The sequence below is a fragment of the Ammodytes marinus genome (assembly GCF_949987685.1).
Source record: "Ammodytes marinus genome assembly, chromosome: 10".
NCBI classification, from domain to species: domain Eukaryota; kingdom Metazoa; phylum Chordata; class Actinopteri; order Uranoscopiformes; family Ammodytidae; genus Ammodytes; species Ammodytes marinus.
In genome coordinates, this window is record NC_137214.1 from 2075245 (window position 1) to 2219423 (window position 144179).

A 144179-nucleotide genomic window follows, 5' to 3' on the forward strand; every position below is an offset into this window, starting at 1 on the left:
TAGCAGCAACAATATAAAAATGTGTCATCAAAATGTATTAATGTTTTAGGGAATACAACTTTTTTGTGTGACTGGTTGTAGTTTATCAGTAGCCTACATCAAGTAGTCCGACCCTTAGACCCTAACAACAGAGGATAAATAGTGGAACATGGGCCAGAACAGTTAGGTAGCCTATAGTTTACACAAATATTTTCAGATTGATTAAGCCACTTTGTTAACTTTCAGTGGCCTTATAAGTATTTACAATTTACATATTACATACTACCAACTGAGCTAAGGGCGCCCCCTAGAAAGAGGGTTTAATGACTTTGAACATGGCATTGTTGATGGTGCCAGAGGGGCTGGTCTGAGTATTTCAGATACTGCTGATCTACTGGGATTTTCATGCACAACCATCTCTAGGGTTTACAGAGAATGGTCTGAAAAAGAAAAAATATCCAGTGAGCGGCAGTTGTGTGGACGAAAATGTCTTGTTGATGTCAGAGGTCAGTGGAGGATGGGCAGACTGGTTTGAGATGATAGAAAGGAAACAGTAACTCAAATAACCACTAGTTACAACCAGGGTATGCAGAATACCATCTCTGAACGCACAACACAACCAACCTTGAAGCAGATGGGCTACAGGGGTGGCCAACCTGCGGCTCTTTCATATCAAATTTCCATAATCATCATAATTTTTTAATTTTAATTTTTTAATTTAATTTTTTTAATTATTATTATTTTGTAATGTATGTGTGTGTGCATGTTCGCAAACGTTTCATCCGGCTCTTACGTTCGTATCACATTTTGTGTTGATTATTTTGTGTATGTGTATGCCTGTTTACAAACGTTTAATTGAGGACGCAACATAACGTTCGCAAAACGTTTGGTGTGGACGCAACATAAAACTCCGAAACAGAGTTTATATTTTTTGTTTGACGTAATGGCAAGCTATTCTGCTTTATATGCCAGGCGTCATTAGCGCATTTCAAGGCTTCAAATCTTCAGTGCCACTTCAGCTCACTCCATGCTAAAAGTAAGTGCCACTATGCAACATACATAGTAAGAGAAAATCGCTATTGTAAATTGTTATATTTTTGTTTGTGGACTTGGCTGAACTGAGAGTTTGTGTGAGGCAGTGCACACAATGTTCATTGTTGAAAATGACTGGCCTGTCGTCTTAGTACTGTAGGAGTCCAGTTCTGTCATTATCACAGGGGCGGCCTTAACGATCTGGGGGCCCGTTTCAAGTCCTAGTTTGGGGCCCCCGCCTTTTTTTTTTTTTTTTTTTTAAATAAATAATGCTTGTGCATGCTCCCCGCGAAAATAAAAAAGATTGTGGAATCCAGTTGGTTCATAGACGGATTATGAGATAATAGGCCCCTGTGCCCAGACTCTTAAAGGGCCCCCCCACTCCTTCCTATCCAGTCAGGTACACTGACTTTTCCGCACAGATACAGCGGGTGAAATAAGTATTAAACACGTCACCATTTTCCTCAGTACATATATTTCCCAAGGTGCTATTGACATGATATTTTCACCAGATGTTGGTAACAAATACGTTCAGAAATTAAGTTATGTGTAATAATGTGAAATGACAAAGGGAAAAAGTATTGAACACAATCACTGATATTTATTTAATACTTTGTACCAAAGCCTTTTGTTGGTAATGACAGCTTCAAGACGCCTCCTGTATGGACAGACTAGTCTCAGGCATTGCTCTGGTGTGATTTTGTCCCATTCTTCCACACAAACAGTCTTCAAATCTAGAAGGTTCTGTGGGCCTCTTTAATGAATCTTGATCTTCAGTTCTTTCCATAGATTTTCAGTGGGATTTAAGTCAGGTGATTGGCTGGGCCATTCTAGCAGCTTTATTTTCTTTTTTTGAAACCAATTGAGAGTTTCCTTGGCTGTGTGTTTGGGAGCATTGTCTTGCTGAAATGTCCACACTCGTTTAATCTTCATCACCCTGGTAGATGGCAGCAGATTTTGGTCAAGAATGTCTCGATAAGATTGCCTGTACCGTTTGCTGAAAAGCAGCCCCACATCATGATGTTCCGAACCTCAAAACTTCTCTGTTGGTATAGTGTTTTTAGGGTGATGTGCAGTGTTATTTCTCCTCCAAACATGGTGTGTATTATGGCATCCAAACTCTTAAATTTTGCTCTCATCTGACCACACTATATTCTCCCAGTATTTCTCTGGCTTTTCAAAATGTTGTGCAGCAAACTTTAAACAAACTTCAACATGCTTTTTTTCAGTAATGGAGTCTTGCGTGGCGAGCGTGCATACAGGCCATGGCGGTGGAGTGCATTACTTACTGTTTTCTTTGAGACAACAGTACCTGCTAATTCCAGGTCTTTTTGAAGCTCTCCACAAGTGGTCTGTCGTGGATTTAAATGGCTGTATTCACCAGAGTTGCTGAGCGTGTATATCTAAAGGTTGGGGTCACTGGTAAAGAGACGAAAACAGTCTATGTAAGGGTTTGTTATTGGAACCTGTTGTGATGAGACTACATGTCTATTTGCGAGTTAATAATACACCTGACACCCCACTCACACAGAGATATAAGACACTGGTTGGGGCTATCGAGAGTGCCATTGCGGCCTCAGCCTGCTGCTATCATGCTCCATGAAATCCTCTGTATGTCTGATGGATGCTCCTGAAATAAACCTCTCTGAAACACAATGATGAAGTCCAGCCTGTTCGAGTCTTTGTCAAGCCATGGGGAAGAATTTGGCTACTACAGGTCCTTGGCTCTTGGACAACTTTTCTGATCATTCGTTTCACTCCTCTGTCAGAAATCTTGTGAGGAGCACCTGATAGAGGCACATCTATGGTGAAATGATAGTCTTTCCACTTCCGTATTATGGCCCCAGCCAGGCCCGGAGTGGCTAATCGGGAGAACCGGGAGCATTCCCGGTGGGCCGCTCTGGTTTTTGGGCTGCGAGGGCCGGCCCAGTCATGGCACTGGGTTAAAATATCATTTTACCTATTGGTGCATTAAAAATCATATTATTAGTCCGCAGTTAAGTTACTGCTAATGGAAACTGACCATTTCCTACAGCTTCAGTTTCACATTAAAAGCACCTAACTGGCGTAACGTGAGATTACTTTTATTTTGAAGCAGAATTTAGGGCCTCCTAGCCCTGCTGCGTGTCTCTCTCTAGCAGCATGTCGGACTACGAGGTGAAAGATAACTTGTAATTCTGCGCTCATACCAAAGGCTTTATGAAAGTTAGTCACAGCCCCCAGTCATATATGTTCAATGCACGCTCGGGACAATGGCGACTGGAGCGTCGGCTGCACTGGGATGAGCCAGAATCCGAACATGTAGGCCTATTCGGATGAGCACGGATAATGAGATGATCGATCCGAATATGTTTACTTCGCGAATAATCTCGTTATTATTCAGGAAACAACTATTTATTTATTTTGCCTATCATGCACTAAATTGACGCGGCGCGTTCTGCCTTAACTTGAGTGGCACCTATCAGCTGTTCATCTCCGCTGCCGTGGCAGAAAAGAGATAGACCAGCTGCGTTTATGCATGGCCCCGTGAGCTGCGGTCTCTCCATTCCGCTGGATGTTTGTGACCCCGAGTCACCTTCAGTCCCTCCTGACTTTTATTTATTTCAAATCTCTGAACGTGAACCACGTCTCTTCATTTAATAAAATCGATCTTTAAATATTCGATCTGCAAACACTTTGCTTGTTTAGTTCATACAATCTGTTTATAACTAAGAGATTTGCTCAAAAAAAGTTTCGTTATTGTGCGTTGATCAATTAGACCACTAGATTATAAAACGCTGTTTCCTAGTCTAAAGTAATTATTCATTGAACTAAGTTAGAAATTAAAAAAGAGAGGGAGAGAGAGAGATAGCGAGACAGAGATAGGCCTATGAGAGACAGAGGGAGAGAGAGAGAGTGAGAGAGAAGAGGGAAATAAACGGGCAAAATAAATCTTATCTAGATCGATGATACAACTTAGTTTAGTTAAAAATAAAAAGAGACAGAGATGAAAAAATAAAATAAATTGGGCAAGTTTATGATTTACTGTGATGTAATAGGCCTACTGTTTCAGACTCTGAATGTTCAATGTCCCCCAGTCAAACGTGTAGGGGCTTAGACAGTTATAATGAGAGAGAGAAACAGATGAGAACAGTATGAGGAAAATATGCCTATCTCATTATTGATAATATGCCAATATTAAATCAATTTGAGGCTCTGAAGGGACAATAATTGTTGTTTTTTTCCACACATAAGCCCATAAGCCCCAGCCACTTCCGGTTTCATATCCGAATACAGGTAGCCTACATATAGATAGGCTAATTGTGTTTGTTGAACAGATACAGATAATGACGTCTCCGTACACTCCTACTGCACATAGTAGCACCATGGCAGGCACCTGAGTAGGCTGTAGGCTAAACAGGAGCATTTGAGTCCACACAGTCTAAAAACACAGAATTACAAGGGTGCAGAGAACAGTGCACTTTTGCAGACGTACATATTAAGGTTGTTATTACATTACATTAATAATGTCGGCGTGAAAGTGGGCTGATCTGAGGCATGAAACTCCAGGGCTGAAAATGAGTCCCACTCCGGCCCTGGCCCCAGCAGTCCTCACTGGAACATTCAGACGCTTAGAAATGCGCCTGTAACCAATGCCATCTTTATGTCTTGCAACAATGAAGTTGCAAAGGTCTTGGGACACCTCTTTGCTTTTACCCATCATGAGATGTGTCTTGTGTGAGACCTTGGAAATGATACCTTTTTGTAGGCCATCAGTTGGGACTGAACCATCTGATATTATATGCACTGACAAGGGGCTGGATTGCTTTTTAATCACTGATAGACTTCAATTGTTGTCTTGGCTTTCCATGCCTTTTTGCACCTCCCTTTCTTAATGTGTTCAATACTTTTTCCCTGTGTCATTTCACATTATTACATATAACTTCATTTGTGAACGTATTTGTTTTGGTTTCTTTGTATGTATGGATTACTTGGGTTGTTAGCAACACCTGGTGAACATTTCAAGTCAATAACCCCTTTGGAAATATATGTACTGAGGAAAATGGTGACGTGTTCAATACTTATTTCACCCGCTGTACATACAATTATTGGCAAAAACATATTAAGGAAGTCAGTGTTTCCCAGATGATTTTGGGACACTGTGGGAGGGACCTGGTCCTTGTTGGGCTGTCCAGGGGCATTGCCCCCAGGAAGAAAATGTGTACCGTTTTAAAGTAAAATGCATCAATCTGATGCACTTTGAGAGGGAAATTTAGAGGCTATCAAATCTTGAGCTGCAGAAGGAACATTATTTTTCAGATTTTTCTTAAGCAGGCAGCAATCTTTGCTCTGCAACTGCAAAAACAGTAGATTGGTCTGCAGACCCATGTTCTATGATGGAGAGACCCATTTCAACAGATAAAGGGTGGATAGCTACTTTTTATGAACAGAATTTACACATAGAACGTTTATTCCTGTATGTGTGTGGGGGCCTTAGAGGCCCCTCATTAAGTCCCTAAGACAGAGCTAATAATGCCGTCGTTTTGCACTTGCTTTTGTATTTCTCCCCTACTAGTTGAGGGGCCCATGATGATTTATTTCCTTATATTTAAGCTATTCCTTTTTGGACCCTGTTATTGACATGAGTGACTGAGCTCTTTGACTATACGACATGTAAAGTTAATATTAGTATCTCTGGCTTAGGGCCCCCTTGAGCCCTTGTGCCCCTGCATGGGCCTGGTAGTGTGTACAAGCATTATTTATTTTAAAAATAATAATAAAAAATTCAATTGAAACGGGTGAAACATAGTTAAGGCCGTTACTGCATTATCATTTTGGTTGTGTGACATTTACAATAAATCTGGCTGAGCAGAGGTAGGTGTGTGTGTGTGTGTGTGTGTGTGTGTGTGTGTGTGTGTGTGTGTGTGTGTGTGTGTGTGTGTGTGTGTGTGTGTGTGTGTGTGTGTGTGTGTGTGTGTGTGTGCGTGTGTGCGCGCGTGTGTGTGTGCGTGTGTGTGTGTGTGTATGTGTGTGTGCGTGTGTGTGCGTGTGTGTGTGTGTAAAACATGTGGCTCTTAGTCTCTGACTGGTTGGCCACCCCTGGGCTACAGCAGCAGAAGACCCCACCGGGTGCCACTCCTGTCAGCTAAAAACAGGAAACTGAGGCTACAATTTGCAGAGGATCACCAATATTGGACAAAAGAAGATTGGAAAAATCTTGCCTGGTTTGATGAGTCTCGATTTCAGTTGCGACATTCAGATGGTAGGGTCAGAATTTGGCATAAACAACATGAAAGCATGGATCCATCCTGCCTTGTATCAACGGTTCAGGTTGGTGGTGTAATGGTGTGGGGGATATGTTCTTGGCACACTTTGGGCACCTTAGTACCAATTGATCATTGTTTAAACACCACAGCCTACTGAGTATTGTTGCCGACCATGTCCATCCCTTTATGACCACAGTGTACCCATCTTCTTATGGCTACTTCCAGCAGGATAATGCACCATGTCACAAAGCTCAAATCATCTCAAACTGCTTTCTTGAACATGACAATGAGTTGACTGTACTCCAAAGGCCTGCACAGTCACCAGATCTCAACCCAATAAAGCCCCTTTGGGATGAAGTGGAACCAGAGATTCACATCATGGATGTGCAGCCGCCAGATCTGCAGCAACTGTGTGATGCTGTCATGTCAATATGGACAAAAACCTCTGAGGAATGTTTCCAACACCTGGTTGAAGGTATGCTACGAATAATTAAGACAGTTCTGAAGGCCAAAGGAGGTCCAATCCGGTACTAGCTAGGTGTACTTAATAAAGTGGCCGGTGGGTGTACATTGTGTTGTGTGAACTGTGTTTCTTCACTCAAGGGGGTTTACCTACAGACCACCCAAACTGAAGTGCATAGGGAGGTGCATCAATCCCTTCAGTATTTAATGCACTGGACTATTAACATAAAGTCTAGCATCTAAAAGCAAGGGGCGGATCCCAAAGTTTAGCAGAATATGGTTTCTTGTTGTGTGTGTGGTAGGTTTGATGACAATACACAGTTCAACTGCAAAATAAACCAAAATACACAGAGAAGAGAATAGTCATGGCAGAACAACAGACCAGAGGCCTGTTTCAGGTAGCTGGTTTTGAGGCCACCCAGAGTTTGTTCGCTCTGAGTTAGTGGAAACTCTGGGTTTTCCGTTTCAGGTAGCAGGTTCAGCGCAACCGAGAGTCAGTTACTGCGGCAACATACGCCGTGGGTCTAACCTGCTCGGGAGGTGGTTAGACCTACCCTGAGTTTGTTACGCTGCAGCTCCGACTGAAGAAAGAGTCACTGTTACAACGCGTCTCTGTACAGTTTAAAGCAAAAACAATCCATAGAAATCTCCATCGGGATGTTTTTATCATGTACTGATGATTTTACGTTTGATCGATCATTTATCTGATCAGTAGCCTTGTTCTCAGCCCTCGTTCGTTCCTATGGCAGCCACCTTACACATCGTGAACATGTTCTACATTCAGATTAATAAACCTATTTGTATTGCATGTAGGCCTATATCATTCTTTTTTTTATTAATAGGGATTTTTTAGCGTCTGTGCCACTGAACAGATTTATGTCAGGTTATTATAGTCGGTATTATAGCTTGCAGTAGGCTATTTTAGCTTGCCTACATAATAGGGGTGGGAATCTCTTGGCACCTCACGATTCGATTCCGAGGTCAACAATTCGATTCAAAATCGATTCTCAATGCATCTCGATGCAATTTTTTTTACGTACTACATACGTATGTGTGATTTTCAAAAATATATTTATATACACATCTGAGTTTGCTACTCAGAGTTTGCTAATCACTTCCTACTTTTGTGATGATCATTAAATACTATCAACAGATGAATATTGTAATTAGGGAAAAAGCTTTTCTTGTCACAAATATGACTTTCTATGACCAGTGCAATAATCAATGCAGCTTGCATTTCAACACAATATGGAAGTGTGTAAAAACTAGGGCTGTCAAACGATTAACATTTTTAATCAGATTAATCACAGGATTCTGTGGAGGAATCCTTAGGCTCCTCCCCTTTACAACAGTATGCTCCTCCCCTTTACCACGTTAGGCTCCTCCCCTTTACCACATTAGGCTCCTCCCCTTTACAACAGTATGCTCCTCCCCTTTACCATGTCAGGCTCCTCCCCTTTACCACATGAGGCTCCTCCCCTTTGCAGCGCTAGGCTCCTCCCCTTTACCACATTAGGCTCCTCCCCTTTACCACATTAGACTCCTCCCCTTTACCATGTTAGGCTCCTCCCCCTTACCATGTTAGGCTCCTCCCCTTTACCACATTCGGCTCCTCCCCGTTACCGGGTTAGGCTCCTCCCCTTTACCCCATTAGGCTCCTCCCCTTTACCATGTTAGGCTCCTCCCCTTTACCCAATTAGGCTCCTCCCCTTTACCATGTTAGGCTCCTCCCCTTTACAACAGTATGCTCCTCCCCTTTACCATGTCAGACTCCTCCCCTTTACCACGTTAGGCTCCTCCCCTTTACACAATTAGGCTCCTCCCCTTTACAGTGTTAGGCTCCTCCCCTTTACCATGTTAGGCTCCTCCCCTTTACAACAGTATGCTCCTCCCCTTTACCATGTCAGACTCCTCCCCTTTACCACAGTAGGCTCCTCCCCTTTACAGTGTTAGGCTCCTCCTCTTTACAGCGATAGGCTCCTCCCCTTTACCATGTCAGACTCCTCCCCTGTACAACATTAGGCTCCTCCCCTATACAACATCAGGCTCCTCCCCTTTACACCATTAGGCCCCTCCCCTTTACCACATTAGGCTCCTCCCCTTTACAGTGTTAGGCTCCTCCTCTTTACAGCATTAGGCTCCTCCCCTTTACCATGTCAGGCTCCTCCCCTGTACAAAATTAGGCTCCTCCCCTTTACAACATTAGGCTCCTCCCCTTCACACCATTAGGCCCCTCCCCTTTACCACGTTAGGCTCCTCCCCTTTACAACATTAGGCTCCTCCCCTTTACACCATTAGGCTCCACCCCTTTACCACATTAGGCTCCTCCCCTTTACAGTGTTAGGCTCCTCCCCTTCACCACATTAGGCTCCTCCCCTTTACACCATTAGGCTCCACCTCTTTACAACATTAGGCTCCTCCCCTTTACACCATTAGGCTCCACCCCTTTACCACATTAGACTCCTCCCCTTTATAGTGTTAGGCTCCTCCCCTTCACCACATTAGGCTCCTCCCCTTTACACCATTAGGCTCCACCTCTTTACCACATTAGGCTCCTCCCCTTTGTCACATTAGGCTCCTCCCCTTTACACCATTAGGCTCCTCCCCTTTACACCATTATTTTTATTCAATTTGCAAAGATCTCAAACAAACTTGTTTTTAAGTTGTCATTATGGGGTATTATGTGTAGAATGTTGAGGAAAATAAATTCATTTAATCCAGCATTATTCCAGGCTGTAAAATAACGTAATGTGGAAAAAGTGAAGCGCTGTGAATACTTTCCATGCACCATCTGTACTTGTTTTTATGTAACTTTGTATTGATCAAATTTGCAAAGAAAGAAAGAAAAAGTCACAACTTATTGTTCATAGAAACTTCCAAGGTTCCTCACACAAAACTAATAAGACTAACAAAATAAATACAATATAAAAAGTAATAAAAGTATGCGTGTTTCCATATGCCAAAGCTTATTGGAATAGGTTTATAGATTATATAAATTGGAACAAAAAAAACTACAATCTGAATACAACTGAATTTCCCCTCACGGATTTATGTCTTCTTCTTCTTCTTCTTCTGTGAATTAAAGCCAACAAGGAATGATGTGTTATATAAGTATCTTAGACTTTTAGTTACAGTCCTTGTTGCTCAACTCTTAAGTTTAAATTTTTTTCATATTGTTAAAAAAGTTTGTTTTTGTTGTTGTTGACTTATTTGGCCTGTAATGATCATGCAAGATATTCCTAAACTGAATTTGGAAATCTAAATTGTGAATAAGGTAAAGAGATTTACCCTGGGAAAAGTCCTTGCTGGAGAAAAGTGCTTTCCAAAGGATCAGGAACTTATGGGGCGCAATCGCTGTGCTGCAGAACTCTGATCCACTACTCTCAGCATTTCATTTTACTCACCAACGCTCTCATTTTTCAGCGTTTGCTGCTAGCGCTAGTCTCCTTTTCTGTACAACCTTTTTCAGAAAAAAGGAAGCAGCCCACAGGAAGCATTAAGTAGTTCCTTGAAGAGAAGGACCAGGAGGTTTTAGGTTTTAGTTTCATCTTTGGTGAAACGTGGCTTTTGTCATGGTTGTAATACTGATTTACTTCCACCACAGGAACCAGGGTCTTAACTTAGTTCCTGAAGGAAAATTGATTTATTCTAGAAAATCAGAAAATGGAAGGGCTTGCCAGGAAGCTGGCAGAGTGAGGGCATAGGGTAAGCAGTGCCCACGCCTCTCAGTCCTAGAACCGTTATCTATTACAAACAAACTGTCAACTTTATGGAGAGACACTATTTCTCCAATCATTAAATGTTGCAATAGATCAAAAGGAAAAACAAAAATACATCACAAATACACTGTTAACACTTATTTTTAATTAGTAATTTACAACAATTCAAACTTCTTAAAAAATAATGGCTGCACTATTGGAAATACTTAATGCAGGAAAGTGTTTAGGATCAGACATGTAAGCTGTGAGGACTTTCACTAGCAGATGCAGTGCAGTCCAACTTTATGGTCCCTGGGACTGCCTCATGTGGGCTCAGGGACCATCCAACAGGAGGCCTATCCTCATTGCTCAACTAAACCCATAGTGGGTTATCAGCACAGGCCTCATCCCTCCACAATGCGACGCAGTGTGTTTCCCAGGCCGCCCTTGGATAACTGGAGGGGCGTCTTCTCCTCCTTGTTCTCAATGTAGATGCTAGCGCCATGTTCCACCAGCACTTTGGCTGCTTCCACACGCTCCTCATCGCACGCCAGGTGGCTGGTTCAAAGACACAAGCAACACAGGATTGTACATTTAAATGAAAATAATTTGGTTTTTGAATTTGTGATGTTACAACAATCTTCATTCCATTCAGCTCCACTGTATTAGGGAGGAGGTAAACATCTCAGAGACGGACACCTAGAAGTTAAAACAAATAATACAAACCTAGCTGCATGAATGGATACCACTAAAAGGCTAATGACAGAGTGATTTGAATTCAGATGAACTGACCCTTTATAAAGGTTTGTGTTGGTTGAAATGTGTTATATAAGAGAAAGGTATTGGTGCATACAGTGGTGTGTTGCCCTGTGAGTCCTGGATGTTGGTTGAGGCGCTGTGTTTGAGGAGCAGCGTGATGAGGCGGGCGTTCCCCTTAGCAGACGCTCTGTGGAGGGGAGTGGACTCCCACTTGTCACTAGTGTTGGGGTCTGCTCCACTCTCTAACAACATCACAGCAATCTGTGAAGAGGGAACACTGTGTTACTCCAAAGTCAACCTGCTTTTAAATAGTCACTTCCCATTTATGCAACAATAGAAGCAAATTAAATTGTGTTTCAATTCCATATAGAATGCTAATTGCATTCAGTAAACGTTACAATAACTCTCACAGTAGCACGTTTTTGCAGTGAGTAGTATACAAAACAACACAATGACGCAGCATGACAGTGATGTGGTCACGACCAAGACGCTTGCTTACACATCCTCATCATATAATATTACAACTATTAGCAGCAACAATATAAAAATGTGTCATCAAAATGTATTAATGTTTTAGGGAATACAACTTTTTTGTGTGACTGGTTGTAGTTTATCAGTAGCCTACATCAAGTAGTCCGACCCTTAGACCCTAACAACAGAGGATAAATAGTGGAACATGGGCCAGAACAGTTAGGTAGCCTATAGTTTACACAAATATTTTCAGATTGATTAAGCCACTTTGTTAACTTTCAGTGGCCTTATAAGTATTTACAATTTACATATTACATACTACCAACTGAGCTAAGGGCGCCCCCTAGAAAGAGGGTTTAATGACTTTGAACATGGCATTGTTGATGGTGCCAGAGGGGCTGGTCTGAGTATTTCAGATACTGCTGATCTACTGGGATTTTCATGCACAACCATCTCTAGGGTTTACAGAGAATGGTCTGAAAAAGAAAAAATATCCAGTGAGCGGCAGTTGTGTGGACGAAAATGTCTTGTTGATGTCAGAGGTCAGTGGAGGATGGGCAGACTGGTTTGAGATGATAGAAAGGAAACAGTAACTCAAATAACCACTAGTTACAACCAGGGTATGCAGAATACCATCTCTGAACGCACAACACAACCAACCTTGAAGCAGATGGGCTACAGGGGTGGCCAACCTGCTGCTCTTTCATATCAAATTTCCATAATCATCATAATTTTTTAATTTTAATTTTTTAATTTAATTTTTTTAATTATTATTATTTTTTAATGTATGTGTGTGTGCATGTTCGCAAACGTTTCATCCGGCTCTTACGTTCGTATCACATTTTGTGTTGATTATTTTGTGTATGTGTATGCCTGTTTACAAACGTTTAATTGAGGACGCAACATAACGTTCGCAAAACGTTTGGTGTGGACGCAACATAAAACTCCGAAACAGAGTTTATATTTTTGGTTTGACGTAATGGCAAGCTATTCTGCTTTATATGCCAGGCGTCATTAGCGCATTTCAAGGCTTCAAATCTTCAGTGCCACTTCAGCTCACTCCATGCTAAAAGTAAGTGCCACTATGCAACATACATAGTAAGAGAAAATCGCTATTGTAAATTGTTATATTTTTGTTTGTGGACTTGGCTGAACTGAGAGTTTGTGTGAGGCAGTGCACACAATGTTCATTGTTGAAAATGACTGGCCTGTCGTCTTAGTACTGTAGGAGTCCAGTTCTGTCATTATCACAGGGGCGGCCTTAACGATCTGGGGGCCCGTTTCAAGTCCTAGTTTGGGGCCCCCGCCTTTTTTTTTTTTTATTAAATAATGCTTGTGCATGCTCCCCGCGAAAATAAAAAAGATTGTGGAATCCAGTTGGTTCATAGACGGATTATGAGATAATAGGCCCCTGTGCCCAGACTCTTAAAGGGCCCCCCCACTCCTTCCTATCCAGTCAGGTACACTGACTTTTCCGCACAGATACAGCGGGTGAAATAAGTATTAAACACGTCACCATTTTCCTCAGTACATATATTTCCCAAGGTGCTATTGACATGATATTTTCACCAGATGTTGGTAACAACCCAAGTAATCCAGACATACAAAGATACCAAAACAAATAAGTTCAGAAATTAAGTTATGTGTAATAATGTGAAATGACAAAGGGAAAAAGTATTGAACACACTCACTGATATTTATTTAATACTTTGTACCAAAGCCTTTTGTTGGTAATGACAGCTTCAAGACGCCTCCTGTATGGAGAAACTAGTCGCAGGCATTGCTCTGGTGTGATTTTGTCCCATTCTTCCACACAAACAGTCTTCAAATCTAGAAGGTTCTGTGGGCCTCTTTAATGAATCTTGATCTTCAGTTCTTTCCATAGATTTTCAGTGGGATTTAAGTCAGGTGATTGGCTGGGCCATTCTAGCAGCTTTATTTTCTTTTTTTGAAACCAATTGAGAGTTTCCTTGGCTGTGTGTTTGGGAGCATTGTCTTGCTGAAATGTCCACACTCGTTTAATCTTCATCACCCTGGTAGATGGCAGCAGATTTTGGTCAAGAATGTCTCGATAAGATTGCCTGTACCGTTTGCTGAAAAGCAGCCCCACATCATGATGTTCCGAACCTCAAAACTTCTCTGTTGGTATAGTGTTTTTAGGGTGATGTGCAGTGTTATTTCTCCTCCAAACATGGTGTGTATTATGGCATCCAAACTCTTAAATTTTGCTCTCATCTGACCACACTATATTCTCCCAGTATTTCTCTGGCTTTTCAAAATGTTGTGCAGCAAACTTTAAACAAACTTCAACATGCTTTTTTTCAGTAATGGAGTCTTGCGTGGCGAGCGTGCATACAGGCCATGGCGGTGGAGTGCATTACTTACTGTTTTCTTTGAGACAACAGTACCTGCTAATTCCAGGTCTTTTTGAAGCTCTCCACAAGTGGTCTGTCGTGGATTTAAATGGCTGTATTCACCAGAGTTGCTGAGCGTGTATATCTAAAGGTTGGGGTCACTGGTAAAGAGACGAAAACAGTCTATGTAAGGGTTTGTTATTGGAACCTGTTGTGATGAGACTACATGTCTATTTGCGAGTTAATAATACACCTGACACCCCACTCACACAGAGATATAAGACACTGGTTGGGGCTATCGAGAGTGCCATTGCGGCCTCAGCCTGCTGCTATCATGCACCATGAAATCCTCTGTATGTCTGATGGATGCTCCTGAAATAAACCTCTCTGAAACACAATGATGAAGTCCAGCCTGTTCGAGTCTTTGTCAAGCCATGGGGAAGAATATGGCTACTACAGGTCCTTGGCTCTTGGACAACTTTTCTGATCATTCGTTTCACTCCTCTGTCAGAAATCTTGTGAGGAGCACCTGATAGAGGCACATCTATGGTGAAATGATAGTCTTTCCACTTCCGTAGTATGGCCCCAGCAGTCCTCACTGGAACATTCAGACGCTTAGAAATGCGCCTGTAACCAATGCCATCTTTATGTCTTGCAACAATGAAGTTGCAAAGGTCTTGGGACACCTCTTTGCTTTTACCCATCATGAGATGTGTCTTGTGTGAGACCTTGGAAATGATACCTTTTTGTAGGCCATGAGTTGGGACTGAACCATCTGATATTATATGCACTGACAAGGGGCTGGATTGCTTTTTAATCACTGATAGACTTCAATTGTTGTCTTGGCTTTCCATGCCTTTTTGCACCTCCCTTTCTTAATGTGTTCAATACTTTTTCCCTGTGTCATTTCACATTATTACATATAACTTCATTTCTGAACGTATTTGTTTTGGTTTCTTTGTATGTATGGATTACTTGGGTTGTTAGCAACACCTGGTGAACATTTCAAGTCAATAACCCCTTTGGAAATATATGTACTGAGGAAAATGGTGACGTGTTCAATACTTATTTCACCCGCTGTACATACAATTATTGGCAAAAACATATTAAGGAAGTCAGTGTTTCCCAGATGATTTTGGGACACTGTGGGAGGGACCTGGTCCTTGTTGTGCTGTCCAGGGGCATTGCCCCCAGGAAGAGAATGTGTACTGTTTTAAAGTAAAATGCATCAATCTGATGCACTTTGAGAGGGAAATTTAGAGGCTATCAAATCTTGAGCTGCAGAAGGAACATTATTTTTCAGATTTTTCTTAAGCAGGCAGCAATCTTTGCTCTGCAACTGCAAAAACAGTAGATTGGTCTGCAGACCCATGTTCTATGATGGAGAGACCCATTTCAACAGATAAAGGGTGGATAGCTACTTTTTATGAACAGAATTTACACATAGAACGTTTATTCCTGTATGTGTGTGGGGGCCTTAGAGGCCCCTCATGAAGCCCCTAAGACAGAGCTAATAATGCCGTCGTTTTGCACTTGCTTTTATATTTCTCCCCTACTAGTTGAGGGGCCCATGATGATTTATTTCCTTATATTTAAGCTATTCCTTTTTGGACCCTGTTATTGACATGAGTGACTGAGCTCTTTGACTATACGACATGTAAAGTTAATATTAGTATCTCTGGCTTAGGGCCCCCTTGAGCCCTTGTGCCCGTGCATGGGCCTGGTAGTGTGTACAAGCATTATTTATTTTAAAAATAATAATAAAAAATTCAATTGAAACGGGTGAAACATAGTTAAGGCCGTTACTGCATTATAATTTTGGTTGTGTGACATTTACAATAAATCTGGCTGAGCAGAGGTAGGTGTGTGTGTGTGTGTGTGTGTGTGTGTGCGTGTGTGTGTGCGTGCGTGTGTGTGGTGTGTGTGTGTGTGTGTGTGTGCGTGTGTGTGTGTGTGTGTAAAACATGTGGCTCTTAGTCTCTGACTGGTTGGCCACCCCTGGGCTACAGCAGCAGAAGACCCCACCGGGTGCCACTCCTGTCAGCTAAAAACAGGAAACTGAGGCTACAATTTGCAGAGGATCACCAATATTGGACAAAAGAAGATTGGAAAAATCTTGCCTGGTCTGATGAGTCTCGATTTCAGTTGCGACATTCAGATGGTAGGGTCAGAATTTGGCATAAACAACATGAAAGCATGGATCCATCCTGCCTTGTATCAACGGTTCAGGTTGGTGGTGTAATGGTGTGGGGGATATGTTCTTGGCACACTGTGGGCACCTTAGTACCAATTGATCATTGTTTAAACACCACAGCCTACTGAGTATTGTTGCCGACCATGTCCATTCCATTTATGACCACAGTGTACCCATCTTCTTATGGCTACTTCCAGCAGGATAATGCACCATGTCACTAAGCTCAAATCATCTCAAACTGCTTTCTTGAACATGACAATGAGTTGACTGTACTCCAAAGGCCTGCACAGTCACCAGATCTCAACCCAATAAAGCCCCTTTGGGATGTGGTGGAACCAGAGATTCACATCATGGATGTGCAGCTGCCAGATCTGCAGCAACTGTGTGATGCTGTCATGTCAATATGGACAAAAACCTCTGAGGAATGTTTCCAACACCTGGTTGAAGGTATGCTACGAAGAATTAAGACAGTTCTGAAGGCCAAAGGAGGTCCAATCCGGTACTAGCTAGGTGTACTTAATAAAGTGGCCGGTGGGTGTACATTGTGTTGTGTGAACTGTGTTTCTTCACTCAAGGGGGTTTACCTACAGACCACCCAAACTGAAGTGCATAGGGAGGTGCATCAATCCCTTCAGTATTTAATGCACTGGACTATTAACATAAAGTCTAGCATCTAAAAGCAAGGGGCGGATCCCAAAGTTTAGCAGAATATGGTTTCTTGTTGTGTGTGTGGTAGGTTTGATGACAATACACAGTTCAACTGCAAAATAAACCAAAATACACAGAGAAGAGAATAGTCATGGCAGAACAACAGACCAGAGGCCTGTTTCAGGTAGCTGGTTTTGAGGCCACCCAGAGTTTGTTCGCTCTGAGTTAGTGGAAACTCTGGGTTTTCCGTTTCAGGTAGCAGGTTCAGCGCAACCGAGAGTCAGTTACTGCGGCAACATAGGCCGTAGGTCTAACCTGCTCGGGAGGTGGTTAGACCTACCCTGAGTTTGTTACGCTGCAGCTCCGACTGAAGAAAGAGTCACTGTTACAACGCGTCCCTGTACAGTTTAAAGCAAAAACAATCCATAGAAATCTCCATCGGGATGTTTTTATCATGTACTGATGATTTTACGTTTGATCGATCATTTATCTGATCAGTAGCCTTGTTCTCAGCCCTCGTTCGTTCCTATGGCAGCCACCTTACACATCGTGAACATGTTCTACATTCAGATTAATAAACCTATTTGTATTGCATGTAGGCCTATATCATTCTTTTTTTTATTAATAGGGATTTTTTAACGTCTGTGCCACTGAACAGATTTATGTCAGGTTATTATAGTCGGTATTATAGCTTGCAGTAGGCTATTTTAGCTTGCCTACATAATAGGGGTGGGAATCTCTTGGCACCTCACGATTCGATTCCGATTCCGAGGTCAACGATTCGATTCAAAATCGATTCTCAATGCATCTCGATGCAATTTTTTTTACGTACATACCCATGTGTGATTTTCAAAAATATATTTATATACACATCTGAGTTTGCTACTCAGAGTTTGCTAATCACTTCCTACTTTTGTGATGATCATTAAATACAATCAACAGATGAATATTGTAATTAGAGAAAAAGCTTTTCTTGCCCTTAGTTCATTCTAGAGCTAGCATCCAGTCTGCCCTGGGCTTATGAGGCTATAACGTGACCAATAAACCACTCGGCCGAGTACGTGGGTACAAAATAAAGTATTAAAAAGGCACTTTCGGTTTAATGGGAATTCCCGGGAGGAGGCTCTTTTTTCCCGGGAATTGAAAAGGGTCAATTCCGGGAATTTTCGGCAACCCTAGTGTACGCGCGACCACGTCGTAGGGGACCGTTCATTTGTACCAGGAAGCCGACGTTATGTTGATGTCTACTGACATACACACCTCTGCAAAACTGCAGACGTTTGTGTCCTCGCGGGCTCTGAACAGAGCGGACAATGTTTCTCCTCCTGTTGCTCCCGACATCAACTGTCACCCGCGGCAAAAATTAATCACTCTGCGTTAACGCGATCATTTTGACAGCCCTAGTAAAAACTAAACTGATTCAGTTTTATTTTCTTTCTACTCTTGTGAATCATGTTTCTATAGGATTTCTATTCTATTATTAAGTACGGGTCCTCCCGTAATTATTACTCTCCACCATACTTATTCTTCTGACTTCTTTTTATTCTTCCGCAAATTTCTAGCTGCTTCTCCTCCCACACCGTTACACTCAGACATGCAAAAATTTCACACAACGTGCGTCCCCACCCCACGGGGTGTGCTATTATACAGTTTTTTGAATTTCCGCTAGGGGGCGCTGTAATGAAGTCCTGACTGAAAGAACTTTGAGAGGCCACGCCAAGTCCTGACTGAAAGAACTTTGAGAGGCCACGCCCCGCACACCGTAACTCCGATTGACTTGAAATTTCTCACACAGGTGTATGTTAGGGTGCTCTACAAAAAAGCCTCTGGGACCATATAAGTCCGCCAGGGAATATTTCCCGCTAATTAGCATAAACTGAAAAACAGGGTGTTATCCACAACTTTCTGAAATTTGACTGTATCAACACCAAATTTCTCGTGAAGCCCCGGGGGACTACAATAAACATACCCGTAAAAGATTATTAGGACAACTTGAAAAACATGTCCGCCATTGACCAAAAACATTACGCATGGGCGGGGCCTATCCACAAATTGGCCATAACTCCTTAACCATAGGTCCTATCATCATCAAACTTGCTGGGTATGTGCAGAAGTCATGTGGTAGCATGTCCCTCGAAGCTCATCGAGATTAACCCATAGGGGGCGCCACAAATGTCACCTGACTCTGATTTACTTGAAATTGATTACACTTGTACAGCTCATGGTGCTCTACAATATATCCTCTTTACGGCATTAAGCTCCTCCCCTTTACCACGTTAGGCTCCTCCCATTTACCACATTAGGCTCCTCCCCTTTACCACATTAGGCTCCTCCCATTTACAGCATTAGGCTCCTCCCCTTTACCAAGTTAGGCTCCCCCTTTACCACATTAGGTTCCTCCCCTTTACAGCATTAGGCTCCTCCCCTTTACCGTGTTAGGCTCCTCCCCTTTACCACGTTAGACTCCTCCCCTTTACCACGTTAGACTCCTCCCCTTTACACAATTAGGCTCCTCCCCTTTACAGCGTTAGGCTCCTCCCCTTTACCATGTCAGGCTCCTCCCATTTACCACATTAGGCTCCTCCCCTTTACCATGTCAGGCTCCTCCCCTTTACCACATTAGGCTCCTCCCCTTTACACCATTAGGCTCCTCCCCTTTACCACATTAGGCTCCTCCCCGTTACCACATTAGGCTCCTCCCCTTTACACCATTAGGCTCCTCCCCTTTACAGTGTTATGCTACTCCCCTTTACAGTGTTAGGCTCCTCCCCTTTACAGTGTTAGGCTCCTCCCCTTTACCACATTAGGCTCCTCCCCGTTACCACATCAGGCTCCTCCCCTTTACACCATTAGGCTCCTCCCCTTTACAGTGTTATGCTCCTCCCCTTTACAGTGTTAGGCTCCTAAAAAAAGTGAAGCGCTGTGAATACTTTCCATGCACCATCTGTACTTGTTTTTATGTAACTTTGTATTGATCAAATTTGCAAAGAAAGAAAGAAAAAGTCACAACTTATTGTTCATAGAAACTTCCAAGGTTCCTCACACAAAACTAATAAGACTAACAAAATAAATACAATATAAAAAGTAATAAAAGTATGCGTGTTTCCATATGCCAAAGCTTATTGGAATAGGTTTATAGATTATATAAATTGGAACAAAAAAAACTACAATCTGAATACAACTGAATTTCCCCTCACGGATTTATGTCTTCTTCTTCTTCTTCTTCTGTGAATTAAAGCCAACAAGGAATGATGTGTTATATAAGTATCTTAGACTTTTAGTTACAGTCCTTGTTGCTCAACTCTTAAGTTTAAATTTTTTTCATATTGTTAAAAAAGTTTGTTTTTGTTGTTGTTGACTTATTTGGCCTGTAATGATCATGCAAGATATTCCTAAACTGAATTTGGAAATCTAAATTGTGAATAAGGTAAAGAGATTTACCCTGGGAAAAGTCCTTGCTGGAGAAAAGTGCTTTCCAAAGGATCAGGAACTTATGGGGCGCAATCGCTGTGCTGCAGAACTCTGATCCACTACTCTCAGCATTTCATTTTACTCACCAACGCTCTCATTTTTCAGCGTTTGCTGCTAGCGCTAGTCTCCTTTTCTGTACAACCTTTTTCAGAAAAAAGGAAGCAGCCCACAGGAAGCATTAAGTAGTTCCTTGAAGAGAAGGACCAGGAGGTTTTAGGTTTTAGTTTCATCTTTGGTGAAACGTGGCTTTTGTCATGGTTGTAATACTGATTTACTTCCACCACAGGAACCAGGGTCTTAACTTAGTTCCTGAAGGAAAATTGATTTATTCTAGAAAATCAGAAAATGGAAGGGCTTGCCAGGAAGCTGGCAGAGTGAGGGCATAGGGTAAGCAGTGCCCACGCCTCTCAGTCCTAGAACCGTTATCTATTACAAACAAACTGTCAACTTTATGGAGAGACACTATTTCTCCAATCATTAAATGTTGCAATAGATCAAAAGGAAAAACAAAAATACATCACAAATACACTGTTAACACTTATTTTTAATTAGTAATTTACAACAATTCAAACTTCTTAAAAAATAATGGCTGCACTATTGGAAATACTTAATGCAGGAAAGTGTTTAGGATCAGACATGTAAGCTGTGAGGACTTTCACTAGCAGATGCAGTGCAGTCCAACTTTATGGTCCCTGGGACTGCCTCATGTGGGCTCAGGGACCATCCAACAGGAGGCCTATCCTCATTGCTCAACTAAACCCATAGTTGGTTATCAGCACAGGCCTCATCCCTCCACAATGCGACGCAGTGTGTTTCCCAGGCCGCCCTTGGATAACTGGAGGGGCGTCTTCTCCTCCTTGTTCTCAATGTAGATGCTAGCGCCATGTTCCACCAGCACTTTGGCTGCTTCCACACGCTCCTCATCGCACGCCAGGTGGCTGGTTCAAAGACACAAGCAACACAGGATTGTACATTTAAATGAAAATAATTTGGTTTTTGAATTTGTAATGTTACAACAATCTTCATTCCATTCAGCTCCACTGTATTAGGGAGGAGGTAAACATCTCAGAGACGGACACCTAGAAGTTAAAACAAATAATACAAACCTAGCTGCATGAATGGATACCACTAAAAGGCTAATGACAGAGTGATTTGAATTCAGATGAACTGACCCTTTATAAAGGTTTGTGTTGGTTGAAATGTGTTATATAAGAGAAAGGTATTGGTGCATACAGTGGTGTGTTGCCCTGTGAGTCCTGGATGTTGGTTGAGGCGCTGTGTTTGAGGAGCAGCGTGATGAGGCGGGCGTTCCCCTTAGCAGACGCTCTGTGGAGGGGAGTGGACTCCCACTTGTCACTAGTGTTGGGGTCTGCTCCACTCTCTAACAACATCACAGCAATCTGTGAAGAGGGAACACTGTGTTACTCCAAAGTCAACCTGCTTTTAAATAGTCACTTCCCATTTATGCAACAATATAGAAGCAAATTAAATTGTGTTTCAATTCCATATAGAATGCTAATTGCATTCAGTAAACGTTACAATAACTCTCACAGTAGCACGTTTTTGCAGTGAGTAGTATACAAAACAACACAATGACGCAGCATGACAGTGATGCGCTCACGACCAAGACGCTTGCTTACACATCCCCATCATATAATATTACAACTATTAGCAGCAACAATATAAAAATGTGTCATCAAAATGTATTAATGTTTTAGGGAATACAACTTTTTTGTGTGACTGGTTGTAGTTTATCAGTAGCCTACATCAAGTAGTCCGACCCTTAGACCCTAACAACAGAGGATAAATAGTGGAACATGGGCCAGAACAGTTAGGTAGCCTATAGTTTACACAAATATTTTCAGATTGATTAAGCCACTTTGTTAACTTTCAGTGGCCTTATAAGTATTTACAATTTACATATTACATACTACCAACTGAGCTAAGGGCGCCCCCTAGAAAGAGGGTTTAATGACTTTGAACATGGCATTGATGATGGTGCCAGAGGGGCTGGTCTGAGTATTTCAGATACTGCTGATCTACTGGGATTTTCATGCACAACCATCTCTAGGGTTTACAGAGAATGGTCTGAAAAAGAAAAAATATCCAGTGAGCGGCAGTTGTGTGGACGAAAATGTCTTGTTGATGTCAGAGGTCAGTGGAGGATGGGCAGACTGGTTTGAGATGATAGAAAGGAAACAGTAACTCAAATAACCACTAGTTACAACCAGGGTATGCAGAATACCATCTCTGAACGCACAACACAACCAACCTTGAAGCAGATGGGCTACAGGGGTGGCCAACCTGCGGCTCTTTCATATCAAATTTCCATAATCATCATAATTTTTTAATTTAAATTTTTTAATTTAATTGTTTTAATTATTATTATTTTGTAATGTATGTGTGTGTGCATGTTCGCAAACGTTTCATCCGGCTCTTACGTTCGTATCACATTTTGTGTTGATTATTTTGTGTATGTGTATGCCTGTTTACAAACGTTTAATTGAGGACGCAACATAACGTTCGCAAAACGTTTGGTGTGGACGCAACATAAAACTCCGAAACAGAGTTTATATTTTTTGTTTGACGTAATGGCAAGCTATTCTGCTTTATATGCCAGGCGTCATTAGCGCATTTCAAGGCTTCAAATCTTCAGTGCCACTTCAGCTCACTCCATGCTAAAAGTAAGTCCCACAAAGCAACATACATAGTAAGAGAAAATCGCTATTGTAAATTGTTATATTTTTGTTTGTGGACTTGGCTGAACTGAGAGTTTGTGTGAGGCAGTGCACACAATGTTCATTGTTGAAAATGACTGGCCTGTCGTCTTAGTACTGTAGGAGTCCAGTTCTGTCATTATCACAGGGGCGGCCTTAACGATCTGGGGGCCCGTTTCAAGTCCTAGTTTGGGGCCCCCGCCTTTTTTTTTTGTTTTAAATAAATAATGCTTGTGCATGCTCCCCGCGAAAATAAAAAAGATTGTGGAATCCAGTTGGTTCATAGACGGATTATGAGATAATAGGCCCCTGTGCCCAGACTCTTAAAGGGCCCCCCCACTCCTTCCTATCCAGTCAGGTACACTGACTTTTCCGCACAGATACAGCGGGTGAAATAAGTATTAAACACGTCACCATTTTCCTCAGTACATATATTTCCCAAGGTGCTATTGACATGATATTTTCACCAGATGTTGGTAACAACCCAAGTAATCCATACATACAAAGATACCAAAACAAATAAGTTCAGAAATTAAGTTATGTGTAATAATAAGATAAGATAAGATATCCTTTATTCGTCCCACAGTGGGGAAATTTCGGTGTTGCATCACACATTAGAGCAGGAATAAGAGCACACAGGAGTAAAGAGCACACAGGAGTAAAGAGCACACAGAGGGCACAGCAATAGCTGTAAATGCTTATTTAGCTTTAGACTTTGTATAAGCTTATGTTTTAGCTTTAAACTTTGTATAAATATAAACTATAACTATGTGAGTTAGCAGGATATGGGCAGAATAAATAATAAAGTGACAGTGACACATGTAGCACCATTATTGCACGTTCTTAAGTTACAGTATTGCACATGATTTCAGTATATACAGGTGAATGACATGTACAGGGTCAGCAGTTCTCGTTGTACAGTCTGACCGCAGCAGGAAGGAAAGACCTGCGGAATCTCTCCCTCACACAGCGAGGGTGAATCAGTCTGTCACTGAAGCTGCTCTCCAGAGCAGACAGAGTGTCCTGCAGGGGGTGACAGTCGTGGTCCAGCATGGATGTTAGTTTGTCCAGGACCCTCCTGTCCCCCACCTGCTGCACTGTGTCCAGGGGGCAGCCCAGGACAGAGCTGGACTTCCTGATGACCTTGTCCAGCTTCTTCCTGTCCCTCTCTGTGATGCTGCTGCTCCAGCAGGCTACTCCGTACAAGATGGCTGATGCCACTACAGAGTCGTAGAAGGTCTTCAGGAGAGGCCCCCGTACTCCAAAAGACCTGAGTCTCCTCAGGAGGTAGAGCCGGCTTTGGCCCTTCCTGAAGAGAGCGTCCGTGTTATGAGTCTCAATGCGTCTTGAGAGTGTTCTCACCTGTAGTTAGAGCTGTATTCATGTGATCGGATCACAAAAACCACATGTTAATGCCAGGTGGAAACGGGGTCTTAGTCTCTGACTGGTTGGCCACCCCTGGGCTACAGCAGCAGAAGACCCCACCGGGTGCCACTCCTGTCAGCTAAAAACAGGAAACTGAGGCTACAATTTGCAGAGGATCACCAAAATTGGACAAAAGAAGATTGGAAAAATCTTGCCTGGTCTGATGAGTCTCGATTTCAGTTGCGACATTCAGATGGTAGGGTCAGAATTTGGCATAAACAACATGAAAGCATGGATCCATCCTGCCTTGTATCAACGGTTCAGGTTGGTGGTGTAATGGTGTGGGGGATATGTTCTTGGCACACTTTGGGCACCTTAGTACCAATTGATCATTGTTTAAACACCACAGCCTACTGAGTATTGTTGCCGACCATGTCCATTCCATTTATGACCACAGTGTACCCATCTTCTTATGGCTACTTCCAGCAGGATAATGCACCATGTCACTAAGCTCAAATCATCTCAAACTGCTTTCTTGAACATGACAATGAGTTGACTGTACTCCAAAGGCCTGCACAGTCACCAGATCTCAACCCAATAAAGCCCCTTTGGGATGTGGTGGAACCAGAGATTCACATCATGGATGTGCAGCTGCCAGATCTGCAGCAACTGTGTGATGCTGTCGTGTCAATATGGACAAAAACCTCTGAGGAATGTTTCCAACACCTGGTTGAAGGTATGCTACGAAGAATGAAGACAGTTCTGAAGGCCAAATGAGGTCCAATCCGGTACTAGCTAGGTGTACTTAATAAAGTGGCCGGTGGGTGTACATTGTGTTGTGTGAACTGTGTTTCTTCACTCAAGGGGGTTTACCTACAGACCACCCAAACTGAAGTGCATAGGGAGGTGCATCAATCCCTTCAGTATTTAATGCACTGGACTATTAACATAAAGTCTAGCATCTAAAAGCAAGGGGCGGATCCCAAAGTTTAGCAGAATATGGTTTCTTGTTGTGTGTGTGGTAGGTTTGATGACAATACACAGTTCAACTGCAAAATAAACCAAAATACACAGAGAAGAGAATAGTCATGGCAGAACAACAGACCAGAGGCCTGTTTCAGGTAGCTGGTTTTGAGGCCACCCAGAGTTTGTTCGCTCTGAGTTAGTGGAAACTCTGGGTTTTCCGTTTCAGGTAGCAGGTTCAGCGCAACCGAGAGTCAGTTACTGCGGCAACATAGGCCGTAGGTCTAACCTGCTCGGGAGGTGGTTAGACCTACCCTGAGTTTGTTACGCTGCAGCTCCGACTGAAGAAAGAGTCACTGTTACAACGCGTCCCTGTACAGTTTAAAGCAAAAACAATCCATAGAAATCTCCATCGGGATGTTTTTATCATGTACTGATGATTTTACGTTTGATCGATCATTTATCTGATCAGTAGCCTTGTTCTCAGCCCTCGTTCGTTCCTATGGCAGCCACCTTACACATCGTGAACATGTTCTACATTCAGATTAATAAACCTATTTGTATTGCATGTAGGCCTATATCATTCTTTTTTTTATTAATAGGGATTTTTTAACGTCTGTGCCACTGAACAGATTTATGTCAGGTTATTATAGTCGGTATTATAGCTTGCAGTAGGCTATTTTAGCTTGCCTACATAATAGGGGTGGGAATCTCTTGGCACCTCACGATTCGATTCCGATTCCGAGGTCAACGATTCGATTCAAAATCGATTCTCAATGCATCTCGATGCAATTTTTTTTACGTACATACCCATGTGTGATTTTCAAAAATATATTTATATACACATCTGAGTTTGCTACTCAGAGTTTGCTAATCACTTCCTACTTTTGTGATGATCATTAAATACAATCAACAGATGAATATTGTAATTAGAGAAAAAGCTTTTCTTGCCCTTAGTTCATTCTAGAGCTAGCATCCAGTCTGCCCTGGGCTTATGAGGCTATAACGTGCCCAATAAACCACTCGGCCGAGTACGTGGGTACAAAATAAAGTATTAAAAAGGCACTTTCGGTTTAATGGGAATTCCCGGGAGGAGGCTCTTTTTTCCCGGGAATTGAAAAGGGTCAATTCCGGGAATTTTCGGCAACCCTAGTGTACGCGCGACCACGTCGTAGGGGACTGTTCATTTGTACCAGGAAGCCGACGTTATGTTGATGTCTACTCACATACACACCTCTGCAAAACTGCAGACGTTTGTGTCCTCGCGGGCTCTGAACAGAGCGGACAATGTTTCTCCTCCTGTTGCTCCCGACATCAACTGTCACCCGCGGCAAAAATTAATCACTCTGCGTTAACGCGATCATTTTGACAGCCCTAGTAAAAACTAAACTGATTCAGTTTTATTTTCTTTCTACTCTTGTGAATCATGTTTCTATAGGATTTCTATTCTATTATTAAGTACGGGTCCTCCCGTAATTATTACTCTCCACCATACTTATTCTTCTGACTTCTTTTTATTCTTCCGCAAATTTCTAGCTGCTTCTCCTCGCACACCGTTACACTCAGACATGCAAAAATTTCACACAACGTGCGTCCCCACCCCACGGGGTGTGCTATTATACAGTTTTTTGAATTTCCGCTAGGGGGCGCTGTAATGAAGTCCTGACTGAAAGAACTTTGAGAGGCCACGTCTAGTCCTGACTGAAAGAACTTTGAGAGGCCACGCCCCGCACACCGTAACTCCGATTGACTTGAAATTTCTCACACAGGTGTATGTTAGGGTGCTCTACAAAAAAGCCTCTGGGACCATATAAGTCCGCCAGGGAATATTTCCCGCTAATTAGCATAAACTGAAAAACAGGGTGTTATCCACAACTTTCTGAAATTTGACTGTATCAACACCAAATTTCTCGTGAAGCCCCGGGGGACTGCAATAAACATACCCGTAAAAGATTATTAGGACAACTTGAAAAACATGTCCGCCATTGACCAAAAACATTACGCATGGGCGGGGCCTATCCACAAATTGGCCATAACTCCTTAACCATAGGTCCTATCATCATCAAACTTGCTGGGTATGTGCAGAAGTCATGTGGTAGCATGTCCCTCGAAGCTTATCGAGATTAACCCATAGGGGGCACCACAAATGTCACCTGACTCTGATTTACTTGAAATTGATTACACTTGTACAGCTCATGGTGCTCTACAATATATCCTCTTTACGGCATTAAGCTCCTCCCCTTTACCACGTTAGGCTCCTCCCCTTTACCACGTTAGGCTCCTCCCATTTACCACATTAGGCTCCTCCCCTTTACCACATTAGGCTCCTCCCATTTACAGCATTAGGCTCCTCCCCTTTACCAAGTTAGGCTCCCCCTTTACCACATTAGGTTCCTCCCCTTTACCACATTAGGTTCCTCCCCTTTACAACATTAGGCTCCTCCCCTTTACCGCGTTAGGCTCCTCCCCTTTACCACGCTAGACTCCTCCCCTTTACCACGTTAGACTCCTCCCCTTTACACCATTAGGCTCCTCCCCTTTACAGCGTTAGGCTCCTCCCCTTTACAGTGTTAGGCCCCTCCCCTTTACCATGTCAGGCTCCTCCCATTTACCACATTAGGCTCCTCCCCTTTACCGCGTTAGGCTCCTCCCCCTTACCATGTCAGGCTCCTCCCCTTTACCATGTCAGGCTCCTCCCCTTTACCACATTAGGCTCCTCCCCTTTACCACATTAGGCTCCTCCCCTTTACACCATTAGGCTCCTCCCCTTTACCACATTAGGCTCCTCCCCGTTACCACATTAGGCTCCTCCCCTTTACAGTGTTAGGCTCCTCCCCTTTACCACATTAGGCTCCTCCCCTTTACCACAAAAGGCTCCTCCCCTTTACCCCATTAGGCTCCTCCCCTTTACCCCATTAGGCTCCTCCCCTTGACACCATTAGGCTCCTCCCCTTTACAGCAGTATGCTCCCCCCCTTTACACCATTAGGCTCCTCCCCTTTACCACGTCAGGCTCCTCCCCTTTACCACGTTCGGCCCCTCCCCTTTACCACGTTAGGCTCCTCCCCTTTATACCATTAGGCTCCTCCCCTTTACACCATTAGGCCCCTCCCCTTTACCACATTAGACTCCTCCCCTTTACAGTGTTAGGCTCCTCCCCTCTATCGCATTAGTCTCCCCCCCTTTATCGCATTAGGCTCCTCCCCTTCACCACATTAGACTCCTCCCCTTTACAGTGTTAGGCTCCTCCCCTTCACCACATTAGGCTCCTCCCCGTTACACCATTAGGCTCCACCTCTTTACCACATTAGGCTCCTCCCCTTTGTCGCATTAGGCTCCTCCCCTTTACACCATTAGGCTCCTCCCCTTTACACCATTATTTTTATTCAATTTGCAAAGATCTCAAACAAACTTGTTTTTAAGTTGTCATTATGGGGTATTATGTGTAGAATGTTGAGGAAAATAAATTCATTTAATCCAGCATTCTTCCAGGCTGTAAAATAACGTAATGTGGAAAAAGTGAAGCGCTGTGAATACTTTCCATGCACCATCTGTACTTGTTTTTATGTAACTTTGTATTGATCCAAATTTGCAAAGAAAGAAAGAAAAAGTCACAACTTATTGTTCATGGAAACTTCCAAGGTTCCTCACACAAAACTAATAAGACTAACAAAATAAATACAATATAAAAAGTAATAAAAGTATGCGTGTTTCCATATGCCAAAGCTTATTGGAATAGGTTTATAGATTATATAAATTGGAACAAAAAAAACTACAATCTGAATACAACTGAATTTCCCCTCACGGATTTATGTCTTCTTCTTCTTCTTCTTCTGTGAATTAAAGCCAACAAGGAATGATGTGTTATATAAGTATCTTAGACTTTTAGTTACAGTCCTTGTTGCTCAACTCTTAAGTTTAAATTTTTTTCATATTGTTAAAAAAGTTTGTTTTTGTTGTTGTTGACTTATTTGGCCTGTAATGATCATGCAAGATATTCCTAAACTGAATTTGGAAATCTAAATTGTGAATAAGGTAAAGAGATTTACCCTGGGAAAAGTCCTTGCTGGAGAAAAGTGCTTTCCAAAGGATCAGGAACTTATGGGGCGCAATCGCTGTGCTGCAGAACTCTGATCCACTACTCTCAGCATTTCATTTTACTCACCAACGCTCTCATTTTTCAGCGTTTGCTGCTAGCGCTAGTCTCCTTTTCTGTACAACCTTTTTCAGAAAAAAGGAAGCAGCCCACAGGAAGCATTAAGTAGTTCCTTGAAGAGAAGGACCAGGAGGTTTTAGGTTTTAGTTTCATCTTTGGTGAAACGTGGCTTTTGTCATGGTTGTAATACTGATTTACTTCCACCACAGGAACCAGGGTCTTAACTTAGTTCCTGAAGGAAAATTGATTTATTCTAGAAAATCAGAAAATGGAAGGGCTTGCCAGGAAGCTGGCAGAGTGAGGGCATAGGGTAAGCAGTGCCCACGCCTCTCAGTCCTAGAACCGTTATCTATTACAAACAAACTGTCAACTTTATGGAGAGACACTATTTCTCCAATCATTAAATGTTGCAATAGATCAAAAGGAAAAACAAAAATACATCACAAATACACTGTTAACACTTATTTTTAATTAGTAATTTACAACAATTCAAACTTCTTAAAAAATAATGGCTGCACTATTGGAAATACTTAATGCAGGAAAGCGTTTAGGATCAGACATGTAAGCTGTGAGGACTTTCACTAGCAGATGCAGTGCAGTCCAACTTTATGGTCCCTGGGACTGCCTCATGTGGGCTCAGGGACCATCCAACAGGAGGCCTATCCTCATTGCTCAACTAAACCCATAGTGGGTTATCAGCACAGGCCTCATCCCTCCACAATGCGACGCAGTGTGTTTCCCAGGCCGCCCTTGGATAACTGGAGGGGCGTCTTCTCCTCCTTGTTCTCAATGTAGATGCTAGCGCCATGTTCCACCAGCACTTTGGCTGCTTCCACACGCTCCTCATCGCACGCCAGGTGGCTGGTTCAAAGACACAAGCAACACAGGATTGTACATTTAAATGAAAATAATTTGGTTTTTGAATTTGTAATGTTACAACAATCTTCATTCCATTCAGCTCCACTGTATTAGGGAGGAGGTAAACATCTCAGAGACGGACACCTAGAAGTTAAAACAAATAATACAAACCTAGCTGCATGAATGGATACCACTAAAAGGCTAATGACAGAGTGATTTGAATTCAGATGAACTGACCCTTTATAAAGGTTTGTGTTGGTTGAAATGTGTTATAGAAGAGAAAGGTATTGGTGCATACAGTGGTGTGTTGCCCTGTGAGTCCTGGATGTTGGTTGAGGCGCTGTGTTTGAGGAGCAGCGTGATGAGGCGGGCGTTCCCCTTAGCAGACGCTCTGTGGAGGGGAGTGGACTCCCACTTGTCACTAGTGTTGGGGTCTGCTCCACTCTCTAACAACATCACAGCAATCTGTGAAGAGGGAACACTGTGTTACTCCAAAGTCAACCTGCTTTTAAATAGTCACTTCCCATTTATGCAACAATAGAAGCAAATTAAATTGTGTTTCAATTCCATATAGAATGCTAATTGCATTCAGTAAACATTACAATAACTCTCACAGTAGCACGTTTTTGCAGTGAGTAGTATACAAAACAACACAATGACGCAGCATGACAGTGATGCGCTCACGACCAAGACGCTTGCTTACACATCCCCATCATATAATATTACAACTATTAGCAGCAACAATATAAAAATGTGTCATCAAAATGTATTAATGTTTTAGGGAATACAACTTTTTTGTGTGACTGGTTGTAGTTTATCAGTAGCCTACATCAAGTAGTCCGACCCTTAGACCCTAACAACAGAGGATAAATAGTGGAACATGGGCCAGAACAGTTAGGTAGCCTATAGTTTACACAAATATTTTCAGATTGATTAAGCCACTTTGTTAACTTCCAGTGGCCTTATAAGTATTTACAATTTACATATTACATACTACCAACTGAGCTAAGGGCGCCCCCTAGAAAGAGGGTTTAATGACTTTGAACATGGCATTGATGATGGTGCCAGAGGGGCTGGTCTGAGTATTTCAGATACTGCTGATCTACTGGGATTTTCATGCACAACCATCTCTAGGGTTTACAGAGAATGGTCTGAAAAAGAAAAAATATCCAGTGAGCGGCAGTTGTGTGGACGAAAATGTCTTGTTGATGTCAGAGGTCAGTGGAGGATGGGCAGACTGGTTTGAGATGATAGAAAGGAAACAGTAACTCAAATAACCACTAGTTACAACCAGGGTATGCAGAATACCATCTCTGAACGCACAACACAACCAACCTTGAAGCAGATGGGCTACAGGGGTGGCCAACCTGCGGCTCTTTCATATCAAATTTCCATAATCATCATACTTTTTAATTTAAATTTTTTAATTTAATTTTTTTAATTATTATTATTTTTTAATGTATGTGTGTGTGCATGTTCGCAAACGTTTCATCCGGCTCTTACGTTCGTATCACATTTTGTGTTGATTATTTTGTGTATGTGTATGCCTGTTTACAAACGTTTAATTGAGGACGCAACATAACGTTCGCAAAACGTTTGGTGTGGACGCAACATAAAACTCCGAAACAGAGTTTATATTTTTTGTTTGACGTAATGGCAAGCTATTCTGCTTTATATGCCAGGCGTCATTAGCGCATTTCAAGGCTTCAAATCTTCAGTGCCACTTCAGCTCACTCCATGCTAAAAGTAAGTGCCACTATGCAACATACATAGTAAGAGAAAATCGCTATTGTAAATTGTTATATTTTTGTTTGTGGACTTGGCTGAACTGAGAGTTTGTGTGAGGCAGTGCACACAATGTTCATTGTTGAAAATGACTGGCCTGTCGTCTTAGTACTGTAGGAGTCCAGTTCTGTCATTATCACAGGGGCGGCCTTAACGATCTGGGGGCCCGTTTCAAGTCCTAGTTTGGGGCCCCCACCTTTTTTTTTTTTTTTTTTTAAATAAATAATATTTGTGCATGCTCCCCGCGAAAATAAAAAAGATTGTGGAATCCAGTTGGTTCATAGACGGATTATGAGATAATAGGCCCCTGTGCCCAGACTCTTAAAGGGCCCCCCCACTCCTTCCTATCCAGTCAGGTACACTGACTTTTCCGCACAGATACAGCGGGTGAAATAAGTATTAAACACGTCACCATTTTCCTCAGTACATATATTTCCCAAGGTGCTATTGACATGATATTTTCACCAGATGTTGGTAACAACCCAAGTAATCCATACATACAAAGATACCAAAACAAATACGTTCAGAAATTAAGTTATGTGTAATAATGTGAAATGACAAAGGGAAAAAGTTTTGAACACACTCACTGATATTTATTTAATACTTTGTACCAAAGCCTTTTGTTGGTAATGACAGCTTCAAGACACCTCCTGTATGGAGAAACTAGTCGCAGGCATTGCTCTGGTGTGATTTTGTCCCATTCTTCCACACAAACAGTCTTCAAATCTAGAAGGTTCTGTGGGCCTCTTTAATGAATCTTGATCTTCAGTTCTTTCCATAGATTTTCAGTGGGATTTAAGTCAGATGATTGGCTGGGCCATTCTAGCAGCTTTATTTTCTTTTTTTGAAACCAATTGAGAGTTTCCTTGGTTGTGTGTTTGGGATCAATGTCTTGCTGAAATGTCCACCCTCGTTTTTTCTTCATCACCCTGGTAGATGGCAGCAGATTTTGGTCAAGAATGTCTCGATAAGATTGCCTTTACCGTTTGCTGAAAAGCAGCCCCACATCATGATGTTCCGAACCTCAAAACTTCTCTGTTGGTATAGTGTTTTTAGGGTGATGTGCAGAGCTATTTCTCCTCCAAACATGGTGTGTATTATGGCATCCAAACTCTTAAATTTTGCTCTCATCTGACCACACTATATTCTCCCAGTATTTCTCTGGCTTTTCAAAATGTTGTGCAGCAAACTTTAAACAAACTTCAACATGCTTTTTTTCAGTAATGGAGTCTTGCGTGGCGAGCGTGCATACAGGCCATGGCGGTGGAGTGCATTACTTACTGTTTTCTTTGAGACAACAGTACCTGCTAATTCCAGGTCTTTTTGAAGCTCTCCACAAGTGGTCTGTCGTAGATTTAAATGGCTGTATTCACCAGAGCTGCTGAGCGTGTATATCTAAAGGTTGGGGTCACTGGTAAAGAGACGAAAACAGTCTATGGAAGGGTTTGTTATTGGAACTTGTTGTGATGAGACTACATGTCTATTTGCGAGTTAATAATACACCTGACACCCCACTCACACAGAGATATAAGACACTGGTTGGGGCTATCGAGAGTGCCATTGCGGCCTCAGCCTGCTGCTATCATGCTCCATGAAATCCTCTGTATGTCTGATGGATGCTCCTGAAATAAACCTTCCTGAAACACAATGATGAAGTCCAGCCTGTTCGAGTCTTTGTCAAGCCATGGGGAAGAATTTGGCTACTACAGGTCCTTGGCTCTTGGACAACTTTTCTGATCATTCGTTTCACTCCTCTGTCAGAAATCTTGTGAGGAGCACCTGATAGAGGCACATCTATGGTGAAATGATAGTCTTTCCACTTCCGTATTATGGCCCCAGCAGTCCTCACTGGAACATTCAGACGCTTAGAAATGCGCCTGTAACCAATGCCATCTTTATGTCTTGCAACAATGAAGTTGCAAAGGTCTTGGGACACCTCTTTGCTTTTACCCATCATGAGATGTGTCTTGTGTGAGACCTTGGAAATGATACCTTTTTGTAGGCCATGAGTTGGGACTGAACCAGCTGATATTATATGCACTGACAAGGGGCTGGATTGCTTTTTAATCACTGATAGACTTCAATTGTTGTCTTGGCTTTCCATGCCTTTTTGCACCTCCCTTTCTTAATGTGTTCAATACTTTTTCCCTGTGTCATTTCACATTATTACATATAACTTCATTTCTGAACGTATTTGTTTTGGTTTCTTTGTATGTATGGATTACTTGGGTTGTTAGCAACACCTGGTGAACATTTCAAGTCAATAACCCCTTTGGAAATATATGTACTGAGGAAAATGGTGACGTGTTCAATACTTATTTCACCCGCTGTACATACAATTATTGGCAAAAACATATTAAGGAAGTCAGTGTTTCCCAGATGATTTTGGGACACTGTGGGAGGGACCTGGTCCTTGTTGGGCAGTCCAGGGGCATTGCCCCCAGGAAGAAAATGTGTACTGTTTTAAAGTAAAATGCATCAATCTGATGCACTTTGAGAGGGAAATTTAGAGGCTATCAAATCTTGAGCTGCAGAAGGAACATTATTTTTCAGATTTTTCTTAAGCAGGCAGCAATCTTTGCTCTGCAACTGCAAAAACAGTAGATTGGTCTGCAGACCCATGTTATATGATGGAGAGACCCATTTCAACAGGTGGATAGCTACTTTTTATGAACAGAATTTACACATAGAACGTTTATTCCTGTATGTGTGTGGGGGCCTTAGAGGCCCCTCATGAAGCCCCTAAGACAGAGCTAATAATGCCGTCGTTTTGCACTTGCTTTTATATTTCTCCCCTACTAGTTGAGGGGCCCATGATGATTTATTTCCTTATAATTAAGCTATTCCTTTTTGGACCCTGTTATTGACATGAGTGACTGAGCTCTTTGACTATACGACATGTAAAGTTAATATTAGTATCTCTGGCTTAGGGCCCCCTTGAGCCCTTGTGCCCGTGCATGGGCCTGGTAGTGTGTACAAGCATTATTTATTTTAAAAATAATAATAAAAAATTCAATTGAAACGGGTGAAACATAGTTAAGGCCGTTACTGCATTATCATTTTGGTTGTGTGACATTTACAATAAATCTGGCTGAGCAGAGGTAGGTGTGTGTGTGTGTGTGTGTGTGTGTGTGTGTGTGTGTGTGTGTGTGTGTGTGTGTGTGTGTGTGTGTGTGTGTGTGTGTGTGTGTGTGTGTGTGTGTGTGTGTGTGTGTGTGTAAAACATGTGGCTCTTAGACCCTGTTTCCACCTGGCATTAACATCTGACTTTTTGAATCTGGTTACAAGTGGACAGCTCTCAGTCCGTGTGTTCCCACTTGTATTTTCAAATGTGACTTCTATGTCTACTTGTGATCGGATTCCATTTACCCGCGCTGTATTTAAATCAACACGTTCATCATTTCCGTTTGCATTGGTGTTTTTAACCGGTGGGGTTCAAACAAGTAAACATACAGGGCTGTACAGTGCCACAGTTTTAATCGCATTTGCTTTTAAAATGCATTACATGCGAAGATATTACCAGTCTAGGTTGACGAGATATGCTACTGTCTCATTTAGACAAGGAGGCGCGATGCACAACACTGCTTAGAGGGCTCTCGCCAAATGCGGGAAATATCATAGATAATATATAAAAGTAAAAACGCTTAGGCGAGTAAGTTATTACGCCTCTTTGGCTGGTGAAAGATGTGTGTTTGCGGGGCGCCTTTTCTAACGTCTTGTCACCACCACCAGTAGGCTACACGGGCGGCTTTCTGTATGAAGTTAAGATACTGTATGCGAACAGAATATTTCCTGTGCGCCTTCACATTAAAAGCCTGTTACTACCCAAACGCGAGTTGACTTTTATTCTTAAGCAGATAAGAACAGGAAGTAGTTGCCTTGCAGCTCTCCAGTCAATAGCAGCGATTTCCGTGTTTTCAGATTTACGCAGTGAAATGAAAACAGAGGAGTAAACTTGTCATTTGCAACTCGTTCATGAGGCTTCTATAAAAGCTGCATGAACGCCAGTGATGCATTTTCAACGTATTTCCGCCTGGGCAGGGGGCAGCAGTTGAGTAGGAGGTCCCTAATGTAGACACAAACCACATTCGTGTTTCCACTACCAAATGAATGCAGATACAAGCGACACAAGCGACGTAAACCACCTCCGAATGTGGTTTTTGTGATCCGATCTCAATGCGTCTTGAGAGTGTTCTCACCTGTAGTTAGAGCTGTATTCATGTGATCGGATCACAAAAACCACATGTTAATGCCAGGTGGAAAGGGGGTCTTAGTCTCTGACTGGTTGGCCACCCCTGGGCTACAGCAGCAGAAGACCCCACCGGGTGCCACTCCTGTCAGCTAAAAACAGGAAACTGAGGCTACAATTTGCAGAGGATCACCAATATTGGACAAAAGAAGATTGGAAAAATCTTGCCTGGTTTGATGAGTCTCGATTTCAGTTGCGACATTCAGATGGTAGGGTCAGAATTTGGCATAAACAACATGAAAGCATGGATCCATCCTGCCTTGTATCAACGGTTCAGGCTGGTGGTGTAATGGTGTGGGGGATATGTTCTTGGCACACTGTGGGCACCTTAGTACCAATTGATCATTGTTTAAACACCACAGCCTACTGAGTATTGTTGCCGACCATGTCCATCCCTTTATGACCACAGTGTACCCATCTTCTTATGGCTACTTCCAGCAGGATAATGCACCATGTCACAAAGCTCAAATCATCTCAAACTGCTTTCTTGAACATGACAATGAGTTGACTGTACTCCAAAGGCCTGCAGAGTCACCAGATCCAGGCATGCAAACTCATAAGCCATGAAAAAGGTGAGAAGTCCGAAAACAAACACCGGTAGGGGGGTCTGGATGTTAATCTGCAGTGACAATCCGCCAACCGCAGCCGTTAACCAGCATGCGCATAAATCAATGCAAATGGCTGTAAAACAACGGTTCGCAAACTCTGTGAATTTATTTAAAAAGTGATTCACATAAACCGAGTAGGCACTAGGGTTGCCACCTTGGATTTAAGAAAAAAAGGGACACTTGATGTTTGGGGCGGAGGGATCGGCCATTATTAGGCTACCAGTTCAGACTGACCAGTCTAATGACCTATAATAACCATAAACACCTACAGTGCTTTTTACAGTAGGATATATAAGGAGACTGAGGTGGGAACCCTGTACCTTGTAGGGTGGTCCGGGGGAATGCTCCCCCGGAAGAAAAAAGCATGCACAAGCATTATTTATTAAAAAAAAAAAAAAAAAAAAAAAAGTGGGGGCCCCACACTGGGTCTTGAAACGGGCCCGAGATCGTTGAGACCGCCCCTGCCCGCTGCGCTTTCTCTCTGCCCAGCCCCGCTCGCCTCTCCATTGAGAATGCATTAGTTCCGCTCGCGCTGTCAGCTGGCCGCGCGGCTTCGCGTTGGGCTCCCCGTGTGAAGTGACGGGCGGAGGATCCCACGAGCGCGCGCATGCGTTTGACGAGCAGCACGGAAGCGAAAGTTCAAAGGGAGTGCGCCCGCTTGTTGTGCCGCCTGACAGAACGCTGCACCTGCTCTCTGCCCGCTCGCTTCTCCATCTCTCTGCCCGCTCGCCTCTCCATTGAATGTATAAGCAGCCGCGACAAGGACTCCCGTGTGCAACGGCCATGGCCGGCCATCGGACCCCCCCCCCCCCCCCTCCACCCCCAAAAAATATTTTCTCAACGGATCTCCACGAATCACACAAGTGGCCAATTTTGATTTCAAAAAGGTGAATTTCACCAAAAGGTGACGAGTTTGCATGCCTGCAGATCTCAACCCAATAGAGCCCCTTTGGGATGTGGTGGAACCAGAGATTCACATCATGGATGTGCAGCCGCCAGATCTGCAGCAACTGTGTGATGCTGTCATGTCAATATGGACAAAAACCTCTGAGGAATGTTTCCAACACCTTGTTGAAGGTATGCTACGAAGAATTAAGACAGTTCTGAAGGCCAAAGGAGGTCCAATCCGGTACTAGCTAGGTGTACTTAATAAAGTGGCCGGTGGGTGTACATTGTGTTGTGTGAACTGTGTTTCTTCACTCAAGGGGGTTTACCTACAGACCACCCAAACTGAAGTGCATAGGGAGGTGCATCAATCCCTTCAGTATTTAATGCACTGGACTATTAACATAAAGTCTAGCATCTAAAAGCAAGGGGCGGATCCCAAAGTTTAGCAGAATATGGTTTCTTGTTGTGTGTGTGGTAGGTTTGATGACAATACACAGTTCAACTGCAAAATAAACCAAAATACACAGAGAAGAGAATAGTCATGGCAGAACAACAGACCAGAGGCCTGTTTCAGGTAGCTGGTTTTGAGGCCACCCAGAGTTTGTTCGCTCTGAGTTAGTGGAAACTCTGGGTTTTCCGTTTCAGGTAGCAGGTTCAGCGCAACTGAGAGTCAGTTACTGCGGCAACATACGCCGTGGGTCTAACCTGCTCGGGAGGTGGTTAGACCTACCCTGAGTTTGTTACGCTGCAGCTCCGACTGAAGAAAGAGTCACTGTTACAAGAGTCACTGTTACAACGCGTCCCTGTACAGTTTAAAGCAAAAACAATCCATAGAAATCTCCATCGGGATGTTTTTATCATGTACTGATGATTTTACGTTTGATCGATCATTTATCTGATCAGTAGCCTTGTTCTCAGCCCTCGTTCGTTCCTATGGCAGCCACCTTACACATCGTGAACATGTTCTACATTCAGATTAATAAACCTATTTGTATTGCATGTAGGCCTATATCATTCTTTTTTTTATTAATAGGGATTTTTTAACGTCTGTGCCACTGAACAGATTTATGTCAGGTTATTATAGTCGGTATTATAGCTTGCAGTAGGCTATTTTAGCTTGCCTACATAATAGGGGTGGGAATCTCTTGGCACCTCACGATTCGATTCCGATTCCGAGGTCAACGATTCGATTCAAAATCGATTCTCAATGCATGTCGATGCAATTTTTTTACGTACATACTCATGTGTGATTTTCAAAAATATATTTATATACACATCTGAGTTTGCTACTCAGAGTTTGCTAATCACTTCCTACTTTTGTGATGATCATTAAAGACAATCAACAGATGAATATTGTAATTAGAGAAAAAGCTTTTCTTGTCACAAATATGACTTTCTATGACCAGTGCAATAATCAATGCAGCTTGCATTTCAACACAATATGGAAGTGTGTAAAAACTAGGGCTGTCAAACGATTAACATTTTTAATCAGATTAATCACAGGATTCTGTGGATTAATCACGATTAATTTTACCATTCGAAATATGCCCGAAAAATTCAAATTTTCTCTATATATTGTTGTATGAACGGAAAGATAAAGGACAGAAGGTGGATATGCCTGTACATTTAAAATTAGTGTTGTTATTAATTAAAAATCCAAATGATGGTTTTAATACTGAAAATAAATTTAAATCAAACTAAAATATATACCTACCACACCATAATTCAATTGGTCTGTCTCGTTACTATGTCTTTGGGCAAATATAGGCTATATAATGGCATTTATTTGGTGAATCTATAGGTTGTGCATTCTTGAATACAACTTGATTACAGTCCTCTCTCTGTGTGTGTGTGTGTGTGTGTGTGTGTGTGTGTGTGTGTGTGTGTGTGTGTGTGTGTGTGTGTGTGTGTGTGTGTGTGTGTGTGTGTGTGTGTGTGTGTGTGTGTGTGTGTGTGTGTGTGTGTGTGTGTGTGTGTGTGTGTGTGTGTGTGTGTGTGTGTGTGTACGCTAGGGTTGCCGGACGGGTACGCGAAATGAGTCAGTCTAGGAGCACCGGAAATTGGCCACGGGACCCGTCCTCCCGTTTTTTAAGTTTTTTAATTATTTTAATTCATTAATAGTGGACTTTACTAATAAAATATACTCTCGCCATCATGGCCTTTTCATAAGGGAGGCTTTTGACATGTCTGGTAATACATTTTCAATGACATGCGAGTGGAGAGAGACGCACTACCGTTCTACAGACGTGGCGACAAGAGGCCGCACTAAACTGCTGTTACGTCTGTAACGCAGCTATAATGACATGCGAGTGGAGAGAGAGAGAGTCCGCAGTTCTACAGACGGAGCGACAAGCGGCCGCACAGCTAAACTGTCACGTCTGTGCTCCTCTCTCTCTCACACACACACACACACACACACACACGCGCTGGCAGCCTGGCACAGCTGAACAGTGTTTTACTTTTCTCTCCTCAATGAGATGGTGATATTCACCATTCTTCTGTATTCAAGTCAAGATTGTATGATGAACATAAAGCAGCCTGTTTCTTTTGCTGCTTTCTCTTGTAGCGACATGAATCTAATGAGATGAAACAGCTGGAGCATGGCTGTTCGCCCCGTTCCTTCCACCAAACACTAAAGTGAAACCTAGACCTAATCCACAAAGTAGACATTTAAACCAAACCAAACTGAATAACTAATCCACTTATTAACTAAACAAATGTTAACAATATGAGCAGATATTTAACAGCAGCGTCACAGGGTTGTAAACAAAAGTTGTTTCCATGGTTACCGCACAGCGTTTCCTCGCGGAGCCTCCTATCTCCACCGGTCGAGTGCACAGACAGTCTCCTCCCGTCTGAAAACGCCTTTAGATGACTTAACTTTTAATGCCCTTAGTTCATTCTAGAGCTAGCATCCAGTCTGCCCTGGGCTTATGAGGCTATAACGTGCCCAATAAACCACTCGGCCGAGTACGTGGGTACAAAATAAAGTATTAAAAAGGCACTTTCGGTTTAATGGGAATTCCCGGGAGGAGGCTCTTTTTTCCCGGGAATTGAAAAGGGTCAATTCCGGAAATTTTCGGCAACCCTAGTGTACGCGCGACCACGTCGTAGGGGACTGTTCATTTGTACCAGGAAGCCGACGTTATGTTGATGTCTACTCACACACACACCTCTGCAAAACTGCAGACGTTTGTGTCCTCGCGGGCTCTGAACAGAGCGGACAATGTTTCTCCTCCTGTTGCTCCCGACATCAACTGTCACCCGCGGCAAAAATTAATCACTCTGCGTTAACGCCATCATTTTGACAGCCCTAGTAAAAACTAAACTGATTCAGTTTTATTTTCTTTCTACTCTTGTGAATCATGTTTCTATAGGATTTCTATTCTATAATTATTACTCTCCACCATACTTATTCTTCTGACTTCTTTTTATTCTTCCTCAAATTTCTAGCTGCTTCTCCTCCCACACCGTTACACTCAGACATGCAAAAAATTCACACAACGTGCGTCCCCACCCCACGGGGTGTGCTATTATACAGTTTTTTGAATTTCCGCTAGGGGGCGCTGTAATGAAGTCCTGACTGAAAGAACTTTGAGAGGCCACGCCCCGCACACCGTAACTCCGATTGACTTGAAATTTCTCACACAGGTGTATGTTAGGGTGCTCTACAAAAAAGCCTCTGGGACCATATAAGTCCGCCAGGGAATATTTCCCGCTAATTGGCATAAACTGAAAAACAGGGTGTTATCCACAACTTTCTGAAATTTTACTGTATCAACACCAAATTTCTCGTGAAGCCCCGGGGGACTACAATAAACATACCCGTAAAAGATTATTAGGACAACTTGAAAAACATGGCCGCCATTGACCAAAAACATTACGCATGGGCGGGGCCTATCCACAAATTGGCCATAACTCCTTAACCATAGGTCCTATCATCATCAAACTTGCTGGGTATGTACAGCTCATGGTGCTCTACAATATATCCTCTTTACGGCATTAAGCTCCTCCCCTTTACCACGTTAGGCTCCTCCCATTTACCACATCAGGCTCCTCCCATTTACAACAGTAGGCTCCTCCCCTTTACCACATTAGGCTCCTCCAATTTACAGCATTAGGCTCCACCCCTTTACCAAGTTAGGCTCCCCCTTTACCACATTAGGTTCCTCCCCTTTACAACATTAGGCTCCTCCCCTTTACACCATTAGGCTCCCCCCTTTACCACGTTAGACTCCTCCCCTTTATCACATTAGGCTCCTCCCCTTTACCGCGTTAGGCTCCTCCTCTTTACCACGTTAGGCTCCTCCCCTTTACCACATTAGGCCCCTCCCTTTACACAATTAGGCTCCACCCCTTTACACCATTAGGCTCCCCCCTTTACCACATTAGGCCCCTCCCCTTTACACCATTAGGCCCCTCCCCCTTTACCACATTAGGCTCCTCCCCTTTACCACATTAGGCTCCTCCCCTTTACCACATTAGGCTCCTCCCCTTTACCACATTAGGCTCCTCCCCTTTACAGTGTTAGGCTCCTCCCCTTTACCACATTAGGCTCCTCCCCTTTACAGTGTTAGGCTCCTCCCCTTTACCACAATTAGGCTCCTCCCCTTTACCACAATTAGGCTCCTCCCCTTTACCACAATTAGGCTCCCCCCTTTACCACGTTAGACTCCTCCCCTTTATCACATTAGGCTCCTCCCCTTTACCGCGTTAGGCTCCTCCTCTTTACCACGTTAGGCTCCTCCCCTTTACCACATTAGGCTCCTCCCTTTACACAATTAGGCTCCTCCCCTTTACACCATTAGGCCCCTCCCCTTTACACCATTAGGCCCCTCCCCTTTACACCATTAGACTCCTCCTCTTTACCACATTAGGCTCCTCCCCTTTACAACATTAGGCTCCTCCCCTTTACCAAGTGATAGGCTCCTCCTCTTTACCACATTAGGCTCCTCCCCTTTACCACGTTAGACTCCTCCCCTTTACACAATTAGGCTCCTCCCCTTTACATTGTTAGGCTCCTCCCCTTTACATTGTTAGGCTCCTCCCCTTTACAACATTAGGCTCCTCCCCTTTACCATGTGATAGGCTCCTCCTCTTTACCACATTAGGCTCCCCCTCTTTACCACATTAGGCTCCTCCTCTTTACCACGTTAGGCTCCTCCCCTTTACACAATTAGGCTCCTCCCCCTTTACACAATTAGGCTCCTCCCCTTTACACAATTAGGCTCCTCCCCTTTACAACATTAGGCTCCTCCCCTTTACCATGTGATAGGCTCCTCCTCTTTACCACATTAGGCTCCTCCTCTTTACCACATTAGGCTCCTCCTCTTTACCACATTAGGCTCCTCCCCTTTACCACGTTAGACTCCTCCCCTTTACCACGTTAGACTCCTCCCCTTTACACAATTAGGCTCCTCCCCTTTACAGTGTTAGGCTCCTCCCCTTTACAGTATTAGGCTCCTCCCCTTTACCACATTAGGCTCCTCCCCTTTACCACATTAGGCTCCTCCCCTTTACCACGTCAGGCTCCTCCCCTGTACAACATTAGGCTCCTCCCCTTTACAACATTAGGCTCCTCCCCTTTACAGTGTTAGGCTCCTCCCCTTTACAACATTAGGCTCCTTCCCTTTACCTTTATAGCCTCTCGGACCATAGGGGTCAGCCATGATTATTTTTTTCGCCGACATTGCCCAAAATGTTACGCAGGGGCGGGGCTTATTAACAAATTGGCCATAACTCCTTAACCATAGGTCCTATCATCATCAAACTTGCTGGGTATGTGTCCCTCAAAGCTTATCGAGATTAACCCATAGCCACAAATGTCACCTGACTCTAATTGACTTGAAATCGATTACACTTGTACAGCTCATGGTGCTCTACAATATAGCCTCTCGGACAGTTTTTTTTAATTTCCGCTAGGGGGCGCTGTTATTAAGCCCCGACTGAAGAAAGTTTGAGAGGCCACGCCCCGCACACCGTAAGTCCGATTGACTTGAAATTTCTCCCACAGGTGTATTTTAAGGCCAGGACACACCAGCCCGAAAATCGCCGTCGTAGAGTCGATAGGGGGTCGGGAGACGAATCTGTTTGGTGTGTGCCGTAACGTCGGCCGACGTAGAGGTCGTCGGGCTTGTTTTGAGCCTGTCGCCGCCGATTGAACATGTTCAATCGGCGGCGACAGGCTGGCCGACCGTCTTTCATTTGGAGCAATTTGATTGGTGGAGGGCTAGCGAATCAGTGAAGCCCGGAAGTGAGGCGGGTAGCACAAACAGCTAACAACAGCTAGCCATCGTTTTAATGTGTTTGTTCGTTTCGTTTTGAGAGTACTCACATGCATCAACCCTTGTTGACTGCTCGACACCATGCTCGACACTCTCTGCTAAAAATTGTGCTCTTATGGTCCATAAATATAAATACGTATTTCTATCTATGTTTATGCTCTAGAGAGTTGTCCCATCATTTCCGGCTTTCGTATTTTTTCGGGCCACAATACAGATTAGCGCCGCCTGCTGTTATGGAGACATTACGTCCCGCGCAAGCAACAGAGCGTACGGAAAGTCAGCAGTCAGTTTGGTGTGTTCTCTGGCCGCGACGGGAAGCCTGGAGCTTCCTGAAACGGCCGACCCCATTTTTTGCGTAGTCGGAACAAGTAGAAACAAGTCGGACTGGTGTGTCCTGGCCTTTAGGGTGCAAAACAAAAAAGTCTCTTGGATCATTAAAGTCAACCTGGAAATATTTTCGGCTAATTAGCATAAACTGAAAAACAGGGTTTTATCCACAGCTTTGTCAAGTTTTACTTTATCAACACCAAATGTCTCACGAAGCCCCGGGGGACTATGACGCACGTCTCCCAAAAATATTAGTAGGACAGCTTGGAAAACATGGCCGCCATTGACTAAAACGTTTATGCAGGGGCAGGGCTTAATAACAAATTGGCCATAACTAATTGACCATAGGTCCTATCATCATGAAACTTGCAGGATATGTGCAGAAGACATGTGGTAGCATGGCCCTCTAAGCTTGTCGAGATTAACCCATAGGGGCCCCCACAAATGCGAAAACCATCATTCAAAAATGCAATGTTTGACAGGCCACGCCCCTTTCCCCCTGACTCTGATTGACTTGACATTTCTTACACATGTACGGCTTATGATGCTCTACAATAAAGCCTCTTGGACCATAGGGGTCAGCCATTATTTTCTTTCTTCCCTAACTTACATGACCTGAAATACAGTGAAGTCACATTCACTCTGTGGATTTCCAACCTATCATCACCAAATTGTATACACAGCATCAGAGGACGGCCACAACTCGGGACTGGAGTTCGGAAAGCCCGCGGCGGGGATTGGCGGCCTGCGCAGGGCTGCCCGTACTTTCAAAATCTCCGCGGGATTTTCTAGTTTTCTTTGTCATTTCAACACATTGTGCAAAAAGTATGGCTTGGAATTCAGCTCTCATACAAAAACGTAAACAGACACAAAGCCAGTGCAGGTCATATGGGTTTGCTGCTCTCAGCCCTTTTGTCGCCTTTTAACAACTCGCACTTGTGTGGTGTGCATGCGCAGTGGTGCAGGAAATACTAATATTAAATACTAGTAAAAATTCGAAATCGTTCGAGAGAGAATCGCGATTAATCGGAAAATGGAATATTTTTCCCACCCCTACTACATAATACAGCGAATATAAAACACTGTCAGCAATACTGTGCGGCGCCAGCTTTTTTGCTGCTGCCGATATGCGTAACTTAATTCTTAAAATTGACTTGCTTCTCATACGGAAGCGTAATGATTCTATTGACAAAATGTTCCCCCCGGTTTTTTCTGAATTGCCGAGGTGATTAGATCAGAGTTATGAGATAATATCCCCGTTAATTCTTTTCCATACCATAAACTCATTCGTTAATATTTCTTACTCTAGTGGAAGGAAAGGAGAAGTTTTTTTTCTTTTTTTTGAGAAGTGGAGAAGTGGGAGGATCAAGCATTTGTTTCTTCTGTTTCCATGGTGAATCATGTTATCAGCGATCCATTGACGATGGCTTTTACGCACACACTCCACCCAGAGTGAACACGCTCAGAGCTGATTGACCCAACGCTGATCCACTGTTCTGAAACCCAAAACCCAGAGTTGCTCATCTCTGAGTTGAGCAACTCAGAGCGCAGGATTAAACTCAGAGTTTGTAAAACCTGCTACCTGAAACAGGGCTCAGCTACTTGCTTGACAACTGATAATATATGAAATACAAAAACTTGAAAACAATAAATCCTATTTTTCAGGGCTTCTGACTTTTTGTTTTGTTTAAAAAGGAGAAGTAAGTGATATTGTTTTGTTAATATACGTGTTAAATCACTCTATATTCATACAGAAATCACTTAAACAGTACGTGCAGTTCATAACACAAGTCTCCCAGTCATTCAGCTTTGCAGTAATTGCCAGATAACATTTGGAGCATCCCGCTCGTTTTAATCCAATCAGGAGACGAGCGCTATAAAGAGGCGGGTCTCTGTGCCCATGAACGATGACTCGCTGCTCTTCATCGTGGCACTATCTGACAAGGATGGCTGTGTGTTCATGTGGTGGTGACGTAGGGACGAGGGAGGGGACTGCTAACTGCAGTCACTGACAGGAAGTTAGATAAAAAGGACCATATCACTTACTGAACCTTTAAATATTTATAAGAAAGTAATGATATTCTACTGAAGGAATCAGAGGCAACTAGGGACAAATGTCCTTATGTAGACCTAAGATAAAAAGGTAGAGTTTCCCACGTATAGCATTTCATGCTTAAACATGTGATAAAAATACTGCCAGGACAGGAGGCATTTCCCGACCAATACAGATGCTTCTTATCAAATGATCCACCACTGTTACTTCAAACTGGGAACCTTACCTCATATCGGTCTTTGGAGGCAGCATAGTGCAGAGGGGTGCATCCATTTTGATTGAGTGAATTGAGTTGAGCTCCTTTGGAGATGAGAGCCTTCACTATGTCCTCTCTGCCTGCAGACGCTGCAATGTGAAGAGGGCTCCACGAAGCCTGGGAGGGAACACAACACAGTCAACAAGTGATTGGAGGTTAGAAGATCTTATCCTCAATCACAATACTGATCATTCATCATGGTCAATTCACATTATCGCCACTAGGGACTACAACCCCAATTCCAAAAAAGTTGGGACGTTATGTTAAACGTATATAACAGATAAATGTGATCATTTGTTAATCCATTTTCACATGCAGTCAAGTTGATAACAATACAAAGGCAATATATTTATGTTTTACTCTTGTCTATTCCATTGTTTTTCTTAAATATATGCTCATTCTGAATTTGATGCCAGCAACACATTTCAAAAAAGTGGGGACAGGGACATTACAAGATTGGGAAAGCTGTAGAATGTGCATTACTCACACAACAGTGATTCTTTAATGATAAAGTGAAATTGAAGGGGATAATTGTGCTCCAGACATTCTTTGCTTAATCCCTAATAACATTTACAATTTTATATATTTTAATTTTTAAACATAACAGCAGTTACTATTGCTAGACGGTCTTGTGTATTTTTCTTTCAAAATGTCAACCATTAATGTCCTCAGTTCCCAAACACTTCCTCAGTGTTGTTAAAAGAAAGGGTGATGTAACACACTGGTGAACATGCCCCTGTCCCAACTTTTTGGAAACGAGTTGCAGGCACAACATTTAAAATGTGTGTATAGTTACAACAAATAATAAAGTTTATCAAAACAAAAACATATGATGTGTTTGTACTGTTTAATATTGTAAGTGGAAAAAGATTAGGAAATTATCACATTCTGTTGTATTCATATTTTACATAATGTCCAAACTTTTTAGGAATTGGGGTTGTATATTGATTTCCTGATTTATCTTGAATTGCTTCATGTTTTGTTTCATACCTATAATATCCTAAACATGTCACCATCGCTTGATTGTTCAACACTAAAACAAGATGCATGTCCTATCTGTGGTGCAATAAAATGTGTTTCCTCACAACATAAAAGGTAAAGATATTACAGTAGGCCTATGTTTAAGGAGTCTTATTATTTTGTCATCATTGTAGCTCATTAAAAGACTGACTATATGAATGAAATGAACGATTTTACAATAGAAATCCTTCAGAAACTCACTGATTTAAAACAATATATAAACTGCAAGTGCCAATACAAAGAACCTGGGTTTAAGGGGTGAACGAGTTATTTCTATTCTACTCTGAGCTCAGTTTACTGTTAAACTTGTTGTAGTATAAGGGCTGCACTCAGATAGTAAAGGGTGAACATCGATAGTATTTTCCCTCCACCACCACAATAGTGGACAAACATACTGCGTCACACTTTGACTTTCAAGGAACATTTGAAAACATGTAGTTTTTTTAAATATAGAAACCAAACCATTTTCTGCCTACATCATCTTGCAGATTCACTTCAACTCCCAGGTCGAGCAGAAACTCCACGACTTTGGTGTGTCCCGCGGAACAAGCCCAGTGCAGGGCTGTTCTCTCGTCCTGAATGATACAATACACCCGGTGAACATTAGGGGAAGACATCACTTTGCGTTTGTTGTCTTTAGTAAAACATGAATCTCTTACCTGGTCCGTTTTACACGCGAGCGTTTTATCTGACAGGATGCACTGTTTTAACCTGTCAAACTGGCCCGTGTACGCGAAGTTACACACCTCCACATTAGAGACAGATCCCTCCATTATTTAAATACACTTTCAAATGTCAAACAGATTATGATAACAGCACAATGGGAAATGCTTTAGGTTTGTTTCGTTTTAGATTTGAACCGAATGGGGGGAATGACTCAGGAAATAATATGACCTCTATATCCGCATTAGCTCATTTTTTTCTCTTCAAAATAAGTGGCATCGCCAGAAAATTACAGTCATTTGCCATATTCTACGTTGTATTGCTGAGCAATTACAAAACGTGGAAAAAATATTCACGTGCTTGGAGCCACGCTATCAGTTCGGACTTTTCTTCTCTTTTTTTTACACAAAAAAACGAAAGTAGCCTACAAAGCTTTTATTTTGACAACTCTAGATGGTGCATGGAGGAAGTAATAGAGGCGCTAAAATGGCTGCGCTAGCTGCTAAACGAATTTAAGCTAAAATAAACAACTAAAAGACACTTCTATTGTCGCTAGAAGAGATATCACACAATTTTTCTCGAAGCAGATTATTTGTATTCAATCCATTTATCTCTTATGGCGACCACACTGGTGAGTCTGAATATTTCGCGGCACTTTGTTGAAATCAAGTCTATCTTGCTATTTTCCAATGTGCGCCTCTACACTGGTGGATTCATCGTAATTAAGCATTAATGAATGATTTTTGTCCCTAGGATTTCAGGACTCATGTCGACCAGTCGAACAGATATTCAGAGGAATTCGTCAACATTTATTACGACTGCATGGACAAGAAAAGGAGGGTTAGTGATGGGAAAACAGTACTGCAGTTATTATCAATCATTTGAATTGTATCAAGGGGTTCGTAACATTCTTAAAGGACATTGAATGAATGAATCTAAATATAAGGCCTCCTTAATTGGTATTAAAATGTCTTTAACGAATCGTTCAAAAGTTGTGGGAACTTGATTTTATAAATCCTTTTTTTTTTCATTTTGAGGGTTGCCATTACATAGCTTGCCCACCAGAGAGCAGTGACACATTTCATTTTCAACTGTAAAATGTCGTACTCAAAGTGATCCATAAATGTGTGTTGTGTATCCGAAAATATAAATACAAGTGGATATATTTCAATTTCTATATTTGTATCATATGCAGAACACATACAGGAGTTGGCAATGGAATTCTTGTCAGAAGTGTATTGAGGTCAAGAGTTCAAATATCAATAGAAGGTTGGCTTCCAAAATCAAGCTGGGGTCCAGCTGTTGATCATATTCCCTGCATTCCAAATCACATACTCTTTCTTTTTACTACACTACATACTAAAGTACAGAACAGTTTTAGGGCCACAGGAGAGAAGAAAAAATCAGATAAAGATTTTTTTTTTCATTATGTCGAGAAATGTCAAGATAAAGACATAAAGATAAAGAGTTAGTGGGGCATTTATGTATTTTCAGCATACTACAATTGACGTGCATGTATTGGGATTGGGACATCCTAAATCTTTTTCTGGCGTACTAAATAGTAGGGAAGTATGGGTATTGGAACGCAGGGATAATCTTCTGCTCAGGTAAAGGTCCTTGATGTTGTTAATGATTTGCTGGTGTGTTGTGTCTCAGAACCTGACGCGGCTCTACCTGGACAAGGCTACCTTAGTGTGGAATGGGAATGCTGTGTCTGGACAGGATGCTCTGGGAGAGTTCTTTGAGTCTCTGCCTTCAAGCGAGTTCCAAGTTCACACACTGGACTGTCAGCCGGTTCATGGTGAGTGAAGCAATCCAAGTGTCAAAATGGATTCATGTGCTATTAGTGATTACAACATGTACCCTGCGTTCCAAATCACATACTCTTTCTTTTTACTACAGATGCGTATTAGGGCTATAGGAGAGAGAAAAAATCAGATAAGGAAGTTTTTTTTCATTATGTCAAGAAATGTCAAGAATAAAGACGAATACTCCAAAATGCTTTTGGAGTTAGTGGGGCATTTATGTATTTTCAGCATCCTACAATTGAATTGCATGTATTTGGACATCCTAAATCTTTTTCTGGCATACTAAATAGTAGGGAAGTATGGGGATTGGAACGCAGGGATTGTTTCGACCAAACAATCTGATTTGTCAACAGTAACTTTAGGATGTGCTCAAATCAGCATGACAGTATGCGTTGGTCCTTCTAGATGAGAACAACCTTCCCCTCTAACGTCAAAGCCCCGCACCTCTCTGGGTGAAAACAACCGCTGTCAGTTGACTGGCGGTCAATACACATTCTGAGGTTATTGTCAAGCAGATCAAAAGAATAAGAATACAATAAAATGTCATATTTTTGTTTCCTCAAGTAGCCCAAACAAGATGGCCAGACAGCTAGTTAATAACATGGTGTCCTCTTGAGATCAACAACGATATAGAGAAAGTGAAAGTAATAGGTGATTGGTTGTCCTTCCAGTGAACCAATGAGCCCACTCAATGTCAGAGATGTATACTATCTATGGTCCAGAGCTGTGTATCCTCCTGATATCTAGAACTAGCTTTTCTCTTAGTGTTCAGCATGCTTGATGGAAATAGCTAATCTTCATTTGAAATCATTCTTGTTGTTTTGACGTACAATAGACCACACAGCAGCATTTGTTTTTTCGGTTGAAAAAGATAGATGAGGATTTTCTCAAACCAGCTTAAGTCTACTTTCATCTCTCCAATTTGGTTCAGGCAGGAGAGGGAAACAGCTATTGGCCAGTTAGTTAGTTAGGGCCTTGGCTATAGTTAACATTTAGAATAGGAAACAAAGAAGAAGAACCTTTTCAGATTGACCATAGCTTGTGGAGACCTTCTCTGGATAACAGGAACCTGTGGAGCAATAGACTGGGAGACAGCAAAGAAAACCCAGAGCTCAGCCCCTCACCAGCTCAGCGTCACCTGCTACACAGCCTTCACAAACAGCTGCTTCAACAACTGGAGTTTAACTGGCAGTATGCAAATTCATTTCTAAACATAATGCTAATATAATATACACTCACACAGTCACCGGCCACTTTATTAGGTACACCTTGTCCACCTCCTTTGGCCTTCAGAACTGTCTTAATTATTCGTAGCATACCTTCAACAAGGTGTTGGAAACATTCCTCAGAGGTTTTTGTCCATATTGACATGATAGCATCACACAGTTGCTGCAGATCTGGCAGCTGCACATCCATGATGTGAATCTCTGGTTCCACCACATCCCAAAGGGGCTCTATTGGGTTGAGATCTGGTGACTGTGCAGGCCTTTGGAGTACAGTCAACTCATTGTCATGTTCAAGAAAGCAGTTTGAGATGATTTGAGCTTTGTGACATGGTGCATTATCCTGCTGGAAGTAGCCATAAGAAGATGGGTACACTGTGGTCATAAAGGGATGGACATGGTCAGCAACAATACTCAGTAGGCTGTGGTGTTTAAACAATGATCAACTGGTACTAAGGTGCCCAAAGTGTGCCAAGAACATATCCCCCACACCATTACACCACCAACCTGAACCGTTGATACAAGGCAGGATGGATCCATGCTTTCATGTTGTTTATGCCAAATTCTGACCAGGCAAGATTTTTCTACTCTTCTAATGTCCAATTTTGGTGAGCCTCTGCAAATTGTAGTGGGGTCTTCTGTTGCTGTAGCCCATCTGCTTCAAGGTTGGTAGTTTTTTTGTGTTCAGAGATGGTATTCTGCATACCCTGGTTGTAACTAGTGGTTATTTGAGTTACTGTTGCCTTTATATCATCTTGAACCAGTATGCCCATCCTCCACTGACCTTTGACTCCAACAAGGCATTTTACCTCCACACAAATGCCGCTCACTGGATATTTTTTCTTTTTCAGACCATTCTCTGTAAACCCTACAGATGGTTGTGCATGAAAATCCCAGTAGATCAGCAGCTTCTGAAATACTCAGACCAGCCCCTCTGGCACCATCAACCAAGCCATGTTCAAAGTCATTAAAACCCCTTTCTTCCCCATTCTCTTGCTCAGTTTTAACTTCAACAAGTTGTCCCGTCCAGGTCTACATGCCTAAATGCATTGAGTTTCTGCCATGTGATTGGCTGATGAGTAATATGTGTTAACAAGAAATTGAACCGTTGTACCTAATAAAGTGGCCGGTGAGTGTATAGGCTTAGGCTTTAATAATATGGAAATTGTAAATACTTATAAGGCCACTGAAAGTTAACAAAGTGGCTTTATCAATCTGAAAATGTTTTTGTTGATAGTTTCCATTTTCTAAATGTAAACTATAGGCTACCTAACTGTTCTGGCCCATGTTCCACTATTTATCCTCTGTTGTTAGGGTCTAAGGGTCGGACTACTTGATGTAGGCTACTGATAAACTACAACCAGTCACACAAAAAAGTTGTATTCCCTAAAACATTAATACATTTTGATGACTCATGTTTATATTGTTGCTGCTAATAGTTGTAATATTATATGATGGGGATGTGTAAGCAAGCGTCTTGGTCGTGACCGCATCACTGTCATGCTGAAATGATGTTAAAGCACAACTTCTCCTGTAATGTTTCATTCTCTTGAGTTGAGAACTGTGCCAATGCTTAGCAGAGAGCATGTGGAGCGTGTTAGATCAACCCTGCGTTCCAAATCGCATACTCTAATCTCTAATCTAGTTAGGATGCAGTAGGCTACAATTGGGACATACTTTTACTTATGTATTTCATCATAACATTGCACCATGATCTTGCCTCTTGCTTTTATATCCGCCGCATCCCCGTTTGTTTTCATATGAAGGCTCCGTCAATGTGACGTCACTTCAGGTTCGCACTGGATTATGGGTAAGAATCGGCAAAATAGAAAGTATGCGATTCGGAACGCAGGGTATGTGTGAAGGTTGTTGAGGTGAGCTTCTCTATGAATGTGCTGTTGTATTGAGGCTACAGTAACCAAGCATCCATCTATCTATCCTCTCTTCACCCACAGAACAAGCGGTCCAGGGCCAGACTACACTGCTGGTGGTGACTGGTGGCACGGTCAAGTTTGAAGGGAACAAACAGCGCTTCTTCAACCAGAACTTTCTGTTAACGGCTCAGGCCTCCACCAACAATGACCAGCCTGTGTGGAAGATCGCCAGTGACTGTTTCCGCTTTCAGGACTGGAACAGCTGAGGCTCCTCCCACATGAACACTTAGTGATAATCAAGGAAAAGCCCAGATGCCTCTTCTTTATTTCTATGTTTTTTGTTATAAAATCAAAGTCATAAAACACGTGATACAAAAAAGATGTTTTATTCTTGAAATGTTCAACAAGGCCTGTGATCATAATGGAGTAATAAATAGAAATAGGATCACCATACAACCAACCGTAAAGTGACCGTCAATGTCCTTCAAGTTTTAATGATGAAAAAGATCCATCAACATGACAACACCTGGAAAAATACATAGAAAACACTCCAATAATAAAATGAACGGACTTAAACAAACTCCAGATAACTATATATACCGAGTTGTACAGTAAGCTGTTAACTGAGGTAAAGTATGCAGTTACAGTATGCTTGTTTTGACTAGCTAAATGCTAAGAAGCATTTTGGTAGCTAAGCATGCTTTGTCTTATAAATAAGATGCCACAAGAACCTTTCACAGAAGTGCTTGCTAAGCATACAATCCACTATTAAACAATTTCATATATTACAACTTTTGCTTTTTACTTTCCTGAGTCATTTATAAGTTGAAACATTTTGGTCTTACTTTGTGAACAACTTCGGCAACAAGTAACAAAATAAATTAAACAATGTGTCAGAAAACAAAGTGGATAAGCAGCAGACATTATGACCTGCCTGTCTCTAGATGGCTCCATTTCTTTCTGAAATCCGTAAACTTCACATGGCAACTTAACGATTTTTATAACAAAAAAAAAATTGTGTCAATTTTTTTTTTCTTTTTTATAGACGTCACCTCCGCACGGTGACTACTCCCAACATTACTAAACAACATTTCAAGCCTCCGTGTTTAATTGCAGTTGTTCATAGGTTCAATGGAAGTCACAACAGAGCAGATGGCATATATGGAGGACAGTGGTTGTGTGTGAGCTACAAACTGAAACACGTTGAAGTGGATGGCAGTTGAGTGCTGTAATGGCCCTCAGACCCTTTTTCATGAAATACAAGTTTCATCTGGAGTGCAATCTTCTGTGACCAAACTGCACAGGAGAATTCAAAAGCAGCACATATGGATAAACAGCTTACAGCTCTCTACAACTTTCTTCTTCAAGACATTTGACTTGTGGTACACACAAACAGCAGAACAATCCAGTCAGGTACCAGGGGAGCAGTATGTACAGATCCTAACAGTGGTTTATGGTGAGAATAGAGGGAGAGTTTTATTTGCCCCCGTACATCCTCTCTATGTGGCTCAGATAGTGGTTCTTGATCTCTTTCCTCTTGAGCTTGAAGGCATCAGTGACCAGGCCAGTCTCTGGGGTCCAGGCCTCTGGACTCAGGTGAACCTTCACTGGGATCTCAAAGCGCTGAAGTTTAACTATGTGGGGAAACAAGTCAAATACAAATCAATCTTCAGGTTCAGGTTACTTTAGATGTACCCGTAGGTAAACTTGTTTCGCAGTTTAAAAGTGAGCTTCCGTTACACAGTTTAAGACATCACAAACACAAATGGGACAGTTACATACAGTAGGTAAAACAATTAAAGTGCTCCAGTGCTAATCCAAATTTGGACACTTAAAACTGACCAACATAATTCAGATATAGTAAAACCCGATCTATGGCTCTTTTCTACGGCATTAAATCATACAGAAAGAACACACATACAGTGCATCCGGGGGAAGTCACAGCGCTTCACTTTTTCACCCTTATTCCAAAATGGATTACATGGATTCAATTCATTTTTTCGCTCAATTCTACAAACAATACCCATTAATGACAAGGTTGAAGAAGGTTTGTTTGAAATATTTTCAAATTAAAAATCACATCATGCATTCACAGACTTTGCTCAAAATTGAGCTATGGTGCATCCTGTTTCCACTGATCCTCCTTGAGATGTTTCTATAGTGGGATTGGAGTCCACCTGTGGTACATTCATTATGGGGGATTGTTTGTAGACAGTTGAGTAAAGAAATTAATTTAATCCATGTTGGAATAAGGCTGTAACATACATGTGGAAAAAGTGAAGCGCTGTGATTACCTGTAAATGGACTTGACTTATATAGCGTTTTTAGCCGATTTTCTCAGCCCCAAAGCACTTTACAATTCTTACCACACTCATACACTTTCCGGATGCACTGTATAGCAGAGGTAAAACAGTATTCATCAAAGTGAATCTAATGAGTCCAGCCATATCACAATATGATGAAGAGACATAGTCATCTCTTACTGTTAACAGCTACGGCCTTGATCTCCTTGAGAACCTCTGTCTCCATGTCGGGGTGAGTGCACAGCTCCTCCCACGTCCCCACGATGCCTCTCTGTTTGCCCAGCGCGGTCAAGCCTTTCTGGTTAGGAACCACAAAGCTGATCACGTAGTTCTGATCGCTGCAAGAGTCCACAACAGAGAACGGTCAGAGGAAAAGGCTACACTTAACAGAGACAAATGTTTGTGTGTGTGCTCACCGCTGAAAATGTGCAGTTGAACAAATTTGAAGTAGTTGAAGTCATTAAAAAAAATTAAAATAGAAAAAAAATGTTTAGCAAAATGCTGAAAGAAGCTAAGGTTTTACTTAGACATACGCACTGACTGAAGTTGAATATTAATTGAAGTACAGAGTGAAGCTAAAGTATCTGATGTGTTGGCTCAAGTGGAAGCGTGGATATTGGTTGAAGTGTATTGTGTGTGAACAGTGGAAGGTGCTCCTGTTTAAAAGGGGTTAAAGAGGTGTTTTGTTGAGGGATCTGAAATGTCATCTAAAGTGTTAAGTATAGTGAGGATATCAACATGTCAGCTGAAGAGAGACATGAATAAAGTGAAGCAGACATCTCCCATGCTAATACATATCTGGGCTGCAGTGCATTGTCACCTGGTATTTCCAGAGAATACATTGTGATGGACTAGTTTAATGTTGTATATAGTATGCACACGTAAGGGAATACATCTCTAGTAAGAGAGAGAGAATGATCACGATATGATTCATTTTATCCATGTTCCAAACTTCTAAAGCAGGGTGCATTTTCTCCAATATGACATCATTATTTGGGGACCAAATATTTGTAAGGGTGAATGGTGAAGGTGTGTTCAAGTTGTTTCTTTACCCAAATTGTATTGTTTTTATGTCCTGCTTTAGACAGGTTTTCAGAGTTAATACATCTCATGAGAGTAAACAGGAGGTGGCTTCTCAATACCAGTATGCTGTTTGACAGGTGAAAGGTACATTTCGTTAGCCTCATAGCATAATTGGCTAAATCATAGTTACTCTACTTTTACTCTACATCTACTTTACATCTACTTTTCGTTAGCCTAATAGCATAATTGCCTAAGTCATATTTTAAGGGTTATAGAGGAGGGTAAAGTAGATGTAGAATAGATGTAGAGTTAAAGTAGAGTAGAGTAAATATGATTTAGGCAATTATGCTATGAGTATTATGTTATAAGTACAAAAGAGATGATTTTTTTGTTCATATCATATTCTCACTTCAATATTTGGACAGTTGTAAAGACACTGAACATGTTATCATCTGGTTTAGCTGTGGAAACATCTGAAAAGACATATTTCACATACAGCTGTTCATTATCTACTCATGGATTTCATTTGCATCTAACTTTAACAGCCCATACCGTCCTGGCATTTTCTCTTCCAAATCAGAATGGTGACTTTTGGACATTCTTTTTGGTTTTTAGTCACTTTAAATGCTTTGCACATGTCTAGAATGTGTGTAAATATAGAAAGAAATGCAACTCACAAATCACATTTGCTTAATGAAATGAGGCGCCTTACTCACCTGTTTGCATAGGCACAGATGTTGTCTATGAGGGAGCTGTTCTTCAGAGCAGACTCCACTTTACCCAGAGACACGTAATCCCCGGCCTGAAGTTTGACCAAGTCTTTCTTACGATCTAAATGAGAAGAACAGGCTGTTCACAACAGTGCTCTCTTATCAAGGACTAACAGCTTGTGTGTAGAACTCACAACCACATAGGCGTGCAAATCAGTGCTGTGAAATGAGGTATGAATGGTGAGTCTTCATCAAGCCCCATCAGATGACAGTCAGGGGGCAGAGGGAGGTTATGCATATCAGGATGATGATGTGTGGAGAAGGAGTAAATGTATCTGCACTGCACGTCAATTTATAACAGGCTACACTTAATACAACTTGAGTTTAGACAGAATCGGTGAATCAGAATCAACAGATTATTTCTCTATCTATTTTATGAGGGAGACGCGATCGTCTGGTGAAAAGAAGAAAAAGAGAAGACTGGTGAGATGAATAGTGGGGCTGGCGAGGTACGCTGTGTGGCTGCTCTGGGGCCGTATTCACAAAACATTTTAAGGCTAAGAGTAGGTCCTAACGTGCTGATTTAGGAGTAACTCTCAAAAATAAGGGCGTTTCACTCCTAATTTTAGGACTCCTAACTTTTTAAGATAAGTGTAATTCACAAAGCATTTTAGCGCTAAAACTAGCTCCTAAATCTATGAAAAGCTAGGAGTCCTCGAGAGGACTCCTAAGTCACTAAGAGTAAATCACAGACAACCATTTGATGGTGTTTTGGAGAGATTTAATGCTAGTGAGCTTTACAAAAGGTACCTTTAATAGCTGTAAGGGTTTAATGATCTTAGTAAAGCTATGTTTAGAAAGTATAGACACATTTATATTTATTATATTTATATAAAAAATTATGTATTAAGTTCCTTTTCCTGCAGTTGCTTTGGGTTTACGATGCACTGAAAGTTACTGTTGGTGTCACGTTTGGGTTTAATTTGTTACTAGAGTAGGCCTATATGTGGCGCTTCCATCTCCTCCATTCCACAGGTCCGCTACTGTATAGTTGCGTGTCTCGCCTTTTTCCTTCCGCATGCACTTTACGATTTCGCCAGTTGTTGTTTCTAAATTGCGAATTTTCTGGTTTGTCGCTGTCTGACTATTGCTGCAGAGTCCGCCATTGAGAGAAATACAGTGAGAGTGCATGGCGTGCAGCTGTTCAATGAGGATATTTTTTCCGATTCAAATCATTGTAAAATTATAAATGAATAGACCTACGTGGCGCTATTGTAGGTTAATTGTGAACGAATGTGTGGGAAACCCTGCAGTATCTTGGTTTCATGTTAAACCAGTGTCACTTGTCATTAATTGTATATAAAAACTCTTCACTTTAATACAGCGACACGATATGGATATCTCCCACAGTGTTTCTATCATAAACTCACTCTTAGCTCTCATTCCCTCTCAGCCAATCACTGTGGGCATAGAAGGTATGAACATGACATCATTCATAGCAACAGGGTCAACACCGCCCTCTAGTCTTAGTTTAGGAGTCCCTCCCATTCCTTAGTAAAAGTTGATCTTATCAGCTTTGTGAATAGGTTTTAAGAAATTACTCCTTACTAAGAACTTTTAGTGCTCCTTAGGAGTACTCTTAGTGCTAAGATAAAATGTTTTGTGAATACGGCCCCTGGTCTGTTAACACGGGCAGCAGACAGATTATTGCTCTGTTTACTATAGAGGAGAACAGCAGCCATCTGACAAAGTAAAAATAGTAAAAAAAAAGAAGAAAAATAAAAAGGGAGACTATAGAGCTGAAGTGTGTGTGAGCGCGCTGTGCGGCTGCTCCATAGACTGTACAAACGGCTGCTATAATCTTAACATTATAAAGAAAAGACAAACACAAGCGCAGCAGATACATGATGTGTGTCCCGGGCGATAGTACGGAGGACGCTCATGTTGTGCTGTTGCTGTTCGCTTTTTATTACATCACAAACGATCCCAAATGGATTCAATTCAAACCAGGAAATGAGACGCTCGCTAAGCGGAGATTTGAACATCGCGGGTGAAAAACTGTGAGCAGGCAACTCCACCAATCAGACATCTTTAGCATTGTAGCCCCGCCCCCAAAGGTTCCTGAACCTTTGCATAGTCCCACCCCCTGAGCAGGATCTTTTTCTGGGGTAATCATAGTTCTGGGAACTAGAGTTTAGACCCTAGTTCCTGCGGTGGAAACACGCATAGGCTTAGTTCCTGCAAAGCCTACTAGTTCTTTACACGTACCCACTATCTGTAGACAGCCATCTGGGTAGATCTCTCCCACATCTCCAGTGCAGAACCATCTTTGACCTTTCCCATCCACAAAGAAGTCCTGATTGTTGCCTTCATCATTGAAGTAGCCCATGGTTACGTTGGGCCCACCAATCAGAACCTCCCCTCTGGGGTTGGGCCTGTCCTTGGTGTTGTATCCACCTGAGAAAAGGAGTTAAGAAGTTAAAGAACAAGCTACTGCATAGCTGTGTGATGAAGCAAAAGCTTTTCATTGTAATCCAGTGTGTATTAACATGTTGTGTCTTGCCATACCTTCAGCCCAGTCTTTCAGCTTGATCTCACAGCACAGCAGAGGGGCTCCAACACGCCCAGTGCTGATGTCTGTAACTGTATACACTATGTCTTAATAAAGCTTCTTCATGCCAATCTTACATTCCTGTTGTACAAGTGAAGTCTTGTCTTACCCTCCGTGATGGTGCCTGCTCCACAGGTTTCAGTCAGTCCATAGCCCTGGCCCACTGGACAGCAGAAACACACGTTCATAAACCTCTGAGTGGCAGCGGACAGAGGGGCTCCTCCAGACAGCATCATCCTCACCCGCCCTCCAAGCAGCTTCTTCACTTTACTGAACAGCAGGCTGAGAAACACAGTGACACAGAATTGGATTTGTATTTGCAAAACAACACAATGACATGTTCCCCTGAAGGAGTCACGTTGGTTCCTTACACATTGCAGAGTGGTGCGTCATAGCCCCTCTTGAGCTGCTCCAGTTTGTATTGGTAGCCCAGTGTGAACAGCTTCCTCTGAATGAAACTCATCTCCTGCACTTTGCTCATCACATTCTTGTTGATGCGATCCATAATTTCCTATTCAGGAGAAAACATATATGGTTCATTAATAGTTTTAAAGGCAATTTGGTTTGACAAAAAACAAATGAAAAGTGAGCTAACTAGTTTGATTTGCTCCTCCTGTCTTGTTTTTGCCTTTGTTATTGTGATGCTTGTGTAAGTCATGTCGAGACTGAAACCATGAAACCATACAAAAGGAATAAATATATTGTTTAAAAGACAGTGAGCAAAAAGGTGAAAAGCAGCTTACTGGCACAGCTGCCATCAGGGTGGGCCTGAGCACAGAACTGTCTCCACGACTTCCCCTCTTTATCTTGGTGGACTTAAAGAGAAAGAGAAAAAAATTCCAGACAGTCAGAACAATAATTAAGCTCAAGGAAACAAAGGAGACAAATATTTAGAACCACACCCAGATATGTTAAATATAGCCCAAGCCCGTCACATTGCCAAAGCAAACGTAGGGTTTTGTTGGGTGCTGGGTATTACCTGGTCGGACAGGGTCTGGGGGGAGGAGTAGCCGATCCGACAGCCGTACGTCACACAGGAGATCTCTGCTGTCATCTCCAGGACGTGAGCCAGAGGCAGGTAGGCTATGTAGGTGTCACTAGGCCTGGCACAGCACACACAGGGAAGGGTTAGGCCCTTTTCTCCTTCATATTCTCAAACTAGTTTGATTATTATTACCACATACTATTTTATTTACTATTTACACCTATTTTATTTTGCATTCTAAATTGACTTTATTTGGTGCACCTGGACACCACTGTGTCCCTGCACTACTTTCGTGTCTCAGGTGTTGCTCTCTTCACTTGTGTTTCTTCTTCTATATTGCATTGTTTAGAGCAGGGGTGTCCAAACTACGGCCCGCGGGCCAACTGCAGCCCGCAGCCCGTTTTTTATTGGCCCGCGGCCAATTTTAAAAGTATAATGTAATATGACCCTTTTAATTATAATTTTTTTGTTATCCCACTAGTGCAGGGGTGTCAAAACTGATTGATTGGCCCGGGCACATTTTAAAAATATAATGTAATAAGGCCCTTTTAATTTTTAAATAATTTAAATGCATTCATTACAGAGAAATATGTCCCATAAAGAAAAAGAAAACCAAGCCCATCCCAGTGGACCCTGCATAATATTTTATTTTAAATTAATATTATTATGGAAAATCCATGTGTCCTTCTTCAATAGCTTCTTATTCATCTGACACAGTGTCTCCTAATAATTTTTTCATACAAAATTCTTCAGATTAAGCCCCTTAATTTTCCTCTCAAAGTGCACCAGATTCATGCATATCACTTTAAAAAGTAAAAAAAAAAAATCTCCCGGGGGGGCATACCGCCGGACCCCCCTAGGAGGGTCGGGATCTCGGCTGGCTACTATTTTCACCCAGCTGGAAATTGGAGGCAATTGCAGAAAACACTGGGTGTCTGAATGGCATTTAACAATAGTCAATGATTTGGGCAGCGCTAACATTGGAGAGGGGCCCCCATGAAGGCTTGGCCCCGGCTCTCAGGGGAAATGTGTCTGTTTAATTTGCAAGGAAAGTGTTGCCGTGAAGAAGGATTACAATTTACGAAGACACTATGAAACTAAACATCAGAGCAGCTACATGTCCTGATAAATGTGTTATTTTTGCCAAGTGGCCTGACCCTTCGTAGATTTTTCTGTATGTGGCCCTCAGTGAAAAAAGTTTGGACACCCCTGGTTTAGAGGAAACTGAGACTTAAAAATGTAATTGCCAATGACTACTGCTGTGATTGTTAATGTGCATATGACAAAAAAACCTCTTGAATCTTGAAAAAAACTGAGCATCTTTAAAGGTTCACTATGTAGTTTCAGAGGACAGGGTTAGTTGACAAAAGGTAGTTTACAAAACATGTATACTCTACAGGAAATTCTTAGTATTGAATAATACTATCATGACTATAAATAATTTAAAAAAATATTAAATTCTTTTGAGGCATCTGGAACCTAACTTAAGACTAGAATATGTTTGTAAACCAAACCGTGGGCCCTGCTGCTGTAAGCAACAACTTTGAAACAGTAAACTTTGCAGGAAGCTTTTTAACTTCAAACAGTGTTCCAATTTTCCAGTGAGGAAAGTTATTTTTACTCAATTAAGAGAATTTACTTACTACTTGTTTTAGTGAAAATAGACAAAAGAGCACTAGAGAGATGGGCTTTTATACAAGTTGGGATAAGCTGAATCCTAGCTCTGCTCATTATATTCTACTCAATCCAACATATACAGTAGTCCAACTCACCCAAGTCCAGGGATGCGTTCACACTGTCCTGTCATGCCTGCTATGAGGTTACTGTGGACGATCATCACTCCTTTGGGTCTGCCTGTAGAGCCACTGGTGTACATGACCACAGCCAGGTCAGAGGACTGAGGCTTCACTATCTCCTGCCCCACTGCAACACAAACAAACACTCATTGTCTGGGATGGATGGATGGATGGATGGGTGTGTGTGTGTGGGTGGGTGTGTGCGTGTGTGTGTGTGTGTGTGTGTGTGTGTGTTTGTACAACTATTTTTGTGAGAACCAATTTGAGTTTTAAACACTAGGAATGAGGACATTTTCGTCTGGTTCTCACTTTGGGACAGGCCTTTAAAGGGCTGTTTGAGGGTTAACACTAGGTTTTAAAGTTCAGGTATGAATTAGGTTTATGTTAGGGTTAGTGTTGGGGTTAGACATTTAGTTTTGTATTTAGGGTTAGGGTCAGGAGCTAGGGAATGCATTATGTTAATGAATGTCCTCACAAGTATAGCCGTACAAACGTGTGTGCACGTATGTGTGTGTGTGTAATACACACTATTTTCTGGCCGTGAGCCCAGCTGTTGTACGTCCTGCATGCTGTGGATGGAGAGGCCTGCTGGGTAGCCGTCTGCGCTCCCTGGCCTCTTGTCCACACAGATGACATGCTTCAGGTTGGGGATGTGTGAAAGCACGCTCTGAAGACAGAGAGGGGACAAGGCAGCTGTCACAACACCATGTACAATCACATGATTTACTCTTATTAATAGGGAGGATTTCTAGATTGACATCATCTTTACAGTAGGCAGCAGCTTGACTTGCCAAATTATAAAAATATTAATAATAATCCACTAGAATAAGGAAATAGCCACACATGTTAAAAGGTGATATTTTATCATATTAGTATGAGCCTTCTTTCATTGTATCTAACATTATTAGGATATTTTAAGTCTATAAACAAGAGAGATTTTGAGATTTCTCTCAGCTTTGTTTCCCTAAATGTTCCCACACTTATCCATCAGTCCACATTTTGTTGTACCGTAAAATGTGGTCAAGCTCAAAATGGCTTGACAAGCATAACATGTTGAAAAGAACTGCCACAATGAAGCTTTTTACATGTCTCTTTATCAGACACTACACCAGCTTAAATGCAGCTAAACATTAAGACTCAATACATTCGCATTTATTAAATGATAGACTATAATGTGTTTCCTACTTAAAGGTGCTGTAAGCGGAATGGTTCTTTTAACTTCCTGTCAGTTACTGCAGTTAGCAGTCCCCTCCCTCGTCCCTACGTCACCACATTAATGCACTGCGGTCTTCAAGCAGCAAGTTATCTAGCATCATCTCAGATGCATAAGTGTGATAAAACATGATAAAAATCATCAAAACAGACATTGGGAAGGATTTTTACCTGCTCCGCCATTGTAGGCGCATACACATTCACCCATCTGTTGCTCTGGCGTGCACCGGCAGTGAGACCATGGAGTGTATATAGTATGTATGAGTGAGACGAGTGTCGGTTTGTAGCGTTCTCTCTTCTGATTGGATAAAAATTTCGGGATACTACAATAAGTTTATTTGCCGATTACATGCAAAGCAGTTGACTGAGAGATCGGCTTTATGAAACGCGCACATTATGTAATTGATCACTGTATGAATAAAGAGCGATGTAACACTTATATTAACATAAATAAACCGCTTACTTCACCTTTAAGCACATCCTAACACATCCTTTGTGCGTTCATTGCTGCAGGCACTGTGATGCTAATGAAAGGATCTATTGATCATATGATGATTATTAGGGCGACTAGAAATACAAAGAGCAGATGTTAAATGACATCATCTTGATCAGTGCTTCTCTTGTGTTGTGACTGTGTGCTGTGCCTGACCTTCAGTTTAGTCTCCAGCAGGTCCACACTGGTCACTAGGTGTGTGACTCCAGTCTCGTTCAGTCCATATGCGATGGCATCTTCTCCCAGTGTGGCATAGAATGTCACCACTGTAATGAACGTAACACCCATATAAACAGCTGCTAATGCCTTCATGATTCATTGAGTTACATACTGTCATGTACTCACAGGGGAAGTTGTGCCTGAAGCATGTCTGGGCCGTGATCATCCACTCTGCTCTGGTCTCACAGAAGACTGCAATCCTGTGTCTGGTCTGCTGGCCCAGGGCCACCAGGCCACTGCCAAACTGACTGACTATAGAGTCCAGCTGATTGTAGGAGAGCCACCTGTACTCCCCAAGGATCAGCTAGTGGGAGAGAGACATAGCATCATGAACTAGCTAGTGGGAGAGAGACATAGCATCATGAACTAGCTAGTGGGAGAGAGACATAGTAGCATCATGAACTAGCTAGTGGGAGAGAGACATAGCATCATGAACTAGCTAGTGGGAGAGAGACATAGCATCATGAACTAGCTAGTGGGAGAGAGACATAGCATCATGAACTAGCTAGTGGGAGAGAGACATAGCATCATGAACCAGCTAGTGGGAGAGAGACATAGTAGCATCATGAACTAGCTAGTGGGAGAGAGACATAGCATCATGAACTAGCTAGTGGGAGAGAGACATAGTAGCATCATGAACTAGCTAGTGGGAGAGAGACATAGCATCATGAACTAGCTAGTGGGAGAGAGACATAGTAGCATCATGAACTAGCTAGTGGGAGAGAGACATAGTAGCGTCATGAACTAGCTAGTGGGAGAGAGACATAGTAGCGTCATGAACTAGCTAGTGGGAGAGAGACATAGCATCATGAAGTTCATTATTCAAACACATCTTTGTCCTCATAATAGGACAAAGATAGTAAAAAATTACTTTTTTTCATAATTTGCAACAATCGATTACATTGTTTTTTTTAATATATGTATTTTGCTGCTGCCGGTAATGTTGACTTGCCTTAAAATCACATGCATTTCATGCTTCACATTAAAATAGACATAATGTGAAGATAGATAAGATATGGACTTAAATATGATTTCATGCCATCATTTGCCACAACGCCTCTTAGCACACAGTGGACTGGAGGAGACAGACAGACAGACAGACAGACAGACAGACAGACAGACAGACAGACAGACAGACAGACAGACAGACAGACAGACAGACAGACAGACAGACAGACAGACAGACAGACAGACAGACAGACACAACGCCTCTTAGCACACAGTGGACTGGAGTAGATCCTGAAATCCTCCTTTCAACTGAATCGAGAAATCGATTTTGATTCGAATGGTGAGTCCAGGAATCAGATTTGAATCTTGGGATTCCAAAGGATTCCCAGCCCTCCATCACAACACCCCCCCTCCCTAAAAAACACAGTAATGGGAATTCTTACCTTTTTAAATACTTTACCAGTGGGTTGAATCTCATTGTCCTCACTCAGTACATCGCGGGTGCCTAGACAAGGTGCGTCTCCAAAGCGCTGCACAGCATAATCAAACAGCTTATCAAGTGTGTCCTTCCCTGGGAAGTCCTCCGTAGCCAGGGAATGGAAGTGGTCCACACAGCGGTACGGCCCCTCCGCACAGCCCACCGTAGAGCGGGCCTTAACCCGCTTGGACAGAGCTTTCCTCTGGCTGGCCCCAGTCATGTAGTACCAGGGCAAGAAGGACAGTGCAGAGTACAGCCATATGAGAAGGTGGATGGGAAGGAGGAGGAGGGACTGGAGAGCAGAGTCTGACTGGAGACCCATCCTGTCCTCTGAACAGAGCGTGTGTGCAGGGGAACTAGTCTGAGAATCCTGTTAAGGTCCAATAGATAGTTTGAGATGTAGATGGAGAATGGTGTCGGATGGGAAGCCTCAGAAACAGGAAAGAATCCAAAAGCGGCAGCATGTGAATATCTGGTCCACTGGCTGCTCCGAATGTTCTAGTTCCTTAAGCTGGAATAAACAGAAAATACCATCAGAACAATTGCACTCCTCCTGACACACTTGTGAAATAACCCTTGTACCATTTTAAATGGAAGTATTTTACAAGTCAAGAAAAAAAACATATTCAGGATTGTTTTTAGCCCAAATATCTATCACATGCTATGAGGAAGTAGGTTGTCTGGAGGCACTTCTCCCAAAACAGAACAATGACCAAACAATGGTTAGAGAAGCAAAGATATATCTACTACTCAAGGTTATCCTAGTCTCAAACTCATTCAAAGCCATCCATGGGTAACTAACCTCCTCTTCCACCTATGAGAGGACTGTGCCATGCTGTCAGTACTCACCTCCTGCCTGCTTCTGTCTGTCACATTTCAACACTTTATAAGAGGAGACATACCAGAACAAGGTCCCTCCCTCCTCCTTAATGTTAAAAACACCCTCTGCCTTTCAACGCTAAATGGCAGGTTAACTTAATTGAGAGGTGACATAGCGGGATGATGCAGTATTGAGACTTGCCCTGCCCCCCCCCCCCCTCTCTCTCTGAACACACGGGACACTGTCCAATGACCACAGCCCTGGAGTCATGCTGAAGAGGATGCAGCTGTGGAGCCGACCAATGACAATACTCTTGAAGCTCACCCCACAGAGTGGCCAGTGAGAGGCTACTGGAGGTCAAACTGAGCTCAATAATAAGCGCACTGTGCCAAGTGGAGCAAATTCATTCATGTGGTTACTTTGATGCTCAACATCAGAGTCACCAAGCCTCACCCAGTGACCCAAAACAGCTGAGACATGACAGTGCCATGAAGTTATGGATTATAGGGGATATGTTGGACCTACTTTAATGTCAATGAACAGATAGAGTAAGATATGACACCAGCCACATTAGATCAGAGAAATCAACTTCTTCTTCAGGAATGTTCCCATGACTATCTACTCAGCTGTGTTAACAAATGTATAATATATACAAAGTCATGTCATCTACTGATGAAACCAACGCTACCCTGAAGGCATCACTGTTACACATAGTATAATGTCACGTGTCATTGAGTCATAGACCCGAACAACGTCAAACCGGGAAATTAGTCCAGAAGTTGTTAAATACTTACTTACTTACTTACTTAAATAAAGATAAAGACGGTTTGTGCACTGCCAACAAGCCAGACCCAATGCCTTTGGGCTTTAACAGCATCATTGTTTGCTTGTATGAAAGTAAATAGCTGGGTTAACTGAGACTAGGCCTACTCTGTTTGTCATCTTTCCGTCAATGGGACTTAAAGTACACACAGATAATTAGACTTATACCATTTGAAAGAACATCGTTATGCCTGAAGCAAGCTAAACATTAAAAATACACTGCCACGTCCGTGTCTCTCAAAAAAGAAGAGCGCAAGGAGTGATGATAGCCTATGCGACTTGGTGTGGCAGACCTGATACAATACTACACTATAATCTGAAAGACTATCTGCACATATCAATCCACTATTTCCATGGCAACATAAAATAGTCATTTTGGACCAGGGATTGCATTTCTCGTGTACATTATAATAATAATATGCCAATGAGATAATGCCCCCGGATCCACCATGGTCAGGTGGTTCGTTATCTAGCTAGAAGACAGGTGGTTAAAACAAAGTAATACAAAGCTATATTTAAATGAAAGCCAGGCGTGTATCAGATGTTGCCTCTTTTCTACACAGGGCTGTATGGCGGTTATCTGACAATGGCTCAGGAGCGGGATGGCGTGATGACAAAAGCCGCTCCACGCCGCTAACACACAGCCCGTATCACTGAGCTAATGATATCACTGAGCTAATGTTGATTTACCGTAACACTACACGAGCAGCCGGCCAACACATTAACCCTCCTTAACGTACACAGAGCGGACACAGGCTGATAGAGATTAGAGAGTGTGATAGCCCGCTTAGTGACAGGCTCCAGGCATTCTTACCTTCCAGCAGACAGATACCCGGTCACTCCAGTGCACCACAAATGACCGACAGTTACCTCTAGTCAAAGCCGGAACTACTACGTCATCTGATTCCACATTTCTGGACCAATGAGCGCGCGGCAGTGGATTTGCCCTCGGTTATTTTCTTTCCCCTTTAGTACGCCCGCTGGATGACACATATTTTACGGAAGGTAAACAATAAAGCAGCCTCTGTTCTATGATGTTGTTGACAATGAAGCGTATGCCGATGTGTTCCTTCCTGTTTGTATTGGTGGTTTTGCATATTATTTGACTTAACTCTCACGCGCGTGAAGACAGAAAATAGTGACAACCAACGTTCCTACAGTCAAAAGTCTCGAGGCATTTAGGCCTACGTCATTCATCTAAAAACAAAGCCTCATTGGTGACAAAATGTCTTACATGTTTTTTTCAAAAAGTCTTAAAAATGCTATAATTGTTATCAATCAAAAACTCAAAATAAGATAGGCCTGTATATTTAGTAAATAATGTAGGCCTACCATTGAATGACATGATGAAATATGGTCATGTTGGATGATGATGATGATGATGATGATGATTATTATTATTATTATTATTATTATTATTATTATTATTATTATTATTATTATTATTATTATTATTATTATTAGTATTATTATTATTATTATCAGCATCATCCCTTTTTAGTTTTAAAGGAGCAGTGTGTAGAATGTATTGGCGTTTTTCAGAACAGACTGTAGAAATGTAATGTAATATTCATAAATGTTTTAATTAGTGTATAATCAACATGGATGGTACCATCTTTAGTAACTGGATTATGTCCTTGAAGGCCACTGTAGCTTCTGTCATTATTCGAAAGCGGTATTACACACTATACCTTTAAATTAACTGAAATCAAATAAACCAAAATCCAATAATAGAAATATCAACATTTTGAAGTATATCTTCTCACTTTTTTTACTTGACCAATGAAAACATGTTAGATGCATAGCTATCCTTAACAATAGTCCTCAACCCAAAATAATTGTGGTCATTTTTCAGTTTAGATTTTTTTGTAAATTGTTCTTAAATTTAATTTCGATTGGCATTAAAAAGTTTTCATTAAAATGTGTGTTTCCAAATGTACATGTTTCCTGAAACTGAGCTCCATTTTCCAAACATGGTACAGTATAAAGACTGGTGCCATGTTTCAATGTAATACTGTGAATTTCATACAATCATTAGCCCCTTTTACACAGCCAGTGAAAGCCGGGAATATGCCGGAATTTCGGCCCTCCGCCCTGCTGTATAAATGCGACCGTTGCGGAACGAGGGAAGAAAGGTGCGAGAGATTGTTCCCGGGAATTTTACTACCTCGGGGGGTAGTAAGATTCCCGACACAATCAGTTCCGCCTCTCTGTATAAATGCGGCCAGCTTGTTGTTACGGAACAGGGGGGCGTTTGACGTTCCATAGCCTACGTTCTAAACATGCGACCATGTTAGCAGTTGAAGGACGTGTGTTAAACATTAACCACGGCGGCCTGATGTCCCGTAAAAATCACCAAATAAAAGGAACGGCGTATAATCTAGCTGGTCATAAGGTCTGCATCATCAGTCTATTATTTGTCAATCCATTCAGCTCCAATGGGGCTAAGCTCTTCAGTCAAACTGCCCCTGAGTTCCAAATCACATACTCTTTCTTTTTACTACACTACATACTTAAGTACAGAAGAGTTTTAGGGCCACAGGAGAGAAAAAAATGTCATTATGTCGCGAAATGTCATGAATAAAGACAAATACTGCAAAATGCTTTTGGAGTTAGTGGGGCATTTATGTATTTTCAGCATACTACAATTGCCATCCATGTATTGGGACATCCTAAATCTTTTTCTGGCATACTAAATAGTAGGGAAGTATGGGGATTGGAACGCAGGGTGTGACACAAGGTTGATGGATGGAGGGATGTTCTATTGAGTCACACAGCAGGTGAGCCATGAATGAGCCTCACTGGGAGTTAGCGCGTCACCACAGGGAGCGTCACCTGTGCGTGATCACGGCTTTTCCAGACGAACACGTTTTGCTGGATGATGCACATCCAGTTTAAAACCCAAATCTGATCCAGAGTTTCTATTAGAGCTATAACAATGGGAGGTCTTAGAGTTAAGCCATCTGCAATCAACTCCAACACACGCTTCAAGTTTTTAGAAATGTATGCATACTTCTATCTTATGTATGTGTACAATGGGGGAAACTCCTAGGGAAAACTGTAATATGATGCTCTATGTCTATAAAGGGTGTCCCCCAAATATATTAATGTCGAAGTCGCCCTCAAGTGGTTGGAAGAGAGAAGTGACTTCCTCACAGTACACCGGAAAGGAAGTGAACATATATATTTTTTTACATATATATATGACAGGGTAGAATACTTGTAAAGCTATACTTTTGAAGCAATATCTCTCCTCTTCAGTAGAAATTGCGACTTGATTTGGAGTTAACTCAACACGCTGCATTACATTTAACTCGGCATGCTGCGTTACCTTTATGGTGTCCACTGTAGAAACTACTTTACATTACATTTTATTTAGCTGACGCTTTTATCCAAAGCGACTTCCATTACATACTTGACATTAAAATGAATGTCCAAACCATCTGCAACAAAACATGTCAAACACAATAATAACAATAAAACAATGAATACTGAGCGGATAAGTAGCCTATGCATCATCACATTACAGACATTGTAAACGCATAAAGGAGATAAGGATGAGGAGCGTGCAGCAGTAGCAGCTGTGCTGAATGGGGGCATGGACCTATTACAAGATAGGCCCTGCGTTCCAATCCCCATACTTCCATAATATTTAGTATGCCAGAAAAAGATGTATGATGTCCCAGTACATGCAGGTCAATTGTAGTATGCTGAAAATACTTAAATGCCACACTAACTCCAATAGCATTTTGGAGTATTCATCTTTATTCTTGACATTTCTCAACATAATGAAAACAAACCTTCCTTATCTGATTTTTTTCTCTCTCCTGTGGTCCTAAAACTCTTCTGTACTTTAGTAGCCTATGTAGTTTAGTAAAAAGTATGTGATTTGGAACGCAGGGCTATTATAAGATAGGGGTAGCATGGCCCTATTATACAACAGGGGGTAGTATGGACCTATTATAAGATAGGGGATAGGGGGCAGTGTTGTCCAATGAGTGACACGGACGAGGTCAAGACGCGCTTGTTTTATGAACCAGAGAAGCCCATGGTAGTAATTTTCTAATGTGGTCCCATTCTTAAACTTTTGTCAACACTTTTGTGTTCCACTACATAGACACATTAAAGAACACATGCTTGGCGGAAGGGTTTCAGCTAGTGAGTGGGAATGACACATGTAGGTTGCGATGTAGCATCTATTCTAACTCTCCAGTATCGAGTTGAGTCACATTCTAAGCACTGGGGAAGACTACACAAACTCACTTTAGAACTGGATGACTGATACATGGGCTGTAGGCCTATCTTATTTTATTAGTGTACACTTGTTTTTTCTAGCAGATCACACACCATTGTGCCGTTTGTCGTGCACCATCTTTTCTTTAGCTTCATTAATAAGTTATCTTGAACTTTCTCCTGTAGTGTATATTCTCATTGAAACACATCCATTCGGGCGCTGAAAATGTTTGTGTAAATATTAATCGATAATCTTCTGATTCCTTCCCTGCGCTTCCTCCACATTTGACCACCGCCCCCACGGACTGTCCTTCGCATGTAAACATGTGCACCACATGTTTCCTTACCAGCCCACGTGTCTCCTAACTGTTGCACAAAAACATCACGAGTGGCCGCTGCAACCGTGGCTGCTACTTTGACACAGCACATGGTAGCGTTCGGTAGCAGCTTGCAGACAGAGCGATACACCGGTCCCCCCGCACTCGACGCTTACTTTGGTTCACTGTTTAGCTGCAGAGCTCTTAGTTTGGTGCCATCTTGTTGTAAAGCTTTGTAGAGCGAGTTTAAGGACTTAAACAGAAACTCTTGTCCCACTCTGCAGCAGCTACCCTGAAGCTAGCATGTCGACTGGCAAGACTGAAGTGAAGGGCTGCCCCATCCCCACCAGGACGCTCACCCTCAAGGACTGGTCCCAGCTACCCGACTGTTACAGCCAGACTCCCGGGGGGACGCTCTTCTCCACCACGCCTGGAGGTAGGGGCTGTGGAAGCTTTCCTCTTTGTTTTTTTTTTCAGTATGTTGAGGTAGAATAGTTCCATTTAGTCTTCTATTGTTTTATCAAATGCTTTCAAACGCAACATGGTAAGCTCAAAAAGTAAACTAACTTTACAAAGCTTTATCTCAACGGCTCGTGCACACTTGCAAAATACTCCTAGCTCAACTATAAGCTCTCGCGAGAAGCTGCAAACAATACACACACACACACACACACACACGCACACATGCATTGATCAAAGTGTCAGACATATTATTAATTCACCTCATTCTAAAAGCCATCAAATGTAAACAACTGTGAACCCAACTAGTTTGAAGTTGGAGTAGGCTAATGCCCTGGTGCATGTCGTCAGCCCTCATGTTGTCAACAACTTCGCTCCGTGTGTTGATGTGGCAAAGATAACAACAGTATCTTCGTACCAGACACGGAATACATGTTAAAAGTAACAATGCAAGTATTGTGGAGTCTGTACAGCACTTTTTACTCCCGTTTTTGAGTAAAACTATCGCAAAACATAGTGACATGTGGCTGTCATCACAAACAGTGATGACAGCCACATGGATAGAATAGAAGTAAGTTTTAGTTATTATGTATTTAGTCATGGAGTTTAGAAGGAGTACACAGGGAAAGTGAAACAACTGTAGCTTCTAGCAGACATCACAACACATCCTCACATGGCAGTCCCAACCGCCAGGGTCAACACACACACAAAAGAAACCCATAAACAATATTGATAAGCATCCCCCCTATAGATTATAGGTAACTTTGACTTACAACAAAATGTTACTTAGATATGGATATTGACACACACACACACTCACACGCACACAGAATAAGAACTGCATTGCCCCAAGCACACAGTCACTTAATTGCTGCATCGAAAAACTCTGTGGATGCAGACTAGCGAACAAACCCGTGACTTGTGATTTGAGGAGGGTGTATATGAGGCCAGCTGCCAGGGCTGGACCTTGATTGGCCTGTGCAGTGGTGGAGGAGTCGGAGGGCCGTCCTATCCCCGGCTGCTTTACATGTCAGCAACAGTAAGAGAACATTCTGTACCAGCTAAAGAGGAGGCGGCTAAGGAAATGTGTAATGCATTGGGGGTTAGAATAGCTACAGTTTATTTTCTTTTTTTTCTATTGGAGTGCACTGGTGAACATAGCATAGGAAGTTGCAACACAAGGTTTTTGACCAAGTTTGTTTTTACAACACACTGCTTTGGTCATGCCATGTGTCGCTGGACTGACTGACCCCCCCCCCCCCCCCCCCCCCCCCCCACACCCCTTTTCTTTATATAACCACTCTGCACTAATAATGCAATGCATGGCTTGTGATATAAGCGTGTGTTCCAACCCCCTTCTCCTCGCCCCATCTCTTTTCTCTCTCCTCCCTCTGCTTTGGTTCCCTTTGTCTGGGACGATCTGTTCAGGGCTCACTTATTACATAACATGTTTTTCTTCAAGTTAGATACTGTACAGGGCGATTCATAGCACACAGACCACACCTTGACTTCAGCTGGTGTCCTGGTAAAACTTATCACCATGCCATTTATGATCCTGTGACTATTTGGAATGGGGCCAACTCCAAATACATCCAGACTTTAGACATGCAGGGTAGATTTGAGATGTGTCAAAGAGTTTGTGTGGAGCTTTGCACTTCATGTAAGTAAATCTATTTAGTCAGTTGTACACGGGGCACAGTCAAATGAGTCTTTTCGCATATCCCCTATCAAGTTTTCCACTCCAGAGGGGGTCCTCACACAGGGTCAGCCATAGTACATACCGCGCCCCTGGAGCAGTTTGGGGTTAAGTGTCTTGCTCAAGGACACACTGGTAGAGATGGTGGGCACTGGGCACCGTAGATGTAATACCAGCCACTACTAGTTTCACTACTAACACCCTCCTGTCTGGTGCCGGGGTTCCAACCAGTGACCTCATTGTTACTGGTGGACCCATCTTTCCTCTAGGCCAGTGGTTCTCAAAGTGCGGCCCGCAGAAACATATCTGGCGGCCCGCATTGAATTATGAATTATTAATAAAAAAATAAAATATATATAAATATTTTTTTCAATTTGAATTGAAACGCACGGATGGAATGCGTCCCCTGTAACAGTAAAACAGTACAGGGGTCGAAACACTTAAATATCCCTCCTAATTGTTTATATTCATTCCCCAATTATTAATAATAACACCCCTACAGTGGACCGTACCATCTTAAAGGTGCTGTAAGCGGAATGGTTCTTTTAGCCAACTTCCTGTCAGTTACTGCAGTTAGCGGTCCCCTCGCTCGTCCCTACGTCACCACATTAATGCACTGCGGTCTTCAAGCAGCGAGTTATCTAGCATCATCTCAGATGCATAAGTGTGATAAAACATGATTTAAAACCATCAAAACAGACATTGGGAAGGATTTTTACCTGCTCCGCCATTGTAGGCGCATACACATTCACCCATCTGTTGCTCTGGCGTGCACCGGCAGTGAGACCTTGGAGTGTATTTCATTTTCATTTCATTTTCCTTTATTTAACCTCGAAAGATCAATTGAGGGGTGACCCTCTTTTACAATGACGTCGAGTTTGTACAGATACACAATATACAATGAGAATACATAACAAGTTTACACACACACACACACAGACAACAACAATTTAAAACATTCAGATCAATTGAATGAGAGACATAATAGCCTAATTAAAACAGTTACAAGTGTAGAGGGGCTGATTCAAAATAATAATTTTAAATTGGTTAACAGTTATGAGTGTATTTATTTTAATTGTATGTTGTAGGCTGTTCCAGGAGTCAGGGGCACTATAGTCTGGCATGACCACTTCCGCCAGCGTCTATTCGCTTGCGTCGAAAAGCAACGCAGCCCTGACGCAGCCCCCTCCTTTTCCGGTTGCTGGCTTTCCCCTATTGTGATCCCCCTCAAATTCGGAAACAATTCGCTCACAGTCAACCCGTGTGCTTATGTGCAGCGCTCTCTCTCACACACACACACACACACACACACAGGGTGTGGGAAGTCACATTATTGTAGACAGAAATAAAGTGTGGCGATACTTCGGCGGTCCAGGACGCATCCTAGCTTAGCCTAGCTGTCCAACTTCATTGTACAACTACCCCCGGGCAGAAATACCCTCATAAACTCTGGAAAATGAAGCGTGGGGGTTTGAATTGAGCACCGGACCTTATAACCAGCTAGATTAAGATCCGCCGTTCCCTTTCTTTGGTGAATTAGGGACTAAGCAGCGGTGTTTTAGCGACGGGGAAAGATTCCAACGGCTTCCACTATCACCTAGCAACTTACGGCTACTTGCTGCAGTTGGTGTAGCGCTCACAACGTCAAAACCCTGTTCTGCCTGTAAACAGACGGACTACGGCTCTGACTACAGCGATAGGAGGTGGTGACATAAGTTCTCGAATGCTATAAATTCTACTCGACCGCCGTAGCCGTCCTCTCAACCGCCGATGATAATGTTACCAGAGATAACACTACGTGGCAAGTTAACTCCGGTTAAGTTATCCCGTGAGCTCCTCGGGGGCTAAAGTGTATGGTGTCTTGACATGCTGGTTAGAAAGCAACACACTATGTATATTCCTTTTGTCTTTAATAGTTTTTGTGTGGCGTTTGCGGGTTTAGCCATTTCTCTGACAGTCTCTGGGCGTGAAGACGTTCCATCAAAATAAGTCCCCCCCCCCGGCACTATTTTGCAGGACACCGCTGCTGCTTCCCGGGGTTAGCCCCGCCCTAGATGATTGTGATTGGTTTAAACAAATACAAACAGGCTAGCCCAGTTTCCCCCGGTTTCCCCACCCGAATAGACGGCTCTAAACAGAGTACTTCCAGACCATACTATTTGCTGTAGTTTGGTCTGGCTTCGCGAGACTAGGGGCACTATGGCTAAAAGCGGTTTTACCAAGCTCAGACCGGGCATAGGGGACATATAACATGAGCATGTCAGTTGAGCGGGTTTGATAAAGCCCATCTGAAATAAGCAGCATTTCTGTCAAATAGTGGTAGCTTTCCAGTCAGAGCTTTATATATAAAAATATGCCAATGTGCATCACGTCTCTCCTTAAGGGAGGACCACCCAACCTTTTCATATAAAACACAATGGTGTGTATCATAAGCATCTCCTGTGATGAACCTTAAAGCAGAGTGAAATACAGAGTCTAGGAGTTTAAGGCATGAACGAGATGCATGCCGATAAACCACATCACCGTAATCAAGGACAGACATAAAAACTGCCTCAATAATCCTTTTCCTACTGAACAACGGGAAGGTGGCTTTATTCCTATAAAAATAGCCAATCTTTTGTCGGAGACGACAGACAAGATTTTTTATGTGAAATGTAAAAGAGTTTTTCATCTATCCAGATGCCAAGATATTTATATTCAGTGACTCTTTCAATATGAGATCCATTATTTGTGTGAATAATAAGATCATTAAAATGTGTAATTCTTGCTCTGGAAAAGCACATATATTTTGTTTTTTCTATATTAAGGACAAGCCTGAGATCCACTAGACCAGGGGTGTCCAAACTACGGCCCGCGGGCCAACTGCGGCCCGCGGCCCGCTTTTTACTGGCCCGCGGCCGATTTTAAAAATATAATGTAATATGGCCCTTTGAAAAAAAAAAAAAAAAAAATTTTTTTTTTTTTTTTTTTTTTTTTTGCATTTCTTAGTTAACCCACTAGTGCAGGGGTGTCAAAACTGATTGATTGGCCCGTGGAACATTTTAAAAATATAATGTAATATGGCCCTTTTAATTTTTAAATAATTTAAATGCACTCATTATATTACAGAGAAATATGTCCCATAAAAGAAAAAGAGCACCAAGCCCATCCCAGAGGACCCTGCATAATATTTTATTTTAAATTAATATTATTATGGAAAATCCATGTGTCCTTCTCCAATAGCTTTTAATTCATCCGACACAGTGTCTCCATTTTTTTCATACAAAATTCTTCAGCTTTAGCCTCTTAATTTCCCTCTCAAAGTGCACCAGATTCATGCATTTCACTTTAAAAACTTTAAAAAAATCTCCCGGGGGGGCATACCCCCCGGGCCCCCTTGGAGGGGGGTCGGGGGGTATGCCGTATGCTATTTTCACCCAGCTGGACATTGGACGCAAAAGTAGAAAATACTGGGTGTATCAATGGCATTTAACAAGAGGGGGAATGTATCTGTTTAATGTGCAAGCAAAGTGTTGCCGTGAAGAAGGATTACAATTTACGAACACGCTATGAAACTAAACATCATAGCAGCTACATTTCTTGATAAATGTGTTATTTTTGCAAAGTGGCCCGGCCCTTCGTAGATTTTTCTGTATGTGGCCCTCAGTGAAAAAAGTTTGGACACCCCTGCACTAGACAGTTCTGCAGGGTGTTAAAAGAGGTCTGTAGGTTCTGAACAGATTGTTGCACTGAATCAGAAATGCAATACAGTACAGTGTCGTATATAGTATGTATGAGTGAGACGAGTGTCGGTTTGTAGCGTTCTCTCTTCTTATTGGATAAACATTTCGGGATACTCCAATAAGTTTATTTGCCGATTACATGCAAAGCAGCTGACTGAGAGATCGGCTTTATGAAACGCGCACATTATGTAAGTGATTACTGTATGAATAAAGAGCGATTTAACACTTATGTTAACATAAATAAACCGCTTACTTCACCTTTTAAACTTGCGACGTTTGGCTGGCCTCTGCCTCTCGTTGCAGACGGCTGGTCAGCCTCCCGCGGTGCAGCAGGCAGTGTAGTGGTCCCAATGTAAGTTGTTAGATAGTGAGCTTGTTAAGCCCAATACGATGCACTTTCTCACCTTCAAGGTGAATTAGATTAGGTCAAGTGTCTAAGGATGGATGCTAACATTATCTGGTTTCTAACTCTTTCTATGCTCTTTTGCCTAAAGTTTAGCTAACGTTAGCTAGCTGCTGATAGCCATGGAACTATCTGCCTAGTTGACTGCTGAGAGCCCACCCCGTTTATTTCCAATGTATAGTGTCATAATAGTTAACACTGCTGCTGCATCATGAGTAGTGAGTCCTATAAAAAACACTCCAAAAGGTGATACGTTTTCAATGTGCAGAAAGTTTTGAACAATAAAGTAGAATAAATATTTGAATGCAATACAGAATGCCTCAGTGCCTTACTGATTTATATTCCATTAGATTTGCGTCAATGGGAGCTAGTTGTCTTTTCCTTAACATGTCCACCATACATAAATACAGAAGACACAAATTACTGCATAAAAATTAACCAGAATGCACAAAATGAAGTGTTCGAACCTCAAATTTTCCAAACCCCCGCTTTTAATGTGTCCCCCCCCAATGTTGAAATGAAACCTAGCCATTAATTAATTAAAATGTGTTAATTATACATTATTGGATGCAGACCAATACATGTAAACTGTAAAGACGCTGGCCATTGAAATTATTTAATTTTTATTATTTTTTTATTCCTTCGGCGGCCCTCGGTCCAATGTTGGGTTCCTAAATTGGCCCTCAGCTTTCAAAAGTTTGAGAACCCCTGCTCTAGGCCATCCTACCACCCATGTGTTCATGTGTGTGAGAGAAATGAAGCATGTTGGTTCTGCTGTCAATAGTACAGCTCTTGAACTGTCAAGGAACAGAACATGTGGTCTTAATCTCAAGGCCTCTTGTTTCAAAAACAGAATATTTTGTTCTTTGATTTCCTAGAAGTCATGGCAGCAGCCTATAGAGCCCTCCCCTCTGCGCGCTCGCTCCTCCTCCCACAATCCCCCTGCCAGAGGACAAGAGACTAGACTCTTCACATGTGCAGCTGGCCAAGATGCTCTAGTAATAACCAGGCTATCATTTCATTGTGTCATGTTTGAGCTCTGTTTTGTGTAGAGCATTCACTTTCACTTCTATCCAGGAAGTGAGATTGTCCCTGCGTTCCAATCCCCATACTTCTATACTATTTAGTATGCCAGAAAAAGATTTAGGATGTCCCAATACATGCAGGTCAATTGTAGTATGCTGAAAAAACACAAATGCCCCAATAACTCCAATAGCGTTTTGGAGTATTCGTCTTTTATTCTTTACATAATGAAAAAAAAATCTTCCTTATCTGATTTTATTTTTTTTCTCTCCCGTGGCCCTAAAACTCATCTGTACTTTAGTATGTAGTAAAAAGAAAGAGTATGTGATTTAAGACACAGGGTTCGAGTTTGTGTTTCTGCCGGTCAAACACTCTATTTCCCTCTGACCCCCAGGCACCCGCATCATTTACGACAGGAAGTTCCTTTTGGACTGTCGGAACTCCCCCCTGGCCAAGACCCCTCCCTGCTGCCTGCCCCAGATCCCTGGGGTGACGGTGCCCGCCTCACACCCCATGGGCAAACTGCAGGACCTGAAAGAGGAGGCAGAGGAGGAAGACAAGGACATGGCAGGTAAACATGTCTCTACTGTCTCTCTTCTCTCATGAGTGTTGACTAGATGTCGACAATGAAGTCACTTATCAGCTAAACATACCTTGCGTTCCAATCCCCATACTTCCATACTATTTAGTATGCCAGAAAAAGATTTAGTCACAAGAGTATGTGATTTGGGACGCAGGGTCACATTCCCGAGTACATGTGAGCGTCTGCAATTTTAACATTCCACGTCCACAATGTATCTAATCAAATCCCCCACAATGCACCATTTAGTTGCATTATATCTAAGAGAACTACACAGCTATTTGCATTAGCATTGAATCCACCTTGGTCAGTGAGTCTCATGAATTTCCAACCCTTTTAGTTTCCACTACGAGTCTTCACTTTACATTGTTATGGGTTATTAATTGTGGAGTCAGTGATTCTGTAGAACAACTGTTCTAAATAATTTGTTTCAAAGTCAGTGAATCAATTCCTGATTATCGCCTCATAATGTGTGAGGGGGATTTATTTTTTTTTTTAAATGCAGTGATGATAATACACAGCCTCTTCTCTGTAAAGCATGTTGCTAGCTACGGTGGTTCCCTTTTGGTCTAGATACCAGTTACAGAGCATAGGCTGTGTATAAACACCAGATTTTCTTTTTCTTAGCGGGCACACAGTACAGATAGGTAGGGAATCAGGAGGAGATATTCACTGATTTTGACAACAAGTGTTCTCCACCTTAAACATGATAATCCTGCAGATGCAGTGCCATACTTCTGCAGTACTGCCGTTGTTGTATGTTCTTTTGTTGAGGACTGGGACAGGAGTGGCCAGTCTTTAAGACCATGTGTTACTTTAGGCTTTTTTAGCTAGGCGGGTGGCTGATTACCCATCACTATATACTTCATACTGTATACGGTGAGCCTTCTGTCTTTGAGGCGGATAGAGTCAGCTGTTCATCTGTTGTTGTTGAGGAGTTACAGATGTCAACAGTTATTGTGTCTGTGTTTGTCCTCAGAGGTTCTAAAAGGTAGATGACCTCATTTAGAAAATGTGTGACTCTTTATGGCTGAATGACCAAAGGTGTGGGCTCATGGGCAAGTTGAGACAGCTATTTATTATCAAGTGAAACACATCCAGCTATCAATCTGACCGCCTCCATTCCTCCTGTCAAACTAAAGAACATGGGGGGGGGGGGGGGCATTCAGAGTCCCATGTCTGGGTTGGTAAACACAGTGTCATGGGCTCCACCCTTTCAGTAGAGTGCTGCTGCTGCTGTTGTTTGTTTCTCTCCAGTACTGAATGTATTGATAAGGCCTGTACTCTGTCATGGTGGTTAAGGTGTGGTTGTGCGTTGACACACAGCCCCTTCCAGCTGATTGTCAAATATTAACCGTCTCTTAACTGTTCCTCTCTCTCCTTTCTCCAACAGATGACAACCAGTTTGAGATGGACATCTGAGCTCCTGTATTACCTCCTGTGGAGATTTATAAGTTCAAACACCTCCATGGTCTTTATTGACTGGAATGCATTACATATAAAGCTTCTTTTCACCTTTTTTTAAAATGAAAAGCTTTTGTGAGGAACCAAAAAGAATTGAAGGTTATAAAAGCTGTAGGGTGTTTTGGACCCTGAAGAAGTGTGTTATGTAAAGCGATGGTATTGAGTGGGTTGATTTGTTGCTCAGAGCTGCAATGGGATTGAACAAATCCATTTTGATTTCACTTTCTTTCTTTTTTTATCTTTTGTAAATAAGAAAATTGTACTATGTAGCCTATTTTTTAAGTTGGGGAATATAAGAAGATTACATTACGACATGTAGAGTTTTTCACTGCAGGAATCAGTTTTGTTTTTTTGGTATTCCCCCCGCCCCACCCCAAAAAAGGGATGGCTAGCTTTCTTTGTGATGGGTGAAACAAGTGTCTCCTAGTATTGGAGATAAGGGCCTACTGAAAATCAGCTCCTACTGTTTTGTATGGAGGGAGATGAAATGTGAATAATTTCAAATAAAGGCTTTTCCAACCGTCTGCAGTCAATTGCGTTTGATTTTTACTAGAGCTGCAACGATTAATCGACGAATCGATTATTAATCGTTTATTGGACTGCAGATTCTTTAAAAAAAAGTATATGTATATATATATATATATATGTGTGTGTGTGTGTATATATATATATATATATATATATATATATATATATATATATATATATATATATATATATACATATATAGCTATATATATATATATATAAAATAATGTTTTTTGTTTGTTTTATTTTTATTTTGTAACAGTAATCTGTGTATCTGAATCCGAATTTGATGAAAATGGGGGCGGGACCTGATAAGCCTTTGGCTTCTTCCGTCTCCCTTCGGACAACACAAAGTATGATGTATGAATATTTGCAAGAGAAAATTGTGTATTGTGTGGAATTGTCCGAAAGAATAATAAATAAAAGAATAATGAATAAATAAATTATTAAAATAATCGCCAACTAATAAAAAAAATCCAAATTCTCTGATTTCAGCTTCTCACATGTGAATATTTTCTGGTTTCTTTAATCCTATTATGACAGTAAGCTGAAATATCTGTGCGTGTTGGACATAACAATACATTTGAGGACGTCAACATGGGTTTTGGAACATGTATCAATTTTTCACCATTTTCTGACATTTTACGGACCAAAACACTAATCGGTTAATAATCGAGAAAATAATCGAGAGATTAATCGATTATCAAAATAATCGTTAGTTGCAGCCCTCATTTTTACCATTAGTATACCACGTTCTATTTAAATGATGTAATGCTTTGGTGTTCCACAGCTGCATGTGGATAAGAAGCTCAACCATGTACCTTTAACATTTAATTTTTATTCCATTCCGATACCTGGATTTGGATCTGTTTCAGTTTTTCATTCCCCCCCCCCCCAGTATTATTAGTATTATTATTATTATCATTATTATTATTATTATTATTATTATTATTATGGGCAGAGCAGCCAGGGGCCTGTTGCATAAAACCAAGATAAGGGATTAACCTAGGATATTTCGGTTATCCTGGCTTGCGTTAGCCATGATCCGGTTGCATAAAAGCGGACGGACATAAGTTACCATGGAGATTTATCCTTTACGTTTAGCCTGGTCCCGACCAGGCTAAACGTAAAGGATAAACTTATTCTGTTGCCTGATTGGCTCAGTCAGCTGTCACTCCGATCTGAAATCAAGGTGTTTAATAGTTATTCCATGATCTTCTGTGTACTGCTTTATTTTCATTAGCCTGTTTTAAAGTACCACATAAAAGACTGCATTGTCATTTAGTTAAATAGTTCTTATTTTTTATTTATTTAACCTGAACCATTTATAATTAATTTAATTATAATTAGATTAAGATGCAATGATATAAATTATAATAATGTATGTGATAGTCTGTTCATACTGCAGGCTATATTTATACAATTGATTATCGATGGCAGATGACGTTGCTTATGTGGGTCAAATAAATTCACTTTGTACTTATAACTACATTGAGGTGCATCTAAAACAAAATTCAATATCAATGAAAAATTGCTTTTTTCTGTAATTGAATTCAAAAAGTGAAACTTAAATATATTCTATAAATTCATTACACATGGAGTGAAATTAATCTAGAATAAACATACTTTTCAGAAGGTCGACATTTCTGTATTATAAATCCTTTTTCTGGTTGGTTGTATGTAATATTCTAATATTTTGAGATACTGGATTTTTTATTCCATGATCAATCAATCATCCAAAAAAAAGGCCTTACATATTTCACTTTGAGTAATGAATCTTTGAAAGTTTCACTTTTTGAATGGACTTTCCATGATATTTATTTTTTTAGATGCACCTGCAGACTGCTCACTGTCAACTATTTTATCATAAAACAATGCAGAGACATCAAGATTAGTTGGCAGAGATGACATCCCCTGTATAAAATGAACTGCCCCCTGATTTACGGTTTAAACTAGCAAGGCATTGTGGGAAAATGGGCCGTCATTTCCATTTTTCCATCAGTAAATCTGTGTTCGATCTCTGGGTCTACTTCTGAAAGCTGTGGGCTGGCACTTAACAGAATTACTTACACCTGACTTGACAAAGCGGGCCCTTTTGATCCTGGATTGGCGTTTATGCAACTGACTGATCCAAAGTGCCCAGGCTAGACTTTGTCAAGGCTGGCTTTATCAATCATCCTGGATATCTTTATTCCACTTTTATGCAATAGGCCCCAGGATTCTAGGACCTTCCCTGCGTTCCAATCTCCATACTTCCCTACTGTTTAGAACGCCAGAAAAAGATTTAGGATGTCCCAATATATGAACGTCAATTGTAGTATGCTGAAAAATACATAAATGCCCCACTAACTCCAATAGCATTTTGAAGTATTCGTCTTTATTCTTGACATTTCTCGACATAATGAAAAAAAAACTTCCTTATCTGATTTTTTTTTCCTCTCCTGACGCTCAAACTCTTCTGTATTTTAGTATGTAGTGTAGTAAAAAGAAAAAGTATGTGATTGGAACGCAGGGATGATTAGTCTGATTAGTATGCTTTTAGTCCTGATGGTGGTTCTACTGTTAACATGTAAAATGATCCTCCCACATGTTTGCCTCTACTGACACCAAACATGGTGAACTTCATGCCCAAACCAAAACCCATCCATTACAATCTTTTACTGTATACAAATAGTGTCACAGTTTTGGCCGAATGCTTACACACATGTTGCAGAATTTGTCTCACTGTCAAAACTTTACACACGGGCCCAACAAGAGAGAAACTCCTTAACTTATACGGCAAAATGAAACTCGTCAAATCAAAACCTAACCTTTTCAAAACTGTTACGCATCAAAATCATACACACATGCACCAATAGAATGACTCTTTCAGAGCAGCAACAATTGTTCCTACTTTATCCAAAACACAGCTGCTTTTAGAATTGGTAAGTTTTTGGCTTTAAAAATCCCATGCAGATGTTTTTGCTGTTGAAAGATTGATCGACTACAGTTCATCTAATAGACGCATGAAAACAAAATCAGACCAGCCTCCCTCATAGTTAGGCCATGATCTATAACATGGTCCACCACACTGGTCCTAATGTCATCAGGTATGTTCCACCTGATGCCTTCCTCGTCCTCCTGCCTCTCTCTTGTCCTCTTCCCCTGACTCTTACTGCCTCACAGAGAAGCTGAGCTCACCTGAAGTCTATTTGTAGTGCTTAGAATGATTGATATTCAATGGGTTTTTTTTCAGGTGAGTGTGTGTTTTTCCAATTTTAGTTGTGTTTTGTACTTTAAATAGATGTGTTCCCATGAAATATTTTGGAGTTATGATGATGTCAGGATGGAATGTTTGTTTACCTTTAATGTTTATAAGTTAGCCTCTTTTGTTACTAAAGCCTGGATGAAACGTCAGGATGTTTTATATAGTTAATGTTAGTATTGTTTAGCATCTATTTTTGGTTTTTGGTCTGTCTGTGTTTTATAATGGTGTCTTGTAAGCCCTTGTGGGCTGGGCATGCTAATGCATGACACAATAATAAAATATTCAAATCAAATCAAATCATGTTCCCAATGATTGCAGGAGATTTTTTGAACAATGTGTCTTATGTAAAACAATAACTGTGTAGTGTTTTGCAAGAAGTGTGTTGGAGAATTACAAACAGTGCAAAGCATATAGCATTGTGTTTTTTTCTTCTGGTGCTTGTGTTTAGGGCATGGTCACCAAAGTTAGAGGTTGTGATGCTTTGGTGATAGCATTCACTTTTATTGTTTAAGCATTCGGCAAAATGCGTATTCGTATGCCACACCAACGCTCACATAAACAGTAGGCTTGTGCCTTGAGCATACTCAACATGATGAGCACAAATAGCTCTGTTTGGCACCTCTGCTGACAGAACCCTTGTGTATTTGTAATGTTCTCCCTTCCCTGTTCTTCATCCATCACTTTTTGCCTCCTCAAAATGACCATGCTGCAGCAGCTTTAAATACTGTGTACTGTATGTACACATAATTCATTTTCCTTTATTTAACCTTGAAAGATCAATTGAGGGGTGACCCTCTTTTACAATGACGTGGAGTTACAATACAGTTGGTATTATGTGTAGGTTACTAGAGGCTATATAGGCCAGGCAAAGTAACCCATTTTTGGGCCAAAAAACAGACAAATTGTAAAATTATTTTTTCAGCTCAGATCATTTCTATGAGGTGTTCAGAACAACATACTAAAAGTCCTAAGAAATCCTAGTTGAGGAAATATGTTTAATTCTCATCAATCCGAGGTGTGTGCCAATAAGGCGAAACACCAATAAATCCCAATAGGGCTATTTTTTTCCCTTAGTCCTATCAAAATGAAACTTTACACAATGAAAGTATCCATGATAATTAAAAAATGTTGTATTACAAGTTTCTTTGAAAATGAATTTGAATATGCAAATGAGCTATACACTAATCGTACATGCCCAAAATAAACCCAAATAGGCTTAATTTTTTCCTTTACTCCTACCACAATAAAACTTTACATAGTAAAAGCATACTTGAAAAGTCACTTTTTTTGTATTACAAGTTTCTTTTTAAATGAATTTGAATATGCACATGAGCTCCACACTTATTGAATATCCAATCATCCTACTGCCAATGGGTGATGGCAATGCTGCTTTTAGACTGGCCTCTAACCTGAAAAACTGCCTGGCTTACCTGCCAGAGGTGCCTCTCATGAATTAGATTTGTCTCTTCAAATGCCACTGCATGCAATTTGATAGCACTACAACCAATCAGAGCAATGAACAATGTGACGTATTAAGCCCCGTTCGTTTAGCGAACAGCGGGATTAACTGTTAAATTAAACTTTTGCCGTGGTCGTCTGCAAAACCGAACATTCCTCTTACTTGCTAATGAAAGATTTGAGTGCCGTCTTCCAAATCGTTAAGGGTCGAGGCCAAAGCAGTCTCAAACTCAAACAACATATCCGCAGCTATCTTTGATGTTTACTATCACGGCTTCGACGGCGCACTGTCGTCATCCGTTTACGTCCGCCCCAGAGCACCATACATAGGGCTCTGGCCCTCCCATATCAGATAGAACCAATTGAAACGTAGCTTAGGATTTCTTGACATTTTTAATGAGCTTCAATGGAGAGTGCCCAGACCAACAGGCGCAGCACATTTAATTTGCCAGCGCCTAGTGGCAGGTCTGGAGTTCCAGGCTAGTGCCATTCCCTTTCCTATGCCAAATAGACGAGACGTAGAATCACAGCCTGAAATGGCATGGAGAAAGAAGAGATTGTCACACACCTTGGGACCAAGTAACTCCTTTGTCTACTTTATGCACCATATCCCTCTTGTTTTTGTTGCTTTCTTTGGTTCTTGTGCCAGAAACAGCTCGTGTGCATTCAGATCAGCATGATGCAACAAAAGTTCTAACAAGTCTGTGTCATCACCTTCTGAGACTGTGTCTTTTGTTCTGGCAGAGGCAATGGCAGTTTGGACAATGAGCACATCTGCATCGTGCTTTGCATGGTTTGTGATATTCCATTTTTATCTTTGAAAATGTATTTTAATATGCAAATGAGCTATACACTAATCAAATATAGGCTACCCAAAATATATTCGCATAGGCTTAATTTTTTCTTTTAAAGATCCAAGTGACTGCTGCAGATATTGCTGCGGTTGGTCGCATACACATTCAGTACTTTATGATTCCTCCTATACGTGAACCTATTGTGTATCAGCCACTGGCTCTGTTGCCAGCAGATAACAAAACATCACAGCTGGATGTTTTGTGGAAGACAACCCTCCTCCTTCACTCTCAAAGGCCATCATGGTCTGGTATGATGCAGATCCTGCATCTTCTAGATGAACACCCTGGGAGAGCTTCAGTAACATTCCTTCCAATGATTGATCTTGATCCCAGTGATGAATCCTGCATATACTCAACATTGAGGTTTGTGGCAACTCAAGCTCTGCAGTATGATGTGACCCCTGTTCTGACGTTCGACCAACCCCTTCTGGAAAGCCTTGACCATTATAAGTTAACTTCTAATACAAATGTCTTACTTTTCATGTAGACTTTCATTGTGTAAAGTTTTAATGTGGTAGGAGTAAAGGTTCAAATGAAGCCTATGCGGATATAATTTGGGTAGCCTATATTTGATAAGTGTATAGCTCATTTGCATATTAAAATTCATTTTCAAAGAAACTTGTAAGACAAAAAATGGTGTATCACAAACCATACAAAGCACGATGCAGATGTGCTCATTGTCCAAACTGCCATTGCCTCTGCCAGAACAAAAGACACAGTCTCAGTAGGTGATGACACAGCCTTGCTAGTACTCTTGTTGCATCATACTGATCTGAATGCACACAAGCTGTTTATGGCACAAGAACCAAATAAATTAATGTATAGCTGTCCCCAGACAAATGTGCAACATCACATCTCTCTTCCTGAGATCCTCTGAGATTGTCTTTCCCTTTTGGCAAGTCTGATCTGTATGGGTTCACTTTGGTGGGCCTACACTGACCTGGTTTGATCTCTGTTTTATCTAGTGCCGCCCAATTTCTTTATTACATTGGTCCATTTCATCACTCAATTTGGCCCACCTGATTACCAATGCAGCTCAGGGTTCACAAACTTTTTCACATACAAAAGTTGGCAAATAATTTTTTTAAATCTGTTTTAACAATTGATTTCTGGAAAAGAAAAATGTTGAATCTATAAACAAAAATCTGTTATTTCATATAAAAAATACTGGTATTGATAAATAAAATTCATAAAGGCTCAAGGGGTTCACATACTTTCAAGCAGCACTGTATGGTGCATAAAGTAGACAAAGGAGTTACTTGGTCCCAAGGTGTCTGACAATCTCCTCTATCCATGCCATTTCAGTGTCGTCTATTTGGCATAGGAAAGGGAATGGCACTGAAAAAAGTAAAACATTACACTAGCTAGGGGAGGGGTTAATCTAATTCATGAGAGGCACCCGTTATACCCCTGGCAGGTAAGCCAGGCAGTTTTTCAGGTTAGCGGCCAGTCTAAAAGCAGCATTGCCATCACCCATTGGCATTAGGATGATTGGATATTCAATAAGCGTGGAGCTCATGTGCATATTCAAATGCATTTAAAAAGCAAATTGTAATACAAAAAAGTGACTTTTCTAGTATACTTTTACTATGTAAAGTTTTATTGTGGTAGGAGTAAAGGAAAAAATTAAGCCTATTTGGGTTTATTTTGGGCGTGTACGATTAGTGTATAGCTCATTTGCATATTACAATTCATTTTCAAAGAAACTTGTAATACAAAAAATGTTAATTATCATGGATACTTTCATTGTGTAAAGTTTCATTTTGATAGGACTAATGGAAAAGAATTGCCCTATTGGGATTTATTGGTGTCTCGCCTTATTGGCACACTATTCGCACTTTACTTAGTATTACCATGTAATCACCTGGTCAATGATCAAATTCCTTCGTGATTTTCTGTACTTATGACATCTATTGCAGTATGTCCGTCCTGGGAGAGGGATCCCTTACTCTGTCGACTCTCCCTGAGATTTCTTAAATTTTTTTTATTCCCGGTAAAGGGTTTTTACTGGGAGCTTTTTCTCAGCCGAGCTAAGGGTGTAAGGGCAGGGTGTCATATTGTATCATATTGTATCATATATCATATTGTATGAAATGTAAAGCCCACTGAGACAAATGTGTTTGTGATTTTGGGCTATACAAATAAAACTGATTTGATTTGATTTAAGGCCAAATTTAAGCAAAATATGCGATCTCAAAAACATGTAGAGCTGGTCCTGCTAAAGGCCCAGACCCATGTACACTGTATCCATCCACTCACACTATCAGCAGGGTCATTGCCAGGTTCCAAACAGTGTAGTGTTGTGTAGATAGAGGAGGCTGACTATAGGAGCAGACTGACTATAGGGGGCCTGCTCTGCAGGAATGAGGGCAGCTGCCATCCAAAGGCCAGACATACTGAAACCAATCTGCCATGTGGGGGTGGAGCTGTGACACCTGCTGCTACTGGACCAGCCACTTATCTGTATGTAATTGTGGATTTACTTAGTATCTACAAGTTCCATTGAGGCAGATATGAGAAATATTTGTAAATTAGTGATGTGGGTCAGTATGATCCTATTTTCCGGTTCTATGGCTCTGCACATGTGACTGACTAGCGAACAAGCTAACAACTGACTTTTTGGCCAGGAGCTCCGATTTAATGACTTGTGTTTTAATATTAAGATTCAGAGCAGGTTTAACCACGTGTTCAATGATTTGGTCCCTATAGTCATTCTTGGAAAAGCTTTCAATAGCCCCTTTTACACAGCCAGTGAAAGTCGGGAATATGCCGGCCTTTCGGCCCTCCGCCCTGCTGTATAAATGCGACAGTTGCGGAACGAGGGAAGAAAGGTGCGAGTGATCGTTCCGGGAATTTTACTACCTCGGGGGGTAGTAAGATTCCCGACACGATCAGTTCCGCCTCTCTGTTTAAATGCTCCAGTTTGTTGATGCGGAACTGGGGGGCGTTTGACGTTCCATAGTCTACGTTCTAAACATGCGACCATGTTAGCAGTTGAAGGACGTGTGTTTAACATTAACCACGGCGGCCTGATGTCCCGTAAAAATCACCAAATAAAAGGAACGGCGTATAATCTAGCTGATCATAAGGTCCGTTGCTCAATCCAAACCCCCGCGCTTCATTTTGCAGAGTGTATGAGTCTATTTCTGCCCAGGAGAAGTTGTACAATGGGAAAGCTAGGCTAGGCTAAGTAAGGGATAAAGTATAGCGAACGGGTCACTTGCTAGAAATAAAGTCCGACAAGCTGAAGCAGGAGCCCGACGCGCAGCGGAGGGCTCTTGCTCTAGGTTCTTATGTAACTAAAACGTAGTTCAGTACGCCAGTAAATAGGAACGACCAAGGAACGGTGGAATAGTCTGCTCGCCCCGCTAGACTGTCTGCTTCAGCTGACTGAAGGCTCGGGCTCAGCTGTTAGCCACAGAGCTACTGTTTTGCTAACACAACTCAAGACTCGCACACTCTACAAATAATAATTCTAATCGGCCAATATGTTTAACAAGAGTTCCATCTAGCTAACAAAGCATTATCCCCCAACATAAATAACACAATTCATGGAGAAAATTACTGCGGAACGTTTACATTGCGGGCTGCAGCCTGAAGTTACTGTCTTAATATGCGGCCAAACGTACTCACATCGTCTTGACTGGATTCCGCCGCCGCTATTATTATCCTAAGTCTGAGCGTATATCCACACTTTATTTCTGCCTACAGTAACGTGACTTCACACACTGTGTGTAGGATATGTTTATGTTTATGTCTGTCTCACAAAGAGACTCGCTCACAACCAACCTGTCACACAAACACACACACACAGACAGACAGAGGTGAAGCAGTGAGCAGCGGAGTGATTTTTGTCAGTTTGGTTAACAGTCCCAGAGATGTTGGACTCAGCGCGTAGCGAGATCAACTGGCACATCGTGGGGACAGTAAAATACGGCCCTCTTACTGCAAGCTCCAGCACTTCTGCTCTCAATTCACCGGCCAGTATTGTTGTTGTAAAGCAGCTGACCGGCGCGGCGCTAAATGTTTACGTCACACCTGACGCTGTTTACAAGCACCTCTTTCATTCCGGAGCGCTGTGTAAAAGGGGCTACTGATGCGCCAGCAGGCCGGCGTTGCTTGGTTCTGTGTAAATAACACAGAAGCAAACAAAGCCGGCATTTTGGAGTGAAGTTGTTCCGTCAATATGCCGCAATCTCTGTGTAAAAGGGGCTAATGTAAACCTGCTGGGTACCACAATGTTATCATGCCCTACAGCCAATACCGGATCTAAAGCAGGGCAAAATAATTAAAACTATCGACCATAAATCTGGGGAATACTTAGACAGATTACAGTTTGTGTGTGAACTTGTTTTTTTTGTTTGTTTTTTTAAACGTGCCGCTTGACCCGAATGTACCGTTTGAACAAGTGTATGTGTGTGTGTGTGTGTGTGTGTGTGTGTGTCTGTGTGTGTCTGTGTGTACACGATTGCGTGAGGTGCATGTGAGTACAAGGCCAGGTGCCAGATTAGCCTGAAAAACGTCACATGCTCCTGTCATGTAGTTTTGGGGGCTTTCTGACTGAAAATGAAAATCCCTGCTGTCTTGGTGCTTACACACACCTATACACGTTTTTGGTGACACACAGTGAGGAGCACATTCACTCATATATATTCTGGGATGGGCACCAATGTACAAACACAGCTTTGACGTCTAGAAAAAGACATCTATGATACAGGTGTAGTATCACTATGCATGCAAAACCATCCCCCCTTGTCTGTTTGCACAGTAACGTTACTGCCACTTTGTATTTGTCATATACAGCATATCGCTTTAGAAATACACAATATGATCACTGGCCACATATATTGTTTTAATGAAAATATTTAAGCTTTGGCCAAAGTTGGAATTGTCTCTCAATGCAATGACACCTGCACATCATATCCAACAGACAGTCATTTGTGTGTGTGTGTGTTTTTTATTGATAATGGTTAAAGGTGTGTAAAAACCTCTCCGGGAACCTGAGAGCTGTGTTGTCCGGAGCCTAGTGCTCCTGGTAGGGTCTCCCAAGGCAAAGTGGTCTAAGAATGGTTCACAAAGACCTCATGGAAGAGCAAGCTAGAGGAAGTGTGACCCTGCCCGGAGGAAGCCCGGGGCCCCCGTCTGGAGCCAGGCCCAGAAAGGGGGCCCGGCTGCGAGCGTCTGGTGGCCGGGTCTGCCACAGGGCCCGGCCGGGCACAGCCCGAAGAAGCTACGTGACACCAACTCCCTCTACAACTGATGGGCCCACCACTCGTCAGAGGAACCGCTGGGGTCGGGTGCGCTGCCTAATGGGTGGCAGTGAAGGGCGGGGACCACGATGGACCAGACCTGGGCGGCAGAGGCTGGCTTTGGGGACGTGGAACGTAACCTCGCTGTGGGGGAAGGAGCCGGAACTGGTGCGGGAGGTGGAGCGCTACCAATTAGATCTGGTGGGGCTTACCTCCACGCACAGTCTTGGCTCTGGAACCGTACTTCTGGACAGGGGTTGGACTCTATTCTTCTCTGGAGTTGCCCAAGGTGTGAGGTGCCGGGCCGGTGTGGGGATACTCACGAGCCCCCGGCTGGGCGCTGCTACGATGGAGTTTACCCCGGTGGACGAGAGGGTCGCCTCCCTACGCCTCCGGGTTGTGGGGGGGGAAGACTCTGACTGTTGTCTGTGCGTATGCACCGAATAGCAGTTCAGAGTATTCGGCCTTCTTGGAGACCCTGAACGGAGTCCTGCATGGGGCTCCGGTAGGGGACTCCATAGTTCTGCTGGGAGACTTTAACGCGCATGTAGGCAATGGTGGAGACACCTGGAGAGGCGTGATTGGGAGGAACAGCCTCCCCGATCTGAACCCGAGTGGTCATTTGTTGTTAGACTTCTGTGCTGGTCATGGTTTGTCTATAACGAACACCATGTTCGAACATAAGGATGCTCATAAGTGTACATGGTACCAGAGCACCCTAGGCCGAAGGTCGATGATCGATTTCGTGATCGTATCATCTGATCTGAGGCCGCATGTTTTGGACACTCGGGTGAAGAGAGGGGCGGAGCTGTCAACTGATCACCATCTGGTTGTGAGTTGGGTCAAAGGGTGGGGGAATACTCTGGACAGACCTGGTAAGCCCAAACGGGTAGTGCGGGTGAACTGGGAACGTCTGGCGGAGGCCCCTGTTCAAGAGATCTTTAATTTGCACCTACGGCAGAGCTTTTCTAGCATCCCTGTGGAGGTTGGGGGCATTGAAGCCGAGTGGTCGATGTTCAAAACTTCCATTGCTGAAGCCGCGGCAGGCAGCTGTGGTCTCAAGGTCTTAGGTGCCTCAAGGGGCGGTAACCCTCGAACGCCGTGGTGGACCTCGGTGGTCAGGGAAGCCGTCCGACTGAAGAAGGAGTGCTTCCGGGATATGTTATCTCGGGGGACTCCAGAGGCAGTTGCAAGGTACCGACAGGCCGAAGGGCTGCAGCCTCTGCCGTGACAGAGGCAAAGCAGCGGGTGTGGGAGAAGTTCGGAGAAACCATGGAGAAGGATTTTCGGTCGGCACCAAAGTGTTTCTGGAAGACCGTCCGGCACCTTAGGAGGGGGAAGCTGGGAACCATCCAAGCTGTGTACAGTAAGGATGGAACGCTGTTGACCTCAACTGAGGAGGTGGTCGGTCGGTGGAAGGAGCACTTTGAGGAACTCCTGAATTCGACACGCCCTCTATGTTGGAGGCAGAGCTGGAGGCTGATGGGGGATCATCGTCAATTTCCCTGGTGGAAGTCACTGAGGTAGTCAAACAACTCCACAGTGGCAAAGCCCCGGGGGTTGATGAGATCCGTCCAGAAATGCTGAAAGCAATGGGTGTGGAGGGGCTGTCTTGTATGACACGCCTTTTCAACATTGCGTGGAAGTCGGGTACAGTGCTGAAGGAGTGGCAGACCGGGGTGGTGGTTCCTATTTTCAAAAAGGGGGACCAGGGAGTGTGTGCCAACTACCGGGGTATCACACTTCTCAGCCTCCCCGGCAAAGTCTACTCCAAGGTGCTGGAAAGGAGGGTTCGGCCGATAGTCGAACCTCAGATTAAAGAGGAACAATGCGGATTCCGTCCTGGCCGTGGAACAACGGACCAGCTCTTCACTCTCGCAAGGATCCTAGAGGGAGTTTGGGAGTTTGCTCATCCAGTCTACATGTGTTTTGTAGATCTGGAGAAGGCTTATGACCGGGTTCCCCGGGAGATACTGTGGGGGGTGCTGCGGGAGTATGGAGTGAGGGGGTCCCTTCTCAGGGCCATCCAATCTCTGTACGCTCAAAGCGAGAGCTGTGTACGGGTTCTCGGTAGTAAGTCGGACCCGTTTCCGGTGGGGGTTGGCCTCCGCCAGGGCTGCGCTTTATCACCAATCCTGTTTGTGATATTCATGGACAGGATATCAAGGCATAGTCGTGGTGGGGAGGGGTTGCAGTTTGGTGGGCTGAGGATCTCATCTCTGCTGTTTGCGGATGATGTGGTTCTGATGGCATCATCGGCCTGTGACCTTCAGCTCTCATTGGATCGGTTCGCAGCCGAATGTGAAGCGGTTGGGATGAGGATCAGCACCTCTAAATCTGAGGCCATGGTGCTCAGCAGGAAACCGATGGATTGTCTACTACAGGTAGGGAATGAGTCCTTACCCCAAGTGAAGGAGTTCAAGTACCTTGGGGTCTTGTTTGCGAGTGAGGGAACAATGGAACGTGAGATTGGCCGGAGAATCGGAGCAGCAGGGGCGGTTTTGCATACGCTTTACCGCACTGTTGTGACGAAAAGAGAGCTGTGTCGGAAGGCAAAGCTTTCGATCTACCGGTCGATCTTTGTTCCTACCCTCACCTATGGTCATGAAGGCTGGGTAATGACCGAAAGAACGAGATCGGGGGTACAAGCGGCCAAAATGGGCTTTCTCAAGAGGGTGGCTGGCGTCTCCCTTAGAGATAGGGTGAGAAGCTCAGTCATTCGTGAGGAACTCGGGGCAGAGCCGCTACTCCTTTGCGTTGAAAGGAGCCAGTTGAGGTGGTTCGGGCATCTGGTAAGGATGCCCCCAGGGCGCCTCCCTAGGGAGGTGTTCCAGGAGCGTCCAGCTGGAAGGAGGCCTCGGGGAAGACCCAGGACTAGGTGGAGAGATTATATCTCCACACTGGCCTGGGAATGCCTCGGGATTCCCCAGTCAGAGCTGGTTGATGTGGCCCGGGAAAGGGAAGTTTGGGGTTCCCTGCTCAAGCTGCTGCCCCGGCGACCCGATTTCGGATAAGCGGTTGAAGATGATGATGATGATGATGATGATGATGATGATGATGATAAAGGTGCACTTTGCAGTTTCAAAGGGATTTGTTTACATTCACAGAGCCTGCAGTTAGTTTACCAAACATATTTTCTCTAATTTTTAGTATTGTATGATTGAGGAACCTGGAACCAAACATTAGACTAGAATGTGAACCCTGCAGTAGATAACAATGATAAAACAGTAAGTAGCTTCCAGGGATTCAATTTTCCTGTGAGGAAAGTTTGTTTATTCAGCTACGAGAATATACCTTAGAAAAAGTTCACATATCTGACACACCCAAAGTTACACAGTGCACCTTTAACATAGTACATTACGTCAAAAGATGTTTGGAGCCGTGTTAAACCACCAGTTAAAATAGGTGGCCCTTCCTGCTACAGTTATGACAAGGCATGTGACATTGACACACTAACTTGTCAGTTACTTTAAGGCACACGGTATCAGTCACTAAAAGTGTCTGCAAACATACATTTTACAAGGCTTATTTTATTCCCTGTAAATATGATGGAGTCTATATTAACCTTATAATTGTTGCATTTTGAGCATAACAACATATTATTTTGCATATATTCAGAAGTTAAACTTGTCATTAATTCAAATTCAAGTATGAATTGATAGGCCAGTAAACACATTAGATTACATTGAATCCATATAGTGACCATACATGAATGAGACACAAGTGTATACTTGCAGAACAAGTCAATGGTTGGACTTCCATACATCCATACCATTTTGTTTTTGAATACATCAGCCTTGTAAACAACTCCGCCTGCTTTCCCCTTTGACTTTCAGAGAACTCAGGTAAACTTGCTCTATTGCCCTTTTCCATACACAAAATATCCCCCCCCCCTTTAATGTCCCTCCCCCCTCCCACAGCCTTTCCCTGTGGGCTGGGTAGAGAGGCTCTATTTCTGTCAACTGTGAGTACAGGGACAGGCTGAATCGCCCGGGTGACCATGTAAACAGACACTCAAACACACAGGCCTGCTTGGTCACGTGTAGAGCGAGGCAGGAAAGTTAGTTACAGGGGTTCTTGTTTGTCTCATGCATAGACACACACACACACACACACACACACACACACACACACACACACACACACACATTCACAAACTTAAATTTGCATTGCATTGCTGCATTGCATTGCGTTTACATTGCAGGGATTCAGCGGACAGACTGACTTTAGTTGGGATCAGCAGTAAATCTTTGGCACTATAGCCGTCAACATGGCTGGGTGTGTGTATGTCAAAGATCAGGACCTTGTTGCTCAGGGGTCACCATTGGACTACACAGCTGTCTGTTGATCGAAGCTTACATGTTGTATTCTCATTGTGCCAGCCTCATCACTCATCACATGCTGCCACACAACCTATCACCTTACAGAATAGGTTTGATTTCCTGGTTTGACTGTCAGTGGAGCAGCTGCCATGCTGGCTGAGCACTGTGCTACTGTACTCATGTGATGTCATGTCTGATTGAGGAACTGTAATGATGTTTCACAACCCTACTGCCCCTTGTACAAGTGCATGGGTGTGTTTTGACAAATACAGTTACTTGGTATTTTACATATCAATAACTAAACTGTCCTGAACATGATTCAACATGACAATGCTTGACTCATAATGGAATATTCATACTCTGTGGCATTGATTTTTTAATAAGAAAAACAAATACATTATAGATGTCATAGAACCACTTTCCTTTATGTGCTGTATTCTTGCACTCACAGTAATACTTAGTATGCACATGCTTGGAAGTGTGTGCCCTGCCCACCTGAAAAGTGCACACTGACACTGATTTAAAGCACGACATGTGCAGAGCTGCCCAACAGCCATAACTCTTTCCTGTCATAACACAAACAGAGCAGACACGCTCTCACATACGGTATATTATCTATTATGTTAACATTCATATTCCAGGCACACAGACCTACTAGCTTCGAAAAGTCTCAAGTAATTCATTCAAGCAACCAATCTTTCCTCAGGAATTTTCCCAAATACAATGAAAACTCCTAAAGTAATTTCAATCTTCAAAAGTGGAGACAGGCATCAATTCACAAACTATAGACCAATCTCTCTGCTCTCACAATTCTCCAAAATAATTAAAAAATTGTTTGTTGAAAGATTAGATAATTTTATAGAGAAGCACCATCTATTGAGCGACCACCAGTATGGTTTCAGATGCAATATGTCCACCTCAATGGCAGTGATGGAGCTGGTGGAAGGGATATCTACTGCAATAGACAACAGGGAATACACAATTGGGGTTTTTATCGACCTAAAGAAGGCTTTCGACACAATTGACCATGGTTTACTCTTGAAGAAAATGGAAAGATATGGTGTAAGAGGCATTGCTCATAACTGGCTTAAAAGTTACCTTGACGATAGAGACCAGTATGTACATATGTATAATGTCGACTCTGACTTGCAAAGAGTAACGCATGGGGTCCCACAAGGCTCTGTGCTGGGCCCTAAACTATTTATTATGTACATTAATGATTTATGTGACGTCTCAAAATTACTAAAGTGTGTTTTGTTTGCTGATGACACCAGTTTGTACTGCTCTGGAAAAGATCTTGATCAGGTCCTGGAGGCAGTGGAAAACGAATGAACAATTCTAAAGAAGTGGTTTCACATTAATAAGCTGTCTTTGAACCTAAAAAAAACAAAATGTATTATCTTTGGCAATAAGAAAATTAACGAACAGGCTAAACTTAAGATTAATGATGTTGAAATTGAGCGTGTAAATGAAAATACATTTTTGGGAACCATAATCGATAATAAACTTAACTGGAAACCACAGATAAATAATATACAATCAAAAATATCAAAAACCATTGCAATATTGTATAAAATGAAAAATATTTTAAATCAGAACTCACTATATATATTGTATTGCTCCCTCATTCTTCCTTACTTTACTTACTGTGTTGAGGTATGGGGTAATGCATATAGAACACAAATCAACCAATTTTTTTGACTGCAGAAAAAAGCCATAAGAATTGTAAATCATGCTAACTATTATGCATCAACAAATGCATAATTAAATGCATTCATTAAACTCCACGCCTTGAAATGAGAAGATCTAGGTTTCCTCAGAACGGCAGTTTTTATGTACAAGGCATCACAGAACACTTCCGCACTGCATCCAGGAGCTGTTTGGGGCTAGAGAGGTTCATTACAAATTAAGAGGTTCACATATGTTTAAAAGTACAAGGGCAAGAACAAACACCAAAAGCAGGTGCATTTACATTAAAGGTATCAACCTATGGAACCAATTAGACTACGAGCTAAAAACATGCAGCTCTATTAAAAAATTCAAAAAAAAATTCAAAACCAAGATAATAGAAAAATATAAAACTTCATTATGACATCAATACTAGGAGCATTACCAATATTGCTCCTGTAAATCTGACAGCTGTGTACATGTTTTTTTTATGTATGGAGGAAATTTATATAGGGGAGAACGGGGGAATCTGAGGCATCGGGTAATGTGAGCCACCCCCTGTATCTAGGCAACGGAAAACATTTGTGGACATGTGAGATATATGTTTTAATGGTAAATGGACTTGTATAGCGCTATATCTCCGTTTATCACAGACTCAAAGCGCTTTACATTGTTTTTGTACACATTCACCCAGTCACACACACATTCATACACCGATAGCAGCAGCTACCACGCAGGGTAGGCTTAGCACTAGGGTGCTAAGCTATCTAAGCTAACTATCGGGAGCAATTCGGGGTTCAGTGTCTTGCCCAGGGACACTTCGACATGTGGCGGGGAGACGGGGGATCGAACCTCCGACCCTGCACACCAGAGGCGAACTCCCTACCCACTTCGCCACTGCCGCCCCGTTTTCAAGCCCCTCTCATTTCCCCATGCCCCTGAAAGAGAGGACTTCATGGTGCTGTGGTAAGCATGTTTTTTTCACCAAAATAGGTATTTTGCATGTAAAAGTAAATTTTCTTGCTGTCAACTTAATCAACTGTTTTATTTATTCACGTAGAAAAACTTCTATCATACGTGTGAAAACCATGTGATGCTGATAACTGAAGATTAGCCTGAAATGTTAAGAGAGGTAGTTTTTTCTCAAATTGTGGTGGTGGGGGAAAGTGAGCCAAATTCTCTCCCCTCTTAACTGTCTTTGCACTATAATACACACCATACAGACTGAATTAGCTGATATTTATCTATCTTTAAAAATGCACTATACTACATGACACTTTGCTGCCAGTATTGACTGCCTTTTTGCACAATTATTTACTTTATTCATAGAGAAACTCCTATATTTTATGTCATTGTCTATCTTGTCTATTTTTAGTGTTGTCTCGTATATTGTTGTTTGTGCCTGTGCACTTTTTATATGTTCACCGCGGGATAGGGGAAACGTTTTCTCGACTCCCTTACATGTCTTGTACATGTGAAGTGTTGACAATAAAGCTGACTTTGACTTTGACTTTGACTTTGACTTTGAAATGCTGTGGGGGAAAGTGAGCCACTGTCTCACTTTCCCCCACCATGAGGCACAAGTTAAGTTTAGTCTTAAACATATTTTAATGTAATATTACATTACATATGTTTTATTTTAATGTCATACACATTGTAGAAAAGCCATCATGCCAAGGAAATACACCAGGAAGACGACCTGGGGCAACCACACGGAAAGAGCACCTTCTCATCTTTCCCTGTAACCTTCAGGGCTGGAATGTAGAGTAGGCCTAGTTGTAGAGTATGACAGGCTGATGTTATAATCCAGTTGGGTCTTCTCCTGTGTTCTGAGTCCCAGGCTGTTCTCGCTGGTTCTGATTTTCCTATGCTTTGACCCCCAGACACTAGCTGGCTCTAAGGGTCCTGTGTTCTGACCCCCAGACTGTGTTCTAATCTAACTGGTTCTATCTTTCATTTGAATCTTATTAAACCCTTTTGAATTATAATATGTTGTATTTGATTTTGTTCAGAGTTACTTTCAAGTGTTTAGAAAATTTGCTTTGCTTAATTGACCAAACCCCATCATTCTTTTACTAGTCCGACATTAGTTCTGGAATGTGTGGCTAGCTTTCAGGATTGTTACTGTTACAATATGTGTTGTTATGGTAGTTTCAGAGTGGAAAAAGTAAGTGGATCAGTTTACCCCACAGCTGGGGTAAAGTGAGCCACATGACAACTTTTTTTAAAACAATCATATTTTCACTGCCCTTTGTCTTAAAAAAATTCTGCTAATGCCCATTTCTAGGAAACATCCTGAATTAATGGGAAATGTGTAAATTTGAGTGATAAATCATTTTAGCTCGCTTAGAGGGGAGCAAATGTAAAAAGTGGCTCAGATTACCCCGTTCTCCCCTATATTTATATTTTAAATCTTTTAAATATCCATTTGTTTTGTTTTGTTTTTTGTTTATTGTTATTTGTTGTTGTTTTTATTTTCTTATTTTTTTATCAATAACTCGGTAACACTTTACAATAAGGTACACAAAATTGTAGTAGCTACTACATAGATATGTGTTACCTACTACATAGGGTTTTTTTTGTGCTACCTGACACATAGGGTTTTTTTTTGTGTTACCTACTACATAGGTTTTTTTTTGTGCAACCAACACATAGGTAGCACAAAAAAAACCTATGTGTTAGGTAGCACAAAAAAAAACCTATGTGTTAGGTAGCACAAAAAAAACCTATGTGTTAGGTAGCACAAAAAAAACCCCTATGTGTTAGGTAGCACAAAAAAAACCCTATGTAGTAGGTAACACACAAAAAAACCTATGTAGTGGGTAACACATATCTATGTAGTAGGTATGTAGTAGCTACTACAATTTTGTGTACCTTATTGTAAAGTGTTACCAATAACTCTAAATGTAATAATAGTAACCAACTATAATCAAACTAACTTTGTAAATCAATACAAGGAAATGTATTGCACTTACACATAGAGGGAGTCCCCAGTAGAGTGTTGATATGTATGTATGTGTATATATATGGTAACACTGTACACTATGAAATATGGAATAGAATGTATAGAAAGTATATAGTAATGTATATGAACTACAACCAAACTATAACTGTGTAAATCTATATTGTGTGTTGCATTGTTTTACATTTTCAGGTTATTGCTTTGTTTTTGCTTTTTTTTAAATATTGTATTGTATTATATTGTATTATGTTATGGTATATTACATTGCATTGTTTTGTATTATATTATAGTATATTATATTTCATAGTATGGTATTATATTATATTATATTATGTTGAATTATATTTTATTATTTATTATATTATATTATTTGTATGTTATATTTATATTATATTTATGTTATATTACATTGTATCATATTATATTATACTATGTTATGTTGTTATATTTTGTTTCTGTAATACATTATATATTTAAAATATAACAATATGTAAAGAGGGTAGGCATAATAAGCCTCGGCTTCGTCCTATACCCTTTTTCGGTCATTGTTACTTTTAAAAGTAAATGATTGATCTTCTTTTTTTTTATTGTGTCTTTGTGGTCATGGACCGAAAATAAAAATTCTACTATTAGTTTAGAGAAGTTAAGACCCCTTTTTTATATTTGTTTTTTTCGAGTAAAACATGTTATGCTGGCTGTCAGTATTCAAAAGTGTTTTTGTTTGTTGTTTTTCGTAAATGTATTAAAATGCATATACTGTAGTGCTATATATATATATATATATATATATATATATATATATATATATATATATATATATATATATATATATATATATATATATATATATATATATTGGAGGGCCTTCTCTGAGTGGCACATGATGCTTAATTCACATTTCAGAAGACATAATAAGAAAACAAAAACATATAGACTTCAGAGAAGATAGGATTGGGAGTTGTGTGACATCTGCTGGTAGAAACCCAGTAATGCTCCGAACCCAAACGGTTAGTATCCAAAATGTTTTTTGGTTCAATAAAATAGTTAGGCTTTACATATAGGCTATATGAGGACTGTGCTCTCAATAGCAAGAAATGATGATTGCATTTCAGTTGACAGAAAAACAACAAGAGAAAATATATATTTTGCCTACATATATTACAATTGTTTAAACAGATTAATTTGAACATCAATGTGCACAACCTGAAACTCATGTACCAACTGCCAAACTAATTCTGCTGAACTCCAAGCACATTTCCTGCCTTAGACTCAGATTCCCATCCAACACTACACACAATTCTCTATATCTTGCACACTCTTCCTGAATTCTCTCTCTTGGTGATCACACAGAACACACTGCCAATCACAAACTCAACAGGCTTTTGTTCAGTTAGCTATAGAAGGGTCAGAGATGAGCTCCTGTTTGCTGTGATTTACAGTAGACTTCACATTTTTGTACAAATACAGTGTTTGCCGAATACTGTAAACACTAAAAGTGACTGCTATGACCACAGCATCACAACCTCTAACTTTTGTAACCATGCCCTAAACCAAAGCACCAACCCTACAAACACGATATATGCTTTGCACTGTGTGTGAAATTTTCCAACACACTTCTTGAAAAATAAAATAAAAAAAATAAACCTAATTGAATACCAATCAGTCTAAACCTTAGCACTACAAATAGACCCCAGGTGAGCTCAGCTCCTTTCTGAGACAGTAAGAGTCAGGGGAAGAGGAGGAGAGAGAGCGACAGGAGGACGAGGACAAAGAAGGCAACAGACAGAGACACATACAACAGGGACACTATAGTGTACTATGTTATAGATCATGGCCTATGAGGGAGCCTGGACAGAGAGTGCAGCCCAACCTGAGTCGCTACACAGTAGCTCAATAAGTAGGAGATTTAGACTGGATGTAAGGTGATCATTTATCTGCTTATCAGAGGATGACATTGAGTGTGATGTTGATGAGGCGATGTGGTCAGATGCAAACAGGAGGCGGTATCCATAAAAGGATTCATAATCCAACCACCCCATTCCTTACCGACTCTAACCCTTTTTTTAATTTTAATTTTTACCATTGTTCCCTAATTTTACTGTTATTGTTTCTGAGTTTATAGAGAAACACTGGATTGCTTGAACTGTTATCCTACGCTACCTATATGTTGTGCTTTTTTGTATTTTTTGGGGCAAAAACCTGGAATGGCAAAAAAACTATTCTGCAACATGTGTGTAAGCATTCAACAACAACTGTAAAGTATTTGTTGTTACTGTAGGTGAAAGTGTATGAAGATGCAAAAGGTAAAATTCTACTGATAAAGCATTCATATAGTGTGTTGCATTCATGGGTGCTTAGAAATGTCTAGTCATATGATGTATGTGTTTGTCATTTGAAAAGAAAACACCATTTAGTGAAGAGTTAACACTGTTTTGAGGGTAAAGTGTGCTTTTGCAAGAGAAGTGTAGGATTCTGCATTTTGTGTGTGTGTTTTGAGATTTGTGTTTAGGGTTTTGAGAAAGTGAAGTAGTCTATCAGTAAATATGTTTAAGCAATTGTGAAAAACTGTAACACATGGGGAAAAGAGAAACAACCATAGATAGTATATAAACCCACACTCAGACTGTGGATTGTCTGACATCTGCTGGGAGAAAACCAGTAATGCACCTAACCATATGTCTGCTGTTGAATATGATGTACAAGAAAAAATGACATTGGCATAATACATATTTGCTAATATTCATAGGCCTATAGTAATATATTTTTTAAAGGTATTATATTATATTTGAAGAATTGTTTTTCATAAAGTGTAATCTGTCAACTTTCCATCAGTTTATTCCAATCATAAAATCTAATTCCAAGGGCGAAAAACAACTGGGTCACTGATGATGAATGCTTACCGTTATCAGACTGATTGTCCTCCAGTATTCTCTCATATGTCGGCAGTGGCCCGGTGATGTGGGCCAGTTTAATCTTTGAACTGGTCCGATGATCAGATGCCACTGGTCAATTCCCCCCCCCCCCCCCCCCCACACGCTCCCAGCCCTGACGTTCCCCTGACTCATCGTCTTGATTTGTGATTGGACGTCGTCACAGCAGCCAATCGCGACCTCTGTGCTGGCCACGAGCCGTGCCCCTTCAAGTGACGTCACGTCCCCCGCATACGCGATACGCACTAGTTTTTTTTTTCAAAGACAAGTGGTAGGGGGCTCGCTCATTGCGGTAAAATAATAATATTACTGATAAACTAGCGGCAGACGGAAAGACTTTTCATACACTGCGGCCCTTTACTGCTGCACGGGACACTATTTATTCTTAGGTAAGTGATCCTCACATGTCCCTTTTTCCTCAGTGTGTGTGTTTATACGCCGAGTCATCATCAACTTGAGGGTCTGAAGAACCGAACAGTGCTAGTGGGCTGCAGTGCTTATGGTTGTGGCCTGCAGATAGGCTTACACTTCATTTCTGCCTTTGTAAGTAGATTATAATATTTATCAAACCTTATATGGATAACCGAAACTATTAGGAACATTTAATTTGTAGGCCAATAGGTAGGCTAATACAAGTAAATGAAAAATCACCTTAATATCCGAATTCAATATGCTAATTAATGCTAACCTAATGAGGCTATGGGCTAAATGTCACGTTTGCAACACTCTTTTAGTTGCAGGTAACATATATAGGCCTATATATTTTTTTAAATGTGTTTTTCGTGACGTGTGTGTGTGTGTGTGTGTGTGTGTGTGTGTGTGTGTGTGTGTGTGTGTGTGTGTGTGTGTGTGTGTGTGTGTGTGTGTGTGTGTGTGTGTGTGTGTGTGTGTGTGTGTGTGTGTGTGTGTGTGTGTGTGTGTGTGTGTGTGTGTGTGTGTGTGTGTGTGTGTGTGTGTGTGTGTGTTTGGGGGGTGGAGGTGGTGGTGGTGGTGGTGTGTGTGTGTGGAGGGGGGTTCTGGTGGACTGGTACACAGTCGTCTCGTGATGCCCAGGATCGGCTCAGCCTGTGGCACCAGTCTCAATTTAACGAAGCTCTTCTTTTGTAAAACTAAGACGACATACACTTGCTCTTTTAGACCTACCTTTTTTAAGACAAGATTTTGGGGATATAACTAAAATGTTATGTGTAATATTTCAACCTAACATTACCTTGTTAAGGTGAAAGTAGGCCTACAACTCATTTCCTGTTTTAAACTCCACATAGCAAAGGGTATGCTACTTGTTAATTCATGCAAGATCAAGAATCAAAAGAGATTATTGTTCTCCGGAACAGCAGCTTTATCTGTGTACCACCTCAACATCAGCTGACCTGTGTCCTATTGATTTGACCAGGCACCTTGTTTGGGCCTTTCCTCAGTCTACAGGTATTGTTCTGGTCTAGGTTAACTTCCATTAGTTTTTCCAAACAGTACATTCTTGTGATGATGGTGTCAGTATAACTTATAGGCATGTGTAAGTGACCTGACTAGGCCCATTCCGTCCTTTGTCTTAAATACAATGGCATCAGGTTCAGATGGGTTTTGGGTTCAGAAGCGTCTCAGGTGAACTGTTTGTCTGTACCACTACCTGATAGTATCAGCCTGACACTGGTGTAGACACTTCAAACTAGGGATGACTCAGCCTCTTTTACTATATTACCTCTATGATGCCCCCAATTGCAAACTGGAATATCTAGCGATACATTTATCAATTGAATCGGCTCCCCCCCCTCTCCTAAATAATGAAAGGTTCAGTAAGCAGAATGGTCAGTTTAGCTAACTTCCTGTCAGTGACTGCAGTTAGCAGTCCCCTTTTACCTGCTCTGCCTTTGTTGATTGTCTTTAATGATCATCACAAAAGTAGGAAGTGATTAGCAAACTCAGATGTGCATATAAATATATTTTTGAAATTCACACATGGGTATGTACATACATTTTTTTTGCATTGAGATGCATTGAAAATCGATTTTGAATCGAATCGTTGACCTCTGAATCAGAATCGAATCGAATCGTGAGGTGCCAAGAGATTCCCACCCCTAGCGCACTCGCACTAGGGTCGCTGTTCCGTGCCCGAGCTCATTTGTATACTAAAGTCTAGAACGTTTGGCTAGTGTGACCACGCCATCCGTATTCCAGCACGGAACAGCCCCTTGGCCACGGCACAGTTGGGAGAGGTGTGCCAGAGAGAACGGCACAGATGCTAATGAGATGACACGCACACGCACGGATACGCAACGTGAGCTGGATGACGTAGTCCATGCGCGACCCTTCTTCCCCACAATAATTGTAAACAATGGCGGCAAGAGGTTCACGGGTGGGTTCCGGTGCGATTGCAAAGTTGAGAGTTTGCTAGAAATTTGGGCCGGCGACAGTATTTAGTCGCAGCCATGGTCGCAGCTGGATAAGACCCACAACAATTCGGAGGTGTTTGGGGCAATCCGCGACTACTGTTGTTCTCCATTGTTGTTCTACTAATTCCGGCAGCGAGTACGCTTGGTGATAAAGTATGTACGATGGAGCAATCATGCCCAGGCCACGGCCTTTGGGAGCAGTGTGACCACGGGCCAGCGTCAGTTTTGGGCTGATGGTCATGACAGTGAGTCAATCTACCAGTTGTGCTGGTAAATTCCATTATGCTTCTGCAACCGTTTAATCAAGTTTTTGGTGGAAAATGTGACGTGCTGTTGTCATGTCATGTGACGCATCTCTCCTCACTGGCGCATGTTGCTCTAAGTTCAATCATCCCTTGTATGTGATACGTTAGGCCTAATGATGGGACCGTACTGTAGGCCTATACTTGTGTTGTTCTCTGATCACCGATGAGTCCCCTGGAGACATTGTGACTCACTTATTATTGCAGTCCAACACAGACCACACTTAATCAGAGTCCAGACCTGTACATCTCTTCTCATCACAACCTACTCTGATACCAAAGAAAAGTGCAGATTTAAATAGGTAGAAAAAAGGAAACTTTAGATTTGCAGACCTTACTACTATCCCATTATTTTGAAGGTCCCTTTTTGAAATGCGCTGTTTCTCAGCCTTTAGCCAGTAATAGAAGAACCCTCACTAGTCTGGGATGGATCAAAGTCTGGCAGCTATAAAAGCAAAGCTCTCTGTTAGCAGTGAGTTGTGATCATTGTGTTGTTACTACAACACAAAGCAGTCATCAGGGATCCTTCTGTTGCACCTGGGACATGGTCACCATAGTTACGCTGGCCTTGCCATCTGTCAGTAGCTTTAAGAAGACATTGAGGTGGTGAGATATCCAGGTGAAAAGCACTGTGTGTCTGTACAAGTATTCATTGTGTTTTTGGTACAACATTAATAGTTGTATTCCTTTCATTCCCCTTTGGTCTATTTAATCTCAGTTTCTTATCAGCTAGCCTATAACACTACCCAGGAGCCACCCATAATGCTTGTTCATTGCATGACCAAATTGGGAAATCAAGGAGTTTGAAAATAATTAGTTGTTATACTTTGAAGTTAATTAATAGAATGTTGGTGTTTCTATACAGAACCAAATCATTTCACAAATGCCTCTTGACACAGTACAGTTGGCACTAGTCCAGCCACAGCCACTGCATTGCTTTCTCCTAGACAGAAGATAGGATGTGGAAGAAGCAGAGCAGGACGTTCTGTGTACATGTTTCTAGTGTACACACATACAACATGACAGAGGCAGCGCAGAGGGGCAGCTTTCCATCTGTCCCACTTTCCTTTGTTATTGGCTGTTCCTGCGTGAGAACAAGTCCAGTGAGCGTAAGCATGAGGTCTGTGATGGACCGGGGTCTGCCTTATCACAAGCTATTAGTCCCAGGGCGACGAAAAGGGACTATCTTCTCACCAGGTCTGGACCTTTAGACACTCACACATTTATTGTACTTTCAAAATTGGATCAACATTATTAGGCATACAGATCAAAAGAAAGGCTTTCTTAAATCCTGCTTCCTTTGTTTGATTCACAGCTCACACTATGACAGTTTGATGCTAATGATTTGACCCTTTGTGAATGAGTGTGTGTGCTTATGAGAAAAGAGGAAGGAGCTGCACTCAGAACAGTAGTAAGGAAAGAGGAACACCAAGTGTTCCTATCCAAGCAGCAGACCGGTGTGTGTGCTCAGTGGTCACTGTACTCTCTTTGTCTCCCTCTCTTTCCCGTGGCTGGGTTGATAAGCTTGTGTGTGCTAACACTAGGATAATGCTGCTTATCTCTGGTAACTGCCACTGTGCCTGTGTCCTTCCATTCCCTGACAACGTTCCCTACAGTCGAAATTGACAATTGAAACCTTTGGGAAAGCTTCTTGTAGCCTTCCCCTAAACCATGACAATGAACAATCTTTGTTTTTCAGATCTTTTGGGGGCTGTTTTGATGATCCCATTCTGTCTCACTTCAGCAGAGAGTCAAAGAGAAGTGCAACTTGCATTTAGGCACCTAAAATAAATTTTCTCATGATTAAACAGACATTTCTATGAGGTTCAAGGCTTAACAACATAATCCAACCAACTTTGTGTTTAAATTCATCAGTTTTACATGCTGTTACAGGCATTAAAATCAACAAAACCACAAGGGTACCCATATTTTTGCACAGCCAGTTTTTCACATTTTATTTTATTTCATACAACCAAATACTGCTTTTCAAAAAATATTTGTTTGGAAAACATCCCAGTACTTAGCTGTTCCTGGTAAATTAAAGACATACCACTTTTATATTTTTTTTGTGAAAGCAGAGTCAATTATAATGCCGGCTGAGAGGGGTTCCCAAACTTTTTCATATGACTGTAGGTCGCGGTGGACAGTCTCATATTTGTGCAGCACGCTGTTATTATTAATATAACGGCCCGTCATCAGACCATACGTACCGGATGGTTTTATACACATCGATCGCTCTATCAAGTAATCCAACTCAGAACTTTTTATATGGGCAGAGATTGTTATTTCAAGTGTCTTTATAAAGTAGAGCTGTTTCCTTATCACCGGGCCGCGGAGTCCCGCTGTGTGTTGTGTTGGGTTTGTCTCAACCGCCATGCGTAAAGACAGTATTATGACAGCTGCGGGAGGACAAAGAAAAAAATCATCTGACGAACGTGAGTAAACACGAAAACCTTTTTTCTTTGCTTTCTGCGCTCACCTATTTTATTAGCCCACACCTAGGCCTACACACACGTTAATTCTCACACATTTTATGTAGCTACAAGTCCAAGTGGTGGGCAATTCTGGTGCCGACTAGTAAGGCAGCGGACGTTAACGGACTATGCATCCTTAATAAATTCACGCCAGGAACGTCGCCTGTGCGCTTGCTTGTGCGCGTGTCATCTCATTAGCATCTGTACTTTGGCCACGGCACACCTCTCCCAACTGTGCCGTGGCCAAGGGGCTGTTCCGTGCTGGAATACGGATGGCGTGGTCACACTAGCCAAACGTTCTAGACTTTAGTATGCAAATGAGCTCGGGCACGGGGCCGCGGCCCTAGTGTGAGTGGCCCCTTAGGGCGCACTCACACTAGGCCATCTGTACCGTGCCCGAATACGTTTGTCCCCTTAAGTCTAGTATGTTTGGTTAGTGTGAGTACACCATCTGTACTCCAGTACAGTACACTTCCTTGGCCTGTGTACACTTGGGAGAGGTGTACTCAGACCACAGTACAGATGCTAATGAGCCGACACACGCACAACACAAGAAAGCACTAGGGCTGCAACAACGAATCGATAAAATCGATAAAAATCGATTACTAAAAGCGTTGGCAACGAATTTGGTCATTGATTCGTTGACTTGCGCGATTAATACGTCACTCGTAGGCGCGGCACTGTTTACATCCAGCCGCCGACAGGTTCATGCACGCCCACAGCGAGCCTTCCGCACGTGAAGCGGTGCGGGAAAGCTATAGTGTGAGCGGCCACAGCTTGTATTTTGGTCATATCTAACACTGGACTGTAGGCCTATATAAAAGTGTTGTACCTTTGCTCTCTTTGGGTTAAAAAAATTCCTTCAACAGTATCCGTCTAGGTAAAAAAAAAACTCTGTCAGCTGCTGCTGCAGACGGTGTGCAGACGGGCTCGGAGAGTCGGCATCAGCGCATCAACAGTCATTCAAAGCAGCGGTAGTCATAACACAACCGAACGGTGTAGAAAGTCTCGTCAGTTAAAAATAGTAATCCAGTTTTTAAATCCATGTTAAAATCGGAAGGATATAGAGCTAGTTAGCTTAAAAAAAGTAGCAAACATGTCAAATGTGATGTGTTCAGGCCGGCTCAGTAATATGATTGATGTGTTCAAATGCAACACAAAAATAAATACATTTGCAATTTTGGCGAAAACTTGTTTTCCCAGCAATATAAAATAGATAGTAAAGATGGAATTATGACCTGTTTAATGTCCTATCTTGAGCTATGATCATATCAGCAATTAAAGCAATAATACAAGTTATATTTCAACAAAATAATAGAAAATTATCAATAGTGATATCAATAAAGACTTGGATCGTTAAGGAGTCTCAAATGGTATCAATATCAATACAAATTAACGATCTCCTGTCATCTGAGAGAAATTAAGATGATTTAATTTTTTTAACCGTTAGTATACCGGTTAAAAATCATATTGGTTGACTGGTTTACCATGGACATCCCTTATATACTGTATAAATTAGGGCTGTAAATCGGATCTGCCCGTTCAAACCAGAGATTCGACTATTCGTGATACTATATTTGTCAATCAGAAAAGTGCATTGGAGTGAGATATTTGACCAACCGTCAACACGAAAACTGTTGAAAACAGAGCTTAAAATAAACAACCTCCAGGTTGGATATATTTAAAAAATCAGTTTACGAGTGAACCGGGGCGTTGGAGCGCAGCTGAAGCGCGAGCGTTCCCGAGCCTCGGCGAGCCGGTGAGAGAGAAACAACACAGAGCCGGTGACGGCTGCAGAGAATGGTGATTCGCGCGAGTAAAAAAGACGAGATGCTCGCGGTCTACAGGGGCTTAATTGTTTCCAAGGCGACCTATCTTTATTACAGCACATAGCAGAGCAGAATCAATAGGCATATATCGTGCGCAATTTGCACAGCGCAAATGTATACATCTGCTTTGGTTTTTTCTTTTGCCATTTCCTCTTTAGTTTTGACCACTCTTCTTCTATGGCGTTTGATGTGACGTGACACATTACCGCCACCTATTGCCCTGGAATGATAACGTCAGTGTTTTGCTCTTATTTTCTCTTTTATTATAATGTGCATTGACTAAAAAAAACAAAAAAAAAAACAATGGTTCGTCTTGAAGAATCTGCGTCGACTGCGGGGGTTCCCGACTGATTATTCGAATCATCGACTTTCAGGAGGCAGCCCTAGTATAAATGTATATCATACATTGTATGTTTTTTGTGTTATCCTAGTTAAGTTTATTTTTAATTTATCATTTAATATTACTTTTAATAGTTCCGGGACGTTGGAGCAATAACCTGGTGTTTTGACACTTCAGTCTGCACTGTGAATTTGAAGTAATGTCCAGTTTTTGAATAAAGATGCAGCAATTATAAATGTTTATTTTTTTTTATCCGGTTCATCGATTAATCGAAAAAATTATCGACCGATTAATCGATTATTAAAATAATCGTTAGTTACAGCCCTAGAAAGCACGCAGACGGCGATCATGGCGTCAATTAATTATGGATGCACATAGTCGGTTAAACGTTTGGTGCCTTACTAGTCGGCACCAGAATTGCCCATCACTTGGACTTGAACACTGGCTCCCTCTCAATCAAATAATTGATTTAAAAAAATTGAATGGTTGGTTTATAAAGCACTGAATGGTTTAGGGCCGAAATACATTTGTGATCTGCTGATACGTTATGAACGGTCCAGAGCCCTTAGGTCGTCTGGGACAGGTCTACTTACAGTCCCCAGAGTTAGGACTAGACAGGGAGAGGCAGCTTTTAGTTATGCACCAAATATATGAAACAAGGGCTTGAGGTCTGCTGCAACTTTTAGCTCCTTTAAGTCAAATCTAAAGACTTTTCTGTTACCCTTTTCACCTGTCATTTTATTTAATTATTATTTATTATTTATTTGCTTTGGCAATTTGTATTCCTGTATTTGTTCTATCAGTGATTCTTGAGAAGTGGGACAAAACGGGGTGCAATGTTGAAAAAATACAAACCGTATGTTTAGGCAAATTAAATTACATGTATGTATCCAACATATACTAAGCTACTGAGCTAAGCTTTGACACAACCTCCCAGCTTTTGTCCTTTTTATCAAAATGGGCTTTTTAGCTTGTCATTCCTTATTTTGTGTCAACACCGTCGGACACCAATAAATGTTCCCTCATTTTATGCTAGACCCATGAGATGTATCGTGATTACAAATATTCACCAAAACTGACAGAAAAAATATTTTCAAAATGAATACCTACATGTTTTTGATATCTGACGGTGTTGACATATTCAACGTTTCTTAAACAGAACAAATAGAGTTTTTCTAGTAGCCATTTGGTTTTTCTGTTGATGTTAGGTGCTAGTATGAACTACTTCAGGAATATAAAATTATGGAAACATTTCAAACAACTTCTTCAGAAATTGTAAGTCGGTGTTGACGTATCATGGTTGTGACGCATGACTTTCAAGATTTGGAATGTAAAATATTCTAAAACTACAACACTTATCAGAGCCTGTCTGACTGTAATGTAATTTGCACAGATAGCTTGTGACAATAGGTCCTTCACAGAGACAGCTGCCCCTCATATTGCCTGATTTTATTACATTTTAATGAAATGTAATGGGATTTGTCCTGCCGGTCTAAAAATATTCCCACAAAAGATGAAATCAGGTGTTTAGCTTCTGGTGAGCCCAGCAAAGTTTTGGACAATGAGTCATCTGCGGACAGGGACTCAAAGGGTGGTATATATTCTGTCTGACATAATTCCTCAACTGCAGATACTTGAAGAATTGAGCTTTCGAGAGTGAAAACTTTGATACTACCTGATCAAATGAAGCAAAGTGAACATTTATATAAAGGTCCTCTACTCAGTGTTTCCCCCAGCGCTTTATAGCTAAGGCGGCTGCCTTAGCAACGGCAGCCCCCCGCCTTGACTACCGACCACCCAAAAAAAAAATATATATATATATATTTTTTTATTTTTTATTTTTTTGTGCTGCACAATTAGCAAGCGCGATGTGTGCTTGTGCATGGTCATAACTGCGCGAAAGGCCGCGATTTGCGGTAAAAAGCATACGTGTCTCCAAGCAATGTCGGTTTGCTTCTGCTCATTTAACTCTCCCGCGCGCGACTACGGCATGCACGCGGGAGAGTTAAATGAGCAGAAGCAAACCGACATTTAACTGGTGGCGATAATAAACGCAGTGCAGTTCTATGGGGATATTTAGCTGAACAGAAAGAAGTGCTCTGCAAAGCTAGAATAGTTTAAGACTCCACATCACCGTGGGAAACACAACCTATCTATCAGTATCAGTGTCTGTTGTATTTTTGTATTAAAATGAACAGCAAGGCAGCACCATACCAAACACATTTACAGCAGCATTGTGCGCAGGGCAGTAGAAAATAAAGGCAAGTACATTACCCTACCTGGCTGGCGTAGATTAACACCTGTGCTTCGCTGTACTTGTTGTGAAAGTTCCCCGGACTTAGCCGTTATGTTTGGGTTCATTATATGGAGGTGGTGGCCGCACACAACCGGGTGAGTTAACTAACACTATCCGACCGGTGCTAACTTGGTTTATCGGCTAAAGCACAGCCGCACATATTCACTGAATTAACCAGGAAGCCCATTCTCCTGGCTCACTTTCCCCACGTCTTCTAACCCCGAGCGGCTTCATATCACCAGCCAGCCGCAAATACATTTCCTCCTCTGTGTTTCTCAGCCTCTGTGTTGTCCTCCCACCGTGCCGATGTCCGTGACGTCGGGTCAAGCTCACCGCTGATTGGCCAACGCGGCTAAACGTCACGCGATGGAGCGTTAAAAGTAAACATTTTTGAACTTGCGTGGAACTTGGTGGTGCAATGGTGCGGTGACGCTTTGGTAACGCGGCTACTGCGCCCAAAGCGCCGCTTTACCGCGGCCAACGCATCATCGCGCCTAAACCAATGGTTCCCTATGCAAAAATACATATGCCACCTCACCCAACGCGTTTGGTGTGTTCGCACCTTAACAGTCTTGTTCACTGATGAGTGCCGTGCAACCCTGGATGGTCCAGATGGACGGAGTAGTTGATGGTTGGTGAATGGCCACCATGTCCCAACCAGGCTCCGACGTCAGCAAGGAGGTGGCGGAGTCATGTTTTGGGCTGGAATCATGGGGAGAGAGCTGGTAGGCCCCTTTAGGGTCCCTGACGGTGTGAAAATGACCTCAGCAAAGTATGTAGAGTTTCTGACTGACCACCTTCTTCCGTGGTACAAAAAGAAGAACCGTGCCTTTCCGTAGTAAAATCATCTTCATGCTTGATAATGCACCATCTCATGCAGCAAAGAATACCTCTGTGTCATTGGCTGCTATGGGCATAAAAGGAGAGAACCTCATGGTGTGGCCCCCATCTTCCCCTGACCTCAACCCTATTGAGAACCTTTGGAGCATCCTCAAGCAAAGCATCTATGAGGTTGGGAGGCAGTTCACATCAAAACAGCAGCTGTGGGAGGCTATTCTGGCATCCTGCAAAGATATTCAAGCAGAAACTCTCCAAAAATTCACAAGTTCAATGGGTGCAAGAATTGTGAAGGTGATATGTTAACATGTAACTTGGCCTGTTAAAATGTTTTCGATTGAAATAGCTTTTGATTTCACTAAATATGACCTTCACATCCTGCAAATTCAACAAATGACCATTTTCATTTCTTTACAACCTATAAAATGTTTTGGAACTGTGCATTTGAGTTTTTTTATTTAAAAAAAAAATACCGTTATCATTTGGAGGTTTGTTCAATAAAATTTTAATCATACTTTAACGGTTGATGACTTGAAAATTATACTGACTGTCATTTGCATCGACTATTTAGGAAAATCTGATAAAAATAATAATTTGGAACGCACTGTATTAGTTTTAAAATAACTAGGCCTGTATAATAAAATAAATTGATTAATAAAAATAAAAATAACTCTGGGCGACTGGATCTCTCTCTAGGTCGTCCTCAGATGAGCCCTCCATCGTTGCTTCCAGTCATCCTGATTTTCCATACATCTGGCCAGTTCATTGGTACTTTGCTCTCCTGCATCCGTCTTGAGTACATCCACGTAGGTAAGTGTAGGAGGTCCTCGCGACCGATGCCCATGGTTTGGTTCCCATAGTACCAGTTTGCTGGCTGGCAGCTCTTGGTGTCTTTGGCAGTGTACTGCCAGTCTCATTCTCCTGGAAGCTACTTTCTCGCTAACCCTTGGTAATCCTTCATACAGGTTACTGTTAGTAACGTGTGCTCCTGCTGATGTTTAGTACTGCACGCAGCATCCTGGTGTAGCACCCGTCAAGGGAGTTGGCTTCAGGGACCAGCATTCGCTGCCGTAGAGGAGAACAGACTCTACCGTTGCTAAGAAGAAGCTGAGTTTGATTTGACGGGGGAGGTTGGAGTTCCACACACAGGTCATGCCGTTCAGGGCCCTCCACGCGAGTGCCTTCCTCACCTTTAGGTCCTGCTCGGTTGAGTTGACCCATGAGCCCAGATACTTAAAGTCCACGACTTCCTTCAGCACAGTGCCACCAGTTGTTGTCAGTGGTTGACGCTCCGGTGAGATGTTGTAGGTGATGACCTCTGTTTTCTTGGCGTTTAGCCTAAGGCCAACCTTGGCGCACTCCAGCTCCACTCTGTTCAGGAGTTCCTGTGCTTGCTCCACGTTGTTGGAGAGCAGGCTGATGTCATCTGTCTGTCAGGACAACTGCAGGGTGTCGCTTTGACCTCCTTGGGGTTAGGGTGAAGCCAAGGTCCTGCTCCCGCCCACTGATGGCTTTTCAGAGCGCGTAATCCAGGACTATGATGAAGAGGAAGGGGGCTAGTGTGTCCCCTTCCTCCAATGGGGCCGTATAACAGTGATCGACAAAACGATGTGTAATAAATAAATTTTAAAAAACACACGCAACTCAGCTGGGACGTTCAACACTAAAACAGTGTGGTTTATAACAGTATCCTAAAGCCTGTGTGGGGATGGAGTAGCCTAGATAAATGCTTTTTTTTAAACAACAACACCCCACACACATCATCTGGGAAAATATTCTTTAAGTGGCCAATATCTAGGGTAAAGTCTTTTTTACCTTACAGGATGAGAGAGTTCAGTAGTCTGAAAATCCTCGGCTAGCAGAAAAGTGCGAATCGTAAAATGCCTGGGCTTCTTTTGGGCATTCAAAAAACCTCTTCTCTCCGCGGTGCTCTACGCGCAGACGGGCAGGAAACAGGAGGGAAAATCTGACTTGCTTCTCGTAGAGGCAGCGTTTCACACTGGCAAAGGATGCCCTCTTCTTAGCGACGTTGGTGGTCATGTCGGGGAAAAAGTAAACATTCTGTCCATGGTACTTGAGCTGCTTTGCGTCCCTCTCTCGTCTCAGAACACGCTCCTTATCGCTGAAGTAGAGGAATCGAACAATGATTACTCTCTGTCTGGACCCCCTGCCTTCTTCCGCCGAGCACACAGGGCCGATGCGGTGAGCCCTATCCAGAACCGGTGGGGAGGAAAAGAAGCCGGCGCCCAGGACCTCGGTGAAAAAGGTAGCCATGAACTTTACTGGGTCTGCTCCCTCTGTCTTTTCCATGATTCCAATCACGCGTAGATTATTGCGACGTGACCGTGATTCCAACTCTTTGGTCTTAGCCATCAGCTGTATATTTTCAGACTGCAAACGTGCACATGTCTGCTCGAGGGCGGTGATCCGGTCGCTGTGGTCAGACAGTGCTGTCTCCATGGCGGCTATCTTCAGGTTGAGCGAGTCGGTGGTCGACTGACGGCATCTAAGGCAGCAGAAATGGGCCTCAAGGCTTCACTCACTACCATTTTCATGGTTGTAGTAAGGGTTGTTGTTAGGTCGGACACACAGCGCGGAGCTTGTCGAGATCAGGCGGCAGGGAGTCGACTCCGCCATGACAGTGCGACATCGTGGCTGCCTCTTTTTCCGGCGAATTCTGCCCTTTCTCTTTCTGCCTGCTGCGACCCATCAACGTCAAACAGTCAGTGGTCAAAATAACCTAGCAAAAAAAAAATTATTTTAAGTAATGTGTGTTGCTAAAATATGTCAAATAATAGTGAACGCTTGGGAGCCCCCGTCCTGCACGTCCTTCTCCTTCACATGCTAACCCGGAAGTCCCCAAACATTCTTTTCTTAATCCCTAATAACATCTACAATTTTAAATATTTTTATTTTTAAAGATAACAGCAGTTACATTTTGTCCCAGCCTTTTGTCCCGGTTCTCAAGAATCACTGCTATATTTTGTGATCTCTGTATTTCATGCCCCTGTAAAGCACTTTGAATGGCCTTATGTCTGAATTGTGCTATAGAAATAAACTTGCCTTGCCCTGCCTAATTGTTGTCAACTCAAACATTATTATACACATATATGAGACCTTTGTAATATATCATTTATTGTACATTATATATGCTATATCCATGTCTGCATAGAAGTAGATAAACAAGTTGCACAATTTTTTCTTATTCCATGATTGGACATAACCCCATAGCCCAATGGCCTGGGGCCTCTAAAAGTGTATCTAGGGCAGGTTGATTGGCCTGTGTTGGTCAGTTACTGCAGACATGCAACTATTATTTGATGTTCTCTCTGTGTGTCATCAGTACTGGTATTAATGAATACATAGGACATCTTATGTCCATCTTTACCGTAGTGTTTTCACTTAACTGATTCATAATGACATTTATTTACATCTCAACTCCTGTTTTCTTGTAGGCGATTGTTCAACCCAAAGATGAATTTTGAGCAGCCCCCTCCATACCCAGGCAATGGCCCCACTGCTCCAGGCTACCCAGCCCAGGGCATGCCTCCACAGGGGTACCCTCAGGGCATGCCTCCACAGGGGTACCCTCAGGGCATGCCTCCACAGGGTTACCCCCAGGGTTATCCTCCACAGGGGTACCCTGTCAACATGGAACAGCCCAATGCAGCATACCCTAACTACCCCCCCGGACCAATGGGCCCCGAAGGTCCTTATCCTGGCCCGGGGCAGCAAGCGTACCAAGGACAACCACAGTTTGGCTGGCAGGGGGGACCTCCTCCCGGGCCCATGTATGGGGAAGCTCCCAAAAACACAGGTGAGTGTACTTACTTGCATTAGTCTTCTCTAACAAGTGTTCAAGTGTGAATCTTTTTTTTTTGTATATTTTATTTATACAAATGTTTCAATACAACAAAGAAAGACAAGCACATACAAAAGATGGAAAATACAACAAAAAAACAACAACAAAACCCACAAGAACAGACAGACAGCACTCACTCAGTTCAAAGAAAAGAAAATGTACAGTATAAATGCACATGTCGTGTTAATTAGACGAGATGTCTCAGAACGTCCACTCATGGAAATAGTCAGAAATGAAGTCCATGAGACCAGAATAAGAGGGGATCAAGGCAGGCCTATAGCAATAAGTCTGAATCATTTTGAAAGGATTTGCGCTTTTGAATCCAGGCTTTTCAAACATCGTCAACTGGATGTTGACTATCAGTGGTTCCATTACCCAGAAAATGTGTCCTAAAGTAGAAAAGGCTGTTTAGATGCAAAATAATCACCTTTTACCAAAACGTTAATTTTTTCTACTTTGTTCATGTTGTTTCTCTCTTTCCTGGGAATAGATAGATTCTTTTTGTCAGTGTGGAGGCATGATGTGGCATTTTTCTACATAATTGGACTGTTGACTGTTTGGGGAGAGTCTCAACGTGCTGCTAGAACCAGTGAAGGTCTCATGACACATGAGCTATGCTCTCGGATAATAATGTGATATTTCTCTAGCAAGACAATGAGTCATTAAGTTGTCCAGAATGTTTTGCCTTGCCACGGATTCCCATATTGAAAAACACAGTTGGAAAATTCTGTTACAAATGAACCTTACTATATCAATTATGTATATGCATGAATATTCCTAATGATATGGTATAATGTTATATTTCGCAGGACGGTTGCTACAGGTTTTCAGTGTGTTGTGACATAATCAGTTAATATTTGTTTAATTTTTTTTTGCAATATTGAATTTTTTTCAAAACAATAGGTGGAAGAATAAAGAAACACAGCTGTGTGAAGAAAAAAGTTTTTCCCTTTTTAAAGTAGAGTGTCACTGATTTCTTACCAATACTAAAGTGTGAGTCAGCAACGATGGACAATGGCTTGTTGTCAACATAACTTTTCTATCAACACTGGATTTTTCTTCAGCGAACACAAGCGTTCTCCAGAATTGCTGACTCCACCTTTTTTTTAAATTGGACTACATATGCATACTCCATATGACGGCTGTATTAGTTGATAATGGGAACATGACTTTGCAGTTTGTAGTCAATTGAAAAGCTGCCTTTGCTTTTCTCCTAAAACAATGACTTGAATGTTTAACCAAGTTTCCAATTTATTCAGTCTGTTAGCTTAATGAATCAATAAACTTTTAGCAACTTGGACTGCAAAAATGCTAAAAGCTATCGCTCTGTAAAGCAGTCTTTTAAGGATTGAAAGAGTGTAAAGTTAAGCCCGCTTTAAAGCTGGGGTGGAGGATTTGGGGAGAAAATGGCAGTTGGGATAGAGATTCGAATTCAAATACATCAACCGCTCCACTTGTTCTCTTTGGTCCCTCCCCTATGGTCCCTCCCTGACACGCTCTACACCAACAAAGTTGTGCCAAAGTGAATGGACAGTCCCGACAGCCAATAAGAACAGAGAATCGGAGCCTCGCTCTGATTGGTCAAAGTGTACAGCTCATGTTAACTTTGACCAATCAGAAATCATATACCCCAGCTTTAAGATAAAAGGTTTGGTAATGCTGTAGCACCTCCCAGCTGAGCTCTATTCACAAAACAGCAGCACACAGCTTGTGTGCTGCTGTTTTGCCAAACAAAAAAAGCACACGTCAAAACATACACATTATTCAAATGAATATGCAAACTGAAAAGGCTAGCTTTCAGTCAACACATTTCCTCTTGTTTGTGTATTAGAGGAAGCAGTGCCATCGTACTACTGATGTCACTGACTTTAGGTTAGCTTATTCACGGAGACTGACTTCTGCTTTTGACATTCTTGCTTTGAGTCAATTTGATAAGACACGTTCCCATTGTAAATATTGGCCAATCATTAACCAGCTCTGTGCCACAGGATTATCAGAGTTCAGTTCACCTTTTCTCTACTAGACCAGGAGCCGGTCGCCTTGGTTACACACTCACCTGTGTCATATGTCACCTGGCTGTTGCTAGCTGGATGAATGATTCATGACAAACACAAGGCGCTGGGATTAAATCAGGCCTGCTGTTTGCTTTGGAACAGATGGTACATCTCACATATGGGTAACAGCCTTCCATGTAGCTCATTGTTAGATGTATGGAATGAAATATGTTAATTTCATGATAAAACGATTGATTGATACAACATGAAGAGCTTCCAGCTTCTCAGATGTAAGCACCAACTGCTTTTGTGTTTTTTTTTATATCAATGAAAATGAAACACCTTTGGAATTGTTGATTGAACAAGAACAGCAACTTGAAGACAACCTTGAAACCCTGGCCTGTTTCTATTATTATTGAAAAGTTAAATGCCTTGTTGGTTCAGGGAGGTGTGTGTGTGTGTTCTGAAAGCTCTCATTTCATTGGTTTAATGATTCCTGAAAGGCCAGTGCTAAGGTTACCCAATTGTAACACTATCATTACCATGGTGATGATGTGCCCCATGGTTAATATAATGAGAGGGAGATCATAGCAGCCATGCTTACACCTTGTGTCATTCTGAGAAGTACTACTGGCTTTATGTCATTCTAGAAAAGAAAAGGAATCGCTCATTCTTTACTTTCAATTATTATTCATTTATCATACCACTCTAACCTTTGTGTCATCTCTCTCTCTCTGTGTCTGTCTGTCTCGCTCTCTCTATCTCTCTGTCTGTCTGTCTCTCTCTCTCTCTATCTCTCTGTCTGTCTGTCTCTCTCGCTCTCTATCTCTCTGTCTGTCTGTCTCTCTCTCTCTGTCCCCAGTGTACGTGGTGGAGGACAGGAGAAGAGACGACACAGGAGACACATGCCTGACGGCCTGCTGGACAGCTCTGTGTTGCTGCTGTCTGTGGGACATGCTGACATAACGTATCCCTGTGCCTGGACCCCCCTCCTGGGCCCCCTGCCTTATTACTGCACTCCCTTAAAAATACCCCTCCATTTCCTCTACAAGTCTTTTGCGCGTCTATAAATGAAAGCCTTGATCCCTGCGTGGACGAGCTATTTAATAACCCTATGTTGATGTGAAGCCCTCAGCGCTGACTGACAGGCTGACTACTGTCTGTAACAGAACTGAGCTTCTAAACATAACCTGAACCTCAGGCTCTTCACTGTAACCTTACACCAACACACACACACACACACACACACACACACACACACACACACACACACACACACACACACACACACACACACACACACACACACACACACACACACACACAGTGTACTTGGATCTCAGGCTCATCCAGTGTGAGGCTCGTTGGCACTTTATGATGATTACCTCTGTATAATTATTAAATAAAAATAAACTTGCCTTGCCTGTAAGATACTACTCCTGCCTGCCCTCTACACAGCGTCCAACCCCCCCCCCCCCCCACCTCAGCTATACTCCTTCCCATCTCCAAGGGACAGCCATTCTCTCCTGGACCCTCCATGACCCTCCAGGCCACCTAGACCATGGCTGCTAATGAGTCACAGGTCACTGTTAAGAAGCTGATGCTTGAAAATGTTCGCCTTTCGTTTGCACACAGGCTGTTTTTTGCTGTTGTTTGTCTTCAAGTAAAATCTTATATTAATACACGGAATGCAATTTTTAACAATTACACTGATTTATGTTTGATTACGGTTCACATCTGATTGCCTCACTGTCTTGTTTCCATGGTGATCTTAATATTAAAGGTTGGTTCAATATTGTTTTTATTACTTAACCTTGGAGATATAACTGAAACTATGAAGAAAAATAGTTTGTTTGTGATTAACAGAAAAAGCCAAATGATCTGTTGGATGGCCTTTTTTGCTTTTGATGAGAATCTTGCATTAAAGTAATTTATTCCCATGAAATGAAAGGCTTTTTCATTTGATTTTCTTTATCACATCATATATGTGTGAGAGAGTGAGTGGTGAGAGGAGGGAGTATAGATGTGTATACTGGAGCTGTCAGGGCCTCACCGGATCCATTCAGCTATTTATAACTCAGTTGCTAGTGCAGGGGGTTGGTTGCAACATGGCTGACTGTGTGACGCTTTGACAATATGCTTCACACAGTGAAACTAAAGCATTGGAGAAACTGTTTTACATCAAAAGGTTTGTGTCAAGACTTTAGAATGCACAGTACCTTGAAGGCAGTGGACACCTTCCTTGAGTTTTTTCTTCTTTCTCTACTACGATTCACAGGGAAATGTATTGTTTATTCCACAACATTTATCTGACGGAGCCAAAATACGACGGTATGTAAAGAAATAAAAATGAACCCCACCTCAACCAACTGCAATATTAAAGTACTGCTTCGATGTAAGCACTGGGATCAGTGGCTACAATAAGGCTCAGGCATGTCTGACCCATGTCATCCAACTATAGTATAAAATATCAATATATCAAATGAAATTAATAATGGTTTCCTGTTTGTATTCTTCTGTATTAGGGGTGATTGTTGACATGCTGTAGCTATGTTTATTAGTGTTATGTTAGTGACTACGCTTCCCAGCGCCTTAGCGGCATGATGTGACGTCACACAGGTGCACACAGACTGTTAGATGATTGACAGCAGCCGGCCGGCTCGGGGGAGATGCCTAAGTCACGAGGAGGATCGGTGCTTGGCAAGCTAGCTTGTGTCAGTTTTTTTATTGTAAGCTTTCACAACTACACTGAAGGATAGCAAAATATTGGATACTACATTTACCTTATGTGTTGATATCGTAGAAGAATATTACTAAGAATATTACTAATATGTCAAATAAAATTGCTTATTGAATTTCAGCTAAAAGCACAAAACCTGAAAATGAAGAGAGGAAAAAAAACTTGTGCCTGCAGGATAGAAATCGAAGGGCAAGAAACTCCTGTTTTAGTAATTGTCTGGGATAATGTGGCGTTCCACTGAATCTCAGACTGGTTTGCTGCCCTAGACATACCTCCATACAGAGAACATACACGTAAGATACGATGGTGATCACTGTAAAAGGTATCTCCTCACAATCTGCTTCTTGTAATAAAGCCTAGCCTCTGAACACTGGTATGTTCGTACAGGATGCAGATTTTGAGGAGATAGGCCTATTCACTGATTTGACAAAAGGCGATTCTTGATTCCTGGGCTACTCTACTGTGAGCTGAGGAGCTATGCTAATCACAGCCTCATCCACCTCTAGACCTAGAATGAAGACACCTATCATTCACAAATCATTTCTGAGCCATTTTCAGAAAATGCTGCTTGTCATTAATTTGTCAAAATTGTACAAATCTCCAATTTCCAAAACGTATTGCCACTGCATATTGGAAATGTCCTTTTGAACAGGTTCACATGAGAGAGTAAGGTTAAACAAAAAGATAAAATGCATTTCTTTGTAAAATAACGTCAATATATTTTTTTAATTTAAAATGTAATTGACATTAAAAGGGTGACGGGCACCCCTAAAGATCCTAACATCACCCCTGAACAGGGCTGTACGCTTATTTTTTTAGGTGGTAGCACTGGTGCTAGCAAGCAAAAAAATTCAGTAGCACAAAAATAAATTTGGTAGCACACAAAGTATGATCGAAAACTTGCATAACCTTAACCATTACATTTCGCTCTAATTACCTTTGAGCATGTTATCTTGGTCTCATTTGAGATTCTCAATTAATATGATATCCTAGTGTGTGCAGTAATAATTATGGAAGAATTAATAAGGGTGCACTGATTGCAATTTAGACAAAAGAATCTAACCTGCCAATTGCAATTTTTTGCTGATTCAGAATTATTATTATTATAAGGGTTTATAATGTCCTTCTGTTAATTAAAACCAAACTTTAAAACATTAAACATAGCCTATTAAATAAATAAGTATAAATATTGGTACAATTTAGGATACATTAAATAGGTTGTTGTGAATGTGTTGGGAGCATAGATAGTAGCCTAAATAATAGATTGGGAGTAGCTTTTCAGTGGCTTATTTAAAACTTTGTTTAAATAGACTAGGCTACTGTTGACTGCTCGCTGCAGCTGAAGGAGTTGCCTTTCAAGCTAGAAAAAAGCGCTAACTTCCTGTTCTTACCGGCTTCAAAATAAAAGTCAACTCACGTTTGGCTAGTAACAGGCTTTTAATGTGAAGGCACACAGGAAATTTTCTGTTTGTACACGCGCTAACTTAACTGCGGTAATGTGCCGTCTCCTTCCGGTAATTACCGTTGGTGAAGTTTTTATACCTAGAATCGCTGCACGAGCACAGATCCCGAGGACACATCTTTCACCAGCCAAAGTGGAGGGTGGACTCAATAACTTACTTGCCTAAGTCTACATTTACCCCCATTTGGAGTGTTAATGTAGAGCCCTCTAAGCAGTGTTGTGCAGCGCTCCTCTGTGTTTGAAAGACAGTCTCTCCTCATTAGCAGCCTGTTGCACAAGTGCGAATGGATTTGTATTCATCATTGCATGTGATCAATTTCAGTAGCAAATGGGATCAAAACTATTGCACTGTACAGCCCTGCCCCTGACAGGGATCACTCTGATACTTCAAGCTGTGAAAGCAACCTTGACACATTATAAACATTTGAGTTGATATGGCCAATGTGTTATCAAAAAGAGTAACTCTTTTTTTGTGTACCTTATTGTAAAGTGTTACCTCAAAAAGTATTATATTTACACACCCAGCAGTTATGGAGCAGCATGAATATTCATTTGGATTTGTGTCCATTTGGCCGATATATATATATATATATATATATATATATATATATATATATACACACACTCAACAAAAATATAAACGCAACACTTTTGTTTTTGCTCCCATTTTTCATGAGATGGACTTAAAGATCTAAAATTCATTCCAGATACACAATTGTACCATTTCTCTCAAACATTGTTCACAAATCTGTCTAAATGTGTGATAGTGAGCACTTCTGCTTTGCTGAGATAATCCATCCCACCTCACAGGTGTGCCACATCAAGATGCTGATCTGACATCATGATTAGTGCACAGGTGTGCCTTAGACTGTCCACAATAAAAGGCCACTCTGAAATGTGAGGTGGGATGGATTATCTCAGCAAAGCAGAAGTGCTCACTATCACACATTTAGACAGATTTGTGAACAATGTTTGAGAGAAATGGTACAATTGTGTATCTGGAATGAATTTTAGATCTTTAAGTCCATCTCATGAAACATGGGAGCAAAAACAAAAGTGTTGCGTTTATATTTTTGTTGAGTGTATAAGTCCAGTGTTCACAATGCATTCGGCTGTGTTCTCTACAAGCTGCACTCTGCTCTACAGCCAAAGCAATACAAGATGGAGCTGTCTGGAACTGCTGATTTGGGTGATAATTCTCTGTAGGTACATCACTATCAGGAAACTCATTTTAAAATATTGATTGTGGTCAATTTAAACCATTGTACCACTGCTAAAGGGGGATGAATGGGCACCTCAAAATGAATAGAAAAGAGTCAAAGCATCCCAGGCAATAACATGTATCTGTAAGCACTTAGAGTTAACAGGGTAATGGCTACTTAAAAGCGCATCAGAATCGATGAACAGTCGTTGTCAAAGATATTGGACCGTGTTATCAGGAATAGAAGCAACATAAACGGAGAAAGGAAAAGTGCAGTTTTGTGGTTGTTTACTGGTATGCCATCAATACATCACTATCATTTATTTGTAACTTCTTTCAGAGCAAAAACAATGACGCAATCAGTGAGGTTGATGCACAATTAACAAAGAAAGCTTCCAATACATCAAGATTGTGTTAAAATGCAGCTAATGTACGAAGGGTGTCACTGCCCAAAGAAACATCAATAATCTTCAAACACAAAAATGTGAATGACGCATTGCTCGGTTGAAGTAAACAATTATGTTTTATTGATAAGGTTCTCAGAAGAGTCTGCCTTCAGTCACTGTATAAGAACCATCCTTTGATAATACTGATTTGGTACATTATGACATCCAGCACGAGTCTCTTCACAGTGACAGGGAGCCATTACTGCTACTGCTGTTGGGATATCTAGGACAGATATATCTCTGCTCTCAAACAGAAACACAGTCAAAAAACAACAAACTGGGGATTGATATTGTAGATATGGAATATTAGAGTGCCCACAAAAACTCTAGAGTAGTAAGACCAGCTAAAGATTTTTTGCACATTACAAGCCACTTCCTCTTAGAAATATAAAAGTTGATATTCTGGACAATATTCTACTGTGCTGCATAAAGGTCTATACACTGTACATCCAAATATAGTTTTGAAAAAACAGATTTCACAGTTTTAAAGACTTTATTTAAAGTATAAACCGTTTTTTTAAACACTTTATTACATAAATGATTCTTTTTGATAGTGACTATTATTTGCCTTGGCAGCAAACTGAAAATGAATACAAAAACAAAATGAACATTTCTTACATATCTTACAAATGAAAATAAAACTCATCCATTAATGTTCATTTGGAATAGAACTGGTGACTCATTCATGATTGTCATATAGTACTAATAATAATAATAATAATAATAATAAATAAATAAAAAAAGAATCAAATGAAATAAATACTAACTTAGCATGTTTTCTCCGGACTCAGTGAGTGGTTGTGTTTGTATCGCTCTGTACAGAAGTGCCTTGGTGAAAGTCTCACAATTCTACCGCGACTGAAACGTACAAAACTACGGCATCTACAGTATACGCAACATCCTGGATTTTTAGTGTAGTAGTCTGACACATATGTAGTAACATGATTATTCTCCCCAGTTCAAAAGAAACAATGCTGTGTGATACCACTGTGCACAAATATAGCCATCACTTTTTTGACCTTTTTTTTGTTTGTTTTGTTTTTGCAAAAGTTTCTTTTCTAGTTCATCACCAGCTTGTGTGTGTGTGTTGAAGGATGCCGTCAGTTGGTGTTGGATGTGTGCGCTGCCTCAACAACAGCAGGGGACAATGGGAGGCCTGAGACAGGGAGGTTGACTCATGGTATTGTCTGGTTCTGGTCTTTATGATGTCCTCCGTTGATGTGTGGTTGTCATGGCTGTACGCTGGAGGCTCTGTCTCCACTTTGGTCCCTTTGCCTTCAGTGTCTATGAGAGACAGACAAGCCTTCACCTCAGACACCAGCCAAGCACAACTCCACTGTGTGTTCAGTAGCTATCATGGCTGCTGTCAGTGGGACCCAAAAAATATGGGTGAAAATATCACTATCTTTTTTAAAAAGGGGAATCTTCTTATTCGTTAAGCAACACGTCTCAAAGTTTTTCAGTGCTTTTACAGTTGTTCACAAAAGTTTTTTCACAAAAAAAGAACCATTTGATCAAACTTTTTTTGCCAGTGGCAGTTTAAATTAACAATATGTTTGTTCTGATAAGTCATTCTTTTGAAAAGTCCCTGCAGCTTTCCGTGAGTAACCCCGTTTGTTGGTGAATTCTCCATGGGTTCTTAAGAGGAGCGGGCTTGAGGAGGCTGGGTAGGAGAAAGGAGGAGGATCTAGAGAAGTGAAAAATGAGAGAGAGGGTAGAGTCTGCCCTTCAAGTTCAGGTGGGCTGTTACCTCTTACCCATCTCATTCTGTCTGAGGAACTGGATGTTGTTGCTGCTATCAGCCAGCTCTGGGTACTGCTCCACAGGCAGTACATAGTAGCCATCGTAGCCTTGTACTCTAGCTGTTGTTAGGAGCTGCTGTCTCTCCCCCTCGGTCCAGAGGCGACTCCCTCCCTTCCCATCCCTGGCCCTCTGCTGCTCCTTGGCCCAGGCCCCAGCCAAGGCTCTCTGCCTGGCCAGCTCCAGCAGCCTGACCTTCTCTTCATCCACCACGTCCACAGCCAGCCCGTAACGAACGCTCAGTACTAACGAGGGAACGGCAAACTCCACAGTCACCCCTCTCCTGGAGCGCCCGCTCACCGTCACATTGATCCCACTCTCCAGTGACTTGCGTCCGCTGGTGAGTCCGAGGGCCAGCAGGTCACTGTCAGCAGAGCCCACCTTCACAAAGTAGTGGCAGTCCTTGCCGTCCTGGGTGTAGTGTGTGCCCTCCAGGTACTGGGCTCCGTTCAGCACCAGAGCCACTTTACGGCTGTCGTCACTAGCCACGGCCGAGACGCCGGCCACCACCCTGCCCTCCTGCACAGCCAACATCACTCCCCGGCCTATGATGGGGCTGCTGGTGCCAAACCAGTGGCCAGGCTTGTCCTTGCGTCTTCGGTGTTCCTTGTTGAGGAGACGGCCCTCTAGGGCCATGAAGGCCTGGTTGTGGCGCTCTGCCGCCTGCTGCACACCAGTGATGAGCTACAGGAGAATGTACAAGAAAAGCTTTGTCACATTGTAGAATAAATGAACAACGTAATTCTCCTATTCCTCACTCATTCTATGTCATGGAGCGTGTGTTTAAAGCAGTATGACCAGAGCTGCTTCCCCTGTGCGTGAAACATATATTTTTTATTTATTATACTTATACAGGCTTGTAAAATGAAAACAGATTACACAATTGATACTGTTACTAGCTCTAGGAATGTATGTATTCACATGTATTGTATTCAGATATGAATGAACACACAACTCACTACAGCACGTGAACATGTGAAAGACATTGGTCTTAACATGAAACTCATCAACATATCTTAAACACTATCAGGGTGTTAATATGATTGGATTGGGTTGGTGCAGTGGTGCGTACCTGTCCGTTCTCACAGTGCTGGGTGGCTAGCAGCTCGTACGGCGGCTCCACAAAGTAGAGCGAGTGTCGAGGGAACCCGGGGATTATGTTACTGAGCTGGAAACCAAACATCACCAGCCAGCTCTTCACATCTACAGCACACAGGACACAGAGACATGTATCAGCCACACTGCAAGGTTAAAGGAGCTAGTAAAATGAATACTTCTTCATCATGAGAAAAGAGAAAGTGTATTTGCTTCATGTGACTCATCTGTGATATATATTTGTCTTCGATAAACTACAGTATCTTTGTCATTATAAGATATGTTCTATCCAGAGACACCAGAGACAATACCAGGATATAACAAGCGACAACCTAGATTCTAAAGATGCACTTATGCTTTGATCTGGCCACATGTTCCTTCATCTGAACATTACTGTATTGCTTGACTATTCTGCTGTATCCACTTTACATTCTTAATGTTTTGTGTAAAACATGTAACTGTGTCAAGTGTATAAAAAAATGTAATGCCAGACAAGGAGCAATGGTCAGCTTTAAATAAAAAATCCAGCCCAAAGTAGGTAACATACAGTAGGTACAAATATTCATATGCATATAGCTCCGGAAAAAATTAAGAGACCAGTCTGGATTTTTCTTAAATCTTCATCTTACTTAATGGAAATGCTCTTAATGACAAACATGTATTGGAAGTTGGTAGAAATGTTGTCAGTAGTTTATATTATAAAATCTAAATGTTTATTGTACTAAAACATATGCCTCTTAAGAGTAAAGCAAGAGACACTGAACATTTGGAGTGGTCTCTTATTATTTTTCGGAGCTGTAATTCAATACGTTCACCAAATATGAATGAATGACTCCTCTCTACCTGTGACATAGTTCTTGACATCCAGCATGTCACTGAGGGGGTTGTTGTTCTTGAACATGTACAGGTTAAAGGGAGCAGGGTCTTTGCCTATCTTGGGCCAGATGCTGTAGTCCGGTGAGGTCCAGCGGCCTGCCAGCACGTCATAGTCGCGCTGCGTGAAGTGGACCAGCTTAGTCAACGGGTCGTACAGGCCGCCATGGAAACCCACCACCAGCTGGAACTCTGGGTTGGAGTCCAGGTAGACTTCTCCATACGCTGTGTACTGCACCTGAGACAAACACACACAGACAGAGGGCCATTGGCATTGCTGCTTTCAGATGAAAAGCTCACAACACTCCCTGCGTTCCAATCCCCACACTTCCCTACTATTTAGTGTGCCAGAAAAAGATTTAGAATGTCCCAATACATGCACGTCAATTGTAGTATGCTGAAAAATACATAAATACCCCACTAACTCCAATAGCATGTTGAATTATTTGTCTTTATTCTTGACATTTCTCAACAAAATGAAAAAAAAAAATCTTTTGTGTACTTTAATATGCAGTGTAGTAAAAAGAAAAAGTATGTGATTTGGAACGCAGGGACTGTTTCAGGTACAGAGGAGCGTTAGTGGAGGTAATAAGGACATGCCCTGCGTTCCAAATCACATACTTTTTATTTTTACTACACTACAAACTTAAGTACAGAAGAGTTTGAGGGCCACAGGAGAGAAAAAAAAGTCAGATTAGGAAGATTTTTTTTTTCCTTATGTTGAGAAATGTCAATAATAAAGACAGAATACTCCAAAATGCTATTGGAGTTAGTGGAGCATTTATATATTTTCAGCATACTACAATTGACGTGCATGTATTGGGACATCCTAAATTGTTTTCTGGCATAATAATCAATAGTATGGAAGTATGGGGATTAGAACGCAGGGTTAGTGTCTTGTAATGAGGATGTGTAGGTGCTGCAAACGCCAGAAGCCTTTTTCCATATGAAGACTTCTTGTTGTTTTCACAGTTTAACACAACATCTTTGGAGGTTCAGAGTTTGTGTGCTATACCTGTTTGATCATTTGTCCATTGCTGCTGAACACAGCCAGTGGTGTGCCAGTGTTGTCAGAAGCGATGTAGTATTCCTCTCCACTGCTCACCTCCATGGCAAACAAATGGCCCTGATCATGACAAGAGAGACACTCAGTAAATCTGTATGTTACAGACTAAGGTTTTGCCATACGTTGTTAAAATAATATGTATCAGTATTCAGGTACCACAGGAAACAGAATTGAATACATAAGACAAGTATTTGGTTAGGTACATGGCCCATCTGTATGTGTGTCCCTGCTGCCTATACCTGCAGGTCATAGTAGAGCGAGGAGATCTCTGAGCTGGAGTGGTTGAAGATGTGTGTGACTCTGGTGGGGTGGTTGAGGTCTGCGTAGAAGAACTGAAGGTGCTGTCCCAGGCTGTTCCTGGAGGACACCCTGCGGCCCAGCCCATCATAGTGGTAGACCAGGCTCCAGCCCCCGGGGCCCCTGTTGTAGGCCCTCAGCAGCTGGCCTTTGGAGTTGTAGTCAAAGACATCCGAGCCGCGCTGGCTGAGGAAGCCATCTTCGTCCACGCGGTACTGGACGTCTCCCAGGCGCGTGATGCGGTCTCTGAGGTCATAGCGCAGGGGCAGGATGCGGGCGCTGTTCCCCGGGTTCAGCAGGTGGAGGTTACCGTTCAGGTCGTAGCTGTAGCGCCAGGTCGACCAGTCGTTCACCTGGATGAAACAAGATGGAAGTTTACTGAGTGATTAAAGGTGTAGTGACAGTTTAAATGAATGGGTTTTTATTTTGAGCAGGTTGTGTCACTGAAAGATTCAAGACACGGCGGCATTAAACATTCCTTTAAAAGGCATACTCAGTCATTGTAATACAAATTGTCAAAATGAGCTACTCTTCGGGGCGCTCCGGTGGTGTAGTGGATAGAGCGCGTACCATATCAATGAAGCTTGAAAATGCCAAAAAATAATCTTAAAAAAAAATAAGCTACTCTACTCATAGTCTCATAGCTATATGCCCATAGTGTTTATACACAGCTGTGGCTCTGTAAACGGCACTAGCTCTGAGCGACAAATATTGCAGCAGTTAGTATACACATAAACAAGCGTTCTCTGGATAACGTATACCACCTTTAACTGTGTGTGCATTTAAAAAAAGAAATGGGCAAAGGTTGCTTTTAACTTAGCTCAAACACTCATAGTCAATGGAGGAATATCAGCCAGCCTCCACCGACAGTCAGAAAATAAACTTTACAACATCACTGAACGCCCCTGTGTGCTTGTTGGGACGTGTTTGTTTACCACATTATGTTGCGCTCTATATATTCATATTAGAATCAATCACATACTGGAAGGAAACCTTGCAAACCACCACAGATGTGCCTGGCAGTAGGTCAACGGTATCTATTTGCAAAGAGCGGCCTTTGCCCATTTCTTCTTGAAGAAATGCACGCACAGTTGGCTTGGATGGCTTCTGTCGCCTTTTTCTTGAACCCCCACAGAGGCAACAATGGAACTTGTCCTTTAAAGTTGTACACAGATAAGACAGAACAGTCACCTTGACACCACTGAGCTGCCCGTCTCCATCATAGTCGTAGCGATACTGAGTGGTGTTGGCGTAGGGCCCGATCTTGAGCTCTCTCTTCACCACGCGGCCCATACTGTCGTACTGCACTGTCATCCAGTACATGAGGGAGCGGAAGATCTCATACTGCACCTCCTTGATGCGCCCGTGGGTGTCAAAGTGCTTACTCAGCGTCATGACAGCAGTGGTGATGATCTGATTGATGTCGTAGTAGATGACCCCGAACTTTCCAAAGTGTTCCACCTGTAGGAGGGGATGGAAGGGTCGACAGACAGTGAGCCCTCTTATCTGGCAGACATGAAGGCACGTTAACACACTGTTTGTTCTGTAACGGTAAAGGTGGATTCAGCCATGATGGAGAACGCAAAATCACTTAAAAAAAAAATTTTAAATCAGTGAATATGTCCATACGATCCTCAACCCGTGCGTACTGTGTGTGCACTGATACAAACATTCAGTGTTAAACTGGAATGAAAACAAAGGGTTTATAAACAGGGGGCCCAACGTAGTCCACCGTAGCTAGCGACATGCCCGTATACAAAGCTTAGGCTGTGTATTAACACTGGATTTATTTTTTAGCACACACACACACACACACACACACACACACACACACACACACACACACACACACACACACACACACACACACAGGTAGCGGATCGTACGGACATATTCACATTTTGACAAAAAGGGATTTTGACAACAATGGCTGACTCCACCATTAAATTGTTACACACATCATTGCCAAAAAAGGGATGAAAAGACCATTTAGACTTGATAAATGTCTGCACCTTTCCAGAGATCTCGTCGTATCGGTAGAGGTCGACAGGCAGCGGCGTCTCACTGATGACGGGCTTCATGCTGGCGATGCGGAAGCTGTTGTCGTGGTAGGTGTAGTCGAAGCGTGCGTTGACCATGCCCTCCTCACTGAACCTGTAGATCTGTTTGTCTATGAGCGGGCCCATCTTGCGGTAGCGGATGGTGCAGGAGAAGCCCCCGCTCTGCAGGTTGACCATCTTCAGCACGCCGGCCGTCTCGTCGTAGCCGAAGGTGACGGCGGTGCTGTCGTACAGGATCTCAGACAGCTTGGCTAGCTTGCCGTACTTGTAGAGCAGGCGGCGGCCCGTGCCCAGGTAGTGTGTGGCCTGGGGCCGGCCGTCCTCCGTGAAGTCATGGATGATGGAGGCGTTGCTCTCCGGAGGGCTGTACACGTTGCGGATGTAGCCCACAGACACGTGGGTGAACATGGTGTGGCGAGCCACGCTGGGCATGGTGACGGCTGTGACCCGACCCGACACATCAAACTCAAAGACATACTGTCTCTGGCTCTGCAGCAGCAGCACCATGGACTGAGAGCAGACAGGGATGTTAGATTAATAGAACAGCATTATCAATGGGTGGCTGGCCTGCTGGGAAATAGCCCCAGTAGTCATTTTACTCTCAGCTGACAAAATTTGAATCTTTATAACCATGAAAATTATTAATCATTTCACTCAAGTTTTCCTATCCAAAAATGACTATTGGTCCTCTCTCTTGCCCTGCCTCAATAAGATTTGATACCCAGATGAAAACTGTGAAGGAGGAATGGACTTACTTTATCGAGGTAGCTGTAGCTCCACACCTTCCCGTCCACAAAGGAGCGAGACAGAATGCGTCCCTGGGAGTCAAACTCTGTCCTCTCACTCATGCTGCCCCTCTGCAGACCCACCAGCTGTCCTGTGCTGGAGTAGGACACGTTGACCACGGCCAGGCTGCTGCTAGGCAGCCACATAGCAGGCCGGCCCTGGGCGTCATACATGATGCGCAGCGTGAACTTGCGGTGGTCATCGTAGATCTTCTCAGTGCGCGTGTTGCGGTCAAAGTCAATGGACAGAAGGTTGCGTCCATGAGCCTGGAAAGGTTAGGGTTAGGGTTAGGGTTAGGCCAGGTTCATTTGAGGAAAAGGCTTTTACTTTAGATTTGGTGTAAGGTTGAGGAAATACTTTTCTTTTTTCCACTAAGATTTATATTGCATTTGTATTATATGCAAACATACAAATATTTACAACAACCCCCACCCATGGTCCACGGGACCGACCCAAACAATATTTGGACAGACGAAAATAACCATAAAAAAGTACAGGAATGAAAAGTACATACTGACTATTTCACCTTAATATAATACACACATATATATATATATATATATATATATATATATATATATATATATATATATATATATATATATATATATATATATATGTGTATATGTATATATATGTATATATGTATATATATATACATATACATATATATATATATATATATATATATATATATATATATATATATATATATATATATATATATATTGAGGAACTATTTTCACTGATACATAAAACAGCTGCACTGACCCGTAGCTTCCTCCCGAACACAGTGACCTTGCCCTTGGTCTGCTCTTTGCGCAGACGCCATTCGATGGAGTTCAGTCCGTTGTCAGTGGGCAGCGTGATGTTCCTGCGTCCGATGGTGGGGCTGACAGAGCCAGCCAGGATGTGGGGCTCCGTGTGGAAGCTGATGCCCATACCGTTGGCGTACATCACTCTCAGAGTCCCATTGTTGCAAAGTTGGTAGCTGTTCCTCACTTGATCTGTAGGGGGAGACAAACACACACACATTTATATTACAGTTTTTCACAATTGTTTAAACACATTTTTTGGAACATCAGACACAATGTGCACAATCTGAAACTAATTTACCAACTGCTTAACCAATTCTGCTGAACTCCAAACACATGTCCTGCCTTAGACTCATATTCTCATTCCAAAACACACATTTTTCACAACACTACACACAATTCTCTATATCTTGCACACTCTTCCTGAATTCTCTCTCATGGTATTCACACAGAACACACTGCCAATCACATTTCTAAACTCAAAAGGCTTTTGTGCAGTTAGCTATAGAAGGGTCAGAGATGAGCTCCTGTTTGCTGTGATTTACAGTAGACTTCACATTTTTGTACAAATACAGTTTTTGCCGAATACTGTAAACACTAAAAGTGACTGCTATGACCACAACCTCTAACTTTTGTAACCATGCCCTAAACCAAAGCACCAACTCTACAAACACAATATATGCTTTGCACTGTGTTTGAAATTCTCCAACACACTTCTTGAAAAAAATTAAACTAATTGAATACCAATCAGTCTAAACCTTAGCACTACACATAGACCCCAGGTGAGCTCAGCTCCTTTCTGAGACAGTAAGAGTCAAGGAAAGAGGAGGAGAGAGAGCGACAGGAGGACGAGGACAAAGAAGGCAACAGACAGAGACACATACAACAGGGACACTATAGTGGACCATGTTATAGATCATGGCCTATCAATGAGGGAGCCTGGACAGAGAGTGCAGCCCAGCCTGAGTCGCTCCATAATTAGGAGATTTAGACTGGAAACAGGTGATAATTTCCCTGTTGCTTCTCAAAGGATGACATTGAGTGTGAAGTTGATGAGGCGATGTGGCCAGACACAAACAGGAGGCGTTATCCATAAAAGGATTCATAATCCAACCACCCAATTCCTTACTAAGCTGATTTTTTTTTACCATTGTTCCCTAATTTTACTGTAATTGTTTCTTAGTTTATATTGACACACTGAATTGCTTGAACTACAGTCCTACCTATTCATTGTGTTTGTTTGAAATGGCAAAATAAACTATTCTGCAACATGTGTGTTAGCATTTGGCAAAAACTGTTAAGTATTTGTTGTTACTGTAGGTGAAAGTGTATGAACATGCAAAGGCATACTTCTACTGATAAAGCATTCATATAGTGGTTTGCATTTATACTATAGTGTTTTCCATTCTGCACACCAGTGTTCAATGAGTGCTAGAAATGTCTAGTCATATGATGTATGTGTTTGTCATTTGAAAAGAAAACACCATTTAGTGAAGAGTTAACATTGTTTTGAGGGTAAAGTGTGCTTTTGTAAGAGAAGTGAAGGATTTTGCATTTTGTGTTTGAGTTTTGAGATTTGTGTTTAGGGTTTTGAAAAAGTGAGGTAGTCTATCAGGAAATGTGTTTAAGCAATTGTGAAAAACTGTAATATATCAGGAAAGCAGCCACTGAGGGAGCAGATGAATTCTACTGTAGCCTTTGAATGATAGAAAATAAGGATTGTCAGACCCTAAACCCAACACATCCATAACCTGAAGTATTTCATTGGGTTCAGACATAATCAAAAAGTGTTCTATTTTTAGGGTAATCCTGTACTGTTTAAATGTATTCTTTAGTGATACTAGGTCCTAGGCAAAGTATATCTCATGTATTTGACTTCTTCTCTGTACTTTTTTTACAGTTGTATTTCATCTTCTTTTGAGATGTGAGGAGATATGAAAAGAAAGAATAAAAGTTGGTGAAAACATTTTGGTCTGGACCAAATGCTCAGTGCCTTTAAACCTAGACAATGTGTTTCTCTTTTAGAATGACATTGCATGATCTTCTGACCTAATTCACTCCAAACCCCTCATCACCATGGCTAATATTTCCTTCATTTCTTTATTCTCCCTTACCACTTTTTACATTGAGGTCGAGGATAAAGGACTTTTACTGACAATAAGAACAATACCTATTGTGTGTGGCCTTCTGTCTGAAACATGTAGTTTACTATAAAAAGGGAAAATCCAATCACAGATCTAGTGTCAAGATCAAGTCCAATGAAATATGCAAGGCCATGTATCCTATTGAAACCAACTCCAAAAGGCTTTGAATGACAATAGTCAGGATAAACTAACATCTCTCTATATTATCCTACTATCTCTACAGTTTAATGACTTATTCTCAAACACATGAATGTGAATAGATAAGCCCCGTTCCTAATGCTTTCCTCTGATGTCTGAAAACAGCCTGTCCTTATCACAGCAATGTGATGTTGAATGTAAGATAAAATGCTTTTGGGCTCAGAGATATCAAGGCAGATCCAGAGGGTTTGGTTTTCATTTAGTAAAAGGTGAGGGGATCGGATGGCGTGTCCCTTTGAAGCCCATCTATAAATGACAGTAATACATACGGCCAATTTGTAATAAAGCTGCAGGCTCTTTTTTAACAATGCCTCAAACAGACAAGTCAAGCTTTTTCCATTGGCAGCAACCAAGCCTTTAGATAAATCTTCTGTGCTCCCTCTGTCTGAACAAGCTTGTAATAAAACAGGAGCGATGGAGAGAGGAATAGAGAGAGAGAGAGAGAGAGAGAGCTGGAGGGGCAGAGGAGAATTCACTGCGCTATACCAGTTAATGAAGAGAGCCAGAAAAGAGCGGGAAGAGAGGGAGCTGGTTAAGTGAGTATGTCAGCAGAGAGCCCTTCTGCTGCTGCAGCCCACACAGTGCAGAGCTGAACCTTAAATGACTTACAGCTCCGTGAACAACTCTCTCTCCCTCTCTCCCTCTCTCTCTGTCTCTCCCTCTCTCTCTGTCTCTCCCTCTCTCTCTGTCTCTCTCCCTCTCTCTCTGTCTCTCCCTCTCTCTCTGTCTCTCTCTCTCTCTCCCTCTCTCTGTCTCTCTCTCTCTCTCCCTCTCTCTCTGTCTCTCTCTCTCTCCGTCTCTCTCTGTCTCTCTCTCTCTGTCTCTCTCTCTCTCCCTCTCTCTCTGTCTCTCTCTCTCTCTGTCTCTGTCTCTCTCTGTCTCTCTCTCTCTGTCTCTCTCTCTCTCCCTCTCTCTCTCTCTCTTCCACTCCACAGCGCAGGTGGATCCCTGAAGACATCCACACTTACTCATGTGAATGCCTTTCAGACTGCTACAGTACGCACTCTTACATTCCTACTTCTGTCACGCCACATGCACTGGTCAAGGGAGAAGGAAGGCAATTATTTTTCTTCTTCCTCTTCCTCTTTAAAAGCAGACCAAATAAGATGAGGGATGATGGGAAGTGTTTGAGAGGTGTATTTGGTATGTGTGTGTGTGTGTGTGTGTGTGTGTGTGTGTGTCTGTTTGGGGAGAAAAAGATTGAGGGATGGAGGAGGATTCACTTAACTTAACATGAGTTAATGAATTTGGCTGTGATGATATTGAAACGCAGGATGATCCCAGCTGGGATTTAACAACTATATATTAGTCATTTGACTCTGTGAGAGGGAGTGAGGGGTAGGGAAAGAAAATCATCTCCTGGAGCATGCACATGAGAGTGAAAATGACAAGAGCAGTCGATTAAAAAAGGCACCAGGCTGAAGCATACAGGATTCACCATCGCAGCCCCTGGCTGTGATTGTCAACGGTAACATTAAGAAGTGGGAGAATCTGTGTGTATCAATACAACCTAAACACAGACACACTAACGTCACTTTAAAAAAAGATTAAATTAACTTTTAACCATTCAAAATAACAAATGAACATAATTCATGTTGAATTTTGATTCATACTGCCAGTGTTAGATATTGACTTGAGCCCAGCATTTCCCAGCCCGAGCAAGTATATTTAAAAATTCATGAGCGGCTCATTTTCCCCACTGCATATGCACTAGTATGCGCTGAGTGTGTGTGTGTGTGTGTGTGTGTGTACCTTGCACCACAGTGTAGGAGGCCTCCACCGAGGACAGGTTGGTGATGACAGTAACATCGTCGTCTCTGCTGGAGCTCTCCATGTCGATGTTGATGGAGCGCTCCATCTCCCGGTGCAGGCTGCGCACCATGCCCGTGGGATAGGTCACGTTGGTCAGCCGCCCCTCACTGTCATACCTGGGGAAATCATGCAGTGTAGGTGATTGGCAAGGCAAGAAGGATACGGCAGTTCTGGGAAAAGCATATATGTTCAAATAAAACCATCCGTGCACACTCCAAACCCACACACTGGCAAAAAGAGGAACAAAACAGGTAATCTAGAAAGAATGGTCTGTAGTTATAAAAGCTAACACTGGAGGGCAGCAGTACACTGTGTGGTGAGCTGTCTGATCAATCATTGGGGATGAACATAAAACCTGTAAAGCTCATTAAAGGTGACATATTCCGCTCATTTTAAGGTTCAACAATACTAATTTTGGTTTCTACTAGGAAGTGGTTTCATGGTGCAGTGTGCAAACAATCTGTTTTATACTGTATCTCACAGTGCCATTGCTGAATCACCTTTTAGCGCCTGTCTCTTTAAGCCCCGCCTTCCAGTCTGCTCTGATTGGCCCTGAATCTAACTGCCAGTTAGAATGATTCCAGGTGGAGTGCTAAATTAGGTTGGTAATGGGGGGACATAACTTTTCCCCCTTTGACATCAAAAGGGGAGAGACATCTGACTAGTGTTTTTGAACAAAGGTTTTCAGAAAGGTAAAGGTGGAGAAAAGAGGGATGGGTTTTTTGTTCTCATAGTTTGGGAGTCTGGTGACCTTTAAACCTACAGGCCGGATAGAAGGAGAAGTGGTGGAAATATACAAACGCTATCACAGACACTCACTGGTAAAATGTGGTCCATCCCGTCTCATCAGCTTTGGTAGCCAGCAGGCCGGTGTTTCCGCTGTAGCCCATGAGAGCCACCTCCTGTCCCAGGGAAGACACACTGCGCAGCCCCCCGGTGGGGTCCAGACCCAGGGTCACCACCTGGTTCTCAGGCAGCAGCACCAGTCTGAGCAGGCCAGCTCCTCCTCCCTGGCCCTGGCCGTCTCTCCTCACCTTCACCGTGTTGTTACAGTTATCCGTCAGCACGGCCAGCTCTCCGTCGGGGCCGTAGGTGAAGTTATACAGCGGCTCCCCGGTCACCAGGCTAATGGTCTGGATGTGAAGACCCTCCCCATTGAAGACATACAGCTCCTGTTCTCTGGGCGAGGCCACCTCATACTGCGCAGAGGCTCCATAGCCCACGCTGGAGACAGCAGGGCCGGGCCGGTTGGCTCTCACTGCTCTGATGCGGATGTTGTTGAGGTCTGCGATGAACAGGCTCCCGTCAGGAGACACAGCCAGGGAGGTGGGGGAGTTGAGGCCGGCGTCGGGGGCGTAGCCCTCGTCACCGTAGAAACAGTTGCAGTTGACGTCGTTCTTGCAGTCGCAGTCGGAGGCAGTGCCGGCCAGCAGGGAGATCTCTCCATTAGTGCTCACCTAAAGGAAAACACACAGGCAATGGAAGAGCAGGCCCGGTCAATGAAGAGATTGTGTGTGTGTGTGTGTGTGTGTGTGTGTGTGTGTATGGGGGGGGGCATCACTCAATGAAAGAAAATTCATTACCAAAAGAAAAAATCCTTTTCAGTTATCAAAACAGAGGAATGGAAGAAGAAAAAAATGAAAAAGAAAGTGCCTGAACTGAATGTAGTGTCTGGAGATATGAAAGGAAACAAACAACAGCCATACAGCCTGACTAGCTGGACTGTCACTCCTGACACCCAACAAGAAAATAACTTCAGAATCACAAACTCTTTCTCAAACAGACAGACAGACAGCCAGCTACACTGAGCCCTCCATCTCATACCTGTCTCACTCTGTTGATCTTCTTCTCGTCTGTCTCAGCGATGTAGAGGATGCCGGTGTGGGACAGGGCGATGGCTGTGGCGCTCTCCAGGGCTGCGTGTATAGCCAGCTTACTCAGGCTGTAGTCGATACCTGGCACCTGACAATGCATGGGCCGCCCTGCTATGATGCTAACCTGCAGGCAACAACACAGAACCTCACATACTGGACATACATATCCAAATCCCTCATCCTTCAGTCATTAAGTTACTGAACTCAGACCGTAGTCATGTCAAATGATATTAGCCATTCATTTTTTTGTCAGTACCTTTATATGATAACACATGTAATACTGTCTATTTATGATCTAATCTATCGTTATTTTAGCTTAATATCTTTACCTTGCTGTCCTTCACAGATCTCAGTTTGTCTATTGTGTTTTTTGACATGTAACGTGTTGGTGTGATTGTGGATTTGCTAAACTGCAATTGAATTGCCCTTCTTGGGATCAATACAGCTGTCTAATCTATTCTATCTAATGATAAACTAGTTATGGAGTCTAAGTGATTTGCGATTAAAACAGCCCGGATGAAACTTTCCACAATGAAGTTCAATTCCAGAGAGTAGAATATAATATACCTCAAACTAATGAATCAGTAATGTTGCCACTGCTGCACAACTTAGAGAACTGTTAGAAGTTGGACTTTTGCTTCTTAATTGGCTAGAGAGAAAGCCTAATTGGGACTAAATCCTGTGGAGCCATAAGTGTTCACCCTACAGGGTTCTGCAGTGGTCGTGTGCACAGACCTGGTGGTTCTCAGTGATGCGTAGGATGACATTGTTTTCCAGGACATAGAGAGAGTTATCCATGGGGTTGACTGCTAGGTCCGTGGGCCACTCCAGACGGACCTGGTAGACAGAGACAAACGTTATGAGGGAGAAAGCCTTGAGACAGGATGCCAAGGCTCATGTTAGTCTCTTCATGGTTCTTTAAGTGACTGCAGTCCTCAGTGTCTTTAGATCCATCCATTAATCCATGGACTCTTTAATCTATCTGTCCCTGACCTCCAGCCTGGCATGTTTCCACACCATCTCCATAAAGGCTGTCTGAACCTCATCTGTCTCTCCATAACCTCTCATCTACACATAGACTGATTACTGGCATTTTGAGATAATGTTCATTGGCCCATATCTGTGCTCACGAGGCAGATTAAAAAATATACATACAGTATATATATATATACATACAGTATATATATATATATATATATATATATATATATATATATATATATATATATATATATATATATATATATATATATATATATATATATATATATAGACATGAAATATACACTGTATATTTCTTGTTTATTTCATTTTACATTTAATAAAAGTTACTTTAAGTTAAAATAAGTGTGCGCTACCTGGCTGACGTCCATGCTGTTGTCACAGCTGAGCGGCCGTACTGCGGTCAGGTCGTTGGCTCCCAGCAGAGTGGAGATGATCCCGTTCTGGTCCACCTTACGGATCATGGTGGCGTCCACAAAGTACATCAGACCATTCTTATCCACCGCGATGCCTGTCAGAGTGGACATGGAGAACCGTGAGTGACCAGTCAGAACTCAAACATTTTTCAAAGTCAATTAAAGCTCACTCTCTTTCCAGCAGGATGAGAATGGATAGCAAGCCCCGACAGCTGAATGGCTCAATGCCTTATCCAATGAGAGGGAGAGAGAGGGAGAGAGAGGGAGAGAGAGAGCGAGAGAGAGAGAGAGAGAGAGAGAGAGAGAGAAAAGCGATAGAGCGGGCATTGAACTATTAGAGTCTTAGTTTTGGGATGAGTAACCGGGACTCACGCTCATGAGGGAAATGGTAGACTGCAAGCAGATTCTTAGGACAGACCAGTGATCTATTGCACTTATTTTTGTCATCCATTCCTTTCATTTCTTTCTGGGTTTTAGCATTTAGCAGTATAATGCTGCTGTGTCAACCTTGTGGGTCTACCTAGGCAGCAGGCATCCAGACAGCTGTGTTGGTTCCAGGCAACTGTGCCCCAAAATAACTTCCTAAGTCACACTGAGATGCACAACAACAGATGAAGGATACAGCGAAGGGCACAGAGCAAATGAGAGGTAGAGAGAGATAGAGAGAGGGAGAGGAAGATGGAGAGAGAGGGCAAAGGCTGGTGTGTGCACTCGCTGACTTTGCCTGGTAAGACGGAATCAGTGGCTCATTGTCTTCTCCTACATCGTATCTCTTCCACCTTCTCTCACTGACACACGCACGCGCACACACACACACACACAC

At 42.1% G+C, this 144179-nt stretch overlaps 7 protein-coding genes across 8 annotated transcripts in view; 3 read left to right on the forward strand and 4 right to left on the reverse strand.

Moving 5' to 3' along the window:
* Positions 1-10630: 10630 nt before the first annotated feature.
* On the reverse strand, positions 10631-11433 carry LOC307256175 (uncharacterized protein). The gene is made up of 2 exons (XM_080035068.1): positions 11271-11433; positions 10631-10975 (listed from the first exon to the last, which is right to left on the reverse strand). Exons 1-2 carry the CDS (start codon positions 11426-11428, stop codon positions 10822-10824), a joined length of 312 nt encoding a protein of 103 aa, XP_079891194.1. The 5' UTR covers positions 11429-11433; the 3' UTR covers positions 10631-10821.
* An 18597-nt stretch (positions 11434-30030) lies between these two features.
* Positions 30031-48711, reverse strand: LOC307256672 (uncharacterized protein). Its single transcript, XM_080035727.1, has 5 exons — positions 48502-48711; positions 48319-48417; positions 46793-46939; positions 30671-30837; positions 30031-30375 (listed from the first exon to the last, which is right to left on the reverse strand). The coding sequence occupies exons 1-5, from the start codon at positions 48613-48615 to the stop codon at positions 30222-30224; spliced, it is 681 nt and encodes a 226-aa protein (XP_079891853.1). The 5' UTR covers positions 48616-48711; the 3' UTR covers positions 30031-30221.
* Positions 48712-48991: 280 nt separating this feature from the next.
* On the forward strand, positions 48992-53690 carry nxt2 (nuclear transport factor 2-like export factor 2). Its single transcript, XM_080035608.1, has 4 exons — positions 48992-49136; positions 49259-49345; positions 50162-50306; positions 53492-53690. The coding sequence occupies exons 1-4, from the start codon at positions 49122-49124 to the stop codon at positions 53674-53676; spliced, it is 432 nt and encodes a 143-aa protein (XP_079891734.1). The 5' UTR covers positions 48992-49121; the 3' UTR covers positions 53677-53690.
* Positions 53691-54883: 1193 nt separating this feature from the next.
* On the reverse strand, positions 54884-68690 carry acsl4a (acyl-CoA synthetase long chain family member 4a). Of its 2 annotated transcripts, none has more exons than XM_080035606.1 (15): positions 68645-68690; positions 66154-66699; positions 64889-65066; positions 64700-64809; positions 63367-63505; positions 62815-62965; positions 61037-61160; positions 60801-60872; positions 60429-60568; positions 60167-60339; positions 60015-60089; positions 59715-59903; positions 57453-57567; positions 55894-56051; positions 54884-55044 (listed from the first exon to the last, which is right to left on the reverse strand). In XM_080035606.1, the coding sequence occupies exons 2-15, from the start codon at positions 66508-66510 to the stop codon at positions 54887-54889; spliced, it is 2139 nt and encodes a 712-aa protein (XP_079891732.1). In that variant the 5' UTR covers positions 66511-66699; positions 68645-68690; the 3' UTR covers positions 54884-54886. The 2 variants fall into 2 exon arrangements, with proteins under 2 accessions (XP_079891732.1, XP_079891733.1); XM_080035607.1 differs by lacking the exon at positions 68645-68690 and adding an exon at positions 68521-68538.
* Positions 68691-72453: 3763 nt separating this feature from the next.
* eif4ebp3l (eukaryotic translation initiation factor 4E binding protein 3, like) lies at positions 72454-82251 on the forward strand. Its single transcript, XM_080035721.1, has 3 exons — positions 72454-72816; positions 80078-80254; positions 81657-82251. Exons 1-3 carry the CDS (start codon positions 72684-72686, stop codon positions 81683-81685), a joined length of 339 nt encoding a protein of 112 aa, XP_079891847.1. The 5' UTR covers positions 72454-72683; the 3' UTR covers positions 81686-82251.
* A 22964-nt stretch (positions 82252-105215) lies between these two features.
* Positions 105216-123164, forward strand: LOC307256159 (cysteine-rich and transmembrane domain-containing protein 1). Its single transcript, XM_080035046.1, has 3 exons — positions 105216-105334; positions 118869-119230; positions 122132-123164. Exons 2-3 carry the CDS (start codon positions 118888-118890, stop codon positions 122233-122235), a joined length of 447 nt encoding a protein of 148 aa, XP_079891172.1. The 5' UTR covers positions 105216-105334; positions 118869-118887; the 3' UTR covers positions 122236-123164.
* Positions 123165-128864: 5700 nt separating this feature from the next.
* Positions 128865-144179, reverse strand: part of tenm2a (teneurin transmembrane protein 2a) — a gene marked incomplete at both ends in the record, with an annotated part of 191758 nt that continues 176443 nt past the window's right edge. Inside the window, 14 exons of the mRNA XM_080035807.1 lie at positions 128865-129602; positions 129991-130121; positions 130857-131124; positions 131902-132012; positions 132192-132602; positions 133441-133710; positions 134262-134819; positions 135065-135361; positions 135867-136102; positions 140005-140180; positions 140884-141521; positions 141889-142062; positions 142674-142775; positions 143297-143451. Coding sequence (XP_079891933.1) covers positions 128865-129602; positions 129991-130121; positions 130857-131124; positions 131902-132012; positions 132192-132602; positions 133441-133710; positions 134262-134819; positions 135065-135361; positions 135867-136102; positions 140005-140180; positions 140884-141521; positions 141889-142062; positions 142674-142775; positions 143297-143451 — 4265 coding nt within the window. The remainder of the gene's footprint in view (positions 129603-129990; positions 130122-130856; positions 131125-131901; positions 132013-132191; positions 132603-133440; positions 133711-134261; positions 134820-135064; positions 135362-135866; positions 136103-140004; positions 140181-140883; positions 141522-141888; positions 142063-142673; positions 142776-143296; positions 143452-144179) is intronic.

What these genes read in the sequence shown, in the direction of transcription:
- LOC307256175 (XM_080035068.1), bottom strand. Translation starts at nt 11,428, where the DNA reads ATGTTGTTAGAGAGTGGAGCAGACCCCAACACTAGTGACAAGTGGGAG. An exon ending in TCACAGGGCAACACACCACT is followed by an intron (nt 10,976 to 11,270) that starts GTATGCACCAAT and finishes TCTTTGAACCAG; the next exon opens with CCACCTGGCGTGCGATGAGG.
- LOC307256672 (XM_080035727.1), bottom strand. Translation starts at nt 48,615, where the DNA reads ATGGAGGGATCTGTCTCTAATGTGGAGGTGTGTAACTTCGCGTACACG. An exon ending in CCTCCAAAGACCGATATGAG is followed by an intron (nt 30,838 to 46,792) that starts GTAAGGTTCCCA and finishes CCCTCTTCACAG; the next exon opens with ATTGCTGTGATGTTGTTAGA. An exon ending in TCACAGGGCAACACACCACT is followed by an intron (nt 30,376 to 30,670) that starts GTATGCACCAAT and finishes TCTTTGAACCAG; the next exon opens with CCACCTGGCGTGCGATGAGG.
- nxt2 (XM_080035608.1), top strand. An exon ending in GCATGGACAAGAAAAGGAGG is followed by an intron (nt 49,346 to 50,161) that starts GTTAGTGATGGG and finishes GTTGTGTCTCAG; the next exon opens with AACCTGACGCGGCTCTACCT. An exon ending in GGACTGTCAGCCGGTTCATG is followed by an intron (nt 50,307 to 53,491) that starts GTGAGTGAAGCA and finishes CTTCACCCACAG; the next exon opens with AACAAGCGGTCCAGGGCCAG.
- acsl4a (XM_080035606.1), bottom strand. Translation starts at nt 66,510, where the DNA reads ATGGGTCTCCAGTCAGACTCTGCTCTCCAGTCCCTCCTCCTCCTTCCC. An exon ending in CTTCAGGCACAACTTCCCCT is followed by an intron (nt 64,810 to 64,888) that starts GTGAGTACATGA and finishes CGTTCATTACAG; the next exon opens with TGGTGACATTCTATGCCACA. An exon ending in GACGCACCACTCTGCAATGT is followed by an intron (nt 60,340 to 60,428) that starts GTAAGGAACCAA and finishes TGTGTTTCTCAG; the next exon opens with CCTGCTGTTCAGTAAAGTGA.
- eif4ebp3l (XM_080035721.1), top strand. Translation starts at nt 72,684, where the DNA reads ATGTCGACTGGCAAGACTGAAGTGAAGGGCTGCCCCATCCCCACCAGG. An exon ending in CTTCTCCACCACGCCTGGAG is followed by an intron (nt 72,817 to 80,077) that starts GTAGGGGCTGTG and finishes TCTGACCCCCAG; the next exon opens with GCACCCGCATCATTTACGAC. An exon ending in GGAAGACAAGGACATGGCAG is followed by an intron (nt 80,255 to 81,656) that starts GTAAACATGTCT and finishes TTTCTCCAACAG; the next exon opens with ATGACAACCAGTTTGAGATG.
- LOC307256159 (XM_080035046.1), top strand. Translation starts at nt 118,888, where the DNA reads ATGAATTTTGAGCAGCCCCCTCCATACCCAGGCAATGGCCCCACTGCT. An exon ending in GGAAGCTCCCAAAAACACAG is followed by an intron (nt 119,231 to 122,131) that starts GTGAGTGTACTT and finishes CTCTGTCCCCAG; the next exon opens with TGTACGTGGTGGAGGACAGG.